The sequence below is a fragment of the Syzygium oleosum genome, unplaced genomic scaffold, assembly GCF_021117445.2.
Source record: "Syzygium oleosum isolate NSW1041296 unplaced genomic scaffold, Sole_v2.1 Sole_v2.10, whole genome shotgun sequence".
NCBI lineage: Eukaryota > Viridiplantae > Streptophyta > Magnoliopsida > Myrtales > Myrtaceae > Syzygium > Syzygium oleosum.
In genome coordinates this window covers 3079705-3221174 of record NW_026607494.1, presented here as the reverse complement: position 1 = coordinate 3221174, position 141470 = coordinate 3079705, and the positions used below count along the sequence as shown (strand labels likewise).

The window sequence follows — 141470 nt, the reverse complement described above, 5'->3', positions numbered from 1 at the left end:
AAAATACGTTTGATCGAGCTTAGTCAATGAGTGTATTATGCTTGCTAGACTGTATTGTCCTTGAAAAGTTTGAGGCACTTGTGTGAACCAATTCTTTGTTTATATTTTGATGCATAATCAATGGGAAGACATTCCGTATAGTGCATTTTAATAAGATAACCTCCTATCTCCGAATGTAGATGTTTATATATCTGTAATGTGATTTTATAAGTTTACTGTAAGCTTTGCTTTCCATATATATCATGCTTTTAATCCATGAGAGACTCTTGATTGTTTTCTGTAAAATTATTTTGTAGTCTTTGCTGAATAAACAGTGAATCAGTAATCTATGATTGAAACTGAAAATCTTGCAAATGAAGTTAGCTATTGCTTAGTCTCTCTTAAAATTAGCCAACCTCTCTTTCTAATTTCCTGTTGCAGGATAACATTCGAATGCTGCTGGATGTTGCCATGGAGTTGCCAGATAATGAGTTACTTCTTCAGAAGCACTTCACTGCTTTGCTCTCATCGGTTTGGAGGGTGAAATCTCATGTTAATGGCCAAGAGATTCTCTCATCTCCCAGAAATGGCTTGTACTATAGTAGAAGCATTCTTGATTCTGCTATCAACCATTCTTCAAGGAACTCCAAACCTGAAGCTGCAAGGAAGGTTAAAATGACTAATTTGATTCTGAGTAGGAAGTTAGTGGCAGATGCACTAGATGCTGTTGGTCATCAGAATGAGATAGCGTGCCCCACTGACCAGGGAGATGAAGCTTCAGCTATTGAAGAAGGTTTGGAAGTTAGCCTGGAATTCCAGCAGGAGAAAGATGACTTGACCATTCCATTGCCATCCTTTCTGAAGCTATCGATATCTGGCTCGGTTCCGTCATCTCCCGCAAGCAATTCCACTGGAGACAAATTTTTAAAATCATCTGGGAACATGGCAGAATGTCGTTTCAGGTAGTCATTTATTTATTAGATCGGGTTTGGAAGAATTATATAATTACTCTCCAGAGGTCATAGTCAAGTGTTTTATGTACAGTTGGTCTTTGAAGCGATGCATTGCTGGCTATGTTTGGTCCTGAATTGATGCCAGAGGACCACGATAAAATTTCTCTGATGCAAATCCTCTTGATATGATATGAGAGCTGATATAACTGGTTATTCTGGTTGTATAGATAACTTGTGATCATTGCATCCTCTTGTCGTGCTGTTTTGTGTTAATCTCTTGTTGCGTAAGTAATGATTTGTGTTCTATTTGATTTTTACAGGGAAGCATCGAGAACTGGTGGTGAAGGAAGTCTCAGTTGCTTGACCTCTGGTCTCTTGGCAACTGATTTCAAGACCCGATCAGCACAGAAGCCACAGGTTCTGGGAAAGCACAAGCTTCCTGTAACCGACTCGATCAAGCCCGCTAAGTCGAAGTTGAAGAAAACAAACATGGAGTTTGGCCTTACTAACCGGCCAGTCTCTGAGCCACAGCCCCTGCCAATGCAGATGGTATCAGTTGGAGGCTCTAGTGCACGGTGCGACTTTTCCAGCCCCTCTTTTGATGTTCAGGTGCATAACCTCGAGGACGATATGCTTTTAAGGATGGACAAAGAGCTTTTCTTGGAACCAGAGAGCTATGATATGGTTCAACATACCTATGTTCCTGATGTAATCTCGGACCTAGATGATTGTCCCTTGTCGCCAGAATACACCGATATTGGCTAGGGTTTTCTGGTTACAAGAGGCCAAATTTTACAAAGCTCGCATAATTTTTGGAGAAGCCCAAGTTTCTCCTGTCGAACGAGTCCTGGTCGATGGACAACGCGCCCCTCAAAGATGAGGCGCCCAAGCTTGCGATCGGGAGCACTGGTGGTGGAAATGCAGCAAATTCTTTTGGCTCCGCTCATGTTATTTAACCTTTTTTGAATTTTGTGACAAGTAGGATCTGTAGATCTGACTGAGGTAACATGGGCCTGATCCTGGATTAGATAGGACACACAGAAATCTAACATCTGACCTCCGTTCAATTTTTTTGACGTGGAACTGTGCTCCTATTCCGGCATCTGATGTATTTGTATGAGCGCAGTTTACATTGAAGGTATATTTACAATGGCAGTATGATTATTTCATGCACATTTGAAAATTCTCTCTCTCGTTCTGTCTTGATCTCTCTCCTGAGTGCACGCTCAACTTCAGACCGCACGACGTTACTCATACCTCAATCGAGTTGAATCAAGACAATGCAGTGCTAAAGGTTTAGGAACACAAATCTATGTAATTAAACTTTTCGAGATCACGAATTATAAAAAGATAAATATATGGTTAAAATTTATTTACAGTCACAAGCCCAGTTCAATATTCCAAGCTATGGAGTTCGTCTTAGCATCTACATGGGATCTGAAGGGGATTGTCAACGTTATACTATACAGATCTAACAATCCTAATGACATTCATTCTAGTAATTTTGGTTAGGTAATAGCAGAGACGAGATTTACTTTCAAAATTAAACTGAAGATCATCATACATTGTGAAAGCATTACGTGTTAATTGGATATCTCGTTTTAGATCATGAATCAAGTTGAATTAAATTGTAAAATATGAATCAAGAATCTAATCGATCCACTACTAACCTTGCCTACAACATATTCGCGTGATTTGTTATGTAACGAGTCATAATATAATATTCAAGTAGCCACAAATTCAGGCTCGTAACAAAAAAAAAAATTGTATCATAGATACAAAATATGCTCAAATTCTAGTCAACAACTAATACTTGCAGTTTTTCCTCCTATGTATCCATCTTGTTTTCCCTCGGATGATGATCTACAAACCATTCCAATTTCAACCCAATGTACTTCTCAATTTCCTGAGTGAAGTTCGATATGTGAGGACCCTAGTTAGGGCGACTTTAAACCTCATTGATCACCTTAAGAGCGCCATCTTCACCGACATGCAGGAAAATCCTCGTCCTCGATTCGAGCTTCTCGTCAACGTCGTCCTCTTCCTCGAATCTGGCGACCATCGCGTACAGATCCAAGCCAAGGAACTCGGCCGGCGACAGGGTGAACGGCGGTTCGATGACTAGGTCCTTGTTCATGGGGGCGGGACGATTTTGGCTCGGCTCCATCGCCATCGAGTGGTGACGACAATCTTGGTGGTGGTATGGTAAGGAAATACTCCTATCTTGATCAAGTACATGCTTTTATAGCGAGGTGAATCCTTGACAATTAAGAAAACTAAGTAGAGAGTTGTACTTCGAAGAAGGAAATATTTCCTTTTTTGTGCTTCCTAAGAAGGAAATATTTCCTATTCCCAATTTAAGGGAATATTTTCTATTTCCTAAATCATATGTTATATGCTCAGGCCGCTTTTTAGTTTGTCATTTAATTCTTTTTTTTGTTTTGTTTGCTAGACCATAATCGAAAAGGGGACCGATCGATGATGGTGTTTCTTGAAGAATTAGGAAAAAAATTGATTTAATTTACCCTTTTGAGATCATGAAAGTGTGAAAATAGATGTATATGATTTTTCGGGCAAAAAAAAAAACACGATCGCTAATTACGATTTTACTCGTAAATTATAAATAAAATAAATAGTTAAGATTTATTTTTCAGTCAATACGCCATGATTGTAAAAATAGTTAAATTAAGAGAAGTCATTGTGATATCCAATTTCTGTTGTCTTAATTACTCTGAAATTTAAGAATCATATCATCTTTTGAACTCCAGTTCAACATCCCACTTTAATGTCTTACCATATAAATCTAACGATACTTATTGGATTCATTCTAATGATTCTGATTAGGTAATAATGGCCATGTGAGATTTCCTAAAATTGAAGATCATCATTAGTCAACAAGTTTCCATAATCTTATAGCAGTAGTCGGTCTTCTAAGAAATTGTGACACCCCACATCATTAAAACAAATTAAAAGCCGTCTATTTCTAGGTAATAAGAGCAAACCGAAAATAGTAAATATATACTATACACCTTATTCTTACTCATGATTCGTGGAAAATTAATTGTCCGAAAGCATGTTCCTCGATAAAGAAGATGAGCCAACGGAAAACTTTTTCATTTCCTCGATAAAGAAAATGACCCAGAGGAGAAATTTTTCGTACCCAAAGAAAAATCAATACTGAAATTCGGGAAAATGACTGTTTCATTTGAAAAACATAAATTATTTTTCTGAAATATGACTCAATGTTCACCATTGCCAGATTGTCTGAATTGATCAAACCCAGGCACACGACTATCAAATCCAAGACCCCAATGCTGGGGCTAGGGTCCGAACCGCCCGGACTTAACCATTTTCATTAGATTTATTGCAGTAATTTTGGTTAGGTAACAGCAAAGATGAGATTCACTTTCAAACTTAAAACTGAAGATCATCATACATTGTGAAAGCTTTACATGTTAATTGGATATCTCATTTTTGCATTACATGCTGTTAAAGAGTTACATCATTTGAAGCATGAATATCTGTAACAAAGTAAAAATCAGGAGAATCGATTGTTCCATATTGAGTTGGTGAATTCAGCAATAATTTGATGAAAGCCTATACGATTAAGTGTTTCGCATATTCATTCGATAATTTTGGATTACTTAGGCCATGAATCGAGTCTAATTGAATTGTAAAACTTGAATCAAGAACCGATCCGCTAATAACCGCGCCTACAACATACTCATGTAATTTGTTACGTAACGAGTCGCAAGGAATTCAAAGTCATAACATTAAGAATTTGTATCATAGGTACAAAATATGCTCAAATTCTGGTCAACAACTATACTTGCAGACATTATTTTTTCCACCCATGTCTTCATCTTCTTTTTCCTCAGATGATGATCCACAAACCCTTCCAATTTCAACCCAAAGTATTTCTCAATTTTCTGAGTGAAGTACGAAATGTGAGAACCCTAGTCAGGCCTGCTTTGAACCTTCTCGATCACCTTAAGAGTGATATCTTTGCCGAAAAGCCGGAAAACCCTCGTTCTCGATGCAAGCTTCCTGTCGACGTTGTCCTCTTTCTCGAATCCGGCGACCATCGCGTACAAATCCAAACCGAGGAACTCGGCGGGTGACAGGGTGAACGGCGATTCGATGATCAGGTCCTTGTTCGTTGGGGCGGGACGATTTCTGCTTGGTTCCATCGCTAACGAACGGCGACAACAACCTTCGCAGTGGTGTGGTGAGTGATGAATGAATGTATCAAAGAGTTTGGAGATACTATTATCTTGATCTAGCCCATGCTTTTATAGGGAGGTCAATCCTTGATTATTAATTAAACTAAGTAGAGCTTTAAATTTCCGAGAAGGAAAATATTTCCTTTTTTGTGGTTTCTAAGAAGGAAATATTTCTATTTCCTATTTAAAGAAAATATTTACTATTTCCTAAATCATATGTTATTTGCTCAGGCCTTTTTAGTTTCTGTCTTTCAATTGTTTCTTCTTATTCTCTTTATGGATGATGGTGGTTCCTAAAGAATTAGGAAATTAAATCGACTTAATTTAACTTTTCGAGATCCTGAAAATAGTGTATATGGTTTTTCCGGCAAAAAACAACACGATCGCTAATTACGGTTGTAGTCGCGAATTACAAGTAAAATAAATGGTGAAAGATTAATTTATGGTCAATACGCCATGATTTTAAAAATAGAAAAATTATGATGAGTTATTGTGATATCCAATTTTGTTAATTAATTACTTCCATTTTTAAGATTCCTATCATCTTTTGGACTCCAGTTCAACATCCCACTTGTTATCTATACATGATTGAAGGGTTTTCCATTTAATGTCTTACTATATAAATCTAATAATACTAATTATATTCATTCTAATGATTATGATAAGGTAATGGCCATGTGAGATTTACTAAAATTGAAGATCATCATAGTAAAATTTTTTCCATAATCCTAGTAGTCGTTGGTCTTCTAAGATATTCTGACACCCATCATTCAAATAAGGGAAAATACCACCAAAAACCCCAAACTATGTCATTTGTGACAAATTTACGAACTTTTTTGTGACACGAAAAACCCCAAACTATATCATTTGTAACACATTTACCCCACAATACTTTGGCCCATGGAAATTTTCATCTTTTTCCTTTTTTTTTCTTTTCTTCTCTCTTCCCTCCGCCGGCCATGGCGGAGAAGCCGGCGAGGGCAGCCTCGCCGGTGCTAGGTTGGGCAAGGGCTACCTTGGCCGAATCTGGCGAGGGTGACCCTTGCCCGACGCTAACGAGGGTCGCCCTCGCCAGATCCGGCGAGGGTAGCCCTCGCCCAACCCAACGCCGGCGAGGACCGCCCTCATCGACTTCCCTCTACCATGGCCGGCAGAGGGAAGAGAGAAGAAAAGAAAAAAAAGGAAAAAAAATAGAAAAAGGAAAGGATGAAAATGCCCATGGGCCAAAGTATTATGGGATAAATGTGTCATAAGCGGCATAGTTTAGGGTTTTTGTGTCACAAAAAAAGTTCGAAGTAAATTTATCACAAGTGATATAGTTTATGATTTTTGGTGGTATTTTCCCTCCAAACAAATTTAAATCCATGTATTTTTAGGTAATAAGAGCAAACTGAAATATGGAAACTACACGGCTCGCTCCTACTCTCGATTTGCGGAAAATTAACCGTTCGAAAGCATTTTCCTTGCCGAAGAAAATGAGTCGGTGGAGAACCCTTTTCATGCTCGGCAAAAAACCTGACTGAAATTCGGTACAAATGACCGCCTCATCTAAAAACCGGGAAACTATTTTTCAGAAACGCAACTTGGACATTCGCCGCTGCCAGGCTCGGAGCCGGGACATTAGCGCCCAGCCGGGTTCCCCCCAACGGGCCGGGGACCGGGGATCGGCAATTCCGATCGGACCGGCCAGCACCGGTCCAAGGCCCGTACCCGGAAATCGGCCGAGCCGGTTAAGCGGGCCGGGCCGGGGGCTTCCACTCGCAAAGCCTCATGGGCTCCAAAAAGAAGGCCCAATCTTCTCTCAAGGCCCAGGCGCCGCGACGTCGTATCGAGGTCTGATGACGACAGTCAAAATCTATGGATCTTCTTCCACGATCTATCTCAACCGAGATCATCAGAACGACAAAAAACAAACCCTAATTTCCCAAAGATCAGATTTTTATCTTCCCTTTCGTTAAATTATATATACTCTCTCTCCTCTCCCATCTCTCTCCTCTCTCTCTCTCTCTCTTCCAGCTCGGGGAGTGCACAGGCGCAGCGAACCCCTGATTCCTCTAGGGTTAGGGCTTCCCGCGGTGCGTGTTTCTCTTGGGTGGGAGTCGCTCCAAGCTCGAGCTTTTCAGGGTTCCTTTGGGGCGCGGGCGCTCTTTGGTGAGGGGGGCGGCTGTTGTTTTGCTTCGGCGCGAAGTGGGTGTCGCTCGGGTTTTGGGATCTGGGTCGTCTGTAGCACCTCCGCCTCCTCTGTTCCGATGGATACCCGCAAGAGGGGGAGGCCCGAAGGCGGTCCGTACGCTAATGGGGGGCTCAAGAAGTCCAAGAAAGGTTCGTCTTCGCGCGTTGTTTGTTTCCCTTTGTCGTTTCGTGTGTCCTGGAGCTTGTGCTCGTACTTGTGCTTCTTCTTTTTTGCATCGGATTAGTGGTCGCTCTGTTTGTGCTGCATGAGCCCCTAGTTTCTGAGCTGTGCTTAGTCGTTTGATGCTGCGTCTCGCGGTCTTGGCAACTCCGTGGGGTTGTTGGAGCGTTGTTGATTTGATTTAGTTGTCGCCAATTTGCGTCTCTTCCGTTCTTTTGTTTTCGTCGTTCTTGCGTGTTCCCAGCGTCTCTGCTGTGCGAAAGCTGTTCGAGCAGTTTTGCCCTTTGTCCTGAGTCGGGAGCCGGGAAATTTGGGTAATTTGTGCTACTTTAAGAATTAGGAGTATGGTTAATTGTTTGCCAAGTTCTTGTTTTTTTCCAAAAAAAAAAGAAAAAAACATTGAAGATCGATTAATGGGCTGTTGCTGCAAAGATATTTTTCAGGACTGTACTTGTCCTTTACTCGTAAGGAGGTTCCTTAGTCTTCATTTTCAAGAGTGAATGGAGCAAAGATCCACCTGGGGATTATAGAATGAAAGTACTTGTTACCTTATTGAATTCCAAGCCTGTGTCATCTTGCCTCGGGTGAACTGTGCGATGACATATTGTTTACGAATTTAGGAATCCGGTTCCTCCTTGCTATTTCATGTTATAAATATATCTCATTTGGTGATGTTTTGAGTGCGCATTTGTTAATTGGAGCTTGGTGTTGGTTTGGCACCCAGTTCTTACTATGTACTTTCTGATGAGAGTGGTTAAAAGCGTGAATAAGAAATGCTCTAGTTATGGAGCAGTCGTGTTAGAGCCGCCGTTAGTTTAAAACAACGGAGTGGTCGGGAGTGCCTGGAGCATTCGTTGCAAGGAAAATGTTCGATTTTGCAATGTTGCTCATGAATTTTGAAATGACAAAAGAACTTGTTTCCAGAATCATGGCTTTTGCCAAAGGTCATGCAATTACCTGAAATGATGTTTTAGATAAGCAGATTTGAAATCAACAGAATCTTCAACTGAGAACACTTAATAATGTGTTGTAACAGAATCGGAGTCCTTATCTGGTGTAGGAAGCAAATCGAAGCCATGCACAAAGTTTTTCAGGTTTATATCCTTTCCTATCTAATTAAATAGCTTAAACTTTCATACTCTCTTAATAATGTTTACAAGTTCTTAGAAAATTTTAATTATAAGTGCCCGAGATATAATTACTTGATCTCACTAATGAAGTGGACATTTAAGCTGTCGTACAGGTACATATTATGGGTTGGTTAACCAACTTAAAGAAAGCTATATAATGGAGATACTGCATTACATTGCAGTACAGATAGATGAACTATGGATGCCTGTTATTGGATCAAGCAAGTTATTCGGAGTTTGATTGATTATATCACTCCCTTATTGGACTTCTATAATTAATCTCATGTTAATTAGTTTGTACTGGATGTTAAACAGCAATATACCGTCCTGTCAATTGGTAAGTTATTTCCACAAACAAGGTAACGTGGTAATGTTACAGACTTCCTTTGTAGCATTTCAAAAGTTTCATTTGAATAGAAATTGCGCTTCTATAATTATAATTCATGAAGATAAACTATCTATTACATTGACAATGTATTAAGTACTGAATTGTCTTAATTAGCTCAAGCTGTGCTATTGTGACTGAATTACCACCTGGCATACTAAAAATTCCACCTTTTGGTGGAAGATAATTTTCATTTGTTATCATATTTGTTTAATAGAAGTACATGTGTGACTAGAAAGTAGGTGCACCAAATGAGATCATGGCCAAGGTCTTTATGAATAGGTTGCAATTTTTAATTTTGGAGGAGATGGAGGAAGCTGCTGTTAGTGGAATGCAAGAACTTCTCTTCTTTCTACTGTCATTTTCCAATTGTTTGTTTCTCTTTCTTGTCAGCATTGCTCCCATGAGTTCTTGCATGTATGCCTGATTTCATTCCATTTCTGGGTGTCTTCGTGAATGAAAATGGATGCATCAGTTTGCATAGCTCATGTAGTAGTAACTCTTTTTTTAATCACAACTTGAAAGAATTAGTATCGCGATAGCGGAGGGATTTTCTCCTGCGGTATATGTTTCTGTCCATTATTGAAACTTATTCTGATATGAGACAATAAGATTCACAATGATGCAAGGTAATATGAAAATTGTGAATTGACAGTTGGTTCTTTAGTATTCGAAAACAATAATTGTTTCATATGTTCCACAGGCATGTGAATCTGCTGGTATACCATATGTTCTCGCCTGAAAATCTAGAATTTAACAAGAACTAGGTCTTGAAACATAAGGAAGATGAGAATGACAGTAGTTAAGCTGCTGCAGTTCCATATTTTATGTATCAGTTTCATATAGGACTTCATAGCACCGTTATCAATTCACGGATGAATTTCCATAGTAGTTTTCTAAAATATGTGACAAACTGTTTGTGAACATCATATTGCACCCAGGGCTTATTAATCACAGTTAGAAATTTTTCTTTAACCTATTACTACCAGGCTGAACGTCCGGTAGCCATATTGGTATATCTTATTATCAATATAACTGCTGTTACTGTGTAGTGCTTTGCTTTTCAACCACTATTATCAGAAGAAACCCAAAATTCATGTATTGGTGGTATCTTCTGGAATTTGCATTTGTTTTTTTTTTTTTGGTGAAAAATGCCCAAACAACTAATTATTACATAATCTGGCATGAATGTGCCCACGGTCTCCTAACATTAATGAGAGTTGCATCTTTATCTTGGGAGTTACAGACAATGATCTTCTAATTTGAAGGGCTTCTGTATTATCTTTTTTCCCTTTTGGTGGGTAGGCCTTGAAATTTATTCTATACCTTGTGAAAAGTTTTAAGCACGATCATCTTCAAATGTTGTTAGTTCTACTACGGTTTATATATATCATGAAATCAAGTCTATACATGGCAAATGAATGTTGGTACTGGCGTCTATGCACAAACAAAAAGTTGCTAGCTTTCTTTTGCATTTTTGTAGGCGTCTGTGTATTTTGTGAAAATCACGAACTCCATGCACTTTGATCCAGTGAAGTCATGTAATGTGATGAGCATGATATCATTGTTTCGTTGACGTTTTGTGGCATGCATCTTACTGTCTCTAAGTGGGGGATGCTGTTGATTGCAGCATTGCTGGTTGTCCCTTCGGTGAGGGCTGTCACTTCTTGCACTACGTGCCTGGTGGCTACAACGCTGTGGCCCAGATGATGAACCTGGCACCAGCTGTCCCCCCAGCGCCTCGAAATATGGTTGCTCCACCCCTGCAAAATGGTGGGGGTGCGTCTCAGCCCGCTGTCAAAACCCGCATGTGCAACAAGTATAACACTGCAGAAGGCTGCAAATTTGGCGACAAATGCCATTTTGCTCACGGTGAATGGGAGCTTGGCAAGCCCATTGCTCCATCTTTCGATGATCCGCGTGCCATGGGACCCATCACAGGCCACCGCATGGGTGGGCGGATGGAACCGCTGCCACCACCAACCGGCCCAGCTTCTACCTTTGGTGCGTCTGCCACTGCAAAAATCAGCGTTGATGCTTCTCTTGCTGGAGCTATTATTGGAAAGGGTGGGGTGAACTCAAAGCAGATTTGTCGCCAGACAGGGGCCAAGCTTTCCATCCGGGACCACGAGAGCAACCCGGCTCTCAGGAACATCGAATTTGAAGGAACATTTGAGCAGATTAAGCAAGCGAGCACCATGGTGAGGGAGCTGATCGACAACATCAGTGCACTAAGCGGCCATGCGAAGGGCCACGGAGGGCCTGGGGCCCCGGCCCCTCCTGGCAGCAACTACAAGACGAAGCTGTGCGATAATTTCGCTAAAGGGTCATGCACGTTCGGGGAGAGGTGCCACTTTGCGCATGGAGCCGCCGAGCTACGCAAGACTGCAGTTTGAAGGATCTGTGGTGGGGTCTTGAGAGTGCAATTGTCGGAGAGGATCTGTTGTGCAGCCTTTGTATTAGGGAGAGCCTTTGATATCTGAATTAGGTGCGTTACGGATTTCATGTTTTTTCAATCTTTGGGGCTACTGAATCACTTTGGGAAGCTATATTTGTCTCAGCTTTGGTAATGGTAGAGCTTTTTGATGCTTCCTCGATGTGTTGAGATTTTATTAGCTTTTAGCATGCGTTGCGTGGATTGCTGTCCGACGGTGAATTCTAACTTCAGCTCTAATAATGATCATCTGAATTCGCAGATACCTTCATGGCTCTTTGAGTGAAGTGTTTCGACTGTTAATGGGGTGTCTTCAAGGCACTTGTTAAATATATTTGAAGAGGAACACTGATTCTGATCGAATTTCTGTATTTTTAATGTTTTAATCAAGTTGTTTTACTTGCGCAAATTATCTAAATAAATCCCTAGAGCAACAAATTCGACCAAATCAAACAGACGGGAACACCCAACGATTCAACCAAATCAAAAGTACGCAAAATGTCGTCCATGTCACTCTCAACGTTGCCAGTGTAGCAACGAATAGAATATAAAAATTTGATTAGACCAAAACATGAAAAATTAAAGACAAAAAGTAAAACTTTTTCCATTGAATGCAAAAGGGTCGAAAGAGAGATTACGATGTGAAAGATGAGATACCCTATCGAATTAGACTTACAGTCATTGGATGATAAAAAGGTAAAGTAACTCCATCCATCCTCCACATATATCCCAATTAGTTTTCCTTTAGTTTTAAGTTTGATATTATCATATTACCATAATCCAAGAGCTGCGAATCAAATCAAGTTGCGCCAGCCATGTAACAGTAACGTCGTATTATAATCGTGCTATCGTATTATGATCGAACATATGATAACATTAGGAATTTGACATCTGAGATTATGTATTGTAGAACACATCATTTGTCTTATTAAAAACCATCTGGAAAATGCATCTTCACAAATCACAACAACACAAGGAGTCAACCTGAAAACTAGTAAGAACACCGCAATACAAAGAAGGAAACACGCACTATACGTTCCTTATTTTACTTCTCCACTACAGCACCCAACCACCACACTCCCCCTTCCGTCCCCCGTTCATTCTATAATGTTTAACTATAGGCCCCGCCCGTGCCGTAGCCCTTCCCAGTCCCATCGACCCTGGTGTTGTGCGCTGTGGTCCGCCCCGTGCCCGTGTTGGTCCCGATGGGGTGGGACCCCACCACACCCTCGACCACCTGTCCGGCCGGCTGCCCGGTGCCGTGGCCGGGCAGGGCCGACATCTGGTGCGCCCCGGTCGGCTGGCCGGTCACGCCCGTGGTGGAGTAGGTGTTGGTGGTGCCAGTGCCGGTGGTGGTGGTGGTGCCGGGGCCGGTGGTGGTGGTAGAGAGGTGGCCAGTGGCGGCGGTGGATTGCTTGGAGGCCGCGTTCTCCTCGCGGGCCATCTGCTTGTTGAGCTCAGCCTGCTCCACTCGCTCTTGCTTCTTCTCGGTGGCCATCTCCTTCTGGACCGTATCATGGGCCGTCATCTTCTCCATCTGCCACCATAATCCAAAGCCAAACCAATTCATTAGACACACCAAAAAAACATTCATTGGGAATATAATGAACATGAGAGGACTTAAAACAGATCATTCAATGCCTCGCCAGGACCTCGGAATCGAGTTAAAAAAATTTAGAAGAGAAAGATACAGGAAAATTTGGAGTGCAGGTACGTGGGCACCGTTAAAACAAGAAACGCATGTGTGAAGGCTTCCCTGATCACAGAGTCTTTGTAGGAGGGAGGAGCTTCGGTTCCTTTCTTTCGATGAGGTTACTTGATTGATTGATTCGAAAAAATTAAAGGTAAAAACATTCGAGATGTACACGCATAGTCAATCACTCAAAAGTCAAAACATTCTAACTAAAGGCGGACCTTCTCCTGGGCGACGGCCTTGGTCTTCTCCATGCCGGCCTTGGCGGAGGCGCCGATGTTGGCCACCGTCTCCTTGGCGGAAGCCGCCGCATTCTTCATGGGCTGCATTTTTCTCCTCACACTGTGTGGCAACAACAACAGAACCAACAAAAACACCCCCAAATCGCACTCAACTCGGATCACAACACTGACTCAACTCACTCGCTGCTGATGATGATGATGAAGAAGAAGATGATGAGAGGTGCTTGGAATGCTTAGGGGCCTTAAATAGAGCCGCGCGACGTCTTGTCCCCGTGACAGGTGGAACAGCGAAACTCCCTACGTGGAAGGCGACCGAGGGATGGGTCACTGCACCGACGACACGCGTCCCTGGACCAGCGGAAGATCTGGGGATCGATATCGCCGTGAGAAGTACTTACCGCGCAGCAGAGCAACCCCCATCGTGTCATTACTGTACGGAAGTTCTGGGGGTTCCTTATCCTCTTTGGTCTCGGGGACAGAGGAAACGGGAGCAACCGTAAAAGGCGGAGATGGTGATACGCTTGGGAGGTTACGTGGCGGCTGTGCGGCCTGTGTGGCGACACGACGCCGGCCCTTTCCTTAAGGGTTGGGTTTCCGGTTCGTGTGGGTTCAAGTTAGGTGGACCGAAGATGGAGTGCAGCGTGTGTCCATCTCCTGATGCAAAATTTGTCTGTTTCTTTGGATACGCAGTCTGTCTCGATTGTGCTTCGTCGGAATGGAAATGGATAGCACATAGTATACCCAAAGAAAGATGACCCAGATGCAAGATTTGCATTGATTTCGAAGCATTATCATCTCACATATACCCAGAAGATGATCAAGATGCAAGATCTCCTCTCTCTCTCTCTCATCGAGGATTAATTCAAGATATCTTATTGATTGATTAATCTAAACGTCTATGTTTGTGATTGTTTTTTAGAAAATAAATGAGGATGTCAGTTTCTAGTATCGGAAGGTAATCGTTAAGTTCTAAAATAAATGCTACGTAATTTATCAAGTAAACGCAAATATAAATGGTACAAACAAAAGCTAAATAAAATCTCGAGCATTAAAAATTATATAAAAGGCGAAAGCGATATATAAAATAATAAGCGGAATGATAAAACCAACCATATAAGTGGTATATACTGATATTGAAATGATAAGATAGTTACAGTGTAATTGAAAGTTACGGTAACCTCTAAACCAACCATGAAAGGGTTGGTAACCTTACATGTAATAAAGAAAAGTGGATCGAAGGGACTAAGAAAACTTACAAAGTAATTGGGATACAAAGGTAGAAGAGGATGGTTTCAGGACGGGAAGACAAACTATCAAAAGGAGACGAAGAGGGAAAGAACATCTTGAATGGGGAAGGCATGTCTCTTAAGTGAGAAGAGAAAGACTTTTATAAAGTGATGAACAGTAAAAATTCTACGTGATGAATAGTGATTTGTCGGCCTCTTTCGGCTATAGTGTTAGCGCCGCTTTTGTCATGTGATCTTCTTTTCAGTGATTTTATTCTCCATCTTCTTCACTATCATCTTAGCAGTCATCTGCATTGGTGTCTCTACTATAATGTCATTGGGTTGCACCGCTATTTGATTCTTCGACTTCAGAGATAATTTTGTTTCATCATAGTGATATACACTTGGTGATTGAACAGCTACCAATTGTGCTGCTGTAACAAATTTTTGTTGTAAAAATCTCCAAGGATTATGAGTTGGAATCCCATTCTAACTAAGGATTCTTGTGGCTCCGAAGGATCCAACTACAAGAGAATCAGGAATATAGAGTTTTCCCCCCTTTTCGCCTAACTCTTTGGTCTTAAAAATGCTGGTTTTAAGAATGAGTAATTGCCCTTCTCCGACCCTTATTGCTCAACCTCAGAGCAGACAGCTTATGCGTTCCACTTAGGGCCTATTTAGTAACGTTTATATTTCTCTGTTTTCTGTTCTTTTGTTCCTCGGAATAGAAAAAAAAATAGAAATCCGTTTAGTAACGTTAGTTAGTTTTTTTATTCCCTGAAATAGTAAAATGGTCTGAAAATAGATTTGAAATAGAAATAATAAGTAAAAAAAATATACTTTTCTGTTTCTAGAATAAAAAAAGAAACAATAGAGAAACAAGATCAGCTCTCCCTCTTTCACAAGATATTATTATACTAAACCCTAAAAGCCCAAATCCTAAATCCTAAAACCCTAAACCTTAACCGTCAAGCCAAAAACACCAAAACCCTAAATCTTAAACCCCAAATTCCTAAACTCCAAAACCTTAAACCTTAATACCCAAACCCTAAAACCCATAACATTAAAATGAAAACCCCGAAACCCTAATCCCTAAAACCCCAAACCCCAAAACTCAAATCCCTAAAACCCTAAACCCAAACCCAAACCCTAAACCTTATAAACCCCAAATCCTAAACCCAAAAACCCAAACCTTAAAATCTCAAACCCAAAACCCGAAAACTCCAAACCCGAAGCCCTAAAACCTAAACCCTAAAATCGTAATTCCAAACCCTAAATCCTAAAACATTAAACCGCAAAATCTCGAACCCTAAACCATAAACCCCAAACCCTAAACTGTAAACCCTATACCCTAAATCCCAAGCCCCAATACCCAAAACCTGAATCCCTAAAACCATAAACCCTTAACCACTAAACCCCAAACTCGAAACGCTAAACCTAAAACCCCAAACCCGAAACTCTAAAACCTAAACCCCAAACCCTAAACCATAAAATCCAAAATGTTTATGATTGTATTAAAGTCCTTCAATTCTATATCATAATATATTATTATTCTATTTCTAGTCCAATTTTATCTAAACATGAATTGTTAAGTCCCATAAACTGTAATTTTCTTGACCACCACCTAGTATTTGCTTTGTCTATAATGAGTAATTTTCTTTATGATTGTATTAAGGTCATTTAATTCTATATCATAATATATTCTTATTCTATTTCTATTCAAACGTGAATTGTTAAGTCTTCACCGATAATTTTATAATTAAGTGAAAAAAATGGGAGTAGAAATTTTTAGTGTCCTACCAAATACATTTATGTTCTTTTTCTACTTCGGGAATATAAATTTTGTATAGTTACTAAACGCGTTTTTTTGCTTAGAAACTCGTCTAGGGAATAGAAATAGAAAAAACTATTTCTGAATAGAAATTGTCTCTAGAAACAGAAATGATACTAAACATACCCGTATTGAACATGATTCTATGATCGGTCCGCAACCCCGGGATGCCGAAGGCGTCCTTGAGGTGATCTCGTAGTTCCTACGGATAATGCATTTGAAGGACCAATTAAGGTCTATTGTGATGATATGGTGTTTGGGTGGCTCGGTGATTTAGCCAGTTTATGATTAACTTTTCTAAGGTTTGTTCAAAGAAGTTAAAACTATCCCACCATTTGGTTTTATATTTTCTAACTGAGTTAGGGATATTGGGATCTTGAGCGAAGGACGGTTGTAATCAAATCCCCCAACTATTAACCAGGAAACCCTGAAGTTGATGAAGAAATGGGAAAGCGTGATTCATGTTGTGATGGTACAAAATGAGTAAGAAATATTTTTTATCCTCTTCCAACTGGTTGAGGTAGAATTCGAGCTATCAGGCCAAAGTGTTCCCACTAGAAATTGAACCGATTAGATAATTGGTGAGAGGAGAAGTCTATTTTAAAGTAAAATAGCCAAGTGTGTCAGTCATCGCTATTTTATCTAGGGTTAATTTCACGAAAAATCTCAAACTGGTACACTTATGACCAAATTATCCTAAACTAATTTTTTGACCAGCAAAAACCCCAAACCGATACACTAATAACAAACTTACCCTCCGTTAGTCTCCGTTAAATTTTACCGTCAAATTACTGAGTTGGATGACACGTGGCAGTTGACAGATGTACCGGTTTAGGGTTATACCATTTGTTTGTCACGGGTTTTTCAATTTATAATTTTTGTGATATTAATCTAATTTAACGGATGGTAAATTTATCACAAATGAACCAGTTTGGGGATTTTGATTATCAAAAAATTAGTTTGAGGTAAATTTGTCAGAGGTGTACCGATTTGGAGTTTTTTATGATATTAATTCTTTTATCAAAAGAAAGCATTCCACCAGCCTTGTTGGTAATCCCAATAAGTATAGGAGGGAATCATGGTAGTGGTTATGTGAATCTAGCTTCAAATTTGATGGGAGTATGAGATGATGATTTCCATTTTAAAGGATGGATATCTGAAGTATGGTGGCAGCTAAATGAGTGATATCATTTGGGTTATTTGTGCCTTAAAAATGTTTAAATTTCACAGAACCAGTTTCAGATAGGATTTATTAGTAATATGCTAGAGGTTTATGCCAAAAATGAGGTTTGTAATACCATTTTTCTAGGAAAATGTTTTTTACAAAAAAATTTGGGTTTTCATGATAAAAACCCATCTTCTATTGTGATTATATTTTGAAAAAACATTTTTTGCAAAAAATGTTCATCTTTCTGATTGAGAGGCTGCTGGGGCCTAATTACCACATTGCTGGAAATTCGCCTTAATTGCCGGTTAGGAGCAACAATTGGTATTGAATTGAAGCTCACCTCAATTGATGATGGTTTTTCTTTTTTGGGTTTTCTTAAGTAATGGGTAAGGAGGTCAAGAGTTTCCTTGGGTAATATAGTGGCTAATTGTGATAAGGCATGTATTTGGGTCAAGTTACTATGAGGTTCTTGAGCAGTTATTGGGAGTGATGGTGATGGTTTTTCTTTAGCTATGTCAACCCAAGTTTTATTTGGAGTCATTTGTGATTTGGTGGTAATTTTTTGTGATATGGAGGATTCGGCAATGGCTTTGCCTTTGTGTTTTTTGGAGGGTTTTGGTGGCATGGTATCTCTTGTAAAAATTCTGTTGTGAGAAAATCAGGTAAAGAATTTGTAAAACCATTTATAGATTTAATAGCGAAATCAAAAACTAATAATATGGCTTGCCATCCGGCAAAATTTTTTTTTGAGGCAATATTTAAAATATCTATTTGTAAAATTTCCTTTGCTGATTTACAATCAATTCGCAAGAGGAAAGTCTCTTTGGAATTTAGAAATTGATAAAACAATATCTAATATTTCTTTCCTGATTGTGGAGTAATTTTGTTGAGTTTGATTCCAATGTTCGCAGAGAAATTGAATGATTTGTTCTTTGTTATTTTTGACTTGTTTGAGTATTCCCCCATAACCTATTTCAGAAACATCTGTTTCTTTAACATGAGATTTAATTTGCCTCATAATGTTTGTATGAATTGATGTCCTTTGCGGAGGCTTCTTTTTAAACCTTTGATGTAAGGGTTTACAGAGTATATTGATGTTTGGGAAGAAATGTAAGATATAATAAAGGCTTCCTAAAATTTTTGTAATTGGGTTTTGACTTTGATTTTGTCAGGGAGTTTTTCTGCAGATAAGATTAATCTTTCAATCGGTGTTCCTAAAATTACTTGTGCACTCGATTTTTCATTAATAAGTGATTGTTCTTTTTTAAGCTGTTGTCGTAATTTAATCGAGTTACACATTTGTGCTCCTTGCCTATAAGCATGTGAAACCAATTTGCCATATGAAAGAAAATGATAAGAGATTTGACCATTATAATCTTCTATGATTTTATCTCAAACTTGATTTCCTGTTAGAAGCGGTAATGTGCTAAGAACTTTTCTTTTCGAAATGGTTGATTACAGTCTAGTCTATTTAACACTCTTTGTAAGAAAAGATCTTTATATTCTCTAAATTTTCCTAAGGATTTACATTTCATATTTGATAAAAGATCTTGATTTTTATCACTTATATGTGAAGGATCTCCTATGAAGTGATGTGATATAGAGAAAATAAGTGCGTTGGTAGCGTCTTGGACAATTTGTCCATTTTCATCCTCAATACGTTGACCGTATTAATCTATTTCAAATGCACTTAATATCTCAGTCTTGTTCATCAATTAAGTAATTATCCCACTAACATTTTAATTGTCCAGTGAAACCGGCAACTAAAAGATGATAAACAGCGTGATAAGAAACCCCTTGTTAGCGTGATCAAAAACTTCTTGTTGAGTTTATAGGCATTGGCTACTATAACCATTTGATTGAGGATTAATATCACGGAAAACCCCAAACTAGTACATATAAGATAAATTTACCATAAACTATTTTTTTTATCACAAAAAACCTTAAACTAGTACACATGTGACAAATTACCCCAAACTAATTTTTTATCATCAAAAACCTCAAACTGGTACGCTTATAATAAATTCATTCTCCGTTAAATTGGATTAAAATCATGAAAAACCACAAACTAGTAAATCTGTAATAAATAGAGGGGTAAAATCATAAACGGGTACACCCGTCAACTGTCACGTATCATTCAACTCAGCAATTTGAAGATAAAATTTAACGAAAACTAACGGAGGCTGAATTTGTCACGGGTGTACCAGTTTGGGATTTTTGTTGGTCAAAAAATTAGTTTTGGGTAAAATTTGTCATAAGTGTACCAGTTTGGGATTTTTTTTGTGATATTAACCCTTTTGATTTAATATGTTCAAAATATTATTTTCAGAGATGCCATCTATATTATGTCCATAGATTGAATCAAGAAAGTATTTATTGTGGATTCTATGTGATAATTCTTCTAGAGCAATATTAGGAGGTGTGGCTGAAGAGTAGTAAAGTTTTTTATGGATCTCTCCATGTGAGTCTATTTATCTCAGGAATGGATTCATTAGTGATTATATCCATAACATTGACTTGGTCAAGTGTATTATTAATGACTAAACTTTTTATTGAATGAGTATCTATTACTGGGCCAAATTTAGGACTAAGGGTTTTAGGGAACTTAAATGTTATAAATATTGGTTATTTAAAAGTTTCTATTTTTATCATAATATGAGGAGTAGAATTTTGGACAGATGATTATACAGCATGCTTTTTCCACTCCTCTTTTGACTTGGACACTTCCTTTTTTTTTGTGTGTGTGTGTGTTTCAACCATACTCTCTCTTGTGCGGCCACTACTTCTGATACAACTCTATAAAAATGATCCTTTTTATTAGGGTTAATACAACAAAAAATTCTAAATTGGTACATCTGTAATAATTTTACCCCAAATTAATTTTTTAATCACAAAAAGCCTCAAACTAGTACACCCGTGATAAATTTATTCCAAACTAATATTTTGATCACTAAAAATCCCAAATTGGTACATTTGTGAAAATTTTACCCTTCGTTAATTTACGTTAAATTGGATTAATATCACATAAAATCACGAACCGGTACACCTGTGATAAACGGAGGGTAAAACATAAAACTGTCACGTCAGTCAACTGCCGCGTGTCATTTAACAAAGCAATTTGATAGTAAAATTTAACGGAAACAAATTGAGGGTAAATTTGTCACAGGTATACCAGTGTGGGGTTTTTAGTGGTCAAAAAATTAATTTGGGGTAAAATTGTCACGGGTGTACTAATTTGAAGTTTGTCGTGGTATTAGCCATTTTTTATTATTTGGTCAACTCTTTTTATTTTGTTTCTTCTTTTTTTCCTTGCGGGTCCCACTTTTCTTCTTCTTTCTTTCTTTCGCCATTGTCTTAGTTTTCCGCTTTTGCATATCGTCTCTTGATTTTCTGTCTTACAAGCCATTCTCTTCTTTCTATGCCTCCCACTCCTTTTGCTATTTTTTTCTTTGGCAGAAGTGGATTGTTGAAGTAAGTAGTTGCTTTGGAATTTGCAGATGCAGGAGAGATTTGTGGAAGAAGGAGTGGGAGAGAAAATAGGGAGGCGATTTGCTAGAGCGGAGAAAAGAAGAAGGTAAGTGGGATCAGCAAGGAAAAAAAAAACAAAATAGAGATAGTTGACCAAATAAAAAGATCAATTTTATAGAGTTATACCAAAAGTGGTGGGCCCCACAAGGGATAGTATAGTGTAAACACAAAAAAAGGGAGTGTCGAAGTCAAAGGAAAAATGGAAAAATCGTGACCCATGATTATATCCTATCTAATTGTTTTCCGATAATGTGAAGATGTTGGTTTGTATAATTATTTTGTTGTACTATTTTTTGGATGTGTAATTTTTCCGTTTCAGTAGTTAATCTAAAAGGGGTAGCTATTATTTCACTATCTCGATGTTGGACTTTTATTTTTCTAAGCGGAGGGTGATTGGATATTATGGTTTGGTCATTATCTAATTTCTATGTGTAATTATGATCTAAAACTAAAACTTCTTTTGTTTCTAGAAAGTGTTCTTCAAACCAATCAAAGAAAAATATATTGATTTCATGTTTGTACATGTAATCATAATATTATTTTTTAATATCTTTAGGTTGACTAGGAAAAGTATAAAAAAAAACCCATTGTCTGATTTCTTTATTTTCTCCTGAATTAAATTCTTTATTTAAAATTGTTCTATTTGGCTCAAATTGTTTTTCTAGGACATTGAGTTATGGGTCTATCACTTGTGAATAAGTAGGTGAATGATGTGGAGAATCAGAGTTTTATAGGATTTGTTCATATTGATCTTGCTTAATCCTTGTTTTGTAAGAGGCTTAACTCCTACTTGAACTAATCCTATACGAATGTAATTGAATTTTTGCTTTATGTTTTTTGAGAGGAAAAAGGAGGGCTTAGGGTTTGTATATGCTTGAGGGTGGATTCGTATTTGGGATGTTTATTGGCAAACGCAAATTGATATTGAATAAAAATTAGAGATGATTTTTTAAATTATCCCAATAGTATATCTGATAGGCACAAAAGATAGACCACCCCGTTCCAAATTCAAAAGTCATTTATTTTCAACTTGCTTCTTCCTATAGTCAAAATTCTACCAGAGTTAAAGGTAAAATTAGGGACTACTTGAAAATTCCCTAATATAGTTTTCTTCTAGAGTGGTAGTTGTTGGTTAAATTGGGTAATATTCAAAATTTCCCAAATAAATTGTGAGTTGTTAGTAAAATTGGTTAATATTCAAAAAATATTCACTAAAATAGTTTCCTTGTAAAGTGGGTGTTGTTTATAAAATTGGGTAGTATTCAAATAAAAATTTCTCAGAAATGGTAGTTATTGGTAAAATTGAGGAATCTTTGAAACTTCCCTAGAATAGTTTCCTTGTAAAGTGAGAGTTGTTGGTAAAATTTGGTATTATTCAAATAAAATTCCTCAAAATAGTTTCCTTATAAAGTGGGAGTTGTTTGTAAAATTAGCTAATATTCGAAAATTCCCTAAAATGATTTCCTTATAAAGTGTTTCCTTAGAAAGTGGAAGCTGTTGGTAAAATTGGATAATATTTAAAAATTTCCTAATATAGTTTTCTTTTGGGTTAATACCATGAAAAATTTCAAACCGGTACACCTGTGACAAATTTACCATAAACTAATTATTTAACCACAAAAACCTCCAAACTGGTACACCTCTAACAAATTTACCCTCCATTAGTTTCCGTTAAATTTTTCGTCACATTGTTGAGGTGGATGACAGGTGACAGTTGATAGGTATACCCATTTAGGGTTTTACCTCACAGATATACCAGTTTGTGATTTTTCGTGATATTAATATAATTTAACGGAAACTAATGGAGGGTAAATTTGTTACAAATGTACCATTTGGGGGTTCTTGGTGGTAAAACAATTAGTTTGGGGTAAATTTATCATAAGTATACCAGTTCTGAGTTTTTTGTGGTCAAAAAATTAATTTTGAGTAAATTTGTCACAAGTATACCAGTTTGGATTTTTCATTATATTAACCCTTTTTCTTTTAAAGTGGAAGTTGCTGGTAAACTTAGGGAATATTTAAAAGTTCCCTAAAATAGTTTCCTTATAAAGTGGAAGTAGCAAATTTTTATAAATATACTGGCTTCCATATATGTTCATAATGGACAGAGAATATTTATTATAAATATACTTAAAAGACTCTTCACCAAACTGCACTAATTATCATAATACTTTGTAGCAATGAAATCCCTAAACCAATTTATTCTCGGCCTTGTCATGTCACTTTCCTTCCTATCCTCTCTTCCACCATCGCAGGCCGATATATTTCAGTTGTACCATGTCCACATCGTCAACAACTTACCTGGTGACCTCACATTGCATTGCAAATCCAAGGACAACGATCTCAGGTTCCGGATCCTCCACCCAAATGATGAGCGATTGATTCGTTTTCATATTCAATTCTTTAGGAGGACCCTCTTCTTCTGCTCTGCTCAATGGCAGGGGCGATTTAAGTATTTCGTCGCATTCTGGGCGGCTCGGGATGAGATAAGATGTGACAGCGTGGATTGCTATTGGTCTGTTCGAGACGACGGGTTTTACTTCAGCAATGATAACATCACATGGAACCGCGAGTATACATGGGAATAAACCATGCCATCACATGTGTCAATAGTCTATAATAAACTCAACTTGACTCTTATATATTTTCTATCTCTAGCAATTGCTTTCCATTGATGGCATTATCGTTGTGGTTACCCATTTGTGGAGTTCCTCATATCACAATCAAATTAAGGACTGAATTCACTCGCAAGGACAATCAAAGACATTCAACTTAAGTTAAATGAGATTCGTCCAAAGCCCAAGAATAAACTGCGACTTTTTAGTGGTTTATAAGAGGCAAGTTGACCATTCAGAGTAATATTTCTTGGTCTCTCAAGTAAAAAAAAATCGATCATTCATCTTGATTTTTGTGGTTCGCAATATTGATCCTTTTTTTCTGGAATAGACTGACTTTGACTTCACTTAAAATGCAAAATAAAATTATTTTAAATATATCTGATACTTGTTCACAATGTTAGGGCCAAACAAAAGCCAAAGGTCTCTGGCCACGCACCTCCAGCAATAATTTTTGGAAAGACTCTGGTGGGACCACATCCCATCATGTACAGCAAATTAATATGAACAAGTAACTTCTTTTCCCCTCTCTATGTAATTAAATGAGTATGATAAACATTGCAATACATAACAATCAATTGGGCAATGCAAAATCGAGAATTAAAGATTTAACGTGGAAACCCAAACCAGAAAGTAAAGTCAGAATCCTGCGTGCCAATCAACACGTCACATGCTAACAGTAACAGAGAAAAGGAAAATCAGAAGCCCAAAAAGTCCCAACTTTAGTCCTAAGCAGGACTTCAAAAGGCTCCATAGACAATGAAGGGAGAACCTTCATGGTGAGGGTTCTCAGCCGAGTTTGGTAGGGTCCGGTCTCGTTGAGACTTCCCAGGGGACCATAAAAAACCTTCCTGGGTATTGGCAGCTCCCACGCCAAGAAAAAGATAGTGGCTTGATTAACACCCGTAAGACTTGATCATGAGCAAGAGCTAAAAGGCTCAAGGAGGATAAGGGGAGGGACAACCTCATTGGAGGTGGGAAGTTTGCGACTTATCACTTCTACAGAGATGACATCTCTCAAACTCCTCCGTATTCTCTCTTTTCAGGGAAGAAAAAGATATGGAGGGAACATGGGGGCTTCCAGGTGAAGAAGGTAGACTTCACGTCAATTTAGGTTGTCTATCGCCAAATAGGCAGTTATAGTAACCTCCCACGTTTGGGATGACGGAAGGGAGTCTAGGCTCCTGCTGCATAGCTGCTGACAGTAACAGAGAAAAGGAAAATCAGGAGCCCAAAAAGTCCCAACTAAAATGAATGCGGAGCAGATCTGTTAGGCGCAAAAGCCCAGTATCGCAGGAAGCCCGTGTTGTGGCTCTTTCACAGGAAGCTATTGAAACATCCCATCTTAGCACTGCGTGGACAGCAGCAATGGGGATTCTTGCTCTAATGATCGTTGGACCAACAAGAGAAGGTATTTCTTATGGCAGAAATATCACGTGGCAGAGATACATGGCATAACTAGTCCATTAAAAGTGAGATACAAACACACATGGAGCTAAGTGGGATCGGATTCATAGCATAGGGACAACGGTGATTGGTCGATTACCCCACGTCATCACAATTGCGTGGTGTATCTACCACGTGGAGTACTTCGTCGTTGGATGGATGCTAATGATAGAGTCGATTACTGTAAGAGGCGGCAAGGGTTGGCTAGGCAAAAGTAGATAGGAGAGGCAATATGGAGGTGCAGTATAGGTGAGAGAGAAAAGCAACAAAGAGTGCCATGGTAGAAGAACGCTAGGAGGTCGGTGGCAGTTTGTCGATGACGAAGGTGAGAGTTCTTGTAGTAGAGATACCTGGCGTAACTTGTCCATTAAAAGTGAGATGCAAACACATATGGAGCCAAGCAGAATTGGACTCATAGCATAGGGACAACGGTGATTGGCCGGTAACCCCACATCATCACTGTTGCATGGTGTATTTGTCATAAAAGATACTTCCTCGTTGGATGGATGCTAATGAATAATGATAGAGTCAACTACTCTAAGAGGCGGTAAGGGTTGGGTAGGCAAAAGTAGATAGGAGAGGCAGCGTGGAGCTACGGTGTAGGAGAGAGAGAGGCGACAAAGAGGGCTATGGGAATATAATGATATATTGCCATGAGGTCGATGGTAGTTTTGGCAATGATGAAGGCGAGAGTTCTAGTAGTGGCTGGTGGCGAAAGACTATGCAACAGAGGAGACAAAGTATATGGTTGTGTAAATGAGAGTAGCGCGCAGTGGTTAGACATGTTAAACGGGTGGGTCGGGTCAAATTTGGGTCAGATCATAAATGGTCAAACCTAAATTGACCCATTAACCCATTTATACCCATTTATTTATAATGTAAATATCCCGACCCATACCCGACCCGTACCTAACTTATACCCGACTCAGCCTATATTGCTAAAACAGTCATATATTTAACTCAATCGAGGAAAACTTTTTTTATGACTTTTCTTTTTAAATTATACTGCTAAAACATTTTCATGCAATACAAAGCTAGTGAGCAATTTTTATAATTTTTCTTAAAATTGAGATTTTGTTTGTTTCGCGAAAAATGCAACATTTCTAGAAAATATTTTCCATAAAGTCATTATCCAAGAAAATAAAAAATTTCCAGTGTTTGGCTGAAACTCGAAAATGAACTAGAAAATATTTTCCGGCATTTGGTATATAAAATCTTATTTGATTTTACTTCATGCATTAATTTAAATAATTTTATTTTTTTAAAATCGAAGTTTTAATTATTATTTTTCTTTTTTCTCTTTCCTTTATTTTTTGCCAGTGGCCGGCCAAGGTGACAGCTGGCGACTGGCCACAGGCGAGGATAAGCTCGCCAGCCCTAAGCGAGCTGAGCCTTGCCAGCATTGGGCGAGGCTCCACCTCGCTAGATCCGACAAGGTCGAGCTCACCCAAGGCCAACGAGCTTGAATCTCGCTAGATCGACGAGGCCTCAGGCGAGCTCGAGCTTCACCAGCCATTGCTGTGGCCAGCTACTAGCCAAAGATAAAGAAAAAAGAAAGAAAAGAAAAAAGAAAAATAAAGAAAAAGAGAAAAAAATAAAAATAAGTATCATTTCGATTTTTTTAAATAAATATTTTTATAAAAGGGGGAAAGTGTGTGCGGGCCTAATAGGTGGGTTGGAAATGGGTCCTATACTCAACCCATTTAGACTTGTTTATGATAGACTTAAAATTTTAAGACCCATTTAAGATTGGCTATTCAAAGTTTTAGTGAGCCATTTTAAATGGGTCATATATGGGTTTAAAATCCATATTAACAGGTCTGGCAATGGTCGACATGAGAGTGTAGCTTGTTGGGCTTGGTGACGACAACATCACAGCTAAGCCACTCTCTTAGAAGTTTGAAGGCACCAACAATTTGTGGTAGAACCAATATACATACATTAACTACCGAGAGTTGTCCCAATAGCCATCCTTCTCATTTGGGAAGGAGGAGATAAGGAGATCGAATCTCCATCTTTTCGAGGGCTGAGGGTGGGAACGATTAGTTTCAAATGTAGGTTCGGCTCCCACACTTTACACGGATGCAAAGCAAAAGTCTGAAAGCAAGATGAGAGTTAGAATAAAATAGACAAAAAATATATATACACATACATTAAATTTAGTTGCCTTGTGTACTTTTATTTTGTTTTTGTAAAATTTTTGTGCTTGATTTATTGTACCATATATTATTGGTCTGTTCAATGAGAGAATTACACGTTTTCTTAAATTTATGACTCTCTTTTAATATGTCTCTTTACACGAATTACTAAGATTTTTGTCTCTTTCCTACATAAACATGATTGGGACCAAAATTGGGAATTGACCTAAAATTCAGGGCTTTTTTTAGACAAAAAAAAGTTTAAGACAATTGAGTTAGGGCCTAAAGCTAATGGTAGTTTAGGGAACTAAGCCATTTTCTAAGCAGATCCAGCATCTACTATGCATATTTACAAAATAATACGATAACTAATTTATCTCAAATCTAGTTTATAATATACGTACAACATAGAAAATAAGTTATATCATTTCAACAAAGTTTTATATGTACCAAATTAGTCAACAATATCAAATCAAACATTAATGGTTCATTCCATTGATTAATCTATATCAAATCATACAGTGATTGTTCATCCATTAATCAATCTAGTGCTCAAATATCCAATTATGGTCACGCTTAACACCTTGTGACAAAGCTAACTAGAATTCCCCCTTAGCCAAATCTCCATCTATATCGGCCGGTGGATCAACTCAGAAGAATGTCATGAAAACAATATGCATACTCAACCCCTCAATTGGTTCTAAACATACCAATAATGAGTTTCAGAACCACTACTCATCCTCCAAATACCCACAAATCAAATCCAGTAACTCATTCCATATCAAGTTTTTTAACCAAAACATATATCCTTTCAAAATTCAATTCATCAAGCAAAATACATTTCAAAAATCAAGTTCATAATATCAAAATGTATAACCTTTCATAATTCATTTCATAAAGCATTTCTCAAAACCATTCACAAGTATTCAGATCAAAACTATTTCAAAGATACTTTGCCATTTCAAATTATCATAACGACAGTAAATGTCCGACTCGTCTTTATGCAATAAATATGTTCTAAAAATCCCTTTTTATTTAAATGAAGTATCAAACCATATGATGCTTCTTTTATAACTCATAACATATCTAATTTCTATCATTTTTAAGTCACAAGTTTACAAATCAAAGAAGACATAAGCACCACTCACATGGGAATGCCAAAACCAAACAAACAAAGTTATTTGAGCCAACGAACTCGAAATACTATTAATTAAGCAAGAAACAAATATAAAAAATAGAATAAATAAGTACCTAATAAAGACTTGTCTAAGTTAAACTTATTCGACGACAAACAACTCTTACACACTAACGAAAACTTGCCCATAACATACATTCATTGTAGTCCGCTACACTCATTTTGCACGCCGAATTTGGCTTCGACTCAACTCTCTCCATTGAACTGCAATTCAAGTGAGCTTACTATCAAAGAAAGCTCTTTCAAATTACTAAAAGTTCATAAATTTGGCTAACTCAAAAGTGTTGGGAAAATCTCCTATATTTTTTTGATGATAACGATTACTAATGTAATATGAAAGATTGCTGGAAGTGGGCGAAAACCATCGCAAAAAATAGTAATATGTAACCAAATTATAGCACGCATGAAACTTTAAATATTGGCTCCGATCAAACTCCAAATCGACTTCTTAAAATCTCACAACTCCATAACACTTTATTGTTTCTTCGCAACATAATTTCATAGCTTAATAATCACTAGAATAAACCCAGAAAACTAAAATCTACACTAATATGAATTTAGGCTTAATTACAAGAATTCCTTTGATTAAACAGTGTTTGAATCTTTACCGAGCACTGCAAAACGAAGTTAATCGGACTCGTTGAGACATTCGGAGCGCATATGTAAGAACCCTCTTCTTCTTTCCCTCGGCTTCATCCGAGTTCTTTGTCTCTCTCTCTTTTCCCTTCTCTTGTTTTCAGCAGCTCTCTCTCTCTCTCTCTCTCTCTCTCTCTCTCTCTCTCTCTCTCTCTCTCTCTCTCTCTCTCTCTCTCTCTCTCTCTCTCTCTCTCTCTCTCTCTCTCTCTACTGTTTTCTTCTTAAAAAAGTTTCCTTTGTATCAAGTGCCGAAGGAAAATGGAGGTGGGCTGAGGGCCTAACAAAAGAAACATTTGGGCTTGGGCTTTGGATTTTACATTCCACATGTGACATTAAAAGTTCAATATGAACAAGGAAATTCAGGTATCAGATATTCAAATTCTGAGTCTAATCACGTCACTTTTAGGCAAGACTTGATTCTCAATTCGATGTTAAACACCTACTATCGTTGGTTCGATAATAGTTAGCTTTCGTTGTGACAGATTAAGGGCATTAACAATATAAAGTTAGAGATGAGGGGAATAATCAAGTTATTTAGAGATAAGAGAAGAAGACTAGGTTGTTAATCAGTATTTATATACATATATACATATATACATATATGTAATTGAAATTAGTTCATTGGCACACGAAATGACATCATTAAAAAGAACACCTTGCCAGCCAAGGAGCAAAAAAATTATCTAAAAGTCATAAATTTATTGCACTTTTGCCAATTTAGTCCTAAACCTTTCAATTTTGCCAATTGAGTTCTAATTCTTTTCATGTTTTGCTAATTGAGTCCATCTGACCAATTTTAACCGAAAACCACTTATGTGGACGCCGGTAGTGTCACGTAGGACGACCGGTGTTGACATGGATAAATTTTTATATTTTTTTTCTTTTCCTTTCTTTCCTTTTATTTTTTTTCTATCAAGTCTGGCGAGGGTTGGCCAGTGACCCTTGCCAGGGTTGGAAGAAAAAAAGGAAAAAAAAAAGAAAGAAAAAAAAATACTTCAAAGAATTCGATTTTTTAAAAAAATATTATTAATGCCGGTTGTGCTACATAGGATGGTCAGTGTCCACATTCGCGTCAGCGATTTCCGGCTAAAATTGACCGGATAGACTCAATTAGCAAAACGTGAAAATGTTTAAAATTTAATTAGCAAAATTAAAAGTTTCATGTAGAATTGGTAAAAGTGCAATAAATTTATGATCTTTTGAACAATTTTCTCGCCAAAGACCTAGTATGAGGTAATTAACTTTAACTGGTCTTTTTGTCACTCTATATTTCCTAACCATTATTTGGTGATTGGCAACACTTGTGGATGATGCACATTCTTGATTATATCGAAGACAGGTTGCAGAAGGGACTAAAAAGGACCAATAACCTCGTTACTTCTAATTTATTGGTCAATTTCTTAGGGAAAAAAGAAAAGAGTTTCTCAAGCCCGATAAGTGCATCACTCATATCTGCACTTGGACGAAATGAAGTCAAAAGTGATCTTTTTCTATCACGATAGATGTACAAGATGCAGACGTCCATGCCCAAAAAAGTGTGGATGGTCATTTGGTCCTAGGAAGTTCAACCAACAATCAATAACTTAGTCATATAGTTTGTTTCTTGTGTGTGAGACGGAGAGACTACGAACTTTGGTGCCTCAATCCTGCACTATTAAAGAGCGCATTCGTAAAAACCGAGTCTTGCAAGTCGGGAAAGAGGCCTAATTTCATAAATTGGGAAGGACACGGTATGTCATATGTAAAACTATAGGTTCATCGGTGGATGCCAACGTCTGAGTACTCGTTGCTCGATCGATCTAATTGCAGTAATCAACACGAGTGTATCAAAGTCAAGGGCACTTGTGGCACGTCCGCTTAATGATATGTAAACATCGGGTGCACCTCGATCTCGTGAGATGGTGATCTTAAAATGATGGGAGCAAGCCGGTGGGGTTCATGCTCTGCTCCATGCCTCCATTGGATGCCACAACATGTTTCCATTGTTTATTCGCATGCATCAATAGTTTAAATGGGTGAGAATTCATGAGAACACTGTCAACTATGTGATTTAATGTATAATATTATAACACTCCCCTCGCGCTTAGGATGGACTTTGGCCTAATACTAAGCGTCGAAATATATAACAAGGAAGACAATTAAGGGATTTGAAAAGATTTGAACTCAACACCTTATTGCTCGGTAGTTCCACAAAATCTCGCATGGTATCAGAGCAAGATGTCTTGAATCCAAATCTTTCTAGTCTCTATTAGCCTCCACAATTACATATTTCCACGCTTTGGGCTCAGGCTAAAATCTAACCTATTTAAATATCAAAAACACACATTCATCTAACAGTTTAAGCTTTTCTAACCGTTGTCGGTAGTCTCATAAGATCTCACAAGACGGATGAGGTACCGAACAGAGATACCGACGTGGGGATACAGGATCTCACTTTCATAGAGCGCTAAAGACCATTGGGAAAAGACATCATATGTTTCGCCGAGGGCGGCCAAAATCGAAACAAGAAGAAAGAGAAAAAAAAAAGTGAGAATTAGGGCATGATTCTTGCTGTCTTCTGGTTTCGTTTATTTTAAGGTCGGAGAACGCGGGAAAGCATACAGCTGTTGGATTGTGCAAGGCATGACACTTGGATCATCCTATATAAGTATTGGAATATCCTAAGTAGTGGCATCGCATAGCATAGCAAGGGGGTAAAGAAACTGCCGTAACAGTCCGTATTTGTATATTCTAAGCCCTAACCATTTGGCAACTGATCCTTGACCCTAAGCTGGATCCACCAAGAGACATGACTTGACAAATAACATCTGCTTAGTCTCTTTTGTTTTTTAGTTAGGGTTTCGTGTTTGGAAGCTAGGGGGTGAATTTTTGAGGGCCACAATCATGAAACCGAGCCATAATCCCTCAATTGTAAGTTTCAAAATCCATGGTTATTATAGGCACATAATCCCTAACGGCATGTGAAACGACATTGTAAAATCATCTCGGTCGGGGGTTTCATATGTTCTCGGAATCCCTGAATTGCACATCTGATTGTAGAGGGGAACATAAATAGTAGCAAAAGTTTCTCAAATATTGAGCTAATCAAATGACTATGGAGTCGTACATCCCTCTCTATAACAAATTATTACATGTATATATAATTGATAATTATGTTTTAGGTTCATGTGAACTGTTGAATCGGTATGCCCACGTTAAAAATGTCGTGGGAGAAGAAATATATGCCTGTAAGTTCACCTAAAGAGCCATTTTGTCTTCGTTGAAGTTATGAGAATTTGGGGGAACCTAGTTCTATTATTTCTACAGAATCGCCCCCGTATTCTGCTTGACAACGATCCATGATCCAACCCTCCCTTCGAAAAGACAGCTTGATATGCTTTGTTAATCATTATTTTCTCTTTGCCTTCCCCAACTAAACAACCTTTCTTTATTCCTTCCTCCACTCTATATAAAAAACCTCCTCTTCTCATCTTCTAAACAAATTCACCAACCCCCTCAGCACCACCACCACCACCACCACCACCACCACCAACACCGCCGCCGTCTCTCTCTCTCTCTCTCTCTCTCTCTCTCTCTCTCTCACACACACACACACACACACACACAGCTGAGATATCTTTGTTGCCATGGAGGAGATGATCCTGAGGGAACAACCCTTCATGGTGAACCCAAGCTCCACCTCAACCCCATCATCTGCCCTAGGGTTCCATAGAGACTCAAGATCAATTGCCAAAGTCAAACCCAAGATCAGGATAATCCACATATTCGCCCCGGAGATCATAAAGACCGACACCGCCAACTTCCGGGGACTCGTGCAACGCCTCACAGGGAAGCCCTCCGCCAGCGCTGCCGACCATCAGAAGAGCCGGAAAAGGAAGTCATCTGCGCTCATCGTCCCCAAAAGAGAAGGTCATCAAAAGATCATGCCTGAGAAGCCGATTCCAAGGAAGATGGAGCAGATAAACCTGCTTCGTGGGTTCGACCTGAGGGAGAGGATGAAGGAGGAAGACGCGATGATGATGATGATGAGAGGTGGAGGAGATGGAGGTGGGTACTTGAAGGATTTTGCAGACTTGGACGGTTTCATGCTTGAGTTGGGAGGGTTGCCTCTGTTGCCTGTGGATGCTTCTCAAATCCCCTCCTTTGATGTAAACCATCACCAGCATCTCCATCACCATGTCTCCTGATGAAACATGCAAGCGGGTGTGTGGATGGAGAATTCTATAGTGAGTGGAGAGTTTTCAAGATTTGGTTTCAGGGTTTTAGGGGATTGAGATTGACATCAAATTTGTCGGTTGATCGATGAAAATGCTCATACTCTCTCTCTCTCTCTCTCTCTCTCTCTCTCTCTCTCTCTCTCTCTCTCTCTCTCTCTCTCTCTCTCTCTCTCTCTCTCTCTCTCTCTCTCTCTCTCTTTACTTTGCTGTGTAAAGATTTTATACACGGTACACAGACTGTCTGAACTAATTTCTCAAACGCCCCAATCTACCATCTTTGATTCAGATTGTCACACTTCTGAAAATATAAGTACCCATCTTAGTGGCGATGAGAATGATTTGTCTGGAAAACCAGTCCATTTGCAGCCTTTGTACCATCCATTAATCTGGTGAGGGAGGATTTGTATGCTGTAAATATTGATGAAACATAGCGTATGGGATACTGAATCTGCATTTTGGTGGAGATTGCTGCTGCTACTTCTTGCTCCATTAACGAGGATGTAATGGAAGCAAAGTGGTAGGATCTGCTAGGGGGGTGCTGTTGGCTTTCTTTGAAGGATCTTGTATTGTTCTTGTTTGATTTGGCTACTTGGGTTGGAGTTTTTCTTCATTTTTGTATTCAATGTGGGTTTATGTACGTCTCTTTTTGAGGGTTTTCCTTGGTTGACATACAATGTACAGTAGACAAGCATATATATCCACAGGACTTGTATACGGGAGACTTGATGTATCAATGGATTTCTTGCAAGAAAAGTACTTGTATATTCCCCCGTATATCTTAGATATTAGAAAATCAAAGTGCACCGAAAAGTGCTATTGAAACGGTGGTTCAGCGGCATCCCGGACTAACGTTTATACACCAGCCAAAAGTTCACCTATTAAAACTTGTCTAACTTGATGAATTCTTAGACTTTCATTAGGTGTTGTTGTAATGACACTAGATCGCCTTCTATGCATGTTCAGTGAATTCAGAAATTGGAACTCTTTCTTCAATTTCAAAATTATGGAGCATGAATCTTTAAGTACATGCTAATCTCACTTTCGTGGAAAACGAATGACTTGAAAAATATTTACTTAAAAATAATAGATTATATCACTTATAGAATGAATGAAAAAATATATATTTCCACCGTCCACAAAAATGTTTGGACATAAATAGTAGTCGATAATGAAAAAAAATTCATTGACTAATTATTTCAAACGATAGAAGCAATTATTTTTTGGAAAATATTTTTCCAATTACTCATTTTTCACAAAACAAACGGAGCATAAATGTCTCCGATCATGAATCCTTTTTCGGTATGGTTTGGTCCCCCTCTCAACATTGATTAGAAGCTATTAGGTGGAGACAAGAAAACATTTGGATAAAATCCATTGAAACCCTATACACAAATAACGTGAGATATTCTAACACCCCTTCTTAAGTGCAAACCGTGTTGAGAATGTTACGCAAACCGGAAGCGACACACGCAAAATGAACTTGGGGAAGAACAGGGGACGATAGTTTAAGCCTTTAGCCGGGATAGACCACCTGTATATGAGCCGCATCAAAACCCAATAGACAGATAATCGATGTGGAACATTAAAAAACAGAGGATCCGTTCACACTTAGACATATTTCTGTCGACGGATACACAATTCATCCTTAAATAACATAACACAAAGCATTGCGAGGGCAAATAATAAAGCATGTTGGTCGACGCCTGGGGGTTTACATCAGTTCTTGACTTTGGAGGTCAAGTCAACGGGCCCCGACAAGCTATCTTCCTCGCAACTTGTAATATTAATATCATCGTGACATCTGGATCTGATTAGCTTACTCTAATAACAAAAAGGAAATGAGATGAGGATGACAGGTAAGACGAGCTTCGGATCATGGACAAACACATCTTCAAAAGGCAATTGGGGAGTATATTCCTTATTCTTGTCATGTACATGTATGATAACCTAACCTTGTTCATGTTTTGTTAATCAATCAATTGGGTCTTGCACCAAATTTCATGACAAGTTATCGAACCCCATTAGCGAAAGAATGGATCCATTTCGAAAGAGTCGAGGCTGCTACGAGTTCACGTCTTTAAAGTACAAAACTGCGATTTAAGGCTAGAACTGATTTGCTCATATCAGCAAAGATCCCTCAAAACGAATATTTGGGTACTATAAGGGCGTGAATGATAATTATTCTGTTCCCAAGCCCAATTTCTGGCCAGAAATAGATTTCTATTTCTATTCCCCGAACGAGTTTCTGAGCAAAAAGTAGTGTTTAATAATGACACGAACTTTCTGTTTTTGGAACAGAAAATCGTTCAATAGCATCGATGTAGAATTCATACATCAGCGGGCGGGTGGCGGGCGGCGGGTGGTGAGGGCGAGCTATGAGAAGAATTGTTATTTCTATTTTCGTTTCAGAAATAAAAAAGTAGAAAATTTATACTTCTTATTTTTGTTAAAAACATATTTCCGAGCTAACAATTTGTCCTGGAAATAGAAAAATAAAATTGCGTGGCCAAATGGATTTTTATTCCAAACATATTCCTAGAAATAGAAAAATAAAAAATTATAGAAACATAATGATTATCATTCACGCCTTAACAGAAGATAATCACGCTACAGTTTTCGAAACGGCGACTCGAGCAGGAAGACAAAAGCCAGACCGAATGACGGGATTACGCCGGTACTTAAAATCAATAATACTTCGCCATGGGTTATGGGTGAATGTTGTGATCAACCATATGAACAAGAAATAATGAATTCATACGGTGCAAGGGCATATCGCTCAGCAAATATCTCACCCAGGTGACGTACGGGCAAAGGACCTGTTTTTGTTTAGGAGTGCGGGATATCAGCAAAATTGGGTTCGTTCACATCTCAAAGTCAACCCGCGTGCCCAGCCTCGTGTGTGGCTTTCAGACCTCGCGAATCAAACCCCGCTCCCCATCTTCCTCTTTGTGGCATTTTCAAGTGACGAGTGCGCATACGACAAAGATAACATGGTGTAAATCAACCAAGTGTCATTGTCATGGTGTTCTGAATCTCATTCTACTTAATGCCATTTGGGTTGTACATCTCAATTTTCATGGAAAAACCGCAAGTCCGACATCTTATAAGTCCTAACCCTTGTGTACGGAATGGAATATAATCTAGTTCTACACCTTTCAATTTAATTTAATTAAAGCTTGAAACTTTTTTTTTTCAAAAAAAATGTTATTAAATCCGTACCCAAAGTTGCTCGTGAGTCACCGAAAATTTAGGAAAATTATCGAAAAAGTCATAAACCTATTATATTTTTGCCAATTCGATCATAAACCTTTCAATTTTGCCAATTAAGTATATTCAGTCAATTTTGGTCGGAATTCGCTAATGTGAACGCCGGCTGTCCTACATGACACAACCAGCACTGACGTGGACAATTTTTTAATAATTTTTCATGATTTTTATTTTGTCTTTTTTTCTTTCTTTTTTTTTTCCTTTCTTCTTTATTTTGCAAGTGACTAGCCACAGGCAATGGCCCAGTGGGATAACCTCGCCTAGGCGAGGGTCGCCGTCACTAGGTACAGGCAAGGCCTAGCTAGGCGAGGTCGAGCCCCGTCAAGGGCTCTACTCATCAGATCTAACAAGGTCGCCCTGACCTGGGCAAGGCCGACCCTCATGCAATGCCCGGCGAGGGCTGGCCTAGCCCGATTTGGCGAGGGGAGCCCGGCCAAGCCTCGCTTGTGGCGGCGACGACCACCCTCACCCAGGTGAGGCCAACCTGCCCAGCCATCGCCTGTGGCTAGTTGCCGATCACCGGCAAAAGGAGGAAGAACAAAGGCAAAAAAAAAAGAAGAAAAAATAATAAAATTTTGAAAAAATATTAAATATTATTAAAAATTGTTTATGTCCGCGCCAACTGTCTGTGCCACATGCGACAGTCGGCATCTACATCAGCAAATTCTGGGCAAAATTGGTCAGATGTACTAATTGGTAAAATGTGTAAAGGTTTATGACTTACTTGGCAAAATTAAAAGGTTTATGACTGAATTGGTAAAAATGCAATAGGTCAAGGACCTTTTAAAAAGTTTCCCCCTAAAAATGTATCTACTTAATATCCTTAAATTGAACTTTTCACCGTAAGTTTTAAGATTTAATTGAACTAATTGAAAGGTTTAGGACTCGACCGCACTAGAGGATTAGGACTTTGCTAAACCAATTGATAGATTTAGGGCTTCGTTGCATTCCGTGCCACAAGGTTTAGATTTTTGTGTGTAATTTTTCCCACTTTCAATTGGTTGGTTACACGATATCTGGTGTATTCATCATATGAAATACTTATATGATTTGCGTGATTTGGCAGATTGGATGAGAATCAATGGATTTCTAGATCATATATATTTCAAATGCATCCACCACTTTCATTTTTGTCATGAAGGATCTATAATGTATTATGTGAAGTAACTTTTAAACATCTATTTCAGTTTAATTAATATCACCAAATAAATCAATCAACAAAGCAAATGAGTCCATCTACTTGAAAGAAACTAACCTCAAACCGATAGCATATTATGTAAAAGTAACTTTCAAACATTTATTGCATTTTAATAATATCAACAGAAAAAATAAGCATAACCTCATGTCGAAATTTAGATGTCAACACTGCTTACTAAGCTTGTAGGCCGCTATCATCGAGCTGCACCCCTCTCGCCGTAAGCCCCCACAGTCGTCCCTGTTTTCTGCAACTTGCAGAGGTAGTAACCGTACATCCACGGTTGCCGGGGAGGTGGCTAAGGTCCCATAGCGGCATTCAAGCCGTCCGCAACCCGACTGGTCCGACCCGACTAGAGAGAGAGAGAGAGAATCGGGGGGGTGCAAGGGCTGCTGGCGGAGGTGAGGGGCTGCGGATGTGGCGTACTGATGAAGCAATGTCGACGGCGGCGATTGGTTTTGTTTGTAGTTTGGTGTATCTTTGTTTCTTTCTTTTATGTTTTGTCTTTTGTTCAGTTTGAGTTCGCGTGTGGGCTATGGACTCCATTAAAAATGGTGGTTGGACATAATTCCCTCCAACCCTTTACCCCAAAATCTAAAGACCAAACTAGAAAACTCTCTTTGAAACCCTAATCCCAAAAGCACCTCAACGTATCTCACATATCACACCCTCGATGAGTCCCCGCATCAGATAGATAATCCACAATGAGTTCGGTCTTTGAGCATAGATCAATAATATCCGACAAGCTGCCTCCTTTTGCTGACAAAGAGATAACAGTCGTGGATGTGAGATGACCCGAAAAAGCTTGTCGCACGACGACACGGTCGCTTTGTGTCGCAAGTTGCTTCATGAATACATTCCCCACAACAAATGTGTTAGACATGAACATTAGAAGCTACCCATGTACGATGATGGGAAAATTGTCCAATTTATCATTAATCTATTGTACGGATGCCAATTTAATCCTAAACTTTACAATTTCAGTGTCCTTCCAGCTAATTTTTATGGAGAATCGATGATGATAGTATGAGAGTTAATAGCCATCGCCGTGTGGTGGTCTCCACCTGTTGGTGGGGTCATCACGCTATGGTCAAAGAATAGCAGTAGATTAGGCAATCGATGTTAGATCGCACCAAAAATACGAAATAAAAAGGGCAAGTGACAAAAGTGGAGATGCGGGGTATCGAACCCCGTACCTCTCGCATGCAAAGCGAGCGCTCTACCATGTGAGCTACATCCCCTTTTCGATCAACCTAGTCCTTATTTTTTATATTAATTTATATCAACAGGAGCTCCCTCCATCGATAAGGAGGGAGCCGTGCGAATTCTCTCAGTTCACCTCCACTTTGGCTTCTACGTTTTCGTTTTTCCCGCCACGGCCGCCATGGAAATCGACGCGGCGGCGAGCGCCCTCCGCCGGAAGCAGTCCGCCTACCTCTCCCTGGTACTGCAATTTCCCCACCTTCCCTTCCTTCCTTCTTCTCCCCCTCGATCGTGGCTCCGAGAGACTCCGTACGCTTGAAGCGTTGCGCGTGCTTGCTCGCGGAAGCTCAGAGAACCTCCACGCGTGTTTTCTTCTTCTTTTTTCTTCAATCTCGAGCTGATCGCGACTTCTTTTGGTCTTGTTTGTTCGATTTCTCTATCTGGGTCTTCTCTAATTTTCGCAACGGTGGCTCTTTTTTCTTTTTTTTGTGCGGGGGGTTGCGTTGCAGGATGAGACGTTCGAGATACAGAAGGAGATGTACCGGGGTCAACAGTACAGTCAGATTTACTTCGCTCGTCTCCACATGATGCGAACCCTCCTCTACTCTCTCGTTCCCAACTGGAAACCCCATGTCCCCGGTAAATTTCGTGGCTTTCAGGGTCTTTCTTCTTAAAGGCTGTAGCTTTGCTACGTTTACGTGCCATTTTTTGAGCTACCGTTTTGCTGTCCAGTTGGTGCATTTGGGGTTGTACTACCCAATTGGGAGGTGGATTTCCTGGGGAAGTATTGAGTGCTTTATAGTTTATCTTAGCCCTTTGACCTTCTCTTTTTGTAATGTAATGAATATTCCGCATTTGGGATCGAGGGGTTTCTGTAATTCTTCTCAGAAGATTTTTTTTTCTTTTGAAGCTGTTTGTGGTAGACTGACTTTGTTTTTCTTTTCCATGGTTTTGTTGTTTTGCCCGTCCTGTTTCAGCAGATGGGGTAGGGCTAAGTCTTACAAATTGCGCATAATCAGTTTAAATTAATATGTCAATGGCTTGTTAATGGTGTTTGAGAGATTTGAAATTTGTTAAAATAGAAGTTTAGCCCCATGCTGAACTTTTCGTTGTACTTATGAAGTTTTTTTCTTGCTTATTTCAGTTGCATTGTGGGTCTCTTTAGGGACACCTGTAAAAATTTTCCAAGTATTTTGTAAACTGTTGAAAAACTTTCATGAAGTTCTATTAGTAGAAGCCTCATCATTTTCACTAATACCACTGGCTTGACATTCCATGGTGCAGTATGATTCATAGTCGCTATATGATGTCTTGTAGTTTGCACTGTACTTGGATTAGAAGGTGGCAAGGAATGTATTATTGTTGGTACTTTATACAAGCACATGAAGCTTAAACCTACTATACTTGATGAATACTCCAAAGAGGTAATTTTCCTGGTGATCTTGTCCTGTATAATTATGTTCTGTTCACTGCACGCAGACTGTGATGTGTCTCCAAGATGCATTAATTTTATTTTTGTTTTATGTACTTTAAAAAAAAATAGAGGTCTGCCGTTCCACTTGTGAGGCGCCACAACTTCATGGACCCTCTTGATCATCTTGTGTTAGAAGATGAGAGTGGCAGGGTAAAGCTTGGTGGGAGTTCGCTTTCACCTACTTCATATGTGACAGGTATGATCAGTTGCAGATTACAGGACTAAAGATGAAATTCTTTAATTGATTGACAATAGCTTTTTCATAAGATAAACAAACTCAAGTTCACAAAAGAATGAGGGACTGAATGTAAAGAGAAGAAATGTATTGGTAAAAGATACTTTTATTTGTTTATAACTATATGAGTTACTGTTTTTTCAAAAGAAAAAAACATAAAAAGAGGTAGTGTTATTGTGTCATTTGTACTTTTCAAATTTTGCAAATTTGAAGTGGAAAGAACACCATCAGTTTCTTTTATTGTCATGAATTACGGGAACTAACATGTCTAGAGAAGGTGTTGTTGCTGCTTTGCATGGGAGGGAAACTGATGCTGGTGACTTCCTAGTCCAAGATGTCCTTGAAGCAGGCCTACCATCTCAGTTGGAGTTTCCTCTTAAGTCAAGTATGAACTGATTCAGCTCCGTCTGTTTTCTTGTGTTTCTTCTTTCTAGGAAGGGAACATGGGTTACTCTTGTGTCTGATTAATTTATAACAAGGTAAGCAATTTTTTTTAATAATCCTAAGGGGTCCTTCAAGCAGTTAGTGCATTCTACTCAAGGGCTGGGTTCTAATCATCACATTTGTACATTCTTTTGGCCATCCTTAAGAGCACGGTCTTGAGTACTTCTGTAGTTACCCTGTATGTGAGAAGGAGAGATTATCACACCATGTGGGGATAAGTCAAGTTCTTGTAGCGTACCAAACACCGTATTGTTATTAACAAGAGAAGTGACTTTGTGTAATAATACACCTATATCGAAAAGCTTGCAATCTGAGTGAGTGAGATGTACTAGATGAGCAGTGGGGTCTCAAGCTCTTAATGACACTGCCTGCAGGTAGATATTGTGTGCAAAACACTTGATACAAAAGAAGGCACATTAGGATATTAGTTAGAGTAAAACATCGTCTTCACTTGTCTTTGTTGTTTCTCATGGTTATGTTTTCCCATTATATCTCTAAAATGATGTTTGATCCCGCTTTCCCATTTTAGTATGGTTTTTCATTTAAGGAAATAGTTAACGTTTCCTCATTAAATGTGCAATTCTTTACTCAGAGTGTGAAGTTTAGATTCTGCTTAAGTCTGTTCATTTGGCACGTCTTTTGCTATGGACTTCGTCTCACGCTTTGCCTTTTGTTTCAAGCAGGAGAAGACAAATATGTCGTTCTTGTGTCTGGGCTTAGCATTGGGAGCAGCACTTGTAACCCCCTCCAGTTTCAGCTTCTTGTTGATCATATAACTGGACATCTTGGGGATGAACAGGTTAAGGCCACTTTTTTTATTTTCCTTCTCCCATCCCATCAATAGAGGATGCATGGCCAATCAATCTGACTGTCTTGCTTACTTTGCTACGATGCTGGCTGAACAGGAGCAAGGCATTGCAGCAGAAATTGTTCATGTTGTAATTGCTGGAAATTCTGTTGAAATTCCACGTGGAATTCTTAACAGACAGGTATGTCATCATATGCTTGCTTGCCCATAGAAAGGTGCTTTTCCTTGGAGGTGTTGTTGGCCTTTCTATCTAGACACAATCTTCTTTGCTTCCAGAAAGATAAGATACAGTGACTGCACTTAGATATGAAGAGCTTCCCTTCTGTTTCTATAATAAACAGATACATGATTGAATTTTACAACCCTTCTAGTATTGAACTAGTCGAGTGACCTACAGTTGTATATTGACATGCTATTAAACATAATGCTTGTTGCATTTCCCGTTGGGCTAAGAAGGTCTTTTGCATGTTTTGGGTCTCCAAGGGAAAAGATTCTTGAATTTAACTGTCCATTGAATGACGTAGTTGATGGTTGCTTAAAAATAAATGATAGTGATATTCTTAACTCAATGAGTGGAAGTAAATAGTCAGTAAATGGGATAGAACAAGTAAGGATAGTGATCATGATGAGTTTTTTTTTTTCCTTCTTAAGCAGTAGTGGTGACTGTCATTTTCTCACTTGTGGCAGAATTTGGCTTCTAAGGACCTATCAAGATTGTCTGAACCAATTAAAGAGCTTGATATATTGCTAACGCAGGTAATTTTATGTCTCTAAGTGTATTTATTCTTTTATGCGTAAAAAGTATCGTTTTTCTTGCCTCTTAAAGATCGGGTTGCTGAAAGTCTTTACTTATTTTTAGATAGCTGCAGGGTTGCCTTTGGATATCATGCCAGGGCCGAATGACCCAGCAAACTTTGCCTTGCCTCAGCAGGTTTGGTATCTTCCGATATTGTTAAATACGTTGGTACTCAATTTTTAGTAGCTCTTGCTAACTCTGCTTTTTCTTCAGCCTCTCAACAGATGCCTTTTCCCTGGTTCATCAGCTTACAACACATTTAGATCTTGTACAAATCCTCATTGTTTTGAGCTTGACAATATTAGGTAATTATCCCATAATTTGACTGAGGACATATATGCATAATCTGTTTTCACCTGTGGTTTTATCTTACAGGTTTCTTGGTACATCAGGTCAAAACATTGATGATCTAGAGAAGTACTCTGAAGCAAAAAATAAGCTTGAATTTATGGAAAGAACATTGAGATGGAGACATCTCGCACCAACAGCACCTAATACTCTGGGTAAATTTGCATTTTCTTGTATTGTTGACTTTGCACTAATTATTGTAAGAAATTGACTAGTGTTAACAAAAACTTATGAAATGGGTGCCCAGCTGAATAGCACAGTATCATGTAGAGAATAGATGGCTTAAGGCTTTGTTGAGGCACTCTTGTTCTTTCCCCATTATTGCACTGATCTTATATAATCGCGATGCAGGCTGCTATCCTTTCACTGATAGGGATCCTTTCCTAATTGAGAGTTGCCCTCATGTTTATTTTGTTGGGAATCAGGATAAATATGAGACACAGACGCTAGAAGGTGCAATTTCTTTAGAATTTCAAGATAATTTGCTTTCCAATGGAGACTCCCTTTGAATCTCTGCAGCTTATGCGGCTCTGGCTGAAAGTTGTTCACTTTTTTGCAGGATCAGAAGGGCAGTTGGTGAGACTCATTTGCATTCCTAACTTTTGTGAGACAGGAACTGCAGTTGTGGTATGGTTCCTTTTCATTCTGTGTGTCAATACCTGTATGAAGTATCTGGATATATGAAAAGTCTTTCCTTAACTATATTTTCTGATTTTCTAGATGTAGTTCTGCTACTGTTGCAATGAATGTTATGGCAGGTCAGTCTGCTTCTGCAAAGAGCAAGTCCTATTGAAACAGTAAATTGCTTGGATGAAACTGATATTTCAATCATCGCAAGTATAAATGACAAAAGATTGTAATGGAAGATAAAAAAAACTAACACACCTAATGGCGGGCTAATCTGACTAATCTCCTGAGGATTCATGACAAAGTGAGCCTTGATTCAATTTTTGTAATTTATTAGAATAATCAAGTCGAAATTATCAGTATTACATTCATATGTTTATCTTTTGTTGTGGAACTCTAATGTACTGTCTAATCTCCAGTCATGCAAAGTGCTTTCTCCATTCTGGGAAGATAAGTGAGTGATTGCATTTCCTAAAGCCTTCTTATTTCACGATCACACTAGCAATTAGATGCTTGTCTGACCATGATAGACCCTTAGGTGGGGAGGATATTTAAGCGTGACAGGAAGTTTGAGAATCAGGTTTTAGATCTTGGACCGGTGAAGGCACTGGTTCCTTACTGTAACTTTGATTGATCATCTGGAAGGTCGTTTTAGCTATTGCTCTTTTTTAGGCAGATTGTATCTTGTTCTAGAAAGGAGAAAAAGCAGGAGACAATATGATGATAGAATGCATGATTACCTATTGCTCATTTCACGCACAGTTTGAACTTGAAAGTGTTGCTTTTGTTCAAAAGCGCTAACTGGTGATGTCAAAGTTAACTCGCGAAGATGCTCAAAGGTTTTATCGCTTTCGAATTTCTTGCAGTTAAATTTAAGAAACCTCGAGTGCCATACACTCACTTTTGGGACTTCAGTTTAGCTCGAGATAATGTTTCCTTAAACTGCGACGGAGGATCGATATGCCGAACGGCTTCAAGCTGCTTTGCTCATTCTATTCGGCCACGGAGAAGTGAGACTTTACGGACGGTGCTTCATTTTGTTGTAACGGAAGTGAATGTTCAAGAAATGGAGTCCTGATATGAACTTGTAATGGTGATTTTGTTTTATACTGCATGGATACTGTATCTTTCTTGGTAGAAAACATGAAGTTACTTGGTCAATCTAGTTATACTTTTCTTTATTTTAAGAATTTTTTGTCTCTTATAAACATCATTGTTCTGCACCAAGGGAAAGACTAATTCATATAGATTGTATCTTGCTAGAGTAGCCCTCCATAACAATAGCCGTCATCTCAGTAAAAGTTGATTATCTACTTTTTTTTTTTAATTGTTAGGTTGAATATTGACTTTACTCTGTTTGTTTTCCTATCAAATGCACGGTTTAAATTGTCCATTGAAAAATAATTGGCATATTAAAAATATCTCTCCTATTTTTTCAATTTTCTTTTCAACTTTTGTTCAGCCATCTGCGAGGTCCAACGAAGGTAATTAACAAGAAAGTTATTATTTGTAAGGAGTATGGTTTGTTTAAGAGAGGAAGGAATAAAAGTTACACATTTTTCTATATTATAATCTATAATCCATATAATTTGTGAAAGAAATTTTGATTATTTGGCGAAATGACAGGAAACTGCCAATCTGCTTTTGCTATGATTTACACGTCTCTGATCAAGATGTGACTGTGTATACACTTCTTTATAACAAGTTGAGAGACTGAAAAAAAATTATTTTGAAATTCAATCGAAATTGTTTAGTCTAAAAATTACCATGTTTTTTTTTTTAGTCTAAAAATTACCAAGTTGCGCAATTTCTGAACTTTTGCGTATACTCTTCTCTTTCTTCATACTCTCTAATTTTCTACTATCTATTATTAGAGTCGAAACTAAAAGAACATTCGCTCTTGGAGCGCCGTCGGTATCATTTTCCTCACACTTACCGGACCTCTTCAAACGCCCCTAACAAATGATATCCTCAATACAGATCAAAATTTTAAAAACCTTCAAATATGATGTGACAGATAAATACATTTGGGAAACAAATATATTAGAAATTGAATTGGTTGGATCATACAGTTGCTGTACTGTTTTATACACCGGAATGGTAATCATCCAAAGATCCTTTCCCTTCTCAACTTTCAAATTGCAGGATCACAACACTCTGAATACAGATCAAAATTTTCAGCCTTTAGGGCAATGAACAAGGTTATATGAAAAATTTTACAGTAGGAAATAGTTAAAATGGGATATGGTTCATCAACATCATAGTGCAGTTAGGCAAATAGACAAAATCATGATACGTAAAAACTCAGTTCCCTCTGTGCCAATTTTTCAGCATAGAAAAAGTATATGACATGATCGGGATGCATCACCGTGGACCAGATAAAATAGAGGGTACCACAGAAATGGTGTCAACAAATTCAACCCTTTCTTGTCCAATCCTTACACTGTCATTCGTGAAGGTGGGATATAAGAAGTTATAGTCTAGGTCATTTGGGACTTCCATCACTCCTTCCAGGACTTTGAGGACCTTCGACATGGAAGGCCTCTTTGCATAATCAACTTGCAAGCACCATGTGGCAAGCCTCATCACGTCGATCACGTGAGGTCTGTTCAGTTGCATATCTTCGCTATTTTTATTGATCATATCCGACAGTTGTCCTTCTTCGCTCTTTCTCTTAAAAACTCCTAACAAATGCATATCTTCGTGATTTTGAGATTCTTTGAAAACCTTCCTTCCACAGACTATTTCTAGAATTACCACACCGAAGCTATAAACATCCACTTTCTCAGTAATTGATGCGTGTAGCCATTCCGGGGCCAAATAGCCTGGAGTTCCCCTCATTGTGGTCATGATTTGGCTTTGGCCCCTATCAATCAGCTTAGACAAGCCAAAATCTGCAATCTTAGCAGTAAAGTTTTCATCCAAGAGTATGTTTTGGGGCTTAATATCCATGTGGATGATCTTCCAACTACATTGTTCATGGAGATAACTTAGACCCCTTGCTATATCACAAATGATGTTCCTCCTCTGTCGCCAATCAAGCACAAATGACTCATCTGATTTATGAAAGATCCATTTATCTAGGGACCCTTTGGACATGTATTCATAGACAAGCAGTCTGTGAGACTTCTCGGCACAAAATCCAACGAGCCGTACCAAGTTCACATGATGGATATTGCCAATGGTCTCAACCTCAGCAAGAAAAGATTTCTTACTTTGGCTTAAAACTTTGAGGTGCTTCACGGCGACTTTGGTGCCGTTAGCTAGAGTCCCTTGATAAACGGAGCCAAATCCACCCTCACCGAGCGTCTTATTGAAATCCTCGGTTATGGCTTTTAAGTTGTCATAGTTGAATCTCTTAGGTGCTGTAGCTAGATCAAGGCAGTCCTCTTCGGCCTCGTCGTCACCTTTCTCCTCTTCGACCTCATGGGCACCTTTGGTTAATAACCATTTTTTAATAACATTAAGAAAGATGAAGACTAAGAGTGATCCGAGGCTAGAAGAGATGATTACTATCAGAACGACATGTGCCATTTTACCGTTCTTAGGAGAAGCATGAGCTTCATCTGTATTGGGATGATTAGGAGGTTCACTGGGAAGATAATTAGGAGGTTCACTTCGAATGGGAGGAATCTGAATTTCACTCCGGGGATGCTGCACTTTAAGTAAAACAGTAGACTGTTGAATCGGATCTATCAGGTATGCAAGCGAAAATACCTGAGATAATACTAAGTAGCATGAACCTGAAAATCCAGCGCTATCTTCCACACGTTCAAAAATAGCCGCTCAGCACGAACAGTTGTTCGCACAAGCCTTCATGCAGCTCTCCTTATCTATATTTCCAAGATCCGGGGCACTTCGGGGATCTGCCCTGTAGGTGAAGTAAGTATACCCGCCGACCTCCAAAAAGGCTTGAGATCGCAAATATTCACAAGACAAAGGAACCAGTTCGGAGCACCCAAGGCTAACTACTAAATCATCTTGTGGCTTGAAGAAGCCATCCGGACAACTACAATTCCCATGTGCATCACAAATTCCATAACGCCCACAAACCATTGGATAACCGCAATCCCCAATGTAGTCTGTTAGAATATCATGTGTCATAAGCCACCCATTATGAATCTGCCGATACACCTTCAGATGTCCATCAGATTCAAACCTCAAGTACTGCATAGCCGTAGACGAATTAAGACCAGGAAACAAAGTCTCGTTTCTCACGGAATTTACAAACAATGCAATTTGTCCTTGGGTGAATTCAACATAATTAGAGTAATTGCTTGTGTTTGGAAAATTTATGTGCAATGGGTAATAAACCTGCGGAGGGTCGGTCTCCATCTGGGCAAATAAACCTTCAGTAGTAAGAGAAAGCGAAAACAAACCCGGTTCGCTCACGTTTGTCTCGGAATAACTCGGGGTCAATTTCTGCCTCTCAATTTCTGTCCAGGGAGTAGCGTGTCCATAGGATCATCGAAGGACTCCCACACTGCAGTGTCGTTCTCATCGAACAGCACCAGGTTTCCGGCATCTGTCAATTTGATGCCAGCAACTGACTTACCAGAAGTTTGGGTTGACCACACGACAGAACCATCGGCATCTTTCAATACCAGATCTCCGCCTTCCGTGAGCTCCAAGGTAGACTGGTTTCCAACAGGACGGTTCCGATTAGCAGACCACACCACAGGATTCGCACTGATCATAGTGCGCGTGTCGGTTTGAAAAATGAATACGGCGAAAAAGTAACTTTCCCTAAAACCTTCGCTAAAGAAGCCACAGGCGAGTGACCAGCCATGATGGCCACGCAGAAGAACGGGGATCACGTCAATCAGGCCCGCATCGATGGCATCAGAACTGTTTAGAATCCATGTGGTGTTAAGGCCTGCGGTTGGATAGATGTTTGCTTGGGCGCCGATCAAACCGAAGAGAAATGTTAGGACAAAAGTGCTGGAGGGTGTGAGCATAGTGCGATCTTATCAAAAACGCGAAGCAGGAGGGGAATGAGAAGAGCAGAAGACGGAAACAAGAAACTGAATTCTAAATAGCAGGTGAAACTGCCATTATTGTAAGTACCATTGGGAAGTCCAAAAAAAACTTGTTCTCTTCACTTCACAGTATGCGCTCAGCCCTGTATGCCGAAGGCATCCATACTCAGCATGATTCCAAAAACCTAATTCCATGCTACTTAGAAAGCCAAAGCGAGATTGAGGACTATAATTAATTCGAAACTAGAGCACCACTAACATCGGTTTGTCCGAGCTTCATCATCAATTATATGATCTTTGCTGTGGAATTAACGAGTTGGAATGGACGACGACAGGCGCATATAATTCTGCAAACGATCTCGTAGTTTCAGATAGAATCTAGGGGGCGGCTGTCTTCACTGGATGTAACAAGTTGTTCTTTTGATGAAACGATCAACTAGGATTGCACCTGTTTTAGTGGAAGTAAATAGTCAGTACATGGGATAGAACAAGTAAGGCTAGTGATCATGATGAGTAAGATCAAGAACGAGTATGCATACCCTTTTTAAGTTTAGAGGTTTCGTTAGCTTTTGCCCTAAAAAGATTCGAAGTCAATTGAGATGACAATTGGCGGAGCTGGCCCCGAGGGCTTAACAATAAAGAAACTTGAGTGGCCCTAATGCTATCCTGTGAAGAAAATTAAATTTTCTCTTTAATACTCTATATGTAAAAGATTGTTTCCCTATTATTATTGTCAAGATTGCATTTATTAAACATAACCCTCGTTAGATTACAAGCGTATATATTATGTAAAAACATCTTAACTGTTTCGAGACACTCGATGATAGTATCGAAGTACTTCCATCCATTGCGAATGTTTATCTTCCTTATTGAAGTTGATGCAATTAAGTTAATTAAAAAAGATATAATCACATAAAAGACAGCGATAAGAAAAAAAAGGATCTGCTAAAAGAGAGGGTACCACAGAAATGGTGTCCACAAATTCAACACCCTCTTGTCCAATCCTTACACTGTCATTCGTGAAGATGGGATATAATAATCTACACTCTAGGTTATCTGGGACTTTCATTACTCCTTCTAGGACTTTGATGACCGTCGACATGGAAGGTCTCTTTGTGACATCAAATTTCAAGCACCATATGGCGAACCTCATCATGTCGATCACGTGAGGTCTGTTAAGTTGCATATCCTCACTATTCTTATCGATCATATCCGACAGTTGTCCTTCTTCGCTTTTTCTCTTAAAAAAACTTCTAACAAGTACATATCTTCTTGATTCTGAGATTCCTTGACAATTTTTCTTCCACAGACTATCTCTAGAATTACAACACTGAAACTATAGACGTCCACTTTCTCAGTAATTGATGCATGTAGCCATTCCGGGGCCAAATAGCCTTGAGTTCCCCACATTGTGGCCACAATTTGGGTTTGGTCCCCATCAATTAGCTTAGACAAACCAAAATCTGCAGCCTTAGCATTAAATTTGTCATCCAAGAGTATATTTTGGGGCTTAATATCCATGTGGACGATTTTCCTAATACATTGTGCGTGGAGATAACAGACCCTATGATATGTCACAAATGATCTTCCTCCTTTGTTGCCAATCAAGCACAACTCATCTGATTTATGAAAGATCCATTTACCTAGGGACTTTTTAGACATGTATTTATAGACAAGCAGCCTGTGAAACTTCTCACCACAAAATCCAACAAACTGTACCAAGTTCAGATGTTGGATATTGCCAATGATCTCAACCTCAGCAAGAAAAGATTTCTTAGTTTGGCTTAAACCTTTGGGGTGCTTCGCGGTGACTTTGGCGCCGTTAGATAGAGTCCCTTGATAAACAGAGCCAAATCCACCCTCACCGAGCCTCTTATTAAAATCCTCGATAATGGCTTTTAAGTCATCATAGTTGAATCTCCTAGGTGCTCCGGGTATTTGATCAAGATAGTCCTCTTCGGCCTCATAGACACCTTTCTCCTCTTCGACCTCATGAACACCTTTGGTTCTAAATGGGCATCTTTTGACGACATTAAAAAAGATGATGGCCAAGAGTGATCCGAGGTCCGAAGTGATGATTACTATCAGAACTTGTTAGTAAAAAGTCGCGGAAGAAATCGACTGACGTTTCGATGCACACTCAGGAATATAGATTGAATTACTAGCGAATCATGGATGAATCTACAATTTCACAACGGTCCAAATATAATCACGAGGAAAATATTCTTGTTCCACAGTATTAATGCCCATCGTCTTCTCAAAATAACGATGGAACTCTTTGTGTTAAATTGAAAGAGAGGAGAACGTAGGTTCGTTTTCTGTACGTATGTGTTATTTTTTTCTCTCTCAACAGGAAATTATCTTAACTTCCCTTAGAAGACAACTCACACCCTTTCAAAGGGTGCCTCTCATACACACACCCCATCATGCGGGAACCAGTGCCATTTGAACACATCAAAATATAACAAGAACGACATGTGCCGTTTTACTGTTTTTAGGAGAAAGCATGAGGTTCATCTGTGTTGGGATGATCAGGAGGTTCACTTGGTTTTCATTCGAGGAATTCTGCCCTTTGATGAAAGTAGTAGATAGTCCAATTGGATATAACTCGTATGCAAGCAAAATTACCCGAGATACTAAGTAGCATGTCCCTCCCACAGGGTCGAAAATAGCCATTCGGCACGTACAGTTGTTCGCGCAAACCTTTTTGCAGCTCTCCTCATCTAGCGTTACATGATCCGGGATGCTTTGGTGATCTGCCCTGTAGCTACAGGTGAGATAAGTAGTCCCACCAACCTCCAAAAGCTTTGAAAGTGCGAATCTTCACAAGACAAAGGAATCACTTCGGAGCACCCGAACTGAGGATTCAAACTATCTATTGGCTTGAAGAAGCCATCCGGGCACCTACACTGTCCATCTGCATGACAGATTCCATAATGCCCACAAACCATCGGATAACCGCACCTCCCAAGGAAGTCTGTTAGAGTATCACGTGTAATACTCCACCCATTTTGATGCAGCTGATACACACTCAGATGCCCTTCAGATTTGAACTTCAAGTACTGCACAGCCGAAGACAAATTAATACCAGAAGGCAGAGAACCATTTCTCGCGAAATTCACAAACAATGCAATTTGTCACCTTTTGGTAGTCAGAGAAAGCGAATAGAAACCCGGTTCGGTCATGTTTGTCGTGGAATCACTAGGGGCCAATTTCTGCCCTACCCTCAATTTCTGTCCTGGGAGTAGCGTGTCCTTAGGGTCATTGAAGGACTCCCACACCGCAGTGTTGTTCTCATCGAACAGCACCAGGTTTCCAGTGTTTGTCAACTTGATACCAGCAACAGACTTAGCATAAGTTTGGGTTGACCATGCGACGAAACCATCGGCATCTTTCAATACCAAATCTTCACCTACTGTGAGCTCCAGGATGGCCTGGCTTCCAACAGGATGGTTCCTATTAGCCGACCACCCCACTGCTAGAGCCACGTCCACGTTGATAATAGAGCGCAGGTCGGTTTGAACAATGAAAACGGCAAAAGGTAACTTTCCGCAAAAGCTCGGCTATAGAAGCCACAGACAAATGACCAGCCAATATGGCGCCGCAGAAGAATGGGGATCGTGCTAACACTGGCCAAATCGAATATGATATTATTAACATCAGATATGGTTGCAATCCATGTGGTGTTAAGGCCTCGGTTGGATAGTCGCCAGCTTGGGGGCCGATAAAAAGTATGTTAAGACAAAAAGGCTGGAGGGTGTGAGCATAGTGTGAAATTATCAAAAACGCAAAGCAGGAGGGGAACGAGAAGAGCAGAAGACGGAAACAAGAATCTGAATTCTACATGGAAGGTGGAACTGCCATTATTGTAAGCACCATTGGGAAGTCCAGAAAAACTTAATTTCTTCACAGTATGCGCTCAGCCCTGTATGCCGAAGGCATCCATACTCAGTATGATTCCAAAAAACTAATTCCAACCTACTTAGAAAGCCAAAGCGAGATTGAGGACTATAATTAATTCGAAACTAGAGCGCCTAATGTGAAGACACTAACATTGGTTTGTCCGAGCTTCATCATCAATTAGGTAATCCTTGCAGTGGAATCAATGACTTGAAATCGACAACGAAAGGCGTATAGTTCTGCAAATAATCTCCTCGTTTCATTTGACCAAAAAAAAAATCTCGTTGTTTTAGATAGAATCTAGGGGCGGCCTTCTTCATTGGATGTTACAAATTGTTCTTTCGATGAAACGATCAACTACGATGGCACCTGTTTGCTCTTGCTACCAAGCGCATTCTCATACTTTTAAGTTGCTAGGAGTAGGATGTTAGAGCACAGGTAGTATTATTCCGAGGCATAACTACGGGGAGCAAAAAAATGGAGACGAGGAATTTCTGTTACAATTGATCCCTTGTTCTATACTTGACATTTTAGTCGTCGACTTCAATTTACTAATGTACAGAAGACAAATAATGGAAACTCAATGCAGAAGTGCTTTTGGGACACACAAAAAACAAAGATCTGAAAACATTAAAACAAACAAATGGATGAGACGAGTCTTAATTTTTTGGCTAGAGTTGTTATTAGATGAGTTACTTTAACTAGAATAGTATAAATCATCCAAACAATAATTGGGAAGAAGAAAACTATTAAACTTAAAAAGGGAATGCATATTTCTAGTAAATGAAACTATAGCAACTTTTTTCGGGTTTTTTATAAAGTCGGTTTTATGATAAGTAAAAACAGTGAAATTGGAAGAAAATTAAAATAAACGGAAAAAAGAAGAAGATGTTGAACATAGGCTACATCCTACACTAACAAACATAACTGAGAAAGGTATTTTTAAGATGGAAAGGACGAAACCTTGGAATAAAGCAAGTAGTAAAAATAGGAAAAAACCCAAAACCCAATAGGATCACTTTTTTTTTTTTTTTTTTCTTTTTTTTTCCTTTCGAAGGACCCCCGCTGGGACCCCGCGCGGCCCTGTCGCCCGGGCGAAGCGAGGGCGGCCCTCGCTCGCCCGGGCGAGGGCGGACCTCGCCCCCCCCCCCCCCCCCGCCCCCCCCCCCCCCCCCGGGGGGGGGGGCGAGGGCCCCCTCCTCGGAAAGGAAAAAAAAAGAAAAGCAAAAAGACGAAAATGCCCATGGACTAAATACATTGGGGTAAATGTGTCACAAAAAGTAAAGTTCGGGGTTTTGGTGTTACAAAAAAAGTTCGGGGTAAATGTGTCACGGATGGCAAAGTTTGGGGTTTTTGGTAGTTTTTTCCCGTAAAAATATGAATCTGGTTAGATGTGATACAGTGACTGCACTTAGATATGAAGAGCTTCCCTTCTGTTTCTGCAATATACAGATACTTGATTAAATTGTACAGGAATCTCCCTTCTAGTGTCGAACTAGATGAGTGACCTGCAGTAGTATATTGACATGCTATTAAACATAATGCTTGTTGCATTTCTCCGTGAGCTAGGAAGGTTTTTTTTTTTTTTTTTCATATTTTGGGTCCCCAAGGGAAAAAAAATTATTGAATTTAACTGTCCATTGATTGACGTAGTTGATGATTGCTTAAAAAATAAATGATAGATTTGTTCTTGACTCTATGAGTGGAAGCAAATAGTCAGTAAATGGGTTAGAACAAATAAGGATAGTGATCATGATGAGCTCGGTTTTTCCTCCGTTACGCAGAATTGCCAACTGTCATTTGCACAATCCTGGCAGAATTTGGCTTCCAAGGGACCTATCAACATTGTCTGAACCAATTAAAGAGCTTGATATATTGCTAATGCAGGTGATTTTAGTGTCTCTAAGTGTATAAATTCTTTTATGTGCAAAAAAGTATCGTTGTTCTTGCCTCTTGAAAGATCAGGTTGTTGAAAGTCTTTACTTACTTTTAGATAGCTGCAGGGTTGCCTTTGGATATCATGCCAGGGCTGAATGACCAGCAAAATTTTCCTTGCCTCAGCAGGTTTGGCATCTTCCGATATTGTTAAATACGTAGATGGTCAATTTTAGTAGTTCTTGCTAACTCTGCTTTTGATTCAGCCTCTCAACAGATGCCTTTCCCCTGGTTCCTCAGCCTATAACACATTCAGATCTTGTACAAATCCTCATTGTTTTGAGCTTGACACAATAAGGTAAGTATTTCATAATTTGACTGAAGACATGCATGCATTAATCTAATTTCACCTGGGGTTTTTTCTTTCAGGTTTCTCGGTACATCAGGTCAAAACATTGATGATCTATAGAAGTACTCTGAAGCAAAAAATAAGCTTGAATTCATGAAAAGAACATTGAGATGGAGACATCTCGCTCCAACAGCACCTAATACTCTGGGTAAATTTGCATTTTCTGGTATTGTTGACTTAGCACTAATTCGAAAGACATTGGCTTTATGTTAACAAAAACTTTTGAAAAGGGTGTCTGGCCGAATAGCAGAGCATCATGTAGAGAATAGATGGCTTAAGGTTTTTTCGAGGCACTCTTGTTCTTTCCCCATTATTGGACTGATCTTATATAATCGCGATTCAGGCTGCTATCCTTTCACTGATAGGGATCCTTTCCTAATTGAGAGTTGTCCTCATAGATGGCTTAAGGCTTTTTTCAGTCACTCTTGTTGTGTTATGGTCCCTTTTCGTTCTGTGCGTCAATATTTCTTGGGAAGTATCTGGATATATGAAAAGTTTTTTCTTAACTATATTATCTGATTTTCTAGATGTTGTTCTGCAACTTTTGCAATCAATGTTATGGCATGTTAGTCTGCTTCTGCAAATAATGTCTTCTTGAAATAGTAAATTGCTTGGATGAAACTGATGTTTGAATCATCACGAGTATAGATGACAAAAGATTATACAGGAAGGGGGAAAACACAATTGGATGATGAGAAATTGCACCTTATGCCGGGGCTTATGATATCTGGCTATCTGCTCACTTCATCGAAGATTCATGACAAAGTGAGCCTCGATTCAATTGTTGTAATTTATTGGAATAACAAAGTAAAAAATTATCACTATTACATTAATGTGTGTATCTTTTGTCGTTTTACTGTAATCTACTGTCAAATCTCCCTTCATGCAAAGTGTTTTCTACATTCTAGGACGATAAGTGAGTGATTGCATTTCCCAAAGCCTGCTTATTTCGCGAGTTCACTAGCAGTTTAGATGCTTGTCTGATCATGGTAGACCCTTAGGTGGGGAGGATTTTGAAGCATGAAAGGAAGCTTGAGAATCTGCTTTTAGATCTTGAACCGGTGAAGGGACTGGCTCCTTATTGTAACTTTGATTGATCATCTGTGGAGGTCGTTTTAGCTACTGCACATTTTAAGGCAGATTGATTCTTGTTCCAGAAAGGAGAAAAGGCGGGACACAATATGATGATAGAAATGCATAACGAGCCGCGAATTTGGTGGTTAAGCGTACTTTAACATCACATTCGCGGTCTGAAATTGAAAACGCTTTTGTTCAAAGGGGGAGGTGGGGAGTTCCATTCCCCACCTTCTCAGGAGGGTTAGGGGTGGGAACATTTAGTTTCATACGTGGATTTCGACTCCCACGCTCTGCAAAGAGGCATGACAAAAATCTGAGAGTGAGTTGAGAGTTAGAGTAGAACAAACAAAAAAAACAAAATTAATAATGACAAAATAATCTCGAAAGATATCATTCGAAGATGCCCAAATATTTATCATCTTCCGATTTTTTTTGCGGGTAAATTTAAGAAACCTCGAGTGCCATACACTCACTTTCGGAACTTCAATTTAGCTCGAGATGATGTTTCCTTAAAACTGCGACAGAGGATCAATATGGCGAACAGCTTCAATCTATCTAGTTGAATTTGCTTTTTACATAACGTTCCCTAGACCATGCAAGGAGAATGGTTGGTTTAAGAGAACATTAAAGTTACTAATTTGAGACGCTTGATACTGGTATCGAAGTTCTTTCATCCATCGCGGATTTTTATTTTCCTTATTGAAGTGAATGCGATAACTAACCTCTAACTTAATTATAATAAATTATTAATGAATAGAAATTAAATTAATATAAAAAGATATAATCACATAAAAGACACTGAAAAAAAAAATAATTGCTCAAGAAAACTAATCTTATCAAGGATCTAGTAAAGTTGAATTTCTTGTTCTATCCAAAAATTAATTTTTAGCTCTTCAGCCAAATGCCAAACCCCCAAATAAAATACTTTGTTTTACTTTTTTTAGGTCGAAAAAATAATTTGTTGATAAAACGAGAATTGATCCGTTACAAATTGAATGAATTGTGAAACTTTGGGGGCAATTTGTCACGTCCCAAAAGATTTTGGGGACCAAAATGCAATTCGCCGAAACTCTTCAGGGACGTCTCTTCTTCTTCCTTGCCAGTCCCACCCCACCGTCGCGGCAATCAAGGACAGGAGCTACCATCGCCGCCCTCAACGGCGCCACCGCCACCGCCTCCGCCGAGCGCCGCCGCGCCGAGCCCCCAATCTTCGTCTTCATAGCCTCCTCCTCCGCCCAGCCGTAACTGTTGCAGCGCTCATCTCGCCTCAAGATCTCTGCACACTCGGCCGCCGCAACACCGTCGCGCTCAAGCCACCTGTTCGCCGTCGCGGACGAACCCCGCATTGCGCTCTCTCTTATTGCATTCGCGCGCGCGCGCGCGTTCTTACCCGAGTCATGCAAGGCTCGTTGCGCGAGTCGCCCTTTGAGGCCTTCAAGCTCGACCAGCGAGCTCACCCGGCCGGCGATTCCCGTCGAGTCGGGACGGTGAAGTACGTCGGACCGGTGGAGGGCCACGGCGGGACGTGGGTGGGGGTGGATTGGGACAATGGCGAGGGCAAGCACGACGGGTCCATCAATGGGGTCCGATATTTCCGGGCCAAGTCCGAGAAGTCCGGGTCGTTTGTTCGGATCCAGAGCTTGAGCGGCGGCATTTCCTTGTTAGAGGCCCTCTACGTCAGATACCGCGGCGAGGCTACTAAGGAAGAGGAGGGTATGCGAGCTCTTTTCTTGTGCTGGCTAATGTATTTTCGCAGTCCGGTTGGACTAATGTGTGGAAACTCTGGTTGTGCATATACACATTGTTGCCCCTCGCGTTTTAGAGCTCGATCGGAACCGAGAAGAGTGGTTAGAGATTATGCATTTGTTTTCCTCTGAGTATGGTACTCTGATAAAAGGGGATTCGAGCTTGGTTTTGACTCTTGATTCGATGTAGTAAGTAATTCATTTAACTTATTTCCTAATTCTTACAGGAGAGCTAGGCGCAAATATCGAGATTCTGAATCCCGATTGTGTGAAATTTTGATTTGTAAAACAGAGTAGGATGCCTCTAGTAAGTTCCGAGTTGCCTTAGGTAATGAGTGGGCAAAGTTGTTTGCATGATGAGATGCTTGAAACAACTGCGTGCGATCATAGTGCTGACCAAAATGAGTTTTCGCCTCCCAGAGACGTCATGTGTTATATCTGATAAGCATGTTATTTGACAAATATTAAGTCTTATTCATGAGGTTTGGTGAAGAGATGGCGCTTTGGGAATTCTCGCGTAAACTAAGTTTATTGAATCCCTATCTTCGATTTGTTGTAGTAGAGTGAATTCTTAATAAAAGATGAATTCGACTGTGCCATAAGAAGTTTTAATGATGATTAGGCTGATAAGGCAATGCACCTTAATGGCTTTCACTGTGGTTTTATTTAAGCAGACTGAGTGGGATTTTACTGATTTTTGCAGGAGTAGGAGATGTGTTAAATAGTCTTGGTTCTGTTATTTAGTTAATGTCACGGAGGAGAAGCCACCACCACTGTAAAGGACTAAGTGCTTATCGACCTGTTTTGGGGAACATCTGAGGGGCGATTTTCGTGAACATTTTGTAGGTAGACACATTATGGATGTGTATTGTCGTTGTCTCCACCCATATAACCTTAGTGGTGTGAGTTGAATTTGGTCACTGGAGAGGTAATGAATCAAAAAGTCTGTTGATTGGAATCATTTTGTCAAGTACCTATTTGGTTAATTCCTTCCCTGCTAGGCCCTCCCTAGACATGGTTCAGCGATGTATATCGTTTAGGCCCTGAATTGAATCGGATTTGCTTGATGGATATTCATTTGAACTCTGATTTTTCATCATCTCCTTGTGTGTTGCAGATGACATGTATGTCCTCTCAACAAGTAACAAGCGTGTATCAGTTGAGCTTGTTGGTATGGATAAGATACAGGACAAATTAAGCCGGTTTGAGGAGTTAAAAGCTGTATCACTACCATACTTAGGTGTTAGCTCTTTGGGTGAACCATGCAAAATCAGTGCCACTATACCAAGTAAGGTTATTTTTCTCTTTTCTCATGATACAATTTCTTTCCTTACCTTTCTGAACATTCTCTATTTTTGGAATCTTATCTGTTTTCAGTTTTTTAGAATAATTCTGTCTCTACAAAACCTATTGAGAAGTCAATTTATGCTGCAACTTGTTGTTCCTGCCATTTTATAAGTCCTGGGATTAGATTTTGGCTGCTGTTATGCAAGATGATGACTACATCTGCTTCCCTTATCTGTACAAAAGATTTTTTATCTTTTGTTCTGCATCACAGGTTTGTGGAAAGAATCATCAAGAATTTTGGTCACCACTGTAGGTTGTTCATGAGGTCCATTGCAAGTTACAAGTGTTAACATTAATTTGTAACTCCAGGGTTTGACAGCTTTAATCGGGCAATGTCCTGCATGTCATGAGTTCTATTTCTTTCCCTTTTCTTTTTCTTTTTTAATTTTCTTAAAGAACTAAAAATTTGATTGTCAAATTGATCAACAGATTCAATAAATCAATTTGATGTGATCCTTGGGTTTTGAAGTCTCTTTGAATTATTATAATATGAACAGAAGAAGAAACTATTAGCTGTAAAAAAATCAGAAAGACCTTTTTGAACTCTAGTATCAAGTTGGCCACTCTGAACAGTCATTTATTAAATGTTTACAGTTTAAATCGTTTCTTTTGAATAAAATTAGTTAAATCTTGGCTGTTATTATGGTAAATTTAGGGGAGAAAACAGCCACTGAATTTTCACATAGGAAGTAGAGTGCACAGTGCGTAGTTTGTGAGAGAGAGAGAGAGAGGTGAAAATGAGGGTAGGTGGCTAGTCTAATATGATAAAAAATACTAAAATATTACTCATGAGCTTGCTTTGTTCGGGGGAATGAGCTTCTCACTTCCACATTTGTTCTTTGGAGTGTTATTGGATTTAATCTATCTAAGGCTTTGGAGGAGCAGTTGAGGGGGCCAAGGCCCCTGCTTGCCCCACTTTGCATCCATCTCTGTGTACGAATATGTTGTAAAATACTTCTTTTAGGTCATTGTCCAGGGAGTTTCATATCAGAAGTAAGATAGTTTTGCTAGATGTGAGTTGAGAAGGTTATGCTTAGCATGATTGGCCCATTTTCTAGAACTCATCTAACAAAATTTTACATGATGCATTAGTTGGTGTTTCAAGGAATGGTACTAACTTTGTCGGTCTTTTGAGAATATTATGTCTCATGCAGAATTTAGTGACTTTGCGGTGTCTCGATAGCTTTTAATCAAGTCAAATCGTTATCAGGCAACAAACATGCTTTTTATTTCTTGATCATTTCACTTGCTAATCTTTAAGCCAATCTTTCCAAAATTTATGGGCCCGTTTGGTTCAACTTTGCAAATGAGCCTTGGGGGAATGCAAATACCTTTAGGTTAAAGCCCCTTGGAGAAATACAAATGGTGTTTGGTAAAAAAACCTTTGTGAAGCTACTTTGGCCCAAGTAATGTTTGGCTATTTTTTTTTTTGCAAAGGGCTTTGGGATTTTCTTTTTTATTAAAAAAAAAAGCTTACCCTTCGCCGGAGCTGGCGAAGGGCTACGGCAGCCGGCGAGCTAGATTTGGCGCTGGCGGCCATCGCCTGAGGTCGGGCAACCCCCGGCGAGGGTCATGCGACCCAAGCAGCCGTCGGTTGGGGTCGGGCAACCTCGTTGGCCCCTCGCCAGCCCTTCGCCATCCAGATCCGGTGTCGTCGGCCCTCGCCAGAGCGCAAAGAAGATGAACAGTAACAAAGGGGCAAAACCAAAATATTAAAGAATAAATGAGGGTAGTTTGGGAAGAAAAAAATTGATTTCAGCATTTGCCAAATGCTGAAAGCCCAAAGCTGGGTCCGGACCAGCTTTGAGCTTTAAGCATTCCTAATGCTGGCTTTCGGCCGAAAGCCTATTTGGAATGCTTGCCAAACGCTCCAGCATTTCCCCAAGGGGCTTTCGAGCCCAAAAGCCCCTTAGGAATGCTGAACCAAACGGGGCCTATGGACCATCTCTTTCACAAACCTAAGCGTGAGTTTCCATTGTCCTATTTTTTGTTTGGGATAGTAAAAGAGAAATCAAAAGGCTACCTGGGGGTTGGCCTTCATATGCAAAACGAGATGCAAGGTAAAGAGTATCAAATCAAACGAAGAATAGTGATCTTGTGGGAACCAAAAACATGGCAACTATGTCCATCTGTTTTTCACAAAATCACTACTAGACTCTCTATTTTCTAAAGCCTTAAGATTTCTCTTCCTTCAAACTATCAAAAAGTTGCTAAAGGGATAGTTGAAAGCATTCGTTTCTTGTCCTTATCTTCTCCAAAATGCAGACCTTTGCACGACCTACACAGAACGGAATTGTTGCTTCTCAATAATTCAACCATGAAAGCATCCCTCCTAGCTGCAAGTGTTGAAGTAAGCTAACGGGAAATTCTCCTTTTTGGTGATCATATCCAACAAATACTGTCTTTCTGTTGCCCCAATTTATCAAACCTATGCAAAATTTCATAGAAACTCTGGATTGTTTCATCTCCTAGTCATGAGCAATCTTTGGACGAAAACATCCTCTCCTCCAGATAAGAAAGATTGTGTAACACCTTAATCCTACTTTAGATGGAAGAGAGATTGTGGCTTGGTACTTTAGGTAGAGAGAGACCTACTCCCAAAATGGTCACCACCTAAGATTAGTTTTGCAGACTTGATTCGCGTAAATTGATTGCCAAGTTGTCACAAATGGCATTGGTGTGTTACAGCAGCCGGAAGTGTGGTAACTAAGAGTCACATAAGATAAAGTGGTACTCATATACTTATTTTGCACAAGTTTTAATCTTGTAGGCATTTACCCTTTCTTAACCAAATAGACTTGTCAATGCTTCTATATTTGGTGAAATGACATTAAACTCGTGATGCTTATATTGCAGATCTGAAGGAGCTAGATTTGACAGGAAATTTGCTTTCTGAGTGGAAGGTACTCTTGCTAATCCCATTTTGATAGACCTTTCATTGTCATTAAGGCTGCAAATTATATATTCCTGTATTTGCTTAACTAAAATTGTTGAAGCAATTTTTTGTTTACCTCTTTCTACATATACAAATGAGAACTATTCTAGTACATGAAGAATATAAAAGAATATGGATACAAAGGCTAAAAACCAGACTATTAGAACAGAAACTATGAAGAAGGAAAATTAGTGCATGAAGACCGTAAAAATTTAACTAAAAACTAGAAAGTGGATACTTGGATCCTCAAATTGCTCCTCTTCTGAATTCTTTTGACACGCACCACAAGAAGCAAAGTGACATATCGCTTACAGATATTTTGGGATGATGTGACCCAATGGAGAAACTTCTGTGCTGAAAAATTTGAAGAGGGATGCTCTGCATAACCCACTGTAAACATTATGAGCTGTTGCTCATTACCACACTAGCGGAAACTATGATCTTCCCCTGACTCTACATAAGTAACACCTTTCAATAAAAAATTTTGGCCAATTTCTTTTCTTTTTCTTATCTTTTTGTATTTTGTTTATTTGGAGTGGAATTGGATGCAACTTTGTGGACGGGTAAGGAAAATGGTTAGAAACAGTGATCACTGACTGGTTGCCACCCAATTTGGTTAAAGAACATGTAAACAAGGTGATGGTACAATCACTTCTTGTCTGATTGGTGAACGTTCTGTAGTCAGCTGGATGACAGCTGGTAATATTGTTGTCCACGTAATTCATGTGGAAAAAAACCAAATAAACGTAAAGCAGCCACGGCTCTTCGACTCATGTTATTGCATGTGTGCAGCGTTTCGAGAACCAAAATAAACATCACCCTTTGTATTTATCTGCTAATTTAAATGAACCTTTATTTGCAGGATGTTGGCTTGCTATGTGAAACTTTACCAACTCTCGCTGTCGTTAATTTGTCTAACAATTTAATGAGAAAGAATGCTACTGGCATGCCAAAGTTACATCACTTACGTGTACTAGTCTTGAACAATACGGGCATAAGTTGGGAGCAGGTACTCTAATTTTTCCTTAATTATTTTTCTGCAATCTTTTCAACTATTGTTCAGACGTATAATGGCACGTTTTGCACTTCCAGGTTGATATGCTTAAAGGTTCACTTCCATCAATTGAAGAGTTGCATCTGATGGGAAATAACATAAGCACAATAGAAGTATGTTACTGTACCATCAATAAAATACCCTGGGATTTCTTTTATGTTTGGTTGTGTACAGCAATATCAAATAATACTAGAATGCTCATGAACCAATGAATGTGAAATCTTGCCATGGTCACATAATATCAACAGAGAATAAATGCTAAGCATAAAGGGACATCCTTTTGCTTTTAAGGAAGATCTGATATACCAACCCAAATCAGCCTTAAAAAATCATCAACTTGTGTGTTTGGACGTAGGAACTGGAAAATACACACAATAAGGTATATGATGTTAATGTCATGCACATAATGACAGCAAAGTATTTGTGCATTTTTGAGTTTGTACCATATTCTATTTGCTGTGCACTTCTAATCTTCTAGCTACTGCCACATAATTATTCAGGAGATTGAGAGTCATGGCCTGGCAAAGGGCGTAAATAAGTGGGGAAATTATGTGAGTTGTATCTATGGCAAGTACAAATTAGTCTCTGTAGCAACTGCTTTATATAAACTATTTCACTAGAAAAAGTATTCACGCAATTATTTCTTTGTAATCATTTAAAACTGCAAGACGATCAATGCAATCTTAACTCTTTGAGAATGAAAGTTGGTCGACACTTCTCTTCTTTTTGCTGTAGAGATAATATATTACTTTTGTGGTGAAGAAACTTTGGGAATATACCTGGCCGGACTTTTCATATTGCGTAACTAGAAACTATGTCTATAAAAAGATTGGTCGTTTGTGTTTGGTTCTCTCTGACAAAATCTTTGTCCCTTTCTACTTCCAAATTATGGGCGACATTCAGATTTTGATTTAACTTTCTGGAGCCGCTGTACGATTTCTGTTTTTGTAGTCAGGGTCATCCTTCATAGATGGAAGTTTTGATTCTCTTCGGCTTCTCAACTTGGAAAATAATTCTATAGCTGACTGGGAGGAAATTGTGAAGCTTTCCCAGCTTAGAAGGTGAGGGAGGAGTCCTACAAATATAGGTCCCAATTTTCTTTTCCGGACTGTTTATTAAAATTTGTAACTCGTTTCCCAATTCAGCTTGGAGCAGATACATTTGAACAAGAACAAGTTGAAGCGGATATTTTACCCTGGCAATGATTCAATCGGCAGAAAGCTGAATGAATATGACATTCATAATGAAAGCTTTAAGCCATTCCAAAATTTAAGTTGTCTTCTTCTGGGTACTTATTAAAACTTGTTCACAAGTTGTGTATACCTTATTGTGGCTATCCAGCCAATTTTCATAATAATGCTATTTTGGTTTCTGTTTTAGGGGGCAATTGCATTGAAGATCTGGAATCTCTCGACTCACTGAACTATTTCCCTAAGCTGGTGGTAAGCATTTCTTTCAGGACAATATGTGCTACTTTTTTTCATTTTCTTTGGTCAGCAAGAAGGTGCAGAAGTTTTTTGGCTGATAAAGAAGAGAAAACTTTAGTTATGAGATTATGGGGAATCTTGAGTTTTGAGATTAGTGTAGTAGACATAGACACGCTCAAGGTGCCAAACTCGGTGCTTTTAATGTTTGACTGCTGAATAACCAGTTAAGCAATTGTTTTTCGGTTGAACTGGTAGGATCGGCTGAACCACTGATTCACATCCCTTTTCTCAAAGGTGATGATAAAATGTAGAATGTTTTAACTGACAAAGTTTACTGCTTGGGACTTTTATTTCTTTGGTTTTGAGTTGAACGAACTTTCTTTCTTTGCTTTTTTCATCTTTGTCATCATTTTGAAAGCTAAAATATTGTTCAAATTAGAGAACCTTGTTTGAGATTAGTGGTTCCCAGACAGCAAGTAGGCTAATGCTGGTATAGGCAAATGATCTATTGCTGATGGATGAAACTAAAATGAACTAGGACTAACCCTTCTGCGGCTATCAGGATAAAGCTTGTGCATAACATACTCAAAGGTAGAGGCAAAGATGAGGAAGGCAGAGGCGAAAATTAAGATTGCTTCCAAAACCCAGGATAGCTTGTCAGAAGAAGATGAAGAAAAGTTCCATGCAAAATAAGGAGCCATATAATGTGTTTTGAAAACCTTGTCCATAACAAGCCTAGAGTAGAATGTGCAAGAATATTATGTGGCAAGCAGTGCTGCCCAATATTTTGCATGCCCTATTTATTTAAAAGGGCATTTATCAATAAAACAAACCATAGAACCAATTGTATTATGGGTCTAGAAGCTGAAGCTTTAACTGATTGGAAAACCCAAACAACTTTTTAGCCAATTACAGATACTTTTGTGATACTAACGAAAATTTTACTATTTAAGCTGGGGAGAATCTGATGATTGACAAGATAAATATGGGAAATCATCCCTTGTCATTGAAAGAAAAATATAACACCAAAGTTAAAATTATTAAACCATAGAGATCTTAACTGTCCAAAGCATATAAAGGATGAAATATATCAGAATATACATCTTTTCTTGTGATGGAGTCGTGCTCCTGTATCCAAATTTTGGACACTTTTTTTGATGGCTCCCTATGTCCTTAATTTAGAAATTTGGCAAGTTTACGTAACTGAACATAATACTCATGTCCAAGTTCGAGTTTCATAGTGTGCCTTTTTATTCAGAAAATCGTTGTTGATTAGATCACATTGTTCTTGCAGAGTAGTTTTAATGTAATTTGAGAGTTTCTGTGTTACTAGTAAGTGTACTTCACAAACTTTCTCAGTATATCAACTCTAGCAAAGTCAGAATGTTTGCTTCTGTTAGCTCTACAGAGTTATTCCCTGATATGGGCACTAAGTGGTCATACAAAAATTTCATTTTAGGGGAATACTGTGGGTCTGCTACTGCTTAGTCAATAAGTGATTCTATGACTATGAGGATAAAGAATCTGTGCTGACTGCTAATGATTGTTCAATCATTTGCTTTAACCCACAAGTATAGCCATTTGCCTTCCTATTACAGATCATAAAGAATGACAACCAAAAATATTAAACTTCTTTTTCTCATATTAAGATTTGGCATTTGTATGTTTTTGATTGCTTGTCCTTCTTTCCTCCTAGGACATTAGGCTTTCTGAAAATCCAATCACTGATCCTGCAAAAGGTGGTGTCCCAAGATTTGTCCAGGTTGCTCGTTTAGCAAGAGTTGAAGTACTAAATGGGAGTGAGGTGAATTTCATCTATAGTTTTGCTTTTCACTTCTTCAAATGTAAATGAACCTTATGTACTCTCCATGTACCTTTCAGGTCAGAGCTCGAGAAAGGAAGGAGTCTGAGATACGGTACGTTTTTTTTTTAACTATATCCCTTTACCGCTCTTGTCCAGTGCTGGAGGAAAGGCATGCCTTTTAATGAATATTTTGTGGTATCAGGGGGATTGACTCGTAATCTTGTCCAAAATCTCTTTTACGGGGCTTTATGACTGTCCTTTTTGACATTTTAGTGAGCTGGATTAGAGGTGTTTATACAAGAGAAATAGGTGTAATTTATTCTTGAATTTCATTTGCTACAATTGTTGCGTTTAAGAATTAGGGAAGGGATGAGACAGGGTGGCAGTTAATCACTCTGGATGTTGTCTTCTGGTCCTTGCAGGTATGTTCGCCTTGTTATGTCCAGGCACGGTGACAACCCAGAGGAAATGAAGCGTCTCCATCCCAGGTACTTGAAATGGATGGTATGAAGTGGATCCTTGTTGAATGTTGGTGTTTTGAGTACTGTAGCATGATAATTAAAATCTTAGATGTAAGAATGGCTTAACTAAGATGATGATATGTGGTTTCCCGCACCTATGGTGATGTGGATCACTAACAGTGCCTTCACAGGTCATTTCAAAATCATAATTTATGGCCTGATCTGCATTTGTGATTGTGTAATGTGATTGGATGGCATCTGATTCTCACGTACATTTGGGGGAGTGGCAAATATAATGTGGGTTGAATAATAGCTTCCGTCGTATTCCATTTCCAACCGAAAGAAGCAAAACGCAGGGTATACTTATCTGTGGTCAAATCTCATTATACAACCTAGATCTTGGATAATTGCGTGAGTCTTTATATCCTTGAATAGGTTCTGCAACATGTGAAGCTAGAGCACGGGCTGACCCTCACTTTTTCGACATATTTTCGGCCACTTTTCATAATTTGACCCTTACGACCACATCTTTTCTCGTTGATTTGATTTTTTAACTTGTTTATGACTTTATTAGAGTGTTTCTGGAATAAATAATTCATTTCTTAATTTATTTTATAATATATATCCTTATTTTTAATAAAAATGGGCCAGTCCAAGCCATTTCAGGCCTGAGCGTAGGCCCAAAGGCCTGGACTAGCTTGAACAAAAAAAAAGAAAGGAGGCTAAAATCCCGGCCCAGGCCTATTCGGGCCTAAACAATCAGTCCAGGCCAGGCAGGCCGGTCCGAATTTTTGGGCTCCTGGTATTTTTTGCTCAACCTAGAAGCTGATACTTTCACCAATGTGACGAAACTCAGATTTAAAGCCAATATACCATCATCTTTCTGCTTATGTGGTTGATGAGTAAATGTGGAGTTGAAACCAATTCCAGATTTATGGAGCTTAAGGATTTTCATGGAATAGAAGATGAAATGCCATCAAATGCAGCAGCAGGACCCAAGAAAATGTCTTCAGGACTTATATGTAATGATGCTATATCTGTGTCCTTATGTGCTGTTTCATTAGTCATATCACACTGATTTAAATTCCTTGGCAGCAATCACTTTGAAATGCATTGCAGCATCCGTGGGTGAGAAGCCCTTACAAACAAAGAAATTGCCAGCCACCACCACGGTTATGTTCCTGAACTTTCCATAGCTATGTCTTTAATTTGAAGGTCTTTCTAAACTCTGCGATTCATCCGTTTCAGATTGGAAAGCTGAAGCTTCTCTGTGAAAGCATTTTTAATTTAAAGTCCACCGGGCCAAAGTTATATCTACAAGAAGAGGTTCGGCTTCATCACTGGATATGCATTTTTCTTAAATCTGTGAATGGCCTCCCTCCCTCTCTTTTAAATCCGTAACTTCAGCTAAGGAACACCTGGGCAAAGAGGATGTTCAGTATTGATACATAATTAGATTATGATGACTTTTTTATGTCTTCTTGATCTAGTTAGTTTATAGTGATGAAAATACCTTCTTATTTTTTCAATTTCAAAACCCAATCTGAGATGTGTCAATCAGTTAAACTCTTTAACACTCCGAAGGTAAAATTTTGAAAAAAAATGGTACATAAGCTCAGCAATCTTAGATGCCAACTCAAAAAATTTTAGACACTCTATTTTACTGAGTGAAATATTGTTAGAGTGTTTTGATAAAAGATCTTTGGGGGGTATGGCTAAGTTTGAATTTGGTAACCACTAATAAAATCTGTTGCAGCACACTTTTGTGATTACCAACATCTTGGAAAGTGATTTTTTAAGAAGATGTGTTTATGGGCCTCCATTTTATGCCTGGACGGCACTGGTAATTCACCCATTTGTGCTCCTTATCACAAAGATGTGGCAGAACACTTGATAGTGACTTAACATCCAAAGTGAAGGGAAATTGAAGTGCAAGTTCAGCAGGAATTCCATCTATGCAAAATCCAGGAGTATTTTGTGTGATTTTTAAGTTGCCACTTCAAGGTTCAGGAAAAAAGAAAAAGAAAAAGAGAGAATGTAGGAGCAGTGGTCATACAAGCCTTGTGGGCATATTTTACCCTTCTTTCTCCTGAAAGAGATTGATCCTACATGCAGTTGCATGAAACTGTAACTAACTATAGTAAATAGGATAATCATCGGTTCAAATTTATGCTGCAGACAAAAGGGTTGCTTTTCCTGTCATCATTTTAATTTGGGTCTTGTTAACGAGTGCCCCGAGGACGGCACTTGGCAGTATTAACCATACTTTATAACAGAGCTGTGTGGTCAGTAAGAAGGGAGCCGGCGCCTTACTTCCAATGTACTGATTACATCTAACGCGAGGATGAGAGTGTTCTGGAAATAACAAATTTTCTTTATTTGGATGTTTGTTATTAAAATCTGTTTGATTCTACGGTTCACATCCATTTGGCCTTTTTTCCATCTGATGTCAGTTTACAAGTTCTCGCAATGTTCACGAGCTTCAGAAGCCTCTCTGCATATTGATTGAATTGCTTTCACTCTTCGATGATACAGGGTTCCCCTCTGCCGACATTGCTCGATGACGAAATGGCATCTCTAGTGGACCTCGGAATAGACAGTTCTTCGATTATTCTCATAGATGAAGAGAGCTAGTCAAAGTTACGCGGATGGCTGGGTCCTTTCACCGGCATGGGCGTGGGGGCATGGGTAATGTCGGACATCATCCAACTCCACAAGATTCATCTTTTCTGGTGATTCATGTTTCCCAACTTATGTTCTTTGCTGTCATTTATATTGAACATTTTTGTAATACTCAGATAATTAGTTTGAGATACTTCATATGCCATGTGAACTGGAAAGATATCTGCAAGGTTTTGAAACTCTTAAAATCTTTTTTCCATCTATCTGAGGAGATTGGTCAAGCATGAATCTGACAGTGTGGTCAAAGTTTGGAAGTCAAGAACAATAACCCCCGTGCCAGGTCAATTTCTGACCGTGTGGTGCAAAATGCAATGCTGATTCGGTTGGCTTTTCTATTCGACACTGATCAGTGTGCTGAGATAAGTCTAAGAAATGAGAATTCCGGGGTGTATGACCCCACAAATTAGAGTGTCGTTACCGATTGTTCAGGAGACTCTTGCCAGGAACTGCAGATGCTGAAAAGATTCTAGGGTTAGGGATGCTTTGAAGCCGAGTAACGTCGTGCCGGGAGTGTAAATGAAACAAACTTAGTTTTTGCACCGTCCGTCTTGGCTCGAACTCAGCTTGGGCTCGGGATGAATAGCCCAAGTTTCAGTTTGTGGCTGCGCAATCTGAGCCACCATCCACCAGCCAAGTACCCCTAGCCGTCATGCGGCTACTAGTTTGGAAGAACTGTTTCATGCTATATTTGCCATGTCGCTACTCCATCTCTTTGTCTACATTGCAAGTAACAACATAACATATTATCGTAGGGAAAGTTCCGAACACTTCTCATATTTCAATCGCATTCGTGTTTTTCCAAACTTTGCACCATCTTTACAATATGGTCCTCGAACTTGTAATTCATATATACAACAAATTGAAGCCCACATGTTGATAGAAGCCTAATAAACTTTCAATATTTTATCGGTGTCACCGTGATACGAAATGTTATTAAAATTCCATATAATTACTTTTTTTGCATTATTTTGCCTCGAATTTAATCGGTGCAAAATTGAATTGCCCGTGGTCACACCCGCACCAATTCTTTTCACAACATAATGACGGCTTCACTACAAATTTGAAGACCGCATTGGAGATTTGGAAGACTAGAAATGAGAAATGTTATTACTAATAACAAAACGTCTCAACTGTTCTTGTAAACGATGAAAATATTTTTTTTGTTTTCTCATTTTTTCCTAAGTAAGCTTAGGAAAAAGATTATGTTTTCTATGTCTTATTTGGGTCATTGCTACTTAAAGTGAACCATTGAGTCAACCCAACTGGGCCTATTATCTGAAAGACTAGAAATAGAGGTGGCCACGTTCGGAACCGGCGGTTCCTTCGTGGCAGTGTGAACCGGAACCGGCGGTTAGCCGTTGGAACGGTTCCGAGCCGATTCCGATTTTTTTTTTTTTTTTCTTTTCCTTTTCCTTTTCTTTTTTTTTTTCTTCCTCCGCGCCGCCATAGCCAGGGCCGGCGCGAGGTCGCCGGCCTCAGGCGAGGCGGCCCTCGCCGGCGTCCGGGCGAGGCCGGCCTCGCCCAGCCCGGCGAGGCCGGCTCGCCGGCCGGCGAGGTCGAGCCTCGCCCGTTGCGGGCGAGGCCGAGCCTCGCCGGCGTCCGCGAGGGCCGCCCTCGCCGGCCAGGCGAGGCCGCCCTCGCCGACGCCGCGAGGTCGAGCCTCGCCAGGTTGCGAGCGGCCGAGCCTCGCGGCGTCCCGGCGAGGCCGGCCTCGCCCGGCCCGGCGAGGGCCGCCCTCGCCGACGCCGAGGGCCCTCGCCGACGCCGGCGACCTCGCGCGCGCCCTGGCCATGGCCGACCGCGGAGGCCATGGCTGCTGCCGCGCAGCATGGCCATTGCGAGCCATGATGCTTGAAGCCCACTGCGCAGCGCAGCTTTTTTTTTTTTTTAATTTTTTTTTTCGCGAACCGGCGGTTCCGGGCCGGTTCAAATTTTTCTGGAACCGGAACCGGGCCCGTATGCCACGGGCCGGTTCCGGTTCAACCGCGGCCCGGTCAACGGGCCGGGCCCGGTTTGACCGGGCCGGTTCCGTCCGGTTCCGGCCAAAACCGGCCCGTGGCCACCTCTAACTAGAAACCAAATAAGCCATCATAGCATGCATATAGCAGATAAAATATTAGAGAAGTAGAGGCCCTGCACAAGCACCCTTTATGTATATATGGAAGTTACACTCATCAATTACAATCATCAAATGAACTTTGCCTTAAAAGAATCTCGATTCAAAACCATGCCGAGTTTACCAAGATAAGAAGCTTTTCTATAGTAACATGGTATAAGAACAAACGAATCTTCACAGTAATTCGCTTAGGTTTACCTTCGATAGTCCCAAATCACGAGGAAGAAAACAGAAAAGTCGGAAAACTCGAGAAAAGAAAAATTTCTGCAGATGAAAACCCTCTCCGTGATAAAAGAATCTCTTCTACGACGTTCGCCGTCCCCCACTTGACAATTAGAAGCACTTTCTGTGAACAATTGATGGCCCCGACTCATCATACTCTGCCTTTGCAATCCACATCTGCAGGTCAGATAAAAAACGGCATGTGATATACTTGCTTTCTGAATAAGTATCCATTAGATGCAGATAGAGGTGCCTACAGGCAAATTATATTAAGGGGAAACAAAAATTTAAAAAGAATAGAGAACGTCAACCACGGCTTCGGAACTTCACATGATTCCTCTTATATAGCAAGTTACTGTCATTACTGTTTGCAGACCTGTTATAGACTGAACATACTAAACTTTCCACAAGTTAAATCATATATCAGACCGATAAATGCATCTCTCTTCTCAAATATGCACATTGAATGAGCATGGATGAGTGAGGTTCATTACCTGCTGGAAGGTGCTGAGGGACGCCAAAATGGAACCACCGATCCAAACACTGTACTTCCTCTCAGGGGGTGCCACCACTTTAATCTTCATGCTACTAGGAGCCAGGGCTGTGATTTCCTTGCTCATTCTATCAGCAATGCCAGGAAACATAGTAGAGCCTCCGCTGAGAACAATGTTGCCATAAAGATCCTTTCTAATATCGACATCGCACTTCATGATAGAGTTGTATGTCGTCTCGTGGATGCCAGCAGCTTCCATGCCTATCATGGATGGTTGGAAGAGCACCTCAGGACAGCGGAACCGTTCAGCTCCAATGGTGATGACCTGTCCATCAGGCAGCTCGTAGCTCTTCTCAACGGATGAACTTGTCTTTGCAGTTTCCAACTCCTGCTCATAGTCAAGAGCAATGTAAGCTAATTTCTCCTTCATGTCCCTCACAATTTCCCGTTCGGCAGTGGTAGTGAAAGAATAGCCACGCTCAGTTAAGATTTTCATCAAGGCATCTGTCAAATCACGGCCTGCTAGGTCGAGACGCAAAATGGCATGTGGGAGGGCATAGCCTTCATATATGGGAACAGTGTGACTCACACCATCTCCGGAGTCCAGAACAATACCTAGATAGAGAAAGGTACACAAATCAAATGAAAATTTGCGGACGCCCATACCACATCCAAATAAAATGATGTTGCATGAGTTGTAACACTGATGAGATTTTAGTTTTACAATGGTGGCATGGTAAATTTGTCTGATACGATAACTTCAGATACAATCTGTCACAATACATTCCAAACTTTATTTTAAAGCAGCCATTGACCGGAAAGATGGCTAGAATGCCACTCGTGTGACTGATGGCTGCACAAATTTCGTAATGGATATTCACAGGACATTAATTCTCCGATGTAGAAAACGTATGAAATGATGGATGTTCGTGTATGTGTGTGTGCGCATGCATTCCATATATTGATGCAAACAGTTTTTTCATTGAGTTCAAACAAATTTAGTGCCTATCTTCAATCCTCAAACAGAACAATTTCCCTGACATGAGGTTCTTGAAGATATTTTGCTCCCAAATGACATGGTTTCTCGTGTATCAATCACGCATGATAAACATACAAGCAGAAACTCGTAAAATTGCTTACCAGTTGTACGACCACTGGCATACAGTGAAAGGACAGCCTGAATGGCCACATACATGGCAGGAGTGTTGAATGTCTCAAACATTATTTGAGTCATCTTCTCTCGATTGGCCTTAGGATTGAGAGGTGCTTCTGTTAGCAAAACAGGATGCTCTTCTGGGGCCACACGGAGCTCATTGTAGAATGTGTGGTGCCAAATCTTCTCCATGTCATCCCAGTTGCTAACGATACCGTGTTCTATCGGATATTTCAATGTCAAAATACCTCTCTTCGATTGAGCCTCATCCCCAACATAAGCATCCTTCTGTCCCATACCAACCATAACACCTGTATGGCGAGGCCGACCTACTATGCTAGGGAATACTGCTCTAGGAGCATCATCTCCTGCAAACCCAGCCTGCATTCATAATTGTGAATCAGTCGAGAGCAACCCGAGCTTTTAAGAAATTTTCATTTTCTACGCAAAGCATCTAAGCCGATCGGTGTCACGGGCGACAGAAACCACAGCATTCGTTTAACTTTTGTAGAGGAAATAAAATGCTCAATTGACTACCATCATTCCTATCGCGGCAAATACAATGTTTGATTGAAATTACTCTTGAGCCAATTACCTTGACCATTCCGGTACCATTGTCGCATACAAGAGGCTGAATATCCTCGGAATCTGCCATCTTCTAAACTGCTGCAGAATTGCCCAATATCATGTCAAATGCAATTCAACATAGGAAAATTCGTGAAAATACGATCAAATAAGGAACTGAAAATTTTATTCGCAATCGCTTTTTAGTTATTTCTTTTTTTGTGAAGGAACAAGCGCCTTTTAACTATTTCTGTTAACATTACAAATGGAAATACAGAGAGGCATTGGCAAATCCAGATGAGAAATATGCAGAGCGCATGACGTAAAAGCAAATCTCCAGAGAACAAACTGTCGGAACTCTCGGCCTCGCTAAACTCGAATCCGCCGTAAATACAGTCTCGAACAAGGCATGATAAGCGCAGATACCAGAAACTCCAACGAGGATCCAATCGAGAAGAGCAAAGCAATCACGCCAAGCAGCTCGCATTTCAACCGCTCGAACCGACATCAAGCCAGCTCGTCGAATCGCGATACACACATTCACGAGCGGCAAAAAATCACATGCAGAACTCGAAACGAGCCGAAACAAAACCACGGAAACGCGACCGAGGCCAACGCCGAACACGAAACAACGACGAGCATCAGACGTTCGAGAAAGCCATTTCGGATCTCGCACGCATCGCAACGAGCACCGATCGGAAAACGACTCCCTCGGCCACGAAACAGACGGAATCTAAGATCATCATCGGCGGACGAGCGGCGCGCGAATCCGCCAGCATCGCTGCTGCTGCTGCTACCACCGCGATCTTCCGAATCGAAACGCGGATCATCGTTACCTCGCGGCGTGACACGACGATCTCCGGCTCCGATCTCCGATCTTCTTCTTCTTCCTCTCTCGCTCGCTCCGCTTCGCTTGGCTTCTGTGGGGAGAGCTCGAGACGTGAAGAGCGGTTACGCGCTCCGTTTGTTTTAAAAAGGGAGCGCAAAAAGAAGGGGGGCCCCCCTTGATCCAGAGCGGAACGTCTCGGAATCTCGCTGTGCCTCGATCCCAGCCGTCCGTTCCCGACGATCGTTGGACCCCACTCCGTGACCCTGGTGAGAAACAGCTGTCTCGCTTTCGGTCGCCCCACGCTGCCCCGAAAAGACCCATTTGCCCCCTCCTCTTGATTGGGCTTAATTAATGAAAAGAAAAATTGGGCTAATTAATGTGATTGGATCTAGTTTTGGATACAAAGCTTCCTTTGATAAATGTCTACTAATTACTTTTTTTCTAAAAAATTTACCAATCGTAAAATAATATCAACCGTTCTTAAAAATGGTGAGTAGTATATAAAATCCACATAATCTAAATAATATAATACATTGATAATATCCAATCACAAAGCGCGCTTGATAATCTCTCTGCTTAAAATAAACAATTTTGCATTTGAAAAGCCAATGAGTTTATTCGCTTATCTGACGTCAAACGATGAAGGGCCATCTATATGCATGCATACAAAGTTTCTTATACCTCTTTGCTTTTTAGGGTTAATACAGCGAAAAATCTCAAACTTGTATATTTGTGACAAATTTACCCCAAACTATTTTTTAACCACCAAAACCCCAAACTGGTACACTTGTAGGTTTTGTTTAAATTTTACTGTCAAATTTCTGAGTTTGATGACACGTGACAGTTGACAAGTATACCAGTTTCGGGTTTTATTCTCCATTTTATTACAGGTGTACTGGTTTGTGATTTTTCGTGGTATTAATCCAATTTAACGGAGTGTAGATTTGTCATGGGTGTACCAGTTTAGAATTTTTTGTGGCCAAAAAATTATTTTGAGATAAATTTATCGTGGGTGTATTAATTTAGGGTTTTTCGTGGTATTAACCCAATTCTTTCGTGTGCTTCTCAAGATAATTTTTAAATAATGATTAATCCCATATTAGGGAGTTAGGACATAGATGTAATTAGGAAGGGAGGTGAGGGCTAAATTCGTCTTAGAAAGAGCACTCCCGAATAAAAGGCGAGGGTGTTGGGTGGGAGTAATAATAATACGCCGCGAAAAAATTAAATTAGGAAATATAATAATAATTTTTTTAAAAAAACAGTGGTGGGGGGAAAAGGGGAATTCTATTTCCAACTCATCCTCCGATTGCAACTGTCCCCCAACGATCGCGTTGGGGCGGGGGGTCTGATCTGGTGCGCCCGCGCCCACGGGACACTTGTCTGCTCCCGCTGGTTTCGCGGCTCCGGGACCGAGTCTTCCGTTGACCGACGGCGGGGAAAGCGGTCGAAAGTAGCATCATCGTGCGGTGGAGGGAGGGTGGCGCACGACTCATCGAGTTGACGAACAGGCGACGTGCCATGTCGGCTGCCGGGGGGGCCCAAAAGGTGAAAAAGTGGAAAAGGAAGGGCCAGATATGGAAGGCATAAAGGAAGGGGGCACCAATTTGCAATTTGCGTATTGTATCAGAGTTATCGGGATTGGTCTATTCTCGACTTGTATGATTCGAGATACGAATGACACGTATCTACGAGATGAATTTGTAAAATTCTGAATTGCTAGCGATCATATCGATTGGTCACATTTTCTTACCTAATTTTGCTTATCCGATAATGTGCTATTTTTGTTCATGCTCGATGATGGACGTTATGCTTGTACAATTAGAAGTAAATATCATGCTTTGTACCAAAAATCGTAATCAAAATGAAATGTCCTTTTGTTAGAAGGAAAAAATGTTTTTTTGGGAAATTATTTATTGACTTTTCGGTGTTTTGGATGACGGAAGACTAATCCATCTGCGAAGAATGATCCTCCATTGAGCGAAAAAAAAAAAACAAATGCTAGATTAGGGAAAACGATACGTATCTCGATCCACCAACTATGCACATCTCAAGCAAAATTTCTTTCCTAAGAAGTTGAATTCTACTCCGACCCATGTAATATTTTTGGCTAATTTCACCAGAATGAAATTAGGACATCCTTGTTATAGTTTGTTGATTTTAGTTGATATCTCGTATTTTATGATATGTTTTGTTGAATGTATATATGTCTATGATTCAAGATATTAGTTTGGAATAAAATTTTAATCCGATAGTATCTCATCCACAACTAATATCAACAAAATTCTCTTTGACCTAAGTAAAAAAATGGGATTTTTGGTCTCGCGGAAAAAAGTTTAGGATAAATGTGTCACAGTGGGTATAGTTTTGGATTTTTTGTGGCTTTTGCCTTAAAATAAAATATTTGACTTAAACATAATTGTGTATTTTTATTGTCCCACAATAAAAAAAAAATTACCGAAGTCAATTACTCTTTGTATATAAAATTGAGATGTGATCGATTGGGATTGGAATCCACGAGTAACATGCATCTAAAATTTATAAAAATCTAAGTATTTCATTTCGGATTCGATGATATTTTTTTTTTATGAAGGTAGTTCGAGATCGATCTATCGACTGGCCCAAGTGTTATTGGCTAAGTTTGAGTGCATCAACATCGACTTGGACTGACTTATTACATATCGTGCGCGATATTAGTAACGTCTACGTGTGATCGGTGCCAACAAAATTACTTGGTACAAATTATTTTATTCTAAGTGTCGCAATTTGTTTTGTAAAAGATGAAATTATTCGCAAAAATTGAAAAAAACGAAAAGAAAACTAAGCTTTATTTGATTCGCAAAAAACGAATGGTTTAAAAAATAATTTTTTGAGAATAACTTATATCGGCTTAAAAGTTTGGAAAACCAGACCCTTGAAGTATCAAGTTTTGAAAGTACTTGCTACTTTTGAAAGTTAGGTACGCTCGGTTTAATATACTCAAAATCGTATTATGGTGTGCTAAGAAATGATGTAATATATGTACCATACATTTTAGAGGTGGAAGCATCTTCAAATCTCAAAAGAGGCATTTTTCCCAAAATCTGTGATAGATCATAGCTATATGGTGAAGTGACTTTGAGCCCCCGGCCCAAAAGAAGGTTTGACTTGTTTTAATTAAGGATCCGTCTATTTTACGAAAAGCATTTTTCGGGAAAAAATTTCTTCATTTTCTAGTATTTGATTTGCATCGGAAAATGAGTTAACGGAAAATATTTTTCTACAAAACTTACTTTCAGGATCCTCTTTGAAAGAATCGAAAATCGTTTTTCGAAATATGATTGGTTATCGACGCTTTGACTCGAAACTCTATGCTCGAACATGAAAATGCCAATGTTGATTCTCAGGTCTCGACATTCAAGATTGTATCTTTGGTGGCCGGGCCCAAGACACCGAGACTAAGCCCTCAGCGCCCACTCCCAAATCCATTGAGCCGAGCTCAAACCCCTAGTGCCCACACCTAATGCTCTGGTACACAAACTTAGGTCTATTAATTCCATACTTGGCTTCTTGACGCTCAAGCTCTGGTCCTAACCTTTAGGCTCGGGTCCACAAAGACTGTGTGTGAGTCCTCAGTACTCGAGCTTGGGTCTTTAGTTAATGAAATGTTCGTTCTTATAAAAAAAAAATTTAAATTCGAATTTCTAATTATTTTTATTATTTTATATTTTTTTTCTTTTTTTCTTTCTTTTCTTCCGATTATTTTTTTTTCTTCCTTTTTCTTTTTGCTTCTTTCTCGGTTGGTTGCGGTCGGCGAGCTCGGGCCTTGCCAAATCGGGTGAGCTTGTGCCTCTGGCGGTGAGGCTCAAGCTTGCCCGAGGCCGGCGAGCTTGCGGCCTCTAGTGGCGAGCCTTGAGCTCGCCCGGGGCCGGTGATGCTTGAGCTTGCCAGGATCTATAATAATTAAATATGTGTTTGTTTCGTAAAAAATGAATAGTTTGAAAATTATTTTTCAAAAAATGATCGCTCATATTTGACAAATAAAAAATATTTTCATTGTCGATAGTGAAATTATTTTTCATTAATTAATTATTTTAAGTGATATAAATAATCATTAATTTTAAATTAATTATTTTTTGCGAATCAAACGGAGCCTAAAAAATTAAAAAAAGAAGAAGTCTTTTGCCAATTATGTTTTTCTTTTTCCTCCGTTCTTCACAAGCTCTCGGGCTGAAGCGCCGCCGCAGCGAGTCACCTGACCCGCCGTCGACTCACAAAACACGAAGCTATCCCGCCGCTCGCTCAGTGGCCGCAGCTTCAGGGGACTCCGCCTCTCTCTCTCTCTCTCTCGCTCTCTCACGCAGCGCGTGTCGTCTTTGAATGCTTGATCGATTGATCTCGGCCTAAATGAATACCGCCGTAAGAGCAGCCGCTCTGATCGACGCTCAGTCGCCTTGCCACCATCTCCGAGCCGCCTTCTTTCATTCGACCCCTTTCCTCGAACGTAGAAGACGCCCTCTTTGGGAACCCGTGAGTTTCTCCCCATTTCCAATGATTATTTCTTTTTCTCTTTTCGCGGTTCCTGCTCATGTTCTTGCATATTACCCTGTTGGGTCTTCCTGATTGCACTGGAAATGACGAGAGCAGAGAGATTGGGATGAAGCTGTGGCTCTTTGTTTGGTGGGGGGTTTTGGTTGTGATGCGATCTTGGAGCAGAGTGGATGTTTGGGTTATTGGGGAAATGTAATTAAAAGCGTCCATCTTTAAGCTGGACGTGATTTTAGGAAATTTTCAGCTGGAATTGGTTTCATGGGATTTCATTTGGTTTTCCTGAATTTGTTTAGGATGCTGTCCACAACAATTCCTGGGGTTCTAATACTTTTATCTGCCATTGTTGGATGAAAGAACCATTTTTTCCCCACTTTTCGAGACTACGTCAAATGGGTGTCCATTGGCTGAGGGTAAAAGTTGTTAATTTGATAGAATTTGAGACAGGTTGGTTGAATTATGTTTCATGAAAGGTTTGTTAGTAAAGTGAGGGAATACGAGAGGATCTTGCTAGTTCTTTTGTGTGATTCTGTATGACGTTAGTTTAAGAAGACTTTTGGTCACTCCGTTCCTTGTTTTATGGGCTAATAGGTTATTTGGTCATTCTGTTCCTTGCTGGGGCTTAGTTGCTAAGTTTCTCAGTTTGCTTCTTGCCAATTTAGATGACCTTTTAGTCATGATTAGAGTTTCTTCCTAGTAACACCGTTATGCTTGAACTTAAACCAAACGATTGACTTCAATTATATGTGCAGGGATCTAACCAATATTCAAGAAGGTTTCGAAGATTGCATGCAAAGCAAACATTGTTAAGGAATGTAGATGCTTACGCTGACTTCATGTTCCAGGTTTGTGACAGTTGTTCTTTATGAGTATCTAGTAATTTGTCAAGCTGTTCTGCATGGTGGGCAATTTGTTTCCACTTTCATTTTTGAACTTCTTTGTCAATCTTTGCCTAGGATGATTAAAGACTTGCCTTTTTCACCTGATTCATTTGGTCTCTGACCTTTGAAAGCAGAACATTATGCTAGGTCTTGATAGAAATCCTGCACTTGGTTTTTCCCCTTTTTGTACCTCTTTGTTGTTATGTTTGTCCCTTTTGTTTGGGATGCAATTCTTGTGAGTAGTGGAATGAAAATCTTTGCGATGTGAAGTTTGACTTTGTTAATGAGAAGCTTAGGATTTGCCTGCCGTCTTTAGATGTTATCAGCTCATATGAGTTTTTCGTTTCGCTTCGTTTTTATTATGATCTTATTCCTATGTTTACATTTGTATGATAGGCCTTAGATGTTCCTTTGCCTCTGGTAATTTATGTTTTAGTACTGTCAAATCAGTCAGAGCTACGTAGCGAGAGCTCTTCCATGTTATGTAGATCATGAACTTTTGCATGTGAGAGACCTATATATAAAGTCAAAACTTTGCATGTGGTAGAAAATACTGAACAAGAAATTTGCTTATTCTTTTCTAATATTTATTAGCCGGCTAAGTCGGAAGTATGTTTCAAAAGCTGCTCCTTTTACATGTGTAAGCATATGGGAACTTATAGGAACAAAACTTGCCCAAGCAATTTTCCTCTATTTTAACTTTATTTAGCCGTATAAGTTAGAAGTATGTTTCCGAAAGTTCTCCTGATACATGCACGATTAAGCAGATGGGAACTTGTTGGAGCAGTACTCGCCATAATTTATCTTCTGATTTACTGAACATGCATTTGAGTTCAGCTGAATCTCCTCAATCATTCGCTAAATGGTTCTTTCTAACATTAAGTAATTTAACATGAGGGTCTTCATTTGGTTGTCTTCAGAGGTGGCAAAATGAGGCTGATGAAGATGACCCGTTCTTAGGTAGAGGCTCCTCATGGTTTAAGCATTACTGGACTAGGCGACCGAGGAGCGATCGGAGCAGAAAAAACGGACCTCAACATCAGGGTAGAGGTAAGAAAGCACAATATTTCTGCATACAGTGAATGATGTCTGCTTTTTCTCTATACATAGATTTGATATGTAGCAGTAGCACATGTGATGAAAATAATCCTTATTCAGGGGCCTTTTTGTCTTTATAACGTTACCGAAGTGAGTGTTCGGATGAATAAACAATCTGAATAGTTGAAGCGTCCTGTGCACAGTTCTTGGGATATCATAAGTTGGATTTAAAGTTGCATGTTGATAGCCAAAGGCTGTTGGGTATCTCACTGTCCAACTGTTTGTTAATAATCTTTCGTGGTGTCGTATTCATAGGTTGCTCGATCTTTGTTCTTACTACTAGTTTCTAAGTTTTAGAAGTTTTGGACAAAGAAATTTCAGTCAATTTTCCTACTTTGTTCCATTTGTAAGTCAATATCTTATACTCTTTGGAAAATCTTCATGCATCTTTTAGATAAGATGGTATACACTTGTCAACTTCATATATAAACAGCTTTCAATCTTGTAGATAATAGATTTCTAATTTATGATGGGCTGTTGTACTCCTTTTAGGAGGTTTCCAATTCTGTAAAGAAGATGATGATGTTGATACAATGTTTAAGTCTGCCTTTGGTGGGAATAGATTCTACTTCTGGTCCTTTATTAATGATGAGAATCCCCACTGGTGGGGAAGCACATCGCGCTTCTCGAATAGTTATGGAAGTTATGGGAAGTGGAGATTTTCCAGCTATGATGAATACGAAACCTCATCAGACTCTGGGAATTCAGAGGCAGAATCTTCGGATAGAATGGCCCTTGGGTTGAGTGCCTCGGGTCCTTTAAAGCTTGAAGATGTCAAGAATGCGTGAGTCTTCACTAAGATCCGTTTCTTTCTAATGATTTACTTTCTCTGGTTTCAAGATCTGAGCATGTTGGAGTGTGTTCACCATGTCTCTGAATTTGACCCTTTGCTGACAATTCCAGATATCGAGCTTGTGCATTGAAATGGCATCCTGATCGTCACCACGGCTCTTCCAAGGTGAATTGAGATTTCCAAACTTAATTTCAGAAAATGTTTCAATTAGGAGTATACGACAGAGGGTGATCATGTGGCATCCATTTATGTGGTTTTAGTGAAACACTTGGAGAACTGACCTGCTAAGACCTTTGTAGTATCATTTAGACTTTTAAGAAAGGTATATTATGGAAGGCCTTGGTAGTTGCTTGCTACTGTAAAAATATCATTAGTTTACGAGGTTCGTTTCGGCCTGTAGACTTGGAACCTCCTCCACTTTTTAGCTTAAAATTTTGGGTCGAACTTTTTAACAAGATATCATAGCCAAGTCTCAATTTTTCAAGTCCATTTAAAAATATTTTTTCAAGTGTGGTTATGGTCTGTCTTATTTCCCGATCGTCAATTCAATCCGTTTTGCTTCATTAGTATATCCCACATTGCTTGTCCACGAGTTTCTTCCGACTCTCATATTCATGTAGTCTAGACTCTAGCTCCACCTAATAATTTAACTTTTTGGTTGGGGACTTTCTAATCCTTCCTATTCTGGATATCTAGTATATAAAATCTATTGGCTGTAAAAAATACCATTCAATTCGTTAAATTTTGCTTTTATCCCCTGCTTTGCTGATGTGAAGTGATTGGTCAGGCTATTGCTGAGGAGAAGTTCAAGCTTTGTAGTGCAGCATATCAGTCTTTAAGTGATAAGCTGGCTGTAAACTGAGGATGCATCAGATGGTTCTTCAGATTCCGGACCCTGGAAGTGTTAGAATCCGTGATAGACGTGAGGAACAGGCGTTACGTGCTGACAAATGCACAAAATATGTCAGTCCTCATTCGTCTTTATGGTTATCATTGCATAGATCCGTCAATTAGAGGTGTCGGTGCTGCCCAGTTTCGATGCCGTCACTTGTGTATTCTGCAATCAGCAACCAGTGGTAGTCGAGGCTTTGGTATTTTTGATGCATCACCATCAGTTGCTTTGATTTACATGTACTATTTTTTCGCAGACATTAGGAACTAATTAGCTTTTCGTTCTCATTCTTTATTGCCTAGGATCTAGCATAAAAATAGGACTAATGGGTCATAACTGTCTCTAGCAGAGATTGGTGAATTATAACGTTTCATGAATCTAACGAGTTTTCCGACATGTCTCGAGTGGACAAGAACCCGGGCTTTGGTCAGCGCGTGTACGGAATCTCCAGTGCTGGATCGGTCGACAAGAACCGGTCCGGGCAATCTGGAGGGGGGGCAACTCACAGGTTGGTCTAAAAATGCGATTGAGGATCACATCAGCTCCCGAGAAAGTAACCGTGTGCCGATAGAAAGATCAAGCCCGGCCATATGATGTCCGGCCGGTGTAACCGACCGGGCGTTTGAATTTCAGAAGCCCTCTCTTCAACAGTTTGTGTGCTTAGTGAAGCCAATTTGGGGCACAAGGTCTGCGACTAACACTCTCTAAAAAACTAGCTTTCTGTCCAAATGGTGCCTCTAGAGATCCGACGTGGCAGTCACATGTGTTGGAATAAATCCACGGCGACGAGGGAATTGCCATGCGCACAATAATCCCCCTATTCTTCTTGTGTACAAGCAATCGATGCTTTGAAAAAACAAACGGTTCTTACTTGTTTTACGAGTGCCGTGCGAATGAGATCACCAAATCGATAAAATCCTTGTGTGTGTATATATACACATGTCTCGGACGATACATACATTTCCATGTGCCGAATCTCGAGAAAGGAAAATTTATCTGATGACGGGTAATTTAAACTATGGTTTAACGATAATTTTTGGCTTATAAAATCGATGCTGACGCAGCGCTTAATTGGTGGTGCCATAGCACTATATATCATCGGAAGAAATCGAAGTTCGTCCGGTCGAAGCAAAGTCGAAGATCGTCTGGAATAGCTTCCTCCCGATGCTGCTCAAGGCGGCGATGCAGGCCCTGGGTCCTTGGAGGAGGCCCTGCTCCTCCTCCTCCCACGGCTTCTCCGCCCTCTCTCTCTCCAGCCTCCCCTCCTCCTCCTCCCCTCCTCTCCGAAGGCGGCGAGGCGGCTCGCATCCGCCGCTCCGGTCCCCCGCGCTCTCCTCCCCTGCGGCGGCGGCGGCTCACCGGAGGAGGAGGAGGCATTGCTGTTCTTCCGGGAGGACGGTTCGCGCGCACGCCGCCGCTCGGTCCGGGTCGAGCTCGGACACGGCTCGCTTCGCGACGCCCGCTGCCGTCCAGACATCCGTAAGTCGTGTTCCTCGGTTGGGTCTTGTTCGGTCGGTTTATTTGTGATGCGCGGCCGCGTGATGTGCGCGCCGGCGTTCGCGGGTGGGTGTTCCGAGCGCTGATGCCCGTCTCTATTGATTTGGGAATGGTTAGGGATGGCAAATTTGATTGCGGAAAAGGTTCGGAGGCTTTGGTAATCGTGTGATCATGGGGCGAGGTCCGAGTGCATTGCCCATTTCAGTCTTTAGCTGTATCATCGAGTATTACTCTTGTAGCTAAACCTTAAACCCGATGGCCATCGACTATATTATGCTCATGGTATAGTATGAACAGTTTTTTTTTTTATTTTTTAAATTGTCAATATAATGGAATCGTAATCCCTTTTTTTTTTTTGGCAACAAATTAGATGATTTGGCTTCTAGTTGTCAGTGTGTACATCAGACACTGATGGAAATTTCATGAATTGCCTGCGGGGATGCTGCAAGTATCAGCTTACGGCGTGGGCAGATACTGTTGAGGAGAGAAACTAGAATGTGGAGATTTATGTTCAAAACTTACCTACATTTACACGTTTAATATTTGAAGTTCTTGATCTCTTGTTATTATTTCTCTAGAATGTACTCCATCATGGCATTCGGTCATGGGATGGGCAGAAGTGATACTAGTTGGAAAGGAAAAACGTAAGTTTTAATCAGAAATATTCATAGGTTTTTTGCAAAAATTGAAATTTAGTCAGTCCTTGACCGACTGATATTTCAGTTTATCCCCCGGTTGGATGGGGCAGAATGATAGTTCTTTCAATCTAACTTCTAAACTATCTCTCTTTCTTGGTTCTTCGAGAAGATGAAGAGAGAGAACGAATGGAGATGTGTTGATTGCCTTTCAGACCCGTCATTAACCTGCTTTTGCTTACGCATTTGAGTGCAGGGAATTGTAAAAAAGATAAATTTTTGTCAATGGTGTGGTGGACCGACGAAGCATGAAATACCTGATGGAGAGGAGAAGATGAGAGCCATTTGCACTCTCTGCGGGAAAATTGCTTACCAGAATCCAAAGATGGTAGAGAGATGTCCTGTTTGTTTTACTTGAAAATTTGATTGTACTATATATCTCATGTGCTTAAACTAAGCAATTCTTTTCTGTTCCAAATATTTTCTGAGTCTTACTCTTGAAGAAATTAGAAGTTTAAAGTAGAATCCTATGTACATTTAACCTTTCGCTCAGTACAACATAGAGATGCTATTCTTGTATTTGGCACAATTAAGACTGGTTGTTAACTTCTGGAAACTGATATTTTAGGTTGTAGGTTGCCTCATTGAGCATGATAACAAGGTCCTACTATGCAAGAGGAACATCGAACCTTCCAACGGTCTATGGTGTGTATTCATATAAATGAGTTTGGGTCGTTGAAGCTTTGCCTTTTAATCATCTTCTGCCGAGGGAAAAGAAAATGTCTTTGCTAAGAGTTAAGGCATTTAAGGAAACAAATTGTTCACATAGTACTGATCTTCATTCTTAACTCCTATTCGCACATAATGTGGAATAGGACTCTTCCTGCTGGTTACATGGAAATTGGGGAGTCAGCTGCGGAAGGGGCGATCAGAGAAACTTGGGAAGAAGCATGTGCAGAAGTGGAGGTTCTTTCACCTTTTGCTCAGCTGGACATACCTCGTATTGGTCAAGTGAGGAAAATCAATATCTCCATCTATCTCCCTTATTTATCGTGTGTGTTGCCTACAGACTTTGAAGCATATGCTCTTTTGTGTCGGCAGACCTATGTAATTTTCTTAGCTAAGCTGCGGAATCCTCACTTCTCACCTGGTCCGGAATCATCAGATTGCCAGCTCTTTGCCCTTGATGATATACCTTTTGATTCCCTGGCATTTTCATCCATCTTGGTCACCTTGAAATTGGTAAAAGTGTTAGCTATGATGCTACGATGTATATCCTATGATTGGATGATCTCTGGTGGTTTTAATATAATGAAGACACATATACTTGATTGCAGTACATTCAAGATGTTAAGAATGGAAGGCCAAGGTTCCACTACGGTACCATTAATAAAAGGTATTTGCCTTAATGCAACTGCTTTCAGTTCTAAGCACTATGTGAGGTATTTTTGGTATCTTATTATCTTCACGTGTGGGAAGTTTTTAAAACCAGTTCGATGTATTATGGCAGGCCTGGATCAAGCCCTTCCGATATTCGTGCCTATACTCTGGACTATCATCTGCAGTCCTGACTGAAGCTGTGATGGTTCACCATATCTTTGGTGAGGATAATCTTGCAGCATGGTAGTTGTATAGTTTAATCCCTGTGATAGTAGGTCTGGAAGTTAAAAGTTTATTTGTGATTTCATCTTATATGTTATTTATGGTTGGATATAGGCCATTCAGTTAGTGTTTCCCGGAACATATGAGGTTTAGTGGTAAGACTAAGGAGAGAAATAGTTCGTGTTTCATAATCTTCTATGGCTTTCAATATAGATACAAGGGGTAATGACGCCACAAATCTCTGAACTTTTACCCACTGTTCAATGCGGTTCTGATTTTTTTTTCTTTGTTCAATATAGTCCACGAACTTTTCAGAATTGTGCTCCTTCTGTTAACTCTAGTTCCAAGTCATGCACTTTTTTGCTAATGTGGCAGTCCATATCAGCAATGAAGGGATCCAAGAAATCATATAAACTGCCCCATGTTTTTTTATCCAAATCAGCAGAATATACCTTTCTTTTCCTTTCTTCTTCTTCTTCTTCTTCTTCTTCTTCTTCTTCTTCTTCTTCTTCATGCAATGTCGGGGTCCTCCATCACCACACTTGCTGCCGTGGTTGCCCCGCCATCTATCACCACCATGCCGCGTTGTCCATCATGCCACGTGTCCATTGCCCCTGGTTTGAGACACGAGGCCTTAGATCGGAGGCAGCGCAGCCTCAATCCGAGACAGCCAACTCAAGTTCGAGGCTGCGCACCTCAGATCAAGCCCGCGCTGTGAGACGGTGGTGGTGGATGGTGGGTCGACTATGGCGGTGAGGATGGTGAGGCGATGGAGCACAAGCATTCACGGTGGGATGATGTGTGGTGAAAGATTTGTGCAAGTGCAGATGGTGATGGTGGAGTACTGCGGGGAAGTGGGAAGGATGGAGGAATCGAGGAAAAGAAGAGAAAGAAAGGAAAAGAAGGAAAAAATAATTTTGATGTACTTCTTGCGGGCCCTTCAGTGGAGGAGATGAGAGTATTTGGACCAGTCGATTGGACACATCAGATGTAAATTTGGACACCTAAAAGTCAATTAACGACATTTATTGCCATATCAATAATTATCAGTTGTCTACTTAACGGAAGGATGACAGTGCATTGATCTTGAAAAGTGTAATGTTTACATTGGAAAAGAAAGTTCAGGCACTACATTGAACAATGAGAAATGGTTCAAAGACCTGTGGCATCGTTACCTCTAGATACAAACACTCTAGGGGGTTAATAGAGCTAGCAAGAAACCTGTGATTCTGCCCTTAAAAAACGTGAGGTTTGAGGTTTAATTTAAGTTAACTGTAATCTTTTGGGTCTAAATCAAGCGGAAAGTTCATTTTAAGTCTTCTTTTTTGACGTAGATGTTAGGTGGTATTGAGGAGGATGATTCGATTTGCTTAGCCTGGACATCACTTGACTGGGATACAAAGAAAACAGAGAAATGTTATAGTTGCATGTGTTCTTTTCAATATAGTGCCTGCTTTTGCTCATCATGCTTGGGACGAGTGTTCATTTGTTTATCTGTCTGTTGTTTTTGTATTGGTGTCTCAGTCTTGAACTACGGCAATGAAAAAGATGCGTCAGTCAGATGCGGGCCTGTTGTGTTCTCTCCGTTCTGCTCATCTTTTAGCTGTCTCCCTTCTAGTGTGCAGTAAAGAGTAGAAGTTTCGGAGAATTCAAATGGAGGGATGCTTACTTACCCGGTGAAAATCAGGAAAGGCCCTGAATGCAATTGCTTTAACTGGAGATACTGTGTGTTCAACGGGAGAATATTGTTATTGGGATAGCCGGTGGAAATCAATGAAAACTTTTGCAAGTCTAAAGAAGAAAAGAGAAAATCTCCATCTGTTTCTGTTTTCGCACGGAAGATGCTCAGAAACTGACGATACTGTCAAGCTTGTATTTCTCTGTCTCATCAGTCGTGGAATTGCGTGTGGAGTGAGAAATAGAAACTACTGCTTAATCCTGTCTCTCAGTTTATAGAATTTTATCAGTGAAACCAGGAATTCGGCTGAACAACCAAAGATCCTTATTCCTTTGAATCTAGAGCAACGGTTGGAGCAACTTTTCTTGTCGCTGGTAATAGTATTTTGCTTTGCCAAATTGCTCATGGCAATGACTGTTGTTTTCTGCATTTATTATCAAATAGCCTATGGAAAAGGAGGCCATTCTTTTGGTTTTTCCCCGAGCTCAGAACCTGTTATGGTACTTACACAATGCAAGCGTCGGCCACTCACCTTGTCAATGGATATTCTATTGGTTGGCTGTTATGTCCACTAAGCAGCAGATTGTAGAGGGTGGAAACAGTGGGTAGCAGTGTTATAATGTAATAGCTCGGTTTCAGTGTTTGCACTCAGCGCCTTATCACACTGAAGTCCACATTGAAGTAATCATATCAGTAGACTTGCTGTCATTCCTTCTAAAAACACAAAATGCTTTGTGTCCTTTTTGGCTTGAACAGGACGTACTATTTTTATTAAAAGAAAACTAACTTTAGTGTACACGTGGGGAGTTTACCCGCTGCAACCAGCATAAGCAAAGATGGCGCAGGTTCCTCCTCGGTCATATCAGGAAAAAAAAAAACAAGAACCTCTAGTATGCAAATATCTTGAATGTACTATAAGATTGTTCACATTCAGGCACTAAAATGGCAAATAGGAGCTGATGAAAAGCATAGGTTTGCAGATTCTGCCGCTTTGCACAATTATCTCCCGCAAAGTTCTGTTATGAGAGTTATTTGGCCTTCGGCATTGGAGCAATCTAAGTCCTCTCTAAAAGATGGAGGCATTGATGGCCAGATGAAAGCTGGCCTTTCCAGCGGCACAATTGGCGGAGCTACTTCCCCAGTCATCACCTGCAATACGATTCTCATGGAGGGCCTGCAGTACGGATTCGGGTGGCAACAGGCCAACCCCAGGACAAGCATGTCCTCCATTTCTCTGTCTCCAAATTCTCCACTCATCCTGGAATCCGCTGCACTTAAGATCCTTACCCTCCTATGCAATTCCCATACCCAGGACACAATACTGGTTTCCTCATTCTGATCGCCTGGTTTTCTTCCACAGAAAACTTGAAGCATGAGGACGCCAAATGCATAAATGTCTGTTTCCACGGTTGCCCTTCCTGTAAGAAAGCTTTCGGGAGCCATGTAACCCCAGGTTCCGGCAATTTCTTTGGTTGAGTGGTGTGTCTGTTCAGTCTGTTGGATGGTGCGCGCCAACCCGAAGTCCCCGAGCCGAGCATTGAACTCCAAATCCAACATGATGTTGCTCGCTTTGATGTCCCGGTGAAGCACCCTCTTCTCGCACCCATTATGGAGATAATCAAGTGCTTTAGCTACTCCAGATATAATGTTGTACCTTCTCTGCCAATTCAGGGTTGGTCCACTGGCTATTAACTTCTCATGGCAGTATATGTACTTGTCTAGGCTACTATTCGGCATGTATTCGTACACAAGGAGGAGCTCGCGGCGCTCGTAGCACCATCCAATCAATTTCACTAGATTCCGGTGATGGAGGCTGCCGATGGTCGTGATTTCGGCTAGGAATTCTTGCTTGCCTTGACGTGAATCCTGAGAAACCCTTTTGACGGCTACCTCTTTATCCATTATGCACCCTTTATAAACCGTTCCAAAGCCCCCCTGTCCGAGCTTGTTCTTGAAGTTGCCTGTTGCTTTCTTGAGATCCTTGAACCAGAACTTCCGTGGAGCCGTGGATGAGCCCTTGATCTGGTCTTCTATTGTCGGGTAAGTGTCTTCCACTAGACCCTTTTTGCCTGTTCTTATCCTATACAGGAGATAAATTAGAGCACACAACACAAGTACAGTTGGAACTGAAATCCAAACCCACAACAGTTTAGGATCTTCGTCTAACTTTGAACCCTCAAAGAACCAAGACCTTATGCAGTTCAACTCTGTGTAGTTGCTTGTTGAAGCGGAGAATCCTAGGTACACATCCTGTGGGAGATACTCGGAAAGATCGATAGTGTAAGAAATAACTGGATTCTTCATGTTGTCTCCTGTTTCATTGCTCAGGGGGACGAACAACGAGATATTCTTCCCGTCATATTCCACTCTGGCTGTTATATTGATAGCTGCTGAAAGATTGACGCCGTAATTAGCCAGAGGCTCTTGTTTGATTGAGAAAATACCATTCACGTCCAATCCCACGTGGTTATCATCACCATCTTCTGCATAGCTCTTCCGGCTGTCGAATTCTATGGCTACAACCTGGTTCTGAGAGTCTCCGTCTGTGCTCGAGTTGACGATACCAAGCCATCTTCCGTCACTGTTGTCTGGAAGACCCGTTTTTCCGGTTATAAGGAAGGCAAGACCTTCACCACCCGGAACAGTCTGTGGAGTTATTTTGAGCACAAAAGTGGAATTAAAAGATGCGGTGACTCCCTTTTTCTTCCACAGCTTGAATGGGTCTTTGTAAAATATGCGGCCGGACAAGTTTGAGATGGGAGCTCCACTTACATCTGCAGTCACTTGGAGGGCATTGAGAACTATATAGGATTTTTCCTTGATGAAATGGTTCTCATCTGCTTCTTTAAAGGTGGGGTAACTGAATTTCAAGCATGTTGCTCGATCAAAAGCACATGCCAAGATGGTAACTACTAGCAATAGCGACATGACCGAAGGAGTAATGTACATTCTTCGATGAAAAGAAGAAAAAGAAGTCGAAGAAAGGGTTTAGAGTTGCAGATTGAGGAAGCAATTTTGAAGAGTGGGAGATTTTACATGGCCGATGAAGTCTCTTGAGATATTTAAAGCGGTGAAGTCAAGAAAACTTGGGTGAGGGATGACCAGTAGTATTCCGAAGAAAGTTACATGGTGTCCTCTATTGAAATGGTAACGTCAATAAATGATTTGAAGAGGACTTAGAACAGTTCTTTTCATGGTTGATGTCAACAAACAAGCTAGATAAGAATGGAAGGACCTTCCCGGTGCCAAGCTCTGTTCAACTCCTCTGCATTTTAATTATATTTTCCTCTCGGAACTTTCTCCTGCACAGATAAGACACTTGGATTATTCAAACCTTGATTAGTCATTTGTATATTTTTGTTTGTATTTCTGTAGAGCGACCCTGTCAAGTTGCTATCACTCTATAAACCCAAAATGGAGTGGTAGCAAAGTCACTCTTTGCTAACTCGGTCTACGGTCTAACCTGTTTGGTCAGTTTAATATGGCAATTAGCTCCCGCTTGGAAGGTAACGAGTTGACTTGGAGACATGGAAGGTTGACTCAGGATTAGATGGAAAGACATGTAAGAATGAAATGGTTCAATACAATAACGCATGTTCTATTCTTAAGTGCTAAGATTTTAGCGGTTGTCCATCAACTCATAGAGTCGAAGTGAATTTTTCTCGGTGAGGAAATAAGGTATGCACAACCCTGTCAAACCTGGATGTTCATAGATGATCACAAACAGTTCAAACTGATATGATCTGATTATGCCATTGGCAACGGTAAAATTGTTGGCAACCTGGAGTAAAACAAGCAACGACATAAGAGGACGTCTCCAACTCTGATCCTATCTACTTTGGATTCGTTAGGAGAGCCGATCAATTATGCTGCATATTCATCGGTCAACTGTGTTTATTATTTTCTCAATTCATGTTTTTCTTGTTCATCTGAAAGAAGGGACATAGTCTTTAGCCAGATTCCTTCTGTGCCGTATTAACAAGTCTGGATTTGCGGAGGTTGGCAAAATTTAGGAGATAGAAAATTTGGGTTCAATGGTAAACAATACGAAGTTAACAGTTAAAACTAAAGCGGAAGACAAGAATTTCTGTATATTCGACGATCTATAAAAGAGTACATGGAGAGCTTATTTATAAGCTTATTAGATAACTAATTAAGGTAACAGGATAAACATAATATCAAATCTAAATCAATCAAGGATATGCACCATCGAAAGAGATATATGCATAATCCCAAGAGATATGCAGAATCAAATAGATATCATAATATCGCTAACATTAACTGCTGCTCTGAAGTTCCATTGATTTGTTTCCTATGCCTATCAAGCACTGCAGAAAATTCTCATAAGAAAATCTTGAATTATCGTACAGAACGGTCAAGCCTTGAATAATACTCCAAACTTGTTCTAGAGAACAAGATTTTGCAGCATCCTTTCCTTGACTATAGTATTTCGTTGATTAATCTAATAAAACAGAGCTTCACAAATGAATTTGAGAGGAAATTACCAAAGAGAGACAAAAAAAAGCATTGACTGAGAAGAAAAGCCGGCTGGAGAGAAGATTCACCATAAGCGCAACCAATTGTCGTGCTCTTGAGAAAAGTATATGGATCTTGTCAATTCTTGAGGAGGACATTGCAAAGTATCTGGGCATGTTCATGCTTCACAGTTGACAAGTATCTTAGAGTTGGGAACACGATGAGGTATTTTTCTCCAATCTAATATTGGAGATAGGAAAAGAAAACATTGCTTCACCCTACCATATGAACTCTCTCCTCTTTTCATTTGGTTTTTAACTTTTTATAGATCATAATTCCTACACCCTACAAGGATCTCCGGCCCTACTGAGGATTTTGTTATGAACAGTCATAATCTTCCTCAAAATGTCAGTCAGTGATCAGCAGAAATAAAACAAAGTGTCAAGGAACTTTTCTGCTTTGCATCTTCAAATGCATCATAAAGTCGTCATGCTGTCTACACATGGCCACGGGCCGGTTTCGGCCCGGGTCAAACCCGGGACCGGCCTGTTGACCGGGCCCGCGGTTCGGAACCGGAACCGGCCCGTGGCCTATAGGCCCGGTTCCGGTTCCAACAATTTTGGACCGGCCCGGAACCGCCTCCGGGCCAAGCCCGGTTCCCAAAAAAAAAAATTGCAGATAAGTGGAAAACTCTTTTTTCCCCAAATTTGATTACAATCATTTTGATTACATTTTATATTGAATAATTCATTATTTCATAATTTGATAATTCATTAATTTTTTATTTCATAATTTATTTTTTAATTTTTACCGCGGTTCAACCGGGCCGAACCGGAACTGCTGGTTCCGTTCTATAATTCCGGTTCCGGTTCGTGCTGTCTGCTGTCTTACTAAAGTTGGGGATGCACGTGCTTTTAGGGATTGAATAATGAGACAAAGTCCTGGTCTTCTCCAGAGAAACTTTTCTCAGTCGAAGATTTGACTTGGTTACGGGACAGTGATTTCAATAATCATCAACCTCTGATGTCACTCTCATAATAGATAATCTCCAACACCAAACACAAAATAGGAAGTTACCGAGAAAAGATGACAGGCCGAAACTATTCTTGGTTGAAGATTTGCCTTGGCTTTGAGAGAACAAGTCGCACTCTGGACCTAAAGGAACAGCACCAACATTCCCATCATCCATGTGTGTTTAAAAGTAGGATCTCTTCATATGTCCTGCATTTCTTAGTTCTATCTACCACTGAAGGTTGAGGATGCATGTTTGAAGTATATCTGGAGCTTTTTTATGCTACAGAGACATTAAATGATGGGATCTTGTTGATCTTTCATGGAAAAAATAATAAATGTTAACTGTAACAGAGCTATTTTTTTTGCATCTTCATTTGCAACCATCCTCTCTGTTCAGTCGAATACTTGAGAACAATCAGAAAAGCATATCCCTTTGCTCCATTATTTCTCTCTTTTGACAGTATATAAACATTGTGAGGGCTCAGTTTGGTGTATTATTCTGCTCACAACGATATGATTCCATCAAAAGATAAGGCTTTGGGGGACGGCAACTTCAAACATATTATGTTTCTACCGATATTGCTATCCTAGTAAAATAGCATGCCAGTAGCATGAGACAGATAGCAACATCAAAACTTGGTTGAGCCTGCCAAGTACAAGAAACAAAGTTGATCCTTAAGTCAACTGAAATAAGTAGATCTTTATTTTCAAATGTATTTTTGAAACGCAATCAACATACAACGATAGATATTGTGGAGTGTTTGACACGTCGAGGTCCCTCTCAATTGATGTTGGCAGATTTGCTTTTATCGATACATTTGCATTTTCATAAATGAAGTCCGTGTGGAATTACTATTTTTGTAGCACCTAAAAACATGTTGAACAGGACAAAGAAGGATTAGAAATAAGAATCTGTATTCATATCTTTTTTTATCATTGATCATAAGCTTATATATGCATTGCAATTTGCTCTGATGCCTCATGCGAATCACTACCTGTTCGCAAGAGCAAAGACTTTTGGACAGGCAAAATGCGAGAGATTGACACCGATCAAAGCGTATAACACTTCAGCCACCAACATCCCTTGAGGCTTCTCAACATCCGGCAGCACTGAACCGTGAGCAGTCTTATGTTTGGGCTGCAAGCTAGAGATCTCCGATGGGGCTTACTTTTGCCTCCAGTTGAAGATGTCGCAGAAGCTGAGCCACAGGATTGACCCCAAACACATGCTTACTTTGACTCCAACCCCAGTCTACCAGGAAGTTGCTTTCGTGTGCAATGCCTGCGGGAAGCTAGGCATGTGCTTTTCTTACCAATGTCGAGTGAGAGCTCAATATGCACTCTCTCTGTGCTTTTGCGCTGTCATCAAGTCCTGTCACTTGGCTACAGCAGCAAGTGAATTGCTCTCATGCCGAGCCATCAGACCATAGCATCCCTATCCCAACCGTGCCAGGGCCAGAATTCCTTAATCATTGGAGCATGTATTTCCCAGATCCTAATCTGCATCTTGGATTCTCAACCATAAGATCCCAAGCATTTAGTCAGGGACATGGTTACTATCCAGGTGTGCCTTATTGTACATTTCCAGGACGTGGATTTAATCAGAGGAATGATTAGAGTGAGAGTAGTCTGATGGGTCACCTGTTACCAGCAATCATTGACGGTTTGGCTCAGCAAGCTGGGACGGCTATCTTCCAAGGCTTCCTAGGAGATTTCCTAGTGGAAGATATTATGTCACACAATCTTCTGCTTCTGGGTAGCTTCAAGTAACACTACGAGGTATGGAAGATATCGCCTTGAACAAAAAGAAGACAAGATTACATATGAGCGAATTGCTAGTTCTGCAATTGCTCTTTGTTTATTTAACTCCACCGTTTTGAGAATCCCGACAGAAACATGCTCACTGTAGATTATGCTTTTGATCATATACAAAGTGTTTCACCTAGAAACTTAAAGAAGATGAATTGCATGTTTGTGAGTCAACGGATCACAAAAATGCTTTTCATTTAGCATACAAGAATTGTGATGTGTGATTTTAGCACATATTCCAGAAATGTTTCCTTGAGAATCCATTAAGTTTTAAGTTGAATTCACTTGAGAGAGACCCCAGATCTGCGAGTCATGTTTTCGTCCATAACTGGTCAACAAAAATATATTCATATTTGTAATGCACTAATCGAAAACTTGTTGAAGGAAATTTCCTGCGATCAAGGAGATAGGAAAACACAACACAATCTGAAATGCTGTTCATTGTCCACGTCTTACAAAATTAGGAGAAATTATCGAGTGCCAGGTGGAGCACACCCAATGGGCAATCATCCTCAGCCCGTGTATTTGGTTGGTCCCATGTAAGGACCGCTCTTATTGGGTGCACCTGATGTCCTAAAAAGTTATGTTATACTTCTACTTATGATTTTTCCTTCAAACTTAAAAAAATTGTAAGAATATTATTTTAGTCTCACAATTATGGAAAGAAATCATATCTGATTCACCACTATATATGAATAAGGCTTCCAACGTTTCGGTTTAAATAAAACACAGAGTATTGAGTTTTGTGAACTTGTCAAAAAGTGAACATTTTAAAAGTAGAAGTCGCCCTGGGAGTTTTATTCTTAAAAGGTGGGTGAACAAGCTATATTTTCTTCTCACTAAGGAAGAAGAAAAGAATCGGAGTTGTTCTTTTTCACAACAAAATGAGTTTTTTTATTTTGTCTTGAGATCTTCAGATTAGCAAATATGGCTTTACTTGTTCTGTGAATGATTTGTTCTCTGGATGACTATAACTCGGCCCTGCTGGTGATTTCTTGCCCTATCTAGCTACAACCTGGCATACCCATTGGCAGATAGAGAGTAACATCGTTAGGTGCCCACATGCTGCAAATGCAGAATTTGCAGATGCTATGTGGTGTGTCACACGCGCATTCTTTCCCATTCTAGTGCGTTGTTAAGAGCTTTCTCCTCACTTGCAACTGGATGCCACGGGCATAGATCGCCAGTTTTTCATAAACTCCAAGGTCGATCTTTCCTAGCTGGATAAGGGTTCTTATTGCTTACATGGAACTGCTCTTCTTGATAGAATGGGTTGAAATATTAGGATCTCTTCTGTTCTATATAGGAAGGCTCTTATGATCGACGACTATTCAAGATTCAGTCTCAAAGTAAGATCGACTGCTTTCGGTTTCTCCCCTAGTGCTCAAAATTGATGCTCCTCAAAAGGTCTGAAATGTCCTGGATAGCTTATGTTTGTGTTTACCATTTGAATGCAGCGGTTCCCATGGTAAACTTGTCCCTTATTTGAAGAAATAAACAGACATTTATCTCATCTGTATGAAATTATTTTCAGATAAATGTTTAATATTCTTCTCCCATTTTACTTTGCCATCCATCTCTTGATTAAGAAGGCCTTGTATGTATAATGAATGACTTGAGAGCTTGCCCTCGTTTCTCTCTTAATGTTGCTCTGTTAATTTTGAATTTTTTTTAAGCCAAGCAAACATTATATTTCTTGCTGCTGCTTCACACCAACATCTAAACCTCACATAATTATCATTTTTCAGATGTCGTTTTGAATTGTCATTCCATAATTTCACTTTATGACTGCAGTCTTACCCGATGGAAGTGGAAGAGACTGTTTGCTTACATTCGTGACTCATGGACCTTACTTGAATCCCTATCATCCACAAGAAGAAAAGAGAGAAATTTAACATGCATCAATACTAATTAGTTTGCTCTCCAATGTTACTCAGGAAGGTCGGCCTTAGGATTGAGGGCTTTTTATCCCTCGATACATCGAAAAATTAAGCAACGACTACATATGAGTCTAAGTCTGTCACCTTCCTTTTTTTTTTTTTTTTTCTGGTCACAACTTTTGTTTTTCCTCCCACTTTCGATAATTCTAAGTCGTTATCTCTTAAAGCAGATTGACAAACAATTATAGAAGGAAGAAGAAGTGGATTAGGTATAAGAGAGTGTTCTAATAAAACAAGATTTGCCTAGAGAGAGAGAGAGAGAGAGAGAGAGAGAGAGAGAGAGAGAGAGAGAGAGAGAGAGAGAGAGAGAGAGATTAATATTAAGTTACGGATCTAATAAAACAAGATTTGCCTAGAGAGAGAGAGAGAGAGAGAGAGATTAATATTAAGTTACGGATAGACGACCAAACATTATCTTAAAACCCACCGGTAGGTGGCTGCGTTGGTTTGGCTCCTCTTCCTCATCGCTGAGGAGAGGGGTTCGAATCTCCGGTCGCTAGCGTCTTAAGTGGGGGGCCCTGGTGGTGGGGTCCTGGGCTAGCTCCCCCCGAGGTATAGTTGCTGTTGGTTCTGTCTGGCTGTCGGCCAGTGGGGCCGTACGGGCGGATCCTCGGTCATAAAAAAAAAAAACATTATCTTAAAACAAAAGTAAAAAGTGATGGCAAATTGGAATATCACCTTGATAGATGTAAAAAGAGAGGAGACGCACAAGAAAGAAGGCAAAATTGGAATATTGTTATCGTACTTTGCATCTGTTATGGTACTGGATTCTATTAGTTAATAATTCTGAGAGTGAAGAACCAACACATCAGAAAAGATTACAACCCATGGTCTGTACAAGGTCTTCTCTGTATCTCGCTTTCTTCCATTTTGCTTCATACATACACCATCACTATATGCCATCTTTCATTTCTTTGTTTGTCTTGATTGGCATGCAAGAAAAGTGAAGTGTCTTGGAGTTCCCAATGGCTTCCTTTAAATTAACTGACAGAAACTGAGATAGCCTTTGGGTTCAGATGGTTGAGGCAGAGTCATGCTTTGATTCTTCTGTGTTGTTCCATCTCTCCTTTTATTGATTTCTTCAGATGCCAACTTGAATTTTTCCTTCGGTTTGATCGGTTATTTTTTCCATAACTTATCGTTATTCTAGATCATCTCTACAAGTAAAGGGCCGATGGGTAGAAAATACTTATATATTGAGGGTACATTTATTTTGTGGAAAATCAACGATTTAGAAAACATTCTCCTAATTAAAATGATCGCTTATATTGCTCACAAAATTGAATTGATGAAAAGGTATTTTCATCACTAACGAAAATGCTTAAGTATAGTTTGTCATTGATTATAAAAGTACTTTCCATTGATTAATTATTTTAAACGATGCATACTATAATTTTTTTTAAAATATTTTTTGTGAAAGATGCGTAAATTACATAAGAAGCAAAGAATAGACACATTGAGGAGACCTTATTGGATCTTAGAAGTAATCTCGATTCTTTATTATTCCCAAGAAAGTAAGATAAAGAAAAGGAAGAAACATATTTCTGTTTAGCCTGCAAGCCACTCGTAAGGAAAGAACCTCTCATTCGTCCAATTTTAAGCAAGTGATCATCATAGCAACTAACTCACAAAAGGAAGACATTGTCTGTTCTTTTCATATCAAACCAAATAGCCAGAATCAATTTCCTCATCACCCAGCATGGCTGAATCCCTCCTTTTCAGCGTTGCACAGGGCGTGCTAGGGAAGATAGCATCAGCAGCGTTCCAAGAAGCCGTCGCAATTTACAGCATTGAAAATCAGATCAACGAGCCTAGAGAGACATTGACTGCCATTAAGGCAGTGTTGTTAGATCCTGAGGAGCAGCAGGCGAAGAACCACCGTCTGCAAGTGTGGTTAGATCGGCTTCAACATGTATTTTACGATGCAGAGGATGTGCTTGATGAACTTGAGTGCGAAGTCTTAAGGAAGAAGGTGATCAGTCGATATGGGGGCATCAAAGGGAAGGTAGGCCGCTTCTTTTCCTCTCTAATCCACTAATGCCCCGTGAAAAACTCAGTCATAGAGTTAAGGAAATTAGAAAGACATTATCTAGCATTTCCACTGAAAAAGATCAATTCCACTTGAGTGAGCGGAGGGCTGACAATGGTGTGTCACATACGCGATCACGAGAGATGACTTACTCGTTTGTAAATAAGTCGGATGTCGTCGGAATAGATATTGATAAAAAAAAAAGATAATTAAGATGTTGCAACAAGTAGATGACAAAAACCTCTCCACGATTCCCATTGTTGGAATAGGAGGTTTGGGAAAGACAACCTTGGCTAAATTAGTCTATAACGATGACAGTGTGAAAGAGCAATTTGAGTTGCGATTATAGGTGCGTGTGCCTGAGGACTTTGATTTAAAGAAAACTATCGAAGGAATCATCAAAGATGCAACTAGTCAAAGTTTGAGTAACTTCGATATTGAGCAATTGCAAACATTTCTACGAGACACCATCAAAGACAAAAAATTTCTACTTGTCTTGGATGACTTATGGAGCAGTGACCGTAGTAGATGGAAAGCTTTGAGAGATTTGCTCAATGAAGGAGCAAGTGAAAGTAAGATAATTGTGACAACACGCGGTTCAGAAATTACTTCTGCAATGGGTGCCCACACAGTGCATAATTTAAAAAGGTCTTTCTCATGAAGACTTTATGGCCTTGTTCAAAAAATGGGCATTCAACGAAATGGAAATGGAGCTTCATCCTGAACTCCATGAGATTGGAAATGATATTGTTGAAAAATCACAAGGAGTGCCTCTCCTTGTGAAAACTTTGGGGACTCTACTTTATACAAAGGACGAAGAACGGTATTGGAAACATATAAGGGATAGCGAAACATGGGAGTTAGTGAAATCAAAAATGGACATTTTGCTTGCACTTAAGCTTAGCTATGATCATTTACCGTCCCACTTAAAACATTGTTTTGCTGCATTTTCATTTTTTCCCAAAGGATATGTAATTTCTGGCCATAGTTTAACTAGGCTATGGATGGCTTTAGGATTCATTAGTTCAATAAGGGAAAAATTAGAATTTGAAGACGGTGGTGTTGAGTACATCAAAGAACTATGGAAGAGATCTTTGATCCAAGAAGTTGAGGAATATGAGACAATGTTAGTATTTAAAGTGCGCGATGTAATTCATTCTCTTGCAACAAGTGTGGCACAAGATGATTGCTCTATTGTTGGCTTAGATACTGCAGAGATTTCAAAAGGAGTTCGCTACATTTCGTTCTCTAGTACTTCGTTAGAGGGAATCTCAAATTTTGATGGAGTCTCGCCATTTCTGTGAAAGCCAACTGCAAAGAGGCAGTGTGCAATTAAATTTCACTTCAAAGTTGATGATGGAGTTATTACTAGAGAGTTTGCTAGAACATGCATCTCCAAGTGTATCCATTTACGATATCTAGATTTGACGTATGCTAGTTTTGAGGAATTGCCAAGTTCCATATGCAACCTGAAGCAATTGAGGTCGTTACATCTCCATGAGAACAAGCGTTTGAAGAAGCTTCCGGATACCATTTGTGAGCTACAAAGTTTGCTACATTAATCCCTCGATGGTTGCTCAGAGATAGAGAGTTTACCCAAAAATATGAAAAGGCTTGTTAGCCTTACATTTCTATACGTAACAACAAGGCAGAGGAGTTTGCAAGAAAGTGGAATACAATACCTGGAAAATTTGCAATTCTTGGGACTTGATGGATGCGAAAATCTCTAAGTTTTGTTTGAACGTACTTGCCTACTAACTCGCCTTCGGGAGTTGGAAATTGGAAATTGTAGGAAACCAATATATGTGCCTTTTAGGGAATTAACCGCCCTAGAGTCCTTGGCGATTGATAGTTACTGCTCCAATGTCTTAATGAATCTGCCCGCAGTTAGGATTCTTTTTCCATCTACGATTGCTCGACCTTGACAACTGTACCTGAATGGCTGCCTAATCATAAACGTCTTAGATTGATTTGCTTGATCCGATGTCCCAATTTATCATCCATGCCGCAAGGAATTTGGTCCCTCACCGCCCTGAAAGAATTATGCATTGAACATTGTGGTGATCTGAGCAAAAGATGTCAGTGTCAAACTGGTGAGGATTGGCCCAAAATTGCTCACATTTCTCGAATCCTAGTTGATCTCATACGTGTTCAATGGACGGAGGATTAGGTACGCATCAATCTATTTCTTCTTCCTTCTTAGATGTAATATAGCCATTTATTGGGATTCACTTAATTCTTCAATTGAAGTAAAATTTAATTACAGTGATGCAATTAGAAAAATAAAAAATTATATCAACAATATGCTTCTAAGATACAATCAACAATAGGTCCTTAGATTGCAAAAGGAATTTAATATTTTAGACTCAAAGAAAATAAGCAGTAATTCTTCATTTGAATTACTTTTTAATCAAAACATTGAAATGTGAAAAGACAAAATTGCATAAAATTCATTTAATGAAATAAATAATTCAATTAAATTTGGAGGCTTTGCAATAATCTTCGTTGGCAAGACACTTGGCTTAATATATTAATAAAGACATTGGCCCAAAAAATGATCAATAAAGACAAAAAATCCAATTAAAAAATTATTTATTTTAACTTGATATGCAGGAAAACTTAACGCATAGAGAAACCTACTCACTTTTAGTTTAACTTTCCCACTTGAGAAAAAAAATAATTTTCTCGATCTTATTACAAGAATATCGAAATGGCCTCAATTGATTTGTAAAATCAAAATAGTAGCCTATGTCTATGTGACATCCTAAAAATTGGTCCATTTGGGATTTATAAAATACTGAGTTTTGTGAATATACTCGTAGTTAGTTCTCGTCCGGAACTGATCATTCCTATGATACTAACCATTAGGGAAATGCTAATTAGGGATTTAAATTCGTACGACTAAAGAAAATTCGATCGTCGATTGATTTTCGACCATGAAATCGTCGAGGTGATATTTTGAGCCACTGTTGGCCGATCCAAGGATAGCCAGGGGTCAGTTCGCCACTGTCATAGTAGTGGATCGCGGGTGATTCCGCCAAACCACGAATTGAATTGACAAATGATCCTGAACCTATACCAAACGAGCGTGCCCCTCGGATCTAGTAATTGATTCTTGCGATTTTAATGACAACCGAAGTCGTCACGAACCGAATAAATTTGCATGTGACCTGAATTATTGTCAGTCACGGGTCGAATATGCGAATTTCCCCAACAAGCCGCCCGTTAGTTTGAGAAGTGCTCGAGTTGCGTTTAATAAAATTTGATTATTTAATTGAGCCCAAATTGGACATCGGAAAAATTTGGAAGTCACAACGGGACGTTAGGCCGACGTTGCGGATGGAACGTGCAATTTTGGATTGTCCCGATTCCTTTAGAAAAATTCGATTTCGATGAGAAATGAGGAAAGTGACCATTTTACCCCTAAGAGTTTGTAAAGGGCATGCTTTATGGTAGAAGGGCATTTTGGTCATTTTGCCCTAACTTTTTGGATTGGACAATTTTGCCCTTGGAATTTTATGAAATTCCCATAATGCCCTTGGATATTTTTGGTAAGATTCGATCTCGGCCGTCGGTTTCAAGATAAGATCGAATCTGGGCCGTCGATTTCGTTTGTGAGAGAGGGGCAAGATTGTAATTTGCCACTTTTGGTCAAAATTCACTATTTAACCCAAGACCAAAACTCTCTCTCCTCACACTCTCTCCCTCATGGCAACATTTCCCCCTCCCCACCGTGAAACCCCCCTTCCTCCGATCTCTCTCTCTCCCTCACGCCAAACGCCCCTTTATTAGCCGATCGCCGCCGTCCGTACGCCCGCCGGACCGCCGCCGTGCCGCGCCGTCCTTGCCGACGCACCACCGCCAGCCCCACGCCGTCCGTCTCTCTCTCCTTCTCTTAGCCGTGAGCCCCACCGGCCGCCGCCCAAACCGCCGTCGCCCGCCGTTCCTCCCGATCGCCGCCGATCATCATCGCCGCCGCAAGCCGCCGTTAGATCTTGGTTTTGCCGCCCCTTTCGCTCTAGCCGCATGAGTCTAGAGTCGGGTAAGTCTCGCCTAAACCCGACTTAGGATATTTGGTATCGACGGATGATTTTGGTTGGAAACCGGGTTTATTTGGGTGCGAAATTGTATGGATTAGGAGTGGAACTAATTGGCGGGCCTAAGAATCAAAATCGGACGAGTTCGGTGGATTTTTGGAGGTTGGTAGTTGGCTGTGAGTGATCGTTCAATGGGCTGTGATGGGTCGATCGGTACGCGAATCGGATTTTTAGAACCGGCAATTAATTATGAGAAAGTGTCGTGAAGGGCCGGAATTGATTTGACGCCATTTGATTGGAGAAAAATGGCAAATTGTGCGTTTATGGTGTGTTTGAACCGTGACTGAATTTTAGTGATGAAATTGAGTGCAGGTTGTGTAATTACCTGATTGAAATATGCCTGTTGGGTGCACGCTTGGGCCAGACTGATTTAATTATTAAAGTTAGCCTTGTCAAATGCTTAGTGAGCATGTTTGCGTGTGAATTGATGCGTGCACGGGCCACGTGTGATTGGCCAGTTGAGTACGGTAAATGCTTGTTAAGGTAGCGAATGATAACCATTCTGCTTCCGGAATGAGTTCAACTGTAAATAGATTTTCTATTTCGGTTCATGGATGAGTTACGAGAAAAAAAAAACGTTTGATAATGACAAAAAATTTCTATTTTTAGAACAGTCGGAAACCCGTTTGATAACAGCACAAAATTTCTATTTCCTGAAATAAAAACCTGTTTGATAAACAACAGAAAATTCTATTTCCAGGAACAAAAATCCATTTTTTAGAAATGGAATAAAAATAAGTAAAATTCGAAAAATTCATAAAAATCGTTAAAAAATTCAGAAAATCCCAAAAAATTGAAAAATTCCAGAAAAAATCATCAAAATGTCGAAAATAAAAAAAAATTATATTTCGGGAAATAGGAAATTTGTTGAATTTTTCAAAAAATCAAGAAATCAAAAATTTCAAAACTTCATAGAATTCTTTGAATACTTGTACCACCACTTTTAATGAAATTTAAATTTTTAGGTGCCAAAAAAAAATCAAAAAATCAAAAATTTCAAAACTTCACAGAATAGTTTAGAATACATGTAGCCACCCACTTTGAGTGAAATTTAAATTTTTTAAGGTGCCCAAAAAAAATTCAAAAATTTCAAAACTTTACAGAATGGCTTAGAATACCTGTGGCCACCCACTTTGAGTGAAATTTTAATTTTTGGAGGTGAAAAAAAAAAAATCAAAATTTTAAAACTTCACAGAATGACTTAAAATACATGTGGCCATCCACTTTGAGTGAAATTTAAATTTTTTAGGTGAAAAAAAAACATAAAAAATCAAAAATTTCAAAACTTCAGAATGACTTACAATACCTCTAGCCACCCACATTGAGTAAAATTTAATTTTTTAGATGCCCAAATGGTATTTTTGATTTTTTTTTATTTTTTTTGGTTCCTAAAGAAAATTAAATTTCACTCAAAGTGGATGGCCACATGTATTCTAAGCCACTCTGTGAAATTTTGAAAATTTTTCTTTTTTGCTTATTTTTTTTTTCGACACCTAAAAAAAATTAAATTTCACTCAAAGTGGGTGACCACAGGTATACTAAGCAATTATGTGAAGTTTTTTATTTTTTTATTTTTTTATTTTTTTCGGCACCTAAAAAAATTTAAATTTCGCTTAAAGTGGATGGCCACAGGTATTCTAAGCCATTTTGTGAAGTTTTGAAATTTTTTATTTATTTTTTTTTTGGCATATAAAAAAATTTATATTTCACTCAAAGTGGGTGGCCATAGGTATTTTAAGCTTATTCTGTGAAGTTTTGAAATTTTTTATTTTTTTATTTTTTTCGGCACCTAAAAATTTAAATTTCACTTAAAGTGGATGGCGCAAGTATTCTAAGCGTCATTCCGTGAAGTTTTGAAATTTTTGATTTTTTGCTTTTTTTTTATTTTGTTCGGCACCTAAAAAAATAAAATTTCGCTCAAATTGGGTGGCGCGGTATTCTAAGATATTCTTGAAGTTTTTAAATTTTAGAATTTTTTTTTGGCAACTAAAAAAATTAAATTTTGCTCAAAGTGGGTGACCATAGGTTTTCTAAGCCATTTTGTGAAATTTTGAAATTTTATTTTTATTTTTATTTTTTTTTTATTTTTTTCGGTACCTAAAACAATTTGAATTTCACTGAAAGTGGGTAGCCATAGATTCTAAACCATTACATGTAAGTTTTGAAAATTTTAATTTTTGCTTTTTTTTCACTTCGATATCGCACTTCCATACGAATATGTGTGTTAAGAAAATGAATATAGTTATGTGCATAAATAAAAACCCTTTTTTTTTTGGTTCTGTTTGTTTATTTTGGAATGAAACTTGTCCGTAGAAAAATTGATGCGTTACAACGGGTTTCGGTCCAAAGGCGATTACGGAACAAAACGGTTACGACGGCAGAATGGTTTATGCGGCACTAAGCATGTGCAAAAATAAAAGTGGATGTGGTATGACATGAGTTCGTGGAAATTGTGCCGTCTTGAGGCGTGTACGTTCGCGGGACGATGCCGGATCCAAGGCGTGTACTTCAACGCGGGTTGTGCGTAGGTGGTAGATGTTGAGCGAGGCGTGTACTTTAACGCGGGCAAGAAACATGGCCGGAGGCATGTACGTTTACGCGAGCCGGAAGTGTTGTGAAAAGTTAGTCGCGGTGTACACGAGGCGTGTACTTCAACGCGGTCACGGCGAGGAATGTGAAAAAGATATGATGAGAATGAAATGAATGTCTGAAAAAGAGAATTGTGCCTGCATGTGATTATGTGTCTGTGATTGTGTTTGCGTTTGTTTAATTGTCTGGACGTACGTGATAGCCTAGGTGGGGTTTAGGAGTGTACTTACTGAGATGTAGTCTCATGGTTGTTTCAACCAATATTTTTCAGAACCCCGATATGAGACATGAACCCACCGCCATCGCCACCAGAGCGTTTTGGGGTACCAGTGCACACCGAGTATGAGGTTGCAAAATTTCCTATGGGTGATGGAATGACCTGGATTAAGCACACTACGACCGTTTTTGTAGAAGTAGGACTACCGTTATGGGAGACCCATGTTTATACTGCCTGGTTCTTCCGGGATGTAGCAGGGGATGAGTTCGGACACGTTAGGGGTTTTGATGTTCCTTTTGATTTGGTCGGGGATTGGGACCCGTCTGCTATACCCCCTATAGACGGTGAGTTGACTAGTGCGGAAACTAGTCTAGCCCGATCGGGGATCGCATCTGCCGGCCGGCTAGCAAGTATCTTCGGGGGCGAGCACGAACCCGAGCCCGAAGGATCACAAGCTGAATTCGACCCGATGGACATAGATTTAGAGCCAATTCCCGAGGAGGAACCAGAGGAGGTAGAGCCCGAGGCAGAACCCGAGAACGAGCCTGACGAGTCTGAGGAGTCCGGAATATGTACTCCCATATGAGCAGTATATGGATCCCAATTTTGTGCCTGAGTACAATTTCTTTGATGGACTAGCTGATGAGGATCAGGACGAAGTTCCAGCCGAGTCGGGTGATATTAATCACCCGATTGAGATTGAGGCGGAGCCGGAGTCCTCAGAGGAGCAGACCGTTCAGAGGAGTTCGGATTCGGATGGCGAGGAGTCAGAATCAGAGTGTACGCCGAGCAAGGGGCGTAGGGGCTAGCGTTAGGGGTTCAGAATAGGCTTTTGGAAAGTACCATTTTGAGGATAGAATACCAGGTCATCGGTCCTTTTTGATCTCGATAGTTTTTAGTACGGTGTGCACATGTATATTATGGTTTGTAAAATTGTGAATATTATGGTATAAGTTTGAATGAGAAAGAATATATATATTCTCCCTGTTTTTCCCCAGTTCCAATTGTCCGGGTGTTTTGTGGTTTCCGCTGTTGAATTAAATCTTTGATGATTACAATTGAGGTCGGCGATAACCTGGGATATCGCCTCATTCGACCTAAGAGGGATGTCGCGTAATCGATGGGCTTAGGGGCGTGACATTCCCGTATGAATTGGTATCAGAGCAAGGTCAGCTCGATCTAAACTGGTCAAAGTTTGGAGTGATAAGGAGCAGAAACCCTGGGGTAGTATTTAGGGAGACTTTAGTGGATTGAAGGGCAGAATGAGCTACACGTGCCTCCAGATTGCTTGATGTGCTTGATTGAGTACGTTAATTGTTGTGTGGTAATTGAAATGCAGGTGCGTCTAGACCTGAGGTAAGTGTTCAGACTCTTGTGACTGTGACTTCGTGATTGGTAGTGAGGGATTGTTTGCTAAGTGAACTCTTGTGTTAAATCATTGCTTAGAATCAGATTGAGCTAGTTGGCCTAGATTGCTAATTCCTGAGTGGAATTATAGCAAGTAGGAGAGTGGTAGAATTGTGACGATGATCAGCGAAGGAAGAGGTGTAGGAAGAGTCCCAAGAAAGGGCGCAGGAAGAGGAACAAGGGGTAGAGGTCGTGCTCGAGCTAGAGCCGTAGAGGACCTTGGAATGGGTGCAGGAGCGATAGAAAATCTAGGGGTTGATGCTGGAGCTGCAGTGGACCCCAGAGTGGAAGTTAGACCTGCTGAGGATCCTAGAATGGAAGCAGTTATGATGACATTGGAACAGATCGGAAATCTGTTAGGACAGCAGACTCAGGAAAGAGCTGCTACGATTGCCCAAGCTGCCGAGGCCGCTGTGGCCACAGCTGCTGTCAATAATAATGAGAATCAAGGGCAAGGGCATGTGGTTGTAAATAGACCGATGCATCAGCTGGTTGAGCAGTTTATGAAGCTAAAACCGCCTAAGTTTTCTGGGAAAGGTGACCCAGAGGTTGCACCTCGTTGGGTAGAAGAACTTGAGAAAGCCTTTGAGGTGCTAGAGTGCATCGATAATGAGAAAGTAACTCTGGCAGTGTACCAGTTGCAGGATAATGCGAATGATTGGTGGAAGGCCACCAGGGATAGAATATTTCCGGAAGGTACTGCCCGAACTTGGACTGCCTTTACTGAGAGTTTTTATGAGAAGTATTTCTCGGCCAGTGCTAGAGAAAGAAAGTTGGCCGAATTTATGAGACTCTGGCAAGCCCTAATGACGGTAGATCAATATGAGGCGGAATTTGCGAGATTGTCTAAATTTGCACCGAGGATGGTAGAGCATCCCGATGATAAGGCGCGAAGGTTTCGGGATGGATTGAAGGCTGACATTCGCAGCCAGTTGTTACTGGTAAATCTGAGGACGTATGAGGAAATATTTGATAGGGCCCAAATTCTTGAGCGAGATCAGGTGGATAGGGCCGCCGCTTCTGGGTCGAGATTTATCCAGGGTAGGGATAATCGTAATCCTAGGAAGAGGCCGATGTTGGATAATAGGCGTTTTACTCCTTCTGTTAGGAGAAATATTGGGAAGCCAGCCCGGAGTCCGAATGATCCATGTAGGATATGTGGAGGTAGACACGGAAATGGACCTTGTCCAACTCGGGGCGGAGCGTGTTTTGGATGTGGAGGATTTGGTCACCACATAAAGAATTGCCCCAATCCCAGACAGAATAGGCCGCCTGTATTGCCGCCACCTCGGAACGGGAATCAGACTGGAGCGGCCCAGTCAGCAAACCAGAATAGGCCTCAAGCTCAAGGACGAGTGTATGTTATGGCCAGAAGAGAGGCTGAGAACGCACCAGGGGTTGTCACAGGTACGATTTCTCTGTGCAACCATGCTACGTATGCTTTATTTGACCCTGGGGCGTCACATTCTTTCGTATCGAAACAGTTTGTTAATTTAATTGGTTTGGAACCGCGATTGCTTGATGTGGTATTATGTGTGACCACTCCCTTGAATGATAAACTACTGGTCTCATTGGGTTGTCCAAACTGTAAGATTGTGATTGGGGATAGGGAGGAAATGATCGATTTAGCAGTCCTAGACATGTATGATTTTGATGTGATAGTGGGCATGGATTGTCTGTCTAAGCAGAGGGCCGTATTGGATTGCAGTAGCAGGTAATCCAATTTAATCCTGTTGGACTCCGGAATTTAAATTTGTGGGAAGTCGAGGAGGACCCACGATTCCATGGATTTCGTCGCTAGAAATGACGAAGTTGTTGAGTGAAGGTTGTCAAGGATTCCTAGCGGCAGTAGTTGATTCAACGGCCGAGGAGCCGAGGCTTGAGGATATAGCTGTGGTGTGCGAGTATCCCGATGTGTTTCCTCAGGAATTGCCGGGACTACCACCAGCAAGAGAGGTGGAATTTGTAATCGAGTTGGCACCTGGAACCGAGCCAATTTCGAAAGCACCTTATAGGATGTCGTTGTCGGAATTAAAGGAGTTAAAGGTGCAGATGCAAGAATTATTAGACAAGGGATTTATTCGTCCCAGTGCGTCTCCGTGGGGAGCGCCAGTGTTATTTGTAAGGAAGAAAGATGGATCATTGCAGTTATGTATAGATTACAGGCAGCTGAATCAGGTGACGATTAAAAACAAGTATCCCTTGCCGAGGATTGATGATTTGTTTGATCAGTTACAAGGGGCTTCGGTGTTCTCTAAAATTGATTTGAGAACGGGGTATCATCAGTTGAGGATTAAGAAGGAGGATATACCGAAGACGACATTTAGGACGAGGTATGGACATTATGAATTTACGGTAATGTCGTTTGGATTGACGAATGCCCATGCTGCCTTTATGGATCTGATGAATCGAGTGTTTAAGGAATTCTTAGATCAGTTTGTGATCGTATTCATAGACGATATCTTGGTTTACTCGAAGAGCCTAGAGGAGCATGAATTTCAATTGAAACGAGTGTTGCAGACTTTAAGGGAAAACGCACTATATGCTAAGTTTAGCAAGTGCGAATTTTGGCTCAGTCGAGTAGCATTTCTCGGTCATGTAATCTCTGGGGAAGGAATCTCAGTTGACCCATCAAAGATCGAAGCTGTGATGAAGTGGCATAGACCAACGACGGTAACAGAGGTTCGGAGTTTTCTGGGTTTGGCTGGATACTACCGTCGTTTTGTAGAAGGATTTTCGTCAATAGCAATGCCGTTGACACATTTGCTGAAAAAGGAAACGAGATTTGAATGGACAGATAAATGTGAACGGAGTTTTCAGGAATTGAAGCATAGATTGACAATGGCACTAGTGTTGACTATTCCGTCAGGACCCGGAGGATATGAGATATATAGTGACGCGTCGTTGAAAGGATTGGCATGTGTACTCATGCAAAATGGGCGAGTAGTAGCTTATGCGTCAAGGCAATTAAGACCGCATGAATGAACTATCCGACGCATGACTTGGAATTGGCCGCAATTGTATTTGCCCTAAAGATTTGGCGACATTATTTATGCGGAGAGAAGTTTCAGATTTATACAGACCATCAGAGCCTCAAATACTTGTTTTCTCAAAAGGAATTAAACATGAGGCAGCGTCGTTGGATGGAGTTGTTGAAAGATTATGACTGTGAAATTCTATATCATCCCGGGAAGGCTAATAGGGTAGCCGATGCTATGAGTCGTAAATCGAGTATAGCACATTTGATGGTCAAGGAGTGGACACTATTGGAAAAAGTGCGAGACTCGGAGTTTAGATTTGAAGTAAGTCAAGTCTCGAGCTTGTTGGCTACGCTTAGGATTGAACCGGAGATCCAGGCTAAAATTAAGATGTTGCAATCTTCGGATCAGGAAATCCAAAAGATTTTAGAGATGGAGGAGGCCAAGAGAAAGCCAGGTTTTCAAGTGTCTGAAGACGGGATATTGAAGTTTCGTGGACGTTTATGTGTGCCTGACGATGCGGAACTTAAGGAAGAAATTTTATCAGAAGCGCATCGTAGCAGTTATAGTATCCACCCAGGCAGTACTAAAATATATCGAAATTTGAGGCAATATTACTGGTGGAACGGTATGAAGGCGGATATCGCTAAGCACGTGGCCAAATGTCTGACGTGCCAGCAAGTGAAGGCATAACATTGTAAGCCTGGAGGATTATTGCGATCTTTGGAAATCCCAGAATGGAAATGGGAGCATGTAACTATGGATTTTGTGACGGGATTACCAAGGAGCCAAAGAGGCCATGATACTATTTGGGTGATTGTCGACAAATTGACAAAGTCGGCACACTTTCTGGCTGTGCGAAAGGACTTTGCACTAGATAAATATGTTAAGTTGTATGTGCAGCAGATAATTCGTTTGCATGGAGTACCAGTGTCGATTACCTCAGATCGTGATCCTCGGTTTACCACCAGTTTTTGAAAAAGTCTGCAGACGGCTTTATGATCCAAGTTACAGTTTAGTACAGCTTACCATCCTCAGACAGATGGCCAGTCTGAGAGGACGATTCAGACCTTAGAGGATATGCTACGGGCATGCGTGTTGGATTTTCAGGGTAAGTGGGAAGAACAATTGCCCTTAGTGGAATTCGCGTATAACAATAGCTTTCAACAGAGCATCGAAATGGCGCCTTTTGAAGAGCTATATGGCAGGGCTTGTAGGACGCCTGTGTGCTGGGACGAAGTGGGAGAAAGGACTATAACCGGGCCAGAGCTAGTCGAGCAGTCGATTGAGGCAGTTAAGATTATACGCGAAAGGTTGAAGACAGCGCAGAGCCGCCAAAAGAGTTATGCAGACAGAAGGCGAAGACCTTTGGAATTTCAAGTAGGAGATCACGTATTTCTTAAGGTATAGCCCATGAGAGGACTATCCAGGTTCGGTAAGAAGGGTAAGTTGAGTCCGAGATATGTGGGACCTTTCGAGGTTTTGGAAAAGATCGGGGAATTAGCGTACCGTCTTGCACTTCCGCCAAATTTATCGCAAGTGCATAATGTGTTCCACGTATCGATGCTGAGGAAATATGAACCGGACCCGATGCATGTACTGAATTATGAGGAGATTGAAGTAGATGACAAAGTGTCATATGTTGAGTGGCCGGTGAGAATCGAAGATCGTAAGGAGCGAGTTTTGAGGAACAAAACAATCCCGATAGTCAAAGTTATTTGGGAGCACCACGGGACTGAAGGTGCAACTTGGGAAAGTGAAGAGATGATGCAACGTCAATACCCCCAGTTATTTGATCAGTAGTAGGATTTGTAATTCAGAGTAGTGGTGAGATTTGTAAATTTCGAGGACGAAATTTTTGTAAGGGGGAAAGAGTTGTGGCATCCTAAAAATTGGTCCATTTGAGATTTATAAAATACTGAGTTTTATGAATGTACTCGTAGTTAGTTCTCGCCCGGAACTGATCATTCCTGGGATACTAACCATTAGGAAAAGGCTAATTAGGGATTTAAATTCGTACGACTAAAGAAAATCCGATCGTGGATTGACTTTCGACCATGAAATCGTCGAGGTGATATTTTGAGCCACTGTTGGCCGATCCAACGATAGCAAGGGGTCAGTTTGCCAGTGTCATAGTAGTGGATCGCGGGTGATTCCGCCGGACCACGAATTGAATTGACGAATGATCCTGAACCTATACCAAACGAGCGTGCCCCTCGGATCTAGTAATTGATCCTCGCGATTTTAATGACAACCGAAGTCGTCACGAACCGAATAAATTTGCACGTGACCTGAATTATTGTCAGTCACGGGTTGAATATGCGAATTTCCCCAACAAGCCGCCTGTTAGTTTGAGAAGTGCTCGAGTTGCGTTTAATAAAATTTGATTATTTAATTGAGCCCAAATTGGACATCGGAAAAATTTGGAAGTCACAACAGGACGTTAGGACGACGTTGCGGATGGAACGAGCAATTTTGGATTGTCCCTATTCCTTAAGAAAAATTCGATTTCGATGAGAAATGAGGAAAGTGACCATTTTACCCCTAAGAGTTTGTAAAGGGCATGCTTTATGGTAGAAGGGTATTTTGGTCATTTTGCCCTAACTTTTTGGATTGGACAATTTTGCCCTTGGAATTTTATGAAATTCCCATAATGCCCTTGGATATTTTTGGTAAGATTCGATCTCGGCCGTCGGTTTCAAGATAAGATCGAATCTGGGCCGTCGATTTCGTTTGTGAGAGAGGGGCAAGATTGTAATTTGCCTCTTTTGGTCAAAATTCACTATTTAACCCAAGACCAAGACTCTCTCTCCCTCACGGCAACATTGCCCCCCACCATGAAACCCCCCTTCCTCCGATCTCTCTCTCTCCCTCATGCCGGCCGCCCCTTTCTTCGCCGATCGCCGCCGTCCGTACGCCCGCCGGACCGCCGCCGTGCCGCGCCGTCCTTGCCGACGCACCACCGCCAGCCCCACGCCGTCCGTCTCTCTCTCCTTCTTTTAGCCGTGAGCCCCACCGCCCGCCGCCCAAACCGCCGTTGCCCGCCGTTCCTCCCGATCGCCGCCGATCGTCATCGCCGCCGTTAGATCTTGGTTTTGCCGCCCCTTTCGCTCTAGCCGCGTGAGTCTAAAGTCGGGTAAGTCTTGCCTAAATCCGACTTAGGATATTGGGTATCGACGGATGATTTTGGTTGGAAACCGGGTTTATTTGGGTGCGAAATTGTATGGATTAGGAGTGGAACTAATTGGCGGGCCTAAGAATCAAAATCGGACGAGTTCGGTGGATTTTTGAAGGTTGGTAGTTGGCTGTGAGTGATCGTTCAATGGGCTGTGATGGGTCGATCGGTACGCGAATCGGATTTTTAGAACCGGCAATTAATTATGAGAAAGTGTCGTGAAGGGCCGGAATTGATTTGACGCCATTTGATTGGAGAAAAATGGAAAATTGTGCGTTTATGGTGTGTTTGAACCGTGACTAAATTTTAGTGATGAAATTGAGTGCATGGTTGTGTAATTACCTGATTGAAATATGCATGTTGGGTGCACGCTTGGGCCAGACTGATTTAATTATTAAAGTTGGCCATGTCAAATGCTTAGTGAGCATGTTTGCGTGTGAATTGATGCGTGCACGGGTCACGTGTGATTGGCCAGTTGAGTGTGGTAAATGCTTGTTAAGCATGTGCATAAATAAAAAGTGGATGTGGTATGACATGAGTTCGTGGAAATTGTGCCGTCTTGAGGCGTGTACGTTTACGCGGGACGATGCCCGGTATTACCGGAAGACTGCCAGCCTGAGGCGTGTACTTCAACGCGGGTTGTGCAGTAGGTGGTAGATGTTGAGCCTGAGGCGTGTACTTTAACGCGGGCAAGAAACATGGCCTGAGGCATGTACGTTTACGCGAGCCCGGAAGTGTTGTGAAAAGTTAGTCGCAGTGTACCTGAGGCGTGTACTTCAACGCGAGTCGCTGGCGAGGAATGTGGAAAAAGATATGATGAGAATGAAATGAATGTCTGAAAAAGAGAATTGTGCCTGCATGTGATTATGTGTCTGTGATTGTGTTTGCGTTTGTTTAATTGTCTGGAGCTACGTGATAGCCTAGGTGGGGTTTAGGAGTGTACTTACTGAGATGTAGTCTCATGGTTATTTCAACCAATATTTTTCAGAACCCCGATCTGAGACATGAACCCGCCGCCACCGCCACCAGAGCGTTTTGGGGTACCAGTGCACACCGAGTATGAGGTTGCAGAATTTCCTATGGGTGATGGAATGACCTGGATTAAGCACACTACGACCGTTTTTGTAGAAGTAGGACTACCGTTATGGGAGACCCATGTTTATACTGCCTGGTTCTTCCGGGATGTAGCAGGGGATGAGTTCGGACCCGTTAGGGGTTTTGATGTTCCTTTTGATTTGGTCGGGGATTGGGACCCGTCTGCTATACCCCCTATAGACGGTGAGTTGACTAGTGCGGAAACTAGTCTAGCCCAGTCGGGACTGCATCCTGCGCCGGCAGCGCAAGTATCTTCAGGGGCTGAGCACGAACCCGAGCCCGAAGGATCACAAGCTGAATTCGACCCGATGGACATAGATTTAGAGCCAATTCCCGAGGAGGAACCAGAGGAGGTAGAGCCCGAGGCAGAACCCGAGAACGAGCCTGACGAGTCTGAGGAGTCTGAGGAGGAACCGGATATGGATCCCAATTTTGTGCCTGAGTACAATTTCTTTGATGGACTAGCTGATGAGGATCAGGACGAAGTTCCAGCCGAGTCGGGTGATATTAATCACCCGATTGAGATTGAGGCGGAGCCGGAGTCCTCAGAGGAGCAGACCGTTCAGAGGAGTTCGGATTCGGATGGCGAGGAGTCAGAATCAGAGTGGACGCCGAGCAAGGGGCGTAGGGGCTAGCGTTAGGGGTTCAGAATAGGTTTTTGGAAAGTACCATTTTGAGGATAGAATACTAGGTCATCGGTCCTTTTTGATCTCGATAGTTTTTAGTACGGTGTGCACATGTATATTATGGTTTGTAAAATTGTGAATATTATGGTATAAGTTTGAATGAGAAAGAATATATATATTCTCCCTGTTTTTCCCCAGTTCCAATTGTCCGGGTGTTTTGTGGTTTCCGTTGTTGAATAAATCTCTGATGATTACAATTGAGGTCGGTGATAACCTGGGATATCACCTCATTCGACCTAAGAGGGATGTCGCGTAATCGATGGGCTTAGGGGCGTGACAGTCTATGTTCGCGATTCTTTAAGGTGATGCGGTTCCCCTTCTTATAACTATTTCTAATCATGTTTTGCAATAGTATTGTTTATATTTCATTAAGAATTTTTAACTTTCCGCAATCAGATATAATTCATTACTCTCCCAAGGCAACACTTGAAAGTGAAAATGTACCAAGAACATTCTTTTAAAATGTAATAGCATTGTGCCACAAACAATGCAATTAAATTTTAAAACTTTCAAAAAGGGCAATCAAGTTTTAAAATATTCAAAAAGTGCAATCAACGGAAGGACTTTATTGGACCATTCGACAAGTTTTAGAACTTGATTGCATTTTTGAAAGTTTTAGAACTCAATGATACTTTTGTGATAAATTTTAAGACTTTCGATACATATTTTTTCTACTATGTTATAGATAGTGTAAGCTCATCTCTTTTTTTCCTCATTTCAGTGCAAATGAACTCTGATGATCATTTGCCATCGCAAAGGTTTGGATGTTTATTCTGTTAAACTGTATTTCGAGTTTGAGTCCGTACACGATATCCGATCCGCACGCTCAGCTTCTATTAATACTCTGAAAAGGAAAAGCACATTCGCGGAGCATTTAACGAGAACAGCACCAATCGTGGAACATTAAATGAAGATGGACAAATCTTCTCCACATGGGTTTATGTGCATACCTTCACGTCTATTTTTTCTTCTTCCTCGTAAATGCATGCACAAGAAATGTGAATGCATGCTCATGGAGAAAGATGTGTGCGCCTCTCCCCTTCTTCTGGTCAACTTTTGTGTGCTTTCTTTGTCCTTTTGTTGTTGAATGAAGAAAGAGGGAAGGTAGAAGCTATGCTCATTTTTATTCGTGGCGGTGCATGATGTCAAGTGTACATGCCATCATTAATTGCACGAAGACGCATGGATTCTGAAGATGGGGGCCAAATTTTCTTGTTTCTCCATCCTTTCTCCTATAAATAGGGGGATAGTAGAGGACGGAGATAAGCCGAGAGAAGAGAAAGCTCAAGAGACGAACAGAGACGTAAGCTCGGAGAGATCTCTGCGGAGTCAAGTTCATTGAGTTGAGTTATTAAATACTATGGGTATTAGGTATATACTAGGGCTGAAAATATTTGCGTATACGAGTGATTATAACTTTGTAATTCTTCAATTTATTAGTGAATTATTTGCTGATTCTCCCCGTGAATGTAGGTTCCGACATTCGGACCTAATCACGTGAATTTCTCGTGTCTTTTTATTGTTCCTCGTTTTATTTCTCTATTCAATTTCTACAGTTCCTGACTTAATTGCAAAGTTATGATTCGCTTCCACAGCGTTGCCGATTATACAACACATTCAACTAATCCGTCGTCAATATCTTTCATGAAAACAGTGGCAGCTGATATTGTACTTTTCTTTCTTTCCTTGGATGAGTGTTGTTCTTTATTATTTGTTTGTGTTTGTATTGCAAATTTCTCAGGAAAATTGCACAATTAGTCCAAAACCTATTGTACGCAAACCAATTGAGTCCTAAACTTCTAATTGAATGAATGTAGTCATACACCTTTGAGGGAAAGTGCAATCAAGTACTCTTGGCCAAGTTTAACGTGATTTATCTGATACGACGATTTAGTCCATTCTACACGTAACAATGCCGTTTTCGCTTAGACATGAAGGGCGTCATTTCTCGGTCAGCCCCCAAATCCCCAAAATCTATACTTCCTCTCTCTCTCCAGCCACCACCATTTGTTTTCTCTCATCTAAATTTCAGCAGATTGGTCCGCCCCGGTTCAGGGCATACTCATGGGATTCTGGGCATTAACGATGATGACCCTCCTTCAGATAGGATTGCTTGGGACGCAGATAAGCCCACAAAATTCTTGTCGAACGCCACGTCCAGCTTTTCCATCAAGTTGTCCCTGAATCAAGAACATGGTGCCTATTAGCGAGTAATTCAAATGAATATCTGATCGCCTCCACTTTAGTGAGCCTCCCCTAAAGTCATATGTTCTCTACTCGCTCTAGCCTACTTGACTAAAGTAAGAATCTGTCCGACCTTGCTGAAGTAAGAATTAGTCCTCTGCTTGCACTGCAAAAAGAGTTTATTTGCATGTTTGATGTTTTGGCCATATGAAGGAACTAATTAGTCTAGTTTGATCTTTTTTTATCGTTATTGTGATCAGATTATGCTTCAATGATGCCTCAGAAAAAGCAAAAGCCATTCATGGAAGCCAAACTATGAAAATGTTGGAATTTGATGCAACGTCACAATGAGCATTTATTGTTATGGATTGGATATGCATACATGAGAGAGAAAAATCAATGCATGAGGAAAAGTTATCCTACAACATCATAGTTGTAATATAATTCTGATGAAATCTATTATATTCAATTCTTCAGTTTTGATCGTGTGATGTGTATCCAAAATGTATCTATCGAACAAAATAAAGAAAACAAATGTAAATGGAGTTCATATACTTAATGCCAAACGTTTTTTTTAAGCTACCATTTGTTTTTTGTGATCAGTCGTGATGATGCTAGAATGGAGAAAATGGACATTAGCTATAACATCTTCTTATTGTTCAGCAATCAAGTTGGGATGAAGGAAATGACGCAATGTAATTTTGAAGTGATTCACAAAATTTGCGGGAAAAGTGCCAAAAAAGTCCTAAACCTTTTGCATTAGTGCCAATTTAGTCCTAAACCTTTTTTTGGTGCCAATTCAGTCCTAAACCTTTTGTATTGGTGCCAATTTAGTCCTAAACCTTTTTTTGGTGTCAATTAAGTCCTAAACCTTTTAAATTGGTGCCAATTCAGTCCTAAACCTTTTGTTTTTGTGCCAATTTAGTCATTCCGATCAATTTTGACCTGAATTTGCCGACATGGACGCCTGCCGGTCACCGGCGCCGACGTGGACAATTTAAATAATATTTTAATATTTTTTTGAATTTTTAATTTTTTCCTTTTTTTTTTTGGTCCCCCTCTCCTTCCTCTGGCCGGTCGCCGGTCCGGCGACCGGCCAGAGACCAGAGGCCAGCGAGCTCGACCTCGCCGGCCACGGCGAGCGGCGGCCTCGCCCGACAATGGCAAGGCTCGGGCCCTCGCCGGGAGGCAGCGGCGAGGCGAGCCTCGCCATGGTCGGGCGAGGCCCGACCTCGCCGGATCCAGCGAGGTCGAGCCTCGCCCGACCAAGGCGAGGCTCGGGCCCTCGCCGGAGGCCGCGGCGAGGGCGAGCGTTGCCATGTTCGGGGCGAGGCCCGACCTCGCCGAATACGGCGAGGTCGAGCCTCGCCCGGTGACCTCGCCGGATCCGGAGAGGTCGGGCCTCGCCGACCATGGCGAGGCTCGCCCTCACCGTGGCCTCCGGCGAGGGTCCGAGTCCGGTGAGGGCCCGAGCCTCGCCATGGTCGGGCGAGGCCCGACCTCGTCGGATCTGGCGAGGTTGAGCCTCGCCCGACCAAGGCGAGGCTCGCCCTCGCCGGGCGAGGTCGAGCCTCGCTCGACCAAGGCGAGGCTCACCCTCGCCGGGCGAGGTCGAGCTTGCCGGCCTCTGGCCTCTGGCCGGTCGCCGGACCGGCCAGAGGAAGGAGGGGAAGACCAAAAAAAAAAGTGGAAAAAAAAAGAAAAAAAGGAAAAAAAATAAAAATTCAAAAAATATTAAAATATTATTAAAGTTGTCCACGTCGGCGCCGGTGACCGGCCGCCGGCCGGCAGGCGTCCACGTCGGCAAATTCTGGTCAAAATTGACCGGAATGACTAAATTGGCACAAAAACAAAAGGTTTAGGACTGAATTGGCACCAATTAAAAAGGTTTAGGACTTAATTGGCACCAAAAAAAGGTTTAGGACTAAATTGGTACCAATACAAAAGGTTTAGGACTGAATTGGCACAAAAAAAAGGTTTAGGACTAAATTGGCACTAATACAAAAGGTTTAGGACTTTTTTGGCACTTTTCCCCAAAATTTGCAGTGAAATAGTTCTATTGCAACGCGAGCAAAGGAATGAGCTGTTACTTTAGCAAGGTCAAACAGCTTTTAGTACGGTACACCAACATGTCAAAGAATTTCGGAGGAACGACATCGTTTTACACAATCATATGTCCACGTGGACTGGTTTAAAAAAAAAATGCCACCACAGATTAAATTTTTAAATGTAAAAGACATGTAATTTCTCTGGCTTGAATTTCTCGCTAAAGGCACTTAAGTGAGCCGGCGAAAACTTTTGGTACTAAAGTGAGCGCCGTACACAACTTTTAGCACTTCTAGTATCATTCTCCTTATATTTGAAGGGCCAACAACATGGTATGACACGGTGGATCCCTCCCTTAGCTCTAGCATTAAATGGATCAAGCTTGCCATAAGGACTAAAACTGAGTACTTTTTATGTACTGAAGAGCACGGCTGTTAAAAGTGTGACATTCCGGATTTTGGCCCATTTTTGGGGTTTATAAAACGTGTAATTCGTCAGTGCGCTTATAATAGAATTTCGCCCGGGAACTGATCACTCTTGGGTTCTTGTTTTTAAAAATAGAAATTTTGCTAGAATCGCACTCGATCGGATTTGGCCGTTATTTAGACCCCGAACTTGGCAGTCAATTTCCGGGAGTTTCGGGACAAAATAAATTGGACGGTGTCGATATTATTGTGGTCAGCGTCGAGATTATCAGGAATAGTGAGAAAGTGGATTTTTGATCGGGTGCGAATTTGGACTAGTAGACCTCCCTCGTAGTGTGTCTTGAGATATTTTATTTTGGCCTTTTGCCCTAGATTATTATTGGGATTTATCGTGGACTGTTAGGCCATTTTCCGAATTTGAATCGGGACCGTTAAGTCAATTTTCAGTTTAAACCGTGTCCATTGGATCACGCTCGAAAAGTTTAAATCAGTCCTTTTCTCTATTTTCTCTCTCTTTCTCTCTCCTCTCTCTCTCTGCCGACCCCATTCCCGCGCGTGCCCCTCTCTCTCTCCTTCCCCTCTCTCTCTCTCTCTCTCTCTCTCTCTCTCTCTCTCTCTTTTCCCCCCCCTCTGCCGTGCACGTTCCCCATGCACGTCCCTTCTCCCTGCATGCGACCAACTCCCCGACACCCCTCTCTCCTCTCTCCTCCTTTTCTCTCTTCTTCTTCTTCTTCTTCTTCTTCTTCGGGCGTCTGGTTCTGGTTCGTTTTCTGCTCGAGCCCGCCGGACGTCGCGCGATCGCCGACCGAGCTCGCCGTCCGTCCCGCCGCCTCACCGTCCGCCGGCCACCGCCCCAACCGACTGCTCTCTCTTTCTCTCTGTCCTCCGCCCCAACTCGCTGCCCGAGCTTGCCGTTCGTCCCACCGACACGAGCTCGGCTCGCGGGCCGCAAGAGCTCGCTTCCGCCCGCTTGCCCCGGCGACGACGCAGCCCGCCCGCCCCGCCGAGCCCCGCCACCCCCCGGCTTCTTTCTCTCTCTCTCTCTCTCTCTCTCTCTCTCTCTCTCTCTCTGTCTCTCACCTTCGCCCACCCCGCCTCGCCGCCTTCTTCCCTCCTCCTTTAACATCCCATGTTCCGCCCGCCGGTGCCGCCGTCGCCGTCGCGGCCGCCGCCGTCGCTGCCGCCGCCTTGCCCCCGCCGGCCAGCCAAGCCGCGCCCGTGCTTGTGCCCGTGGCCGAGGGCATGCCCATGGCCGAGCGCTTGTGGCCGAGCTCGCCCGGCGCCGTGTCTGTCCGACCCGGGCGCGTCGCCCGTCCCGACTAGGCGCGTCGCCCCGTCCATTCGCCCGTGCGCCCCTTGGCACGCCGCCACGGCCATCGCGCCCGCGCGGCCGCACCGATCGGCCATTGTGCCCGCATTGGCCGGCCACACGCGCCTGTTGGCCCGCGCCCGCGCCCGGTCCCGTCTTCTTGTTCACCCGGGCCATTTTGGGCCCGAGCCGACTTTTCCCGGGCCAAACTTAAGTAAGTGACTTCCTAAATCTTACCTAGTACTTTGGGTATTTTTAGACTTGTTTAGGGTGAAATTTAGTACCGGCTTAGGACTTTAATTAGGCGTTGGCTAATTAGACTGATTGTGCTTAATTGGTGAATTATTGTGGCGATAATTGTGCGGCTGATTTAGTGATTGACTGAGATAAATATGCCTGACTGAATTGTCGTGGCGCTTGTGGGTGAATTGGATTAATTGAATGTGCCGACTTGAATGTCGGGTCGGTGGGCCGATGTCGGGAGCATGAATTGAGTTGACTGATGTGGCGTGCTAGATTGACATTGGTGAATGGGTGGTGATTGAAATTGATTTATATGACTAAGAGCATGGTGAATTTTGTATTGTGGTGCATGTGCATGAGAAAAGCCCGGATCGATCGGAGGGCTGAGCCTGAGGCGTGTTTACGCGGGCTGTGAAAGGTGAGTTAGACCTGAGGCGTAGGTTACGCGGGTCATTGGAAAGGGAAAAATGTCCTGAGGCGTGGTTACGCGGGACTGAGCCCGGCTTGATCTGAGGGCTGCCAACCTGAGGCGTGGTTACGCGGGTGTGGCTAGAAAGGCAAGTAATGACCTGAGGCGTGGTTACGCGGGTCGAGAGAAATGTCCTGAGGCGTGGTTACGCGGGACTGAGCCCGGCTTGATCTGAGGGCTGACAACCTGAGGCGTGGTTACGCGGGTGTGGCTAGAAAGGCAAGTAATGACCTGAGGCGTGGTTACGCGGTCGAGAAAAAATGTCTGAGGCGTGGTTACGCGGGACCGAGCCCAACTTTGATCTAAGGGGCGAGCCCGAGGCGCAGTGGCGCGGGCCGTGAGATTGGGCTGGCGCGAGTGGCGCGGGCAGTGTGAAAGGACACAGGAGGTCGTGGAAAGTTGTTCGGCCACGTATGCGAGTTGAGTGTGATTGAATTGATTGGGTACCGGGCGATTGAATGTGTGATTGAATTGGTTTGATTGATTGAGTGCTAGTGTGGTTGGTGCTTGAGTGATTGTGATATGTTATTAGACTATTAATATTACATTGTCACGTTTAACTAACGTGCTGAGCATGCGTTTGATGGCGAGGTAAGTACAATGACGTGAATTTTATATGTTGTGGGGTAGATTGCATGTACGACTTGTCTGGGTACGCATTGGCCTACGTGGGGTATAGGGGGTTGCTTATTGAGACTCGTTCTCACGGTTATTATATAACCATTTTAGATCCGCGACCATGAGTGACTGGAGACGCTGCAAGGGTATCTCGGAGATCAAGTACGGGTCAAGTTGCCCCATATTTTTGTGTGCCCCTCTTTTGTATAGCGAAGTAGGATATCCAACCACTACTCCGTTTTAATGTTGTGTATTTGGAATTATTGTTTTGTGCTATCCCTTCGTCATATTTTACTGTCTGGGTTGTTTTATTTCGCTTCCGCTTGCGTAGTTCGTTTGGGTCGGCGACGCGTCCTGGGACGTCGCGTTCAATACGACCGTGGAAGGGGTGTCGCGAGCCCGTTGGGGTTCGGGGCGTGACATCCTTGTTGATTTGGTATCAGAGCAAGGTCAGCTCGATCCAAGTTGGTCGAAGCCTGGAGTGATAAGGAGCGATGACTTTGGGGTAGTCAGTTAAGGAGTCTTGTGTGCCATGCGTACCCCAGACCGTGTGATTGTGATTGCTGAGTGATTATATGCAATGACATGTGAAATGCAGGTGCCTCAAGACTTGAGGTAAGTGCGTGAAACCTGTTGGCTGTGATTGAGTGATGTTGGTGATTTGTTTGCTGCTTTGTGAATTGTGGTTGTGATTTGGTGTCATGGATGATTGGGTTTCTGCTAAGTGAATTATTGTTGTGATTCACTTGCCTAGGGCTTTAGATCGATATAGTTGGCCTAGGTCTTTAATTCCCGAGGGAATTATAGCGGGTAAGTGAGTGGTGTGACCTAGTGAGTTTGAGCAGTTGAGGTCGAGGTCGAGGTCGAGGTCATGTAGGTCCGCAAGCTAGGGTTGCAGAGGATTCCAGATGGGATGAGATTTCGAGGGCACTCGAGGGAGTTGGAATTTTAATGGGAAGGCAAACTGAGGAGCGAAATGCTACTGTTGCTACTAATGCCACTGATGCTTAGGCCATTATTGTCGCCGTTAATGGAAATGTTGGGAATCAAGGTCAAGGGTAAGTTAAAGCAGTCAGGCAGATGCGTCAGTTGATTGGAAAGATTTGGAAATTTAAACTTGCAAGGTTCGATGGGAAGAGGTGACCCTGAGGCCACATTACTTTGGGCAAAGGACTTAGAAAAAGGCTTTTGAGATATTCGGGTGCACTGATGATGAGAAAGTGACCCGGCTATATATCAACTCTAGGGAAATACAAGTGATTGATAAGAGGACCCCCGAAGTAGGATATTTCAGGGGGCATATTTCTAAGCTGGGGTGTCGTTATCGAGGCCTTTAATAAGAAGTACTTTCAGAAAGTGCACAAGGACAGAAGATGACATAGTTCCTTCAGCTTCACTAAAATCGGATGCCAGTCGATCCGTACGAGGTCAAGTTGTAAGGGTGCCTAAGTACGCACTAAAGATGGTCAAGGACCATGTGGATGGGACAAGGACGTTTCAGGATGGATTGGAACCGGAATTCCGCAATCAGTTGGTACTTTTAGGTCTTAAGGAAGTACAACAAGTTGTATGAGAGAGTTCGATGGTTGACACGGATATGAGTGAAAGGATTGCCGCTTCTGGATCGCGATTCGCGCCAGCTAGGGACAATGGGAACTTTGAAAAAAAAAAAAAAGCCTATGATAGGAAACAAAAATTGTCCCTCTAGTAAGAAAGAACTTTAGAAAACCAAACTGCTACTCCAACGCTGCATGTCGGTCTTATGAAAAGAGGCATAGGAATGACCATTGCCAAGGTAAAAGTGGGGCATGTTGTGGATGTGGACAGTAAGGTTACCAGATGAGAAATTATTGAACCAACAGGTTAGGTCACCAATGCAATCGCAGCGACCCCAGGTAGGACATTAAGTGAGAGCTGCCCTGTAGATTAATCAAAATCGGCTAAGGACGTAAGGAAAAGTGTATGTGGTGGCTGAGAAGGAAGTGAAGGATGTGCCTTGAAAGTCTAGATGCGTTATGAGAGGGTGTTTGGTACAATAGGAGATGATTTCGAAATTTTTACTTGGATGATTATGTACGACGTATTATCACTTATGGTGGATATGCGCAATCGATTTATAGATTTCTGATTTACTAGTGACATTCTTGGACGAGTTTGGAAGGAGGAGTTATACTTGGAAATTTCGGATTTTATAAAGAACCGAGGTGATTTGTTTTGGGAGACTGTTGGATCGAAATTGGATGGATTGAGCTTTGTCTTTGAGGTAAAAAAAAAAAAATCAATTTGGGACTGATTAGTTGGTTGAGGAATCAAGGCTAAAGGACATAGCCGAGGTATGTAATCTTCTCGATGGAATTGCCGGGATTGCCACCTGATAGGAGAGTCGAGATTGTGGTTGAGTTGGCCCCAGGGACGAAACCGACCTTGGGAGCGCTCTACAAGATATCACTGTCGGAATTGAAGGAATCGAAAGTCCAAATGTGAAAGCTATTGGATAAAGGTTTTATTCGTTCGAGTGCGTCTCCACGGGGAACGCCGGTTTTATTCGTGAGGAAGAAGAACGGATCGTTAAGGTTATGTATTGACTACGAACAGGTTGAATTAGGTGACCATTAATGATAAACGCCCGTTGCCAAGAGTAAATGACCTGTTCGACCGGTTACAAGGGGCATCAATATTTTGTAAGATCGACTTGAGGACTAGTTATCACCAATTGAGAATCAAGAAGGAGGATGTGCCGAAGGCGGCATTTAGGACGAGGTATGGACACTATGAGTTTATGGTGATGTCGTTTGGACGGACGGACGCCCCTGCAGCCTTATTGGATTTAATGAATCAGGTATTCAAGGAATTTCTGGATCAGTTTGTGATCGTGTTCATAGAAGATATTCCGGTGCATTCGAAGAGTTCCGTCGAGCATGAGGTGATATTCGAGAAAGGAATTGCAGTGGATCTAGCAAAGGTTGAAGTTGTCAGGAATTGGCTAAGACCAACAACAGTAATCGAGGTTCGGAGGTTCTTGGATCTGGCAAGTCATTATAGACGTCTCGTGGAAGGGGTTTTTAACGTTAGTAATACCGTGGACGCGTTTGCAAAAGAAGGAAACGAAATTTGAATGGACGGATAACTACCAAATGAGTTTTCAGGATTGAAACAGAGTTTGACAATCATGCCAGTGTTGACGGTCCCGTTAGGTTTGGGAGGATATAAAATCTACAGTGACGCGTCGTTAAGAAGACTCGAATGTGTGTTGACACAACGTGGAAGAGTAGTGCCATACGCATCGCGACAAATGAGACCGCATAAGCTGAATTATCCAACTCATGATTTGGAATTAGCCGCAATTATTTTCGCCCTTAAGATTTGGAGGCATAACCCGTGTGGGGAGAGATTTCAGATTTACATAGATCATCAGAGTTTAAAGGTATCGGTTTTCCCGAAAAGAACTTAGCATGAGACAGCGCCATTGGATGGAACTCCTCAAGGACTACGATCGCGATATATTATGAAACCCCGGAATGACTAATAAGGTAACGGATGCACTGAGTTGGAAATCGAGCATCGCGCATATGATGGTCAAAGAATGGACCCTGTAGGAGGGAGTCCGGGATTCGGAATTTAAGTGTGAAGAGAGTCATGTTTAGAGTCTGCTTACCACATTGAGGATTAAACTGGAAATACGGGCTAAGATTAAGGCTTTACAATCGATGGACCTAGAAATCCAGAAGATTCTGGAAATAGATGTCACAAAAAGGAAATCGGATTTTTCAGGTATTCGAGGATGGGATTCTGAAGTTCCGCGGTCGGTTATATGTACCCAGTGATGCAGAATTAAAAGAAGAGATTTTGTCGGAAGTACACCGTATAAATTACAGTATTCGCCCGGGTAGTACGGAAATATATCAGAACTTGTGACAGCATAATTGGTGGAACGATATGAAAGTGGACGTGGCCAATCATGTAGCTAAGTGTTTCACGTGCCAACAAGTGAAGGCACAACATTGCAAGCCGGGTGGAATGTTGCAGCCATTGGAAATTTCCGAGTGGAAATGGGAACACATCACGATGAACTTTGTATTGGGATTACCGAGAAGTCAAAGGGGTCATGATTCGATTTGAATAGTAGTCGACCAATCGACAAAGTTAGCGCATTTTCTGCCAGTACGAAAGAACTTCGCCTTGGAAAAGTATGCCGAGATTCACGTGCGACAAATAGTCCGTCTGCACGGAGTGCCAGCGACAATCACTTCAAACCGGGATCCTAAATTCATTGCCGCTTTTGGATAAGTCTTCGTATGGCATTAGGAACAAAGTTGCAAATTAGCTTGGCCTATCATCCTTAGACATATGGCGAGTCTGAAAGGACAATTCATACTTTGGAGGGCATGCTACGGGTATGCATATTGGATTTTAAAGGTAGCTGGGAGGAATAGTTGCTCTTAGTTGAGTTTGCCTATAACAATAGCTATCAGCAGAGTTTTAGAATGGCACCATTTAGGGCATTGTATGGCAGGGTTTGCAGAATACCGGTTTATTGGGATGAAGTGGGTAAGAGGAGTATCACGGGTCCCAAGTTGGTTCAGCAGTCGATTAAAACAGTCAAAGTGCGATGTGGGAAAGTGAAGAGTTGATGCGACACCAGTACCCCCATTTATTTGAATAGTTGGGTTGAATTGTAAATTTCGAGGACGAAATTTTTGTAAGGGGGGAAGAATTGTGACATTCCGGATTTTGGCCCATTTTTGGGGTTTATAAAACGTGTAATTCGTCAGTGCGCTTATAATAGAATTTCGCCCGGGAACTGATCACTCTTGGGTTCTTGTTTTTAAAAATAGAAATTTTGCTAGAATCGCACTCGATCGGATTTGGCCGTTATTTAGACCCCGAACTTGGCAGTCAATTTCCGGGAGTTTCGGGACAAAATAAATTGGACGGTGTCGATATTATTGTGGTCAGCGTCGAGATTATCAGGAATAGTGAGAAAGTGAATTTTTGATCGGGTGCGAATTTGGACTAGTAGACCTCCCTCGTAGTGTGTCTTGAGATATTTTATTTTGGCCTTTTGCCCTAGATTATTATTGGGATTTATCGTGGACTGTTAGGCCATTTTCCGAATTTGAATCGGGACCGTTAGGTCAATTTTCAGTTTAAACCGTGTCCATTGGATCACGCTCGAAAAGTTTAAATCAGTCATTTTCTCTATTTTCTTTCTCTTTCTCTCTCCTCTCTCTCTCTGCCGACCCCATTCCCGCGCGTGCCCCTCTCTCTCTCCTTCCCCCTCTCTCTCTCTCTCTCTCTCTCTCTTTTCCCCCCCTCTGCCGTGCACGTTCCCCATGCACGTCCCTTCTCCCCCTGCATGCTAACCAACTCCCCGACACCCCTCTCTCCTCTCTCCTCCTTTTCTCTCTTCTTCTTCTTCTTCTTCTTCGGGCGTGCGTTTACGGTTCGTTTTCTGCTCGAGCCCGCCGGACGTCGCGCGATCGCCGACCGAGCTCGCCGTCCGTCCCGCCGCCTCACCGTCCGCCGGCCACCGCCCCAACCGATCGCTTTCTTTTCTCTCGTCCTCCGCCCCAACTCACGGCCCGAGCTTGCCGTTCGTCCCACCGACGCGAGCTCGGCTCGCTCGGGCCAAGAGCTCGCCGCCGCTTGCTTTGCCCCGGCGGCAGCCAGGCCCGCCCCGCCCGGCCGAGCCCCGCCACCCCTAGCTTCTTTCTCTCTCTCTCTCTCTGTCTCTCACCTTCGCCCTCCCCACCTCGCCCACCTTCTTCCCCTCCTCCCTTCTTGCTGTCCATCCGCCGCCGCGCCGCCGCCGCCGCCGGTCGCGGCCGCCGCCGTCGCCAGCTGCCGCCGCCGGCCGCCGGCCAGCCACAGGCCGGCCAAGCCGCGCCCGTGCTTGTGCCGTGGCCGGTGGCTGCCCATGGCCGAGCGCCGTGGCCGAGCTCGCCTGGGCCGTGCCCGTCCGACCAGGCGCGTCGCCCGTCCGACTAGGCGCGTCGCCCGTCCATTCGCCCGTGCACCCCTTGGCACGCCGCACGGCCATCGCGCCCGCGCGCCAGGCACACCGATCGGCCATTGTGCCCGCATTGGCCGGCCACCGCGCCTGTTGGCCCGCGCCTGCGCCCAGTCCGGTACTGTTCACCCGGGCCATTTTGGGCCCGAGCCGACTTTTCCCGGGCCAAACTTAAGTAAGTGACTTCCTAAATCTTACCTAGTACTTTGGGTATTTTTAGACTTGTTTAGGGTGAAATTTAGTACCGGCTTAGGACTTTAATTAGGCGTTGGCTAATTAGACTGATTGTGCTTAATTGGTGAATTATTGTGGCGATAATTGTGCGGCTGATTTAGTGATTGATCGAGATAAATATGCTTGACCGAATTGTCGTGGCGCTTGTGGGTGAATTGGATTAATTGAATGTGCCGACTTGAATGTCGGGTCGGTGGGCCGATGTCGGGAGCATGAATTGAGTTGACTGATGTGGCGTGCTAGATTGACATTGGTGAATGGGTGGTGATTGAAATTGATTTATATGACTAAGAGCATGGTGAATTTTGTATTGTGGTGCATGTGCATGAGAAAAGCCCGGATCGATCGGAGGGCTGAGCCTGAGGCGTGTTTACGCGGGCTATGAAAGGTGAGTTAGACCTGAGGCGTAGGTTACGCGGGTCATTGGAAAGGGAAAAATGTCCTGAGGCGTGGTTACGCGGGACTGAGCCCGGCTTGATCTGAGGGCTGCCAACCTGAGGCGTGGTTACGCGGGTGTGGCTAGAAAGGCAAGTAATGACCTGAGGCGTGGTTACGCGGGTCGAGAAAAATGTCCTGAGGCGTGGTTACGCGGACCGAGCCCGGCTTGATCTCGGTGGCCGACAACCCGAGGCGTGGTTACGCGGGTGTGGCTAGAAAGGCAAGTAATGACCTGAGGCGTGGTTACGCGGGTCGAGAAAAATGTCCTGAGGCGTGGTTACGCGGGACCGAGCCCAGCTTGATCTAAGGGCTGAGCCTGAGGCGCAGTGGCGCGGCTGTGAGATTGGGCCTGAGGCGCAGTGGCGCGGGCAGTGTGAAAGGACCTGGGAGGTCGTGGAAAGTTGTTCGGCCACGTATGCGAGTTGAGTGTGATTGAATTGATTGGACTGGCTGATTGAATGTGTGATTGAATTGGTTTGATTGATTGAGTGCTAGTGTGGTTGGTGCTTGAGTGATTGTGATATGTTATTAGACTATTAATATTACATTGTCACGTTTAACTAATGTGCAGAGCATGCGTTTGATGGCGAGGTAAGTACAATGACGTGAATTTTATATGTTGTGGGGTAGATTGCATGTACGACTTGTCTGGGTACGCATTGGCCTACGTGGGGTATAGGGGGTTGCTTATTGAGACTCGTTCTCACGGTTATTATATAACCATTTCAGATCCGCGACCATGAGTGACTGGAGACGCTGCAAGGGTATCTCGGAGATCAAGTACGGGTCAAGTTGCCCCATATTTTTGTGTGCCCCTCTTTTGTATAGCGAAGTAGGATATCCAACCACTACTCCGTTTTAATGTTGTGTATTTGGGATTATTGTTTTGTGCTATCCCTTCGTCATATTTTACTGTCTGGGTTGTTTTATTTCGCTTCCGCTTGCGTAGTTCGTTTGGGTCGGCGACGCGTCCTGGGATGTCGCGTTCAATACGACCGTGGAAGGGGTGTCGCGAGCCCGTTGGGGTTCGGGGTATGACAAAAAGTGTTCATGGAACTCTATGCTCAAATTGGGGTGTAAGCTTGTAATAGCATGAATTTTCATTATTTGCAGCTATGGCTAAGGTCTGTTATGTCATCTTTCAAGTGTTGTTTGTATCCATTACAGTTAGTTTTTGCATTGACTTGCTTGAGTTGATCGACGAAGTGCTGATTTTTTGGTGTAATGGTGGTAGGATGGAACTCCAAGCGGGAGTGGTTCATCCACATGCTGCCAGTCTTGAATAATAAATGATTAAGTACTTGTTTATCCCAAAAAAATATTACTTGCTTATCTGTGAAAAAAAAAGAGGATTGCCATAATCGACTATTTTAGTTTAACCATTTCTTAAAATGGATTTTACCGTAATTTGAGTTTAAGGTAAGACCCCTTTCTGTCTAACTTTCAAAAACCATGCCAAATTAGTGAGGCTCAATTTGGTTTGTTGAAATAAGATAACTAGAACAAAACAAAAGGAATAGGAATAATAATCTAAATTGTAACTAACGTTCATACCATGTCCGAAAACAACTTGAATTTAAATGTTTTTATAATTATACACACAGTAGAAATTCACCATAACAGCGGGGAAAATAGCAATTTTACTCTGGAAACTTGCCAAGAAAAGAGCAAAAATAGAAGAGATTAAATGCCCTGTCACATTCTTGATTCTGTTTTTTGTCATGTCATATTACAATTATTCATCCGTCTATAATCATATAAATTCATTTTTGACTCACCTCTTCTGCCTTGATGACAACAATCTCAAGAAAATCTTTCATGCCTGATATTTATTCTCAATAATTATTAAAAATAGCCAACAACAAAAGGAAAGAAAATAAAGGCTTGACTACCATTCCACTTTCTCCATTGTCGGCTGACAAACAAGGCTTGATGTTTCATAGTTCAAACAACAAAAGAAAAAACATATATCACCCAAAAAGTTTGATGAAATGAAATGTAAATAAGCTCAGTTTCCTTTCACCAAATTCCAAGAAGGAATCAAATCAAATATTAGAGAAGAAACATCTTAATAACGAATAATAGATAACGACCCATACATTGAACTATGCAAAGGGTAATACATTCAAATCAGCAAGCCTCAAACATTATTGGTTATTCTTCCAGGGTATCTTAGCACATGGCACCATTTGACCAATTTCAGTTTTTGTCATCCGCAAAATCATATTCTTGTATACATACATTCCATAATTCTACATACTCATAAAACAAATATGGACGCACATAAGACATATAAATATATAATTAAGTCGCCAACAACAAAAGGAAAGAAAGTAAGGGCTTGACTACCGTTCCACTTTCCCCATGACGGGTTGACAAACAAGCTTAATGCTTCATAGTTTAAACAAAACAGATATCATCCAACAAGTTTAATGAAACGAAATGTAAATAAACTCAATTTGCTTTCACCGATTTTACAGATGGAATCAAATCAGATATTAGAGAAGAAACATGTGAAGTCATGGATGTCATCTTAGTCTCTTCTCTTCGACTATGGATGCTTGAGTTGTTTGTCCAATTTTTTCACTGAGTCTCTTCATCACTAGATGCACAATCCTCATTCTCACTGTTTGTCTTCAAATATGTCTCCCATTCTTCGCTTTCTATAGAGACAGTCAAATAAATAATTAGATATAAGGAACTCATATTTCTATTTAAGCTGTAAGATTTGCTTCAGAAGTAAAAACCTGGTGCACCTACCGCATATGTTCTTGAAATTGTTGTATGATTCTTCCAAAAAATGTTCAACATCAATTTTCTCTGCATTAGAGATCTTCAGTGACTTGTCTGCACCATCCTCATTCTCACTGCTTGTCATCAAATATGTCTCCCATTCTTCACTTTCTATAAAGACAATCAAATAAATAATTAGATATAAGGAGCTCATGTTTCAATTTAAGCTGTAAGATTTGCTTTAAAAGGAAAAACCTGATGCTGCCATTGTCCTACTGCAAAGGTTCTTGAGGTTGTTGTACGATTCCTCCAAAAAATGTTCAACAGCGATTTTCTCTACATTTGAGATCTTCAATGACTTGTCTGCATGATCCTCATTCTCACTGCTTGTCTTCAAATATGTCTCCCATTCTTCGCTTTCTATAAAGACAATCAAATAAATAATTAAATATAAGGAGCTCATGTTTCAATTTAAGCTGTCAGATTTGCTTTAAAAGGAAAAACCCGGTGCCGCCAATGTCCTACCGCAGATGTTCTTGAGGTTGCTGTATGATTCCTCCAAAAAATGTTCAACAGCATTTTTCTCTGCATTTGAGATCTTCAATGACTTGGATGGAGGAATTTTTTCTTTCTTACTGGAAGATATCTTTTTCTTCGATGAACCTTTCATTGCAATAGCAGGACCTTGCTCCTAAATTGTCATGCAAATGAAGTCACACCCTAAGCGTTAAGTAAAAATAACTTTAATTTGCATTTTTCCTTATTTAGGGTTATTATAACTCACTTGCAAATGACTACTCCCTGGTGTCTCCTTAGTTGTTAAAGCCTCCATTATAAACTCGACAACCTCGACAGTTGAGCGAAACATCCTTGTTGAGTGTCCATGACGATAGTTCTGCAAATATAATACAATCGGAAATTTCCAAGATAGTCATGTGTAAAGCTATTACTCATCAAACGTTGTGAAAAAATTTCAATACACTCAATAACAAAACAGGTGATAAAGTAAAAATAACTTTTTATTAATCCTTTTAGCTAACATACATCACTAGATAATCCATTTCATTTCCTTGCAATGTTTAAAGAAACCAAATCAGTCGAATCTACATTACTTTTTTTAAGCAATTATTCATTAAGGAAAAGCAGTAACAATGAAGCTTTTTTTAATATACAATTACCATGTCTAATTTTCCATTTGATCGTCGTCTGCATGCAATATGCCACCCTTGAAGCCTCTCTTCAAATGAAGATTGATGTTGGATGTTCTGCAATCAATAAATAATAATCAAATCATAAAAATGAAAACAATTAGATAATTAGATATACAAATTGAGATATGTATATGCATTCAACGCAAAAACTTAAAGAAAAAATTCAAAAAGTCACCTTTTCAAAGTCTTTGCCAATTAGACAATCCGGGGGGAGTAAGAAAGATACCGTCTCTTCCCCTACAAGTGTGGTTTTGGCCCTGGTTTTGACTTTTGCTGATGAAGATGGACTTGTCTGTGCTTAGGATTAGATCATTTGTCATTTGTTGTGAGCAATGGTTACAAATTCGAAGTTATAAAAAGTGTGCATTGACATGAATAAAAGATGAAATGTTGACTATCGATTAGCATGCGTTTTAACTCAAGAAATGTTTTTTCGGATCTTTCTGAATGCATATGTGAATAGTGTACAAACAAATCATTGAAATGATAATACCTTAAAGGTCGAGACATTTATCTCATCATCAGGTAATCGATATGATATTGGGTCCGGGTCGAGCACCTGATCTGATATACTTTTTCTCAATTGAGAAACAACTTTCTGCAATCACAAATTATCAATGCTAGTATATCTTATCATTAAAGCATGGACTACGCTGAATTATTGTCAAAGTCAAAGAATTGGGAATATATGTATTCTATTTATACATAACTTGTGTAGCTGTAACTTTTTACATATGAAGTTTAGGTGTGTACTTCATAACTACATCAAACTTATCAAATATGCTTCAAGAATCAAGATGAAGAAATTTTGAGTGCTTGCAATGTATTTTGTGGATCATTCATCTCATGTGTTCTATCAAAATTGTCATGAAGATAACAACATTCAAAAACTACATTAAAAAACGAAGTGTTGAACCTCATAAAAGTGAATTGGAAGAAACCATATTCAATAATTATAAAATTGCATTTATTTCATGGTCTATTTCACAAAATATTACAGATCAATTACATTGACTGCTTGTGTCCAAATAAATTTAACAAAAAATCAATTTACATTACATCGATCATCATTCTTAGTGATGTATACCATATGGTAAAATTGAGTTTATGTCATGGTCTACCTCACAAAGTTTCAACGAACAATATAAAACTCACGGTGACCATCTATATCTTAAAAAATTATATAGAAAGTTAACTTACAGAGACTAGTGCCCTTAGTGATGTATACAATCGATCTCGTTGTCCTTGATTAGGAATGTCTAGCCTCTTCGCACCACTTGGTTCATCCAATACCATTGAAATAGGAGTGTTGTCTGGAATAGAGAGTGACCTATTGACCTACAAGGATGAGAGAGAGAGAGATAAGGTCAAGACATGAGTAAAGAAAATAAAGAAGCATATAGGATTATATTCATCATTAAATGCTACCAACATATTCAAAACGGGAAAACATATATGCGGTGAAACAGGATCTCCAACTATATTCATTAAATCAAAGAAATGAAACATTTGGGAAACTATTATCAAGATGTTAAGCAACTCATGCTTGAGAAGATCCATAGTAAAATTAAAACTACTAAACCAACCATATTCGATAAAGTTTAAGAACTGCTCCTCCTATCGAGGAATCAAACTCGTAAGATGCGATGAAAATGATAAGGACTAGATGAGTAGAAAAATATAGTGTCATATCCATAAAGAAAAAGAATAGCAAATCATGTCATGTTGAGGTTCAATATGATTCCATGTAACCTTTAGGGTTGGAGAGGAAGAACATTGACTTATTAGCAAAATAAATAATATATAACATCTAGACATATATACTATAAAGCAAAATAGCTCAGAGAGAGAATATCTAGTACCTAGACCTCATTCATGAAATAACAACAGTAGCAAAAAATTAAGAGAAACAACATCTCTAGACTGACAAACACAAAAAAAGGAAAATAATTGAGGAGAGCCACAGTTCCAAAACTTCGAATTTTAACAAATGAATTGGCAGCTTATGTAATATTGAAAAGAATGGTGGAAACACTTTTCACTTTATACGTAAGGGCTATCACCTTCTTCTTTTTTCCAATTTGGAAAAGTTGTTCATTCTTTAAATAGTTATACTTTAGCTACTCATTATTCTCTAATGTCGAATGATGTTCGACTTTCTTTAGCATTGATCTTAATGCAAGTTCTCAATCAGTTCATTAGTTTCCACTACAACATTTATTGATTATCAATTGACAATATAACATCGAACTCTGCATAGTAATAATACCAATTAAAGGAAATGAGTTCAGTATATATTGATAATGTTTACCATAATAGCATTAACGGTCTGATTACTTACAAAAGCTACTAACGGTTTTGCCATTTCAAACAACTGCCATTAGTTTTATTGTCCAACGAATAACCGTTTAATGCATTGATCTTTGAAAAAAGCGATACTTCCAAACCTTCAACCCTAGAACAATATTATCTATTCTTCCAATGTATATTAGAAAAACCTATAGGCAATTTCAATTTTGTCATCCTCAAAAATCATATTCTTGTACACATACACATATAGTTCCGTATACTCATAAAACAGATCTGGACATAAAAGAAGAAGAAGATATAAGCATATCTATTCATACATATATATATATATATGTAATTCTTTCTGCGTTAACAAAAGATTTAAGAATATTTCAGACATTTTATACACGGTAAAATTCAACTAACAATTATTCGTTAGTTTCACTAAGTGTATAAACAATTAGATCTGCACGCACTTAGACTAGACAAAATAGATTTTAACATTATAGATGTTCCAATCTATATAAACGTTGTCGAACCAATTCGCAGATCTAGATGATGGAGCGGTTGTAGCAATTCAACTCTTAACCTTAATGTAAACCAAACAAGAACCCTAGAGAGCATTGGAATTCTTATCTTTCACCATTCTTCACTTTTGATTTTTTCATTGTAAAAAAAATGCTATTGAAAATCCATTTCTTGGTAGGTGAAGCACAAAAGACATGGCCAATAACCTAGCACGAAGGCTGATCGAGACTAACCTCACTCATTTTCAGTGGACAAGCACCTGTTGAAGGAGATGACAGCACATATTGAGAAGATCCATCCTGCAATTTCTCTTTTGGAGAGGGAGGAAGAGACTGCATCTTAGGGTTTGCCTCTTCAAAGGTCACTTTGAGATCTGACGCTTATTACAAGCTAAAAGATGTATCGTACGCCGATTCAAAGAGAGAATATGGTATATAAAGAGAAGAAAATGGTGTATATTTGAAACAACACGGTGAGATAAAGCCAAACAATTTTGCCCCTTTATTATCTTGGACCGATACATATACGTCATTGCAAGTCTTGGGTATTTTAATAACCTAAGTTGGTAACCAAAAGAGCTAATTAACCTTCCATATTTTAGGACATGAATTGATCCTTATCTCTAGTAAATCCAATCCAAAAATTAAATGCTCGTTACATTACAGCATTAAATGCCAGCTTTTGAATATTTGAGTTTTACTTCTTTTTAGACATCATTAAATACAATCAGATTACATTAACCATACTGAACAACCAATTTAGCCTGATTATTTCATTCTATTAGCCAAGACATCTTATTATAAAATGCAAATAACTTCTTTTTCAGTGCAAGAAAAGTAATAGACCCTTACTTCTGCAAGGTTAGATATATACATTTCTTGACATGCTAACTCTTAATATCTACCTAGGAGGAACATACAGCACTTGATATGAGAACCCTTCGGTCAAATTAATCACTACGAATGCATTCCAATTGCTCTGTCCATGTACATTTGGTAAGGCTCCATCAATTGGATGACATGTGTAGCAACCAAAGTTACTTTAAGTAGGCGATGTTATGATTTGAAAGTGGGATTTGTCATATCTAAGTCAAAACCTTAACAATTCTGCCACTCTTTGGGGTTTGAATAAATAATGGGATAATACCATGAAAAACTCCAAACCAATACACATATGACAAATTTACCCAAAAGTAATTTTTTGACCACCAAAAACCCCAAACTGATACACATGTGATAATTTTACTCTCAATTTATTTCCATTAAATTTTATTGTCAAATTGTTTTGTTAAATGACACACGGCATTTGACGGATGTACTGGTTTTATGTTTTACCCTGCGTTTGTCACAGATATACCAGTTTGTGATTTTTTGTGGTATTAATCCAATGTAACAAAAACTAACAGAGGGTAAATTTGTTATAAATGTACCAGTTTGAGATTTTTTGTGGTCAAAAAATTAGTTTGAGGTAAATTTGTCACAGGTGTACTAGTTTGGGGTTTTTAGTGGTCAAAAAATTAGTTTATAGTAAATTTGTCATAGGTATACCAGTTTGAGGTTTTTTGTAGTATTAACCCATATATAATCTCCAACATGTTACACAACAATCTTGATCATCTAGTTTGATACTTGTAAAATCTAAGGGCTAGTGTGCCATGTATCCCAATGCTTTAATTAGTCTAAGGGTGTTGACAGGCTGTTTGGTTGGGGTTCCCTCTTACGCCCAACCCATGCAAGACATAAAGGTATATATCTTTTGTGATTTAATCCGAGGCCCCACCCGCACAGAATCCGAACTTAAAAAATGGGTCGAGTTGAGTTTGTTTTTAGGTGGCATGTCATCCTTAATTATCTCGACCCAAATTTCAGCATGGTTAATGCATGTTGAGCTACGCTGCACCTTGTACCAATTTATGTGCTGAGTTTTAACTTCGGAAACATGCTCTTTTAGGGAATTTTCACAAACCTGCATAGATCCATCACCACTACGCCGCGTTGTACATCATGCCCCTCTAACTATCGTGTCCATAGGGCCCAGGTCTTGGGCTGCCAAGGCAGCACAGCCCTATTTGAGGTTGGGATCCGGGGCTTCACACCTGAGGTCACCATGGTATCAAATTTGAGACAGCTAACTCAAGTTTTGAGGCCCCGCACCTCAGATGGATCCCATGCCGCCTAAAGTTTGAGTTGTAGAGAGAGAGAACCACCTCATGTTTGAGTTGCACAGAGAGAGAGAGAGAGAGAGAGAGAGAGAGAGAGGAGGCCGGGTGCTGTAAGATGGTCGTGGTGGATGGCGGGTCAACCACAGTGACGAGGATGGCGAGGCGATGGAGCACGAGCGTTCATGGGGAGACGTTGTGTGGTGACAGATACGTGCATGTGCAGATGGTGATGGTGGAGTCCTTCGGGGTAAAAGGGAAAAGAAAAAAACAGAAAGGAAAAAAGATAAATAAAAAAGAATAAGAAGGGGAAAAGGTAAAAATTTACTGGTGTATTTCTTATGGGCCCTTCATCGGATGAGATGAAAGCATTTGGACCGGCCTATGGGACACATCAAATGTCAATTTGTAAATATCTAAATTGAATTATCATAATTTTTTTAGAATTGAAATTGAGATGGAAAAGGTTTTGAAATCCCATAATAATACTTGTCCACTCAATCCGCTAGGGTCTTTATCTCAGTTTATTTTGGTTTCGCAATTATTCCTCATACTAGGAATGCAGTCAACCCATTAGTTGCATATCAATTTAGACAAGTGTGTTCTGGCATCAACTCGGAGACTTTCCTCTCTCTCACCCGTTTGAAGCAGAATAAGGAATGAAGTTTACATGCACCTGTTACACTTCCCAACTATGGTTCCTTTCCCACAACAAAGAATCTGGTCTTGGCATGGGCATACATGAGATTAGTGGCCACAATTATCCCATTAAAAAGTTATTGCAAAAGGCCAAATTTGTTCCGAAAAGATTTATTTTTCTGAATGGTTAATTATTAAAAAAAAAATCACTCCTAAAGAAGTCTCATGGCACTTATGGTGGGCTCGATAATGCGGTGGGTCTTACTTATAAGTCAGATAACCCAATCCTGTTAGTGGGATTCACGGGGTGCACATCCTATTATCCCCACGGCTTATCCAACAGTACAATGATCATCAAGAAATCTCGCGTATTCTAAGGTCGGATCAAGTCCAATTGGACCTCATCCATAAGAGCCTTGACGAATCCCAATCAAAGTATTACCAAAGGAATGTGGACTACATCGAGAATGCTTGGCACGACTGAGCCCGCAGATGATTACCCACGCCAGAGATATGGAAGCGGACAGGGAGGAACATCATGCATCCTTAGAGTGCATCAACCGCAAGGTTAACCCCGAATGCTTACCCTCGGTGCCGGAGATGGCAGTGAAGCCTACCCATGAAGCCTTCTGAGCATAAGATCGAGCAGCTCAAGCGGGAGTAGAATGAGGCGCAAGCCAACGCCTCTGATTTGATCATGTACAATATGCAGCTCCGTTAGACCTATTAGTGGCCTCATTGTAGCTAGATGATATCTCATGGACAAACATTCTCAAATCAATAAAGAAAATTAAAGTAAAGTACATGGCACTTATCTTTATAGTGAAGGAGGCGATATGACACTTCCTAGAGAACAATGAACTCTAGTAACACAATTAAAGAAAATGAGATCGGTATATATTAATAATGTTTACCATAACAGAATTAGCGGCCAAATTAGTTACAAAACCTAATGAAGGTTTGGCATTTCAAACAACTGTCCTTAGTGTTATTGTCCAACGAATAACGAATAATAGATAATGACTCATACATCGAACTATGCAAAGTTCTTCCGGTATATCTTAGCAAAAAGGCAACAATTGACCAATTTCAATTTTGTCATCCGCAAAAATATATTCTTGCGTACATACATTCCATAATTCTACATACTCATGAAACAAATATGGATGCACAAGACATATAAATATATAGATACATATAAAAATATAAGTCGCGAACAACAGAAAGAAAGAAAATCAAAGCTCGAATACCATTCCACCTTCCCCATTACCGGCTAACAAACAGGCTTTATGTTTCATAGTTCAAACAAACCAGATATTACCGAACAAGTTTGATTAAATGAAATGACTTTACTTTCACCAGTTTTACAAATAGAATCAAATAAGATATTAGAGAAGAAACATTTGAAGTCGTGGATGTCATCTTAGGCTCTTCTCTTAAACTATGGATGCTTGAGCTGTTTGTCCAAGTTTTTTCACTAAGTCTCTTCGTCACTAGATGCATCATCGTCATTCTCATTGCTTGACTTCAAATATGCCTTCCATTCTTCGCCTTCCATAAAGACAATCAAATAAATAATTAGATATAAGCAACTAATGTTTCTATTAAGCCAAAAAGTTTGCTTCAAAAGAAAAAACCTAGTGCCGCCCATATCCTACCGCAAATGTTCTTGAGGTTGTTGTATGATTCCTCCAAAGAATATTCAACCTCGATTTTCTCTACACTAGAGATCCTCAGTGACTTGGATGGGGGAATTTTTTCTTTTTTACTGGAAGATATCTCTTTCTTCGACAAACCTTTCATTACAATAGGAGGACCTTGCTCCCAAATTGTCACGGAAATAAAGTCACACCCTAAGCGTTAAGTAAAAATAACTTTCATTCACATTCTGACTTATTGAGGGTTATTATAACTTGTTGTGAAGTAATAGTGCTTGTATATGCAAAATAAAGTTGTTCGA

General features: G+C 40.6%; 11 protein-coding genes, 1 non-coding gene and 3 pseudogenes across 24 annotated transcripts in view; 9 read left to right on the top strand and 6 right to left on the bottom strand.

Annotated features, from left to right (window-relative positions):
* LOC115678567 (protein PHOTOPERIOD-INDEPENDENT EARLY FLOWERING 1) overlaps positions 1–2105 on the top strand; it is a 12077-nt gene extending 9972 nt beyond the window's left edge. For all 6 annotated transcript variants that reach the window (XM_056315060.1, XM_030601964.2, XM_056315059.1 and 3 more), the window contains 2 exons: positions 421–941; positions 1253–2105. In XM_056315060.1, coding sequence (XP_056171035.1) covers positions 421–941; positions 1253–1697 — 966 coding nt within the window. In that variant the 3' untranslated portion in view covers positions 1698–2105. The remainder of the gene's footprint in view (positions 1–420; positions 942–1252) is intronic.
* Positions 2106–7139: 5034 nt separating this feature from the next.
* LOC115678655 (zinc finger CCCH domain-containing protein 14) lies at positions 7140–11610 on the top strand. Its single transcript, XM_030602053.2, has 3 exons — positions 7140–7477; positions 8545–8602; positions 10654–11610. Exons 1-3 carry the CDS (start codon positions 7405–7407, stop codon positions 11417–11419), a joined length of 897 nt encoding a protein of 298 aa, XP_030457913.1. The 5' UTR covers positions 7140–7404; the 3' UTR covers positions 11420–11610.
* Positions 11611–12333: 723 nt separating this feature from the next.
* LOC115678656 (18 kDa seed maturation protein) lies at positions 12334–13760 on the bottom strand. Its single transcript, XM_030602054.2, has 2 exons — positions 13372–13760; positions 12334–12994 (listed from the first exon to the last, which is right to left on the bottom strand). The coding sequence occupies exons 1-2, from the start codon at positions 13477–13479 to the stop codon at positions 12569–12571; spliced, it is 534 nt and encodes a 177-aa protein (XP_030457914.1). The 5' UTR covers positions 13480–13760; the 3' UTR covers positions 12334–12568.
* An 18973-nt stretch (positions 13761–32733) lies between these two features.
* Positions 32734–33675, top strand: LOC115678683 (VQ motif-containing protein 17). Its single transcript, XM_030602091.2, has one exon. The coding sequence runs from the start codon at positions 32802–32804 to the stop codon at positions 33360–33362; it is 561 nt and encodes a 186-aa protein (XP_030457951.1). The 5' UTR covers positions 32734–32801; the 3' UTR covers positions 33363–33675.
* A 5347-nt stretch (positions 33676–39022) lies between these two features.
* Positions 39023–39095, bottom strand: TRNAA-UGC (transfer RNA alanine (anticodon UGC)). The gene has a single exon. It is a non-coding gene; the product is annotated as a tRNA-Ala (tRNA).
* An 88-nt stretch (positions 39096–39183) lies between these two features.
* LOC115678541 (DNA polymerase delta small subunit) lies at positions 39184–44979 on the top strand. Of its 3 annotated transcripts, none has more exons than XM_056315071.1 (14): positions 39184–39298; positions 39567–39696; positions 40375–40481; positions 40601–40727; positions 41044–41151; positions 41894–42009; positions 42116–42199; positions 42706–42774; positions 42888–42949; positions 43028–43119; positions 43207–43317; positions 43514–43615; positions 43722–43789; positions 44656–44979. In XM_056315071.1, exons 1-14 carry the CDS (start codon positions 39239–39241, stop codon positions 44707–44709), a joined length of 1290 nt encoding a protein of 429 aa, XP_056171046.1. In that variant the 5' UTR covers positions 39184–39238; the 3' UTR covers positions 44710–44979. The 3 variants fall into 3 exon arrangements, with proteins under 3 accessions (XP_056171046.1, XP_030457795.2, XP_056171047.1); XM_030601935.2 differs by having other exon boundaries at positions 42878–42949; positions 43190–43317; XM_056315072.1 differs by lacking the exon at positions 44656–44979 and adding an exon at positions 43883–44642 and having other exon boundaries at positions 42878–42949; positions 43190–43317.
* A 1171-nt stretch (positions 44980–46150) lies between these two features.
* LOC115678579 (G-type lectin S-receptor-like serine/threonine-protein kinase SD2-5) lies at positions 46151–49216 on the bottom strand (annotated as a pseudogene).
* A 758-nt stretch (positions 49217–49974) lies between these two features.
* Positions 49975–57375, bottom strand: LOC115678581 (probable serine/threonine-protein kinase PBL16). Its single transcript, XM_056315319.1, has 4 exons — positions 57172–57375; positions 51993–52331; positions 51565–51830; positions 49975–50788 (listed from the first exon to the last, which is right to left on the bottom strand). Exons 1-4 carry the CDS (start codon positions 57373–57375, stop codon positions 49975–49977), a joined length of 1623 nt encoding a protein of 540 aa, XP_056171294.1.
* Positions 57147–69687, top strand: LOC115678618 (tubulin-folding cofactor E). Of its 2 annotated transcripts, XM_030602003.2 has the most exons (15): positions 57148–57742; positions 58892–59062; positions 61978–62024; positions 62919–63065; positions 63149–63223; positions 64062–64171; positions 64256–64398; positions 64491–64552; positions 66234–66341; positions 66419–66453; positions 66764–66829; positions 67733–67824; positions 67898–67974; positions 68051–68128; positions 69338–69687. In XM_030602003.2, exons 1-15 carry the CDS (start codon positions 57427–57429, stop codon positions 69434–69436), a joined length of 1626 nt encoding a protein of 541 aa, XP_030457863.2. In that variant the 5' UTR covers positions 57148–57426; the 3' UTR covers positions 69437–69687. The 2 variants fall into 2 exon arrangements, with proteins under 2 accessions (XP_056171461.1, XP_030457863.2); XM_056315486.1 differs by lacking the exons at positions 67733–67824; positions 69338–69687 and having other exon boundaries at positions 57147–57742.
* Positions 69688–71600: 1913 nt separating this feature from the next.
* LOC115678619 (actin) lies at positions 71601–74939 on the bottom strand. Of its 2 annotated transcripts, none has more exons than XM_030602005.2 (5): positions 74869–74939; positions 74064–74134; positions 73456–73849; positions 72317–72930; positions 71601–71999 (listed from the first exon to the last, which is right to left on the bottom strand). In XM_030602005.2, exons 2-5 carry the CDS (start codon positions 74121–74123, stop codon positions 71934–71936), a joined length of 1134 nt encoding a protein of 377 aa, XP_030457865.1. In that variant the 5' UTR covers positions 74124–74134; positions 74869–74939; the 3' UTR covers positions 71601–71933. The 2 variants fall into 2 exon arrangements, with proteins under 2 accessions (XP_030457865.1, XP_030457864.1); XM_030602004.2 differs by having other exon boundaries at positions 74064–74131; positions 74869–74933.
* A 4119-nt stretch (positions 74940–79058) lies between these two features.
* LOC115678542 (uncharacterized) lies at positions 79059–83448 on the top strand. The gene is made up of 6 exons (XM_030601936.2): positions 79059–79370; positions 80141–80233; positions 81190–81319; positions 81860–82151; positions 82271–82325; positions 82948–83448. The coding sequence occupies exons 1-6, from the start codon at positions 79248–79250 to the stop codon at positions 83020–83022; spliced, it is 768 nt and encodes a 255-aa protein (XP_030457796.1). The 5' UTR covers positions 79059–79247; the 3' UTR covers positions 83023–83448.
* Positions 83449–84149: 701 nt separating this feature from the next.
* LOC115678690 (nudix hydrolase 23, chloroplastic) lies at positions 84150–88823 on the top strand. Of its 4 annotated transcripts, none has more exons than XM_030602102.2 (8): positions 84150–84531; positions 85441–85572; positions 85813–85889; positions 86060–86195; positions 86286–86426; positions 86522–86580; positions 86695–86785; positions 88412–88823. In XM_030602102.2, the coding sequence occupies exons 1-7, from the start codon at positions 84217–84219 to the stop codon at positions 86753–86755; spliced, it is 921 nt and encodes a 306-aa protein (XP_030457962.1). In that variant the 5' UTR covers positions 84150–84216; the 3' UTR covers positions 86756–86785; positions 88412–88823. The 4 variants fall into 4 exon arrangements, with proteins under 4 accessions (XP_030457962.1, XP_030457959.1, XP_030457958.1 ...); XM_030602099.2 differs by having other exon boundaries at positions 88405–88823; XM_030602098.2 differs by having other exon boundaries at positions 88311–88823.
* Positions 88824–89176: 353 nt separating this feature from the next.
* LOC115678688 (probable L-type lectin-domain containing receptor kinase S.5) lies at positions 89177–91688 on the bottom strand. The gene has a single exon (XM_030602096.2). It carries the CDS (start codon positions 91411–91413, stop codon positions 89464–89466), a length of 1950 nt encoding a protein of 649 aa, XP_030457956.2. The 5' UTR covers positions 91414–91688; the 3' UTR covers positions 89177–89463.
* Positions 91689–99402: 7714 nt separating this feature from the next.
* Positions 99403–100393, top strand: LOC115678691 (disease resistance protein RGA2-like; annotated as a pseudogene).
* A 40-nt stretch (positions 100394–100433) lies between these two features.
* Positions 100434–101902, top strand: LOC115678687 (putative disease resistance protein RGA4; annotated as a pseudogene).
* The last annotated feature ends 39568 nt before the right edge of the window (positions 101903–141470 follow it).

Bases quoted from the DNA above. Each gene is read 5' to 3' on its own strand.
- LOC115678542 (XM_030601936.2), top strand. From the start codon at position 79,248: ATGAATACCGCCGTAAGAGCAGCCGCTCTGATCGACGCTCAGTCGCCT. The intron at 79,371-80,140 runs GTGAGTTTCTCC...TTATATGTGCAG, and splicing joins GACGCCCTCTTTGGGAACCC to GGATCTAACCAATATTCAAG. The intron at 82,152-82,270 runs GTGAGTCTTCAC...TGACAATTCCAG, and splicing joins CTTGAAGATGTCAAGAATGC to ATATCGAGCTTGTGCATTGA.
- LOC115678683 (XM_030602091.2), top strand. From the start codon at position 32,802: ATGGAGGAGATGATCCTGAGGGAACAACCCTTCATGGTGAACCCAAGC.
- LOC115678541 (XM_030601935.2), top strand. From the start codon at position 39,239: ATGGAAATCGACGCGGCGGCGAGCGCCCTCCGCCGGAAGCAGTCCGCC. The intron at 40,728-41,043 runs GTATGATCAGTT...TGTCTAGAGAAG, and splicing joins ACCTACTTCATATGTGACAG to GTGTTGTTGCTGCTTTGCAT. The intron at 42,950-43,027 runs GTTTGGTATCTT...CTTTTTCTTCAG, and splicing joins ACTTTGCCTTGCCTCAGCAG to CCTCTCAACAGATGCCTTTT.
- LOC115678688 (XM_030602096.2), bottom strand. From the start codon at position 91,413: ATGTACATTACTCCTTCGGTCATGTCGCTATTGCTAGTAGTTACCATC.
- LOC115678581 (XM_056315319.1), bottom strand. From the start codon at position 57,375: ATGCGGGGTTCGTCCGCGACGGCGAACAGGTGGCTTGAGCGCGACGGT. The intron at 52,332-57,171 runs GTAGCTCCTGTC...TGGCTTCTATAG, and splicing joins CGCCGTTGAGGGCGGCGATG to CCGAGCTTTTGCGGAAAGTT. The intron at 51,831-51,992 runs GTAGGGCAGAAA...TCGGCTGTGCAG, and splicing joins TCCCAGGACAGAAATTGAGG to TACTTGAAGTTCAAATCTGA.
- LOC115678619 (XM_030602005.2), bottom strand. From the start codon at position 74,123: ATGGCAGATTCCGAGGATATTCAGCCTCTTGTATGCGACAATGGTACC. The intron at 73,850-74,063 runs GTAATTGGCTCA...TTATGAATGCAG, and splicing joins ATGGTACCGGAATGGTCAAG to GCTGGGTTTGCAGGAGATGA. The intron at 72,931-73,455 runs GTAAGCAATTTT...TTCTCTATCTAG, and splicing joins TGCCAGTGGTCGTACAACTG to GTATTGTTCTGGACTCCGGA.
- LOC115678655 (XM_030602053.2), top strand. From the start codon at position 7,405: ATGGATACCCGCAAGAGGGGGAGGCCCGAAGGCGGTCCGTACGCTAAT. The intron at 7,478-8,544 runs GTTCGTCTTCGC...GTGTTGTAACAG, and splicing joins GCTCAAGAAGTCCAAGAAAG to AATCGGAGTCCTTATCTGGT. The intron at 8,603-10,653 runs GTTTATATCCTT...TGTTGATTGCAG, and splicing joins CCATGCACAAAGTTTTTCAG to CATTGCTGGTTGTCCCTTCG.
- LOC115678656 (XM_030602054.2), bottom strand. From the start codon at position 13,479: ATGCAGCCCATGAAGAATGCGGCGGCTTCCGCCAAGGAGACGGTGGCC. The intron at 12,995-13,371 runs GTCCGCCTTTAG...TTATGGTGGCAG, and splicing joins AGGCCGTCGCCCAGGAGAAG to ATGGAGAAGATGACGGCCCA.
- LOC115678618 (XM_030602003.2), top strand. From the start codon at position 57,427: ATGCAAGGCTCGTTGCGCGAGTCGCCCTTTGAGGCCTTCAAGCTCGAC. The intron at 57,743-58,891 runs GTATGCGAGCTC...TGTGTGTTGCAG, and splicing joins GGCTACTAAGGAAGAGGAGG to ATGACATGTATGTCCTCTCA. The intron at 64,553-66,233 runs GTAAGCATTTCT...CTTTCCTCCTAG, and splicing joins ACTATTTCCCTAAGCTGGTG to GACATTAGGCTTTCTGAAAA.
- LOC115678690 (XM_030602102.2), top strand. From the start codon at position 84,217: ATGCTGCTCAAGGCGGCGATGCAGGCCCTGGGTCCTTGGAGGAGGCCC. The intron at 85,890-86,059 runs GTGTGTATTCAT...AATGTGGAATAG, and splicing joins GAACCTTCCAACGGTCTATG to GACTCTTCCTGCTGGTTACA. The intron at 86,427-86,521 runs GTAAAAGTGTTA...ACTTGATTGCAG, and splicing joins TCTTGGTCACCTTGAAATTG to TACATTCAAGATGTTAAGAA.